Genomic DNA, 144,179 nt, shown 5'->3' on the forward strand with positions numbered 1-144,179 from the left:
GACAAAAAAGGAGCAGAAAAGGCAGAGAGGGCAGAGCGGAGAAGAAAGGAGCAGAAGGGAGCAAAGGGAGCCAGAGTTGAAGGAGCAGAAAGAGGAAGGAGCCAATGGAATAGAGAAGACAGTGTCAGATGAAAAATAAGACAATGTCAGAAGAAGGACAAGAAAAATAGATTGGAGCAGGAAGGACAACTTGGAAGACAAGTGAAGTGATGCCTTCACTTCATCCTGGACACCAAATCATAAGGTTTAGGTACCTGTGTCTGGCAGGCAGACTTTGCACCCTCTCATCTCCCCAGGTAAAAAAAAAATATCAATCTTAATGTGTTCACTTTTATTAACTGATTTTCAGGAAGAACCGAGTGCTATAGTGGCTAGAGTGGTCAGCTGGTATTCTAAGCCAATCAGTAACTCCCCATTTATGAAAAGGTAAAAAAAAATTATGAATAGGGAGCTGCTGATTGGCTTAGAGCATCAGCCAATCAATGACACATGTGCCTGGCATCAATCTGTGCTTCCTGAAACCAAAAATCAGAAACCAAATACTTCTGGACAACCCAGAAAGGAGGCAGCCATTGGGGTTAAACCATTTGAGAGCGGTTTAACCTATTAAAGGAAAGAGAGCACCCAAGGACCTCCTGGCATGATTACATCTTCATTAGTGGTCTTACGTGCTCCCAACGTGCGCCGTTACAGTCTATAATTAATGCGGGGGCGAGGCTCATCTTCCTGTCCGCCCGCACCGCCCACGCCTCACCTTTCTGTCAGTCCCTACATTGGCTTCCTATAAGATATAGAGCTCAATTCAAAATTCTGATACTTGCTTTCAAATCTCTACATAATGCTGCTCCCACCTATCTATCCTCCCTTATACACAAGTATGTCCCGTCTAGGCCCTTACGATCTGCTGAAGACTTACGTCTATCTTCTGTCCGTACTCCCACCTTTGATGCTCGCCTGCAAGATTTCTCGAGGGCTGCACCGTTCCTGCGGAACTCGCTTCCCTCCTCCGTTAGATGTTTACACAGTCTCCACTCCTTCAAAAAATCATTAAAAACCCACTTCTTCATAAAAGTGTATCACTTAAACTGTTAATAGCTCCCGACTGATACTATCCTTACCTTTTGTGTCATGTTACCCCACTCCCTCTAGCATGTAAGCATGTAAGGATGTAGGATGTTTTGGCCCCCTATATTGCAGACATTGTTAGTATGTCATTTGCCACCGGAGTTGTTCCTGGCATTCTGAAGCAGGCTGTGGTTATCCCACTGCTGAAGAAACCAACTGTGCCACGCTCCGAGTTGAGCAACAATCAACCTATTTCAACCTTGCCTTTTTTGGCCAAGATCATCGAGAGAGCGGCGGTTTGGCAAATTCAGCATCACCTAGAGTCTAATCACATTCTGGATGACTTCCAATCAGGATTTCGAACTGGCAGAGGGACAGAGACTGCCCTGGTTAAAGTCCACGACGATCTCCTGTGGGCCTTGGACAGTGGGGAGGAAATTGCCCTGGTACTCCTGGATTTATCGGCGGCCTTTGACACCATCGACCATGATAGATTGATAGAGAGGCTACTCACTGTGGCTGGTGTGGATGACAGGGCCCTGGCTTGGGTGACCTCATTTCTCCACGACAGGGTTCAAAGGGTAAAATTGGGAACATTTTACTCCTCTAACATCGCCCTGTCGTGTGGAGTCCCCCAGGGTTCGGCTTTATCTCCAATCCTGTTTAACATCTATATGAGGCCACTGACCCATATCATCCGCCGCCACATGCTTCCCTATCATATCTATGCCGACGATACCCAGTTGTACTTTCGCCTGGCCAAGAAAAAGGAGGATCAAATCAATCTTTCCTCCTGCCTACAGGATATCCAGTCGTGGATGGGAGCCAATTATCTAAAACTCAATGGCTCCAAAACTGAATGTATCATCTTCAGTAACCAGGAGGTGAATAGTATCTTTCCCTCATGGCCGGACTCATTTTCTCCATCTCTGAGTCCTGCCGCCAAGGTCAGAGATCTGGGAGTCATCCTCGACTCCAGGTTGACACTGAAGCCCCAGATTAATCAGGTGGTAAGTTCTTGCCACTACCACCTGAAACTTCTGAGGTCTACTTTTAGATTCATTGCCCCCTCCGATCAAATCTCGGTGGTCAACGCCATCATCGGTAGTCGATTGGACTACTGCAATGCTCTGTACCTTGGACTGCCCCAGAACATCATACACAAGCTCCAGTTGATACAGAACGCAGCTGCAAGGCTACTTACGGGTGTGGCCCGCAATGACCATATCACTCCATCATTAAGAGCCTTGCACTGGCTGCCCGTTCGTGAACGGGTTCTGTTTAAAACTGGTTGTTTGGTATACAAGGCTATCCATGGCATGGGACCAGACTATCTGAAGGATAAATTCACACGCTATGCTCCCAGTCGATCCTTGAGATCGGCTGATTTGGACTTATTGAAGATTCCAAATTTCAAAAAGAAAAAGTGCGGAGGGAGGACGAGTGATGTTCAGGGAGCGCAACTTTGGAACTCCCTGCCCCTGACATTAAGACTTGAGAATGATCTACTGAAGTTCCGCCGGAGCTTAAAAACAGTCTTATTTGCTCAGGCGTACGGGATTACATGAAAATTTTAACCCTGGTTTTAAATGCACCTGATTTTAATGCTGTTGTTTGCTGGATATTGTTTTATCTGTTTTTATTGCTGGTATGCGCATCGAGACCCTATGGGTAACAAGACTGCGTTTCTTAAGAATTTTTAATAAATAAATAAATAAATAATAAGTAAGCTCATTGAGCAGGGCCCTCAACCCCTCTGTTCCTGTGTGTCCAACTTGTCTGGTTACAACTACATGTCTGTTTGTCCACCTATTGTAAAGTGCTGTGGAATTTGATGGCGCTATATAAATAACATAATAATAATAATTACGATGAAGTTGTTATGGTGACCAAAATGTTCCTTTAATTTGCTTATAGGGACATTCTAGTGTCTGGAATACAAACATGTATTTCTGACACTATAGTTATAAAAATGATGTTTAGGTCTCCTGCCCCCGTGTTTTTTCTCACCTTCTTTTCAGCGCTGCACCGATCTCGCTGCAACTCATCCTGCTTCGCCTCCTTGACTAATGGGTTTCCCGTTTTTTTATTTCCAAAATCTGGTAGCCCTGTATTCCCCAAGTCATGCTATTAATCCTTCAACCCACAGCATACTATACCCACAGCAATATCCCAACACCATACTTTATAATTACCTCCAAATACGATACACTAAAGTGTCACTGTCACTCTGTTATATAACTGGAGGTGTCATTTCTTTCTCAGTATTACAGCGGACTCTGGGCTAACAATAAAATGGTGCCAACATTTTAAAGGCCCCACAGGGGGTCCAGCCCCTGTCACCACCCCCAATACTCCCACCAAGACTCTGCTAACTCCTATTATTTACAGCCATCAATTAAGTGACCATCTACATGGGTAGCCCCCAACTGTCTCAAGGCTTATTTACTGCATGGTAACGCTTCCATTCACCATTGCTGGCATTTTGCATGGGCCAAATCCCATTATTCTCAGCCATCAGTAAGGAAACTATCCAAAGTGAATTTCGAATTTAAGGACAGAGTAGCTGAAATTTTGAAATTTACACAATTTTACCTTGAATTCTAACTTTAGTAAATAATCCCCTTAAAGTCAGTTTTACTTTCCATTCAGCGACTCTAGCCTTAAATGTGAAATTCATGTTTAATTATCTGTTTAGTGATTAACTCTGTCAGTGTGTTATAGTTTGACCAGCATTTAGAATATACCTGCTAACTTGACTTGAACAACTTCTACCGCTCTCAGCCATCCACGGGCCCTATGCACTAGGCTAATTGCCCTAATTTCCATCACCAGAGAATGCTGGGTGTGACAACTCATATCGCACCCAGCCACCAAGTAACTGCCAGCTGGGTTTAAACTGTATAATACTATTAAATCACAGTTAGTTTCCTGTTTAGAATATGTTTAGTCTCTATCTTTACCAGCAATTTTATCCTGTCTGATAACTCCACTAGCTTTTTAGCATTTCAAATCTGTCTGATGCTTTGACTCCTGTGGGATCCAGGATGACAAATCTAAGCTTGCCAAGGCTTGTAGTGGAGGTGGGTCCCCTCCTAGACACAGAGTCTCCACCCACCCATTCTTCTTCTTAACCCTGCACTCCTACAACATGTGCACAGTCGTCATCACACACGGTACACACAACAGGCGTGCTCTTTGATAGAAGCAACCACCAGCTTGTACACACCAGGACTCCCCATCATCATCACCTGCTGTCCCCAGTGAGGTAAGATTAATGACATGCATGCTCTCGTCCACTGGCTATAGAACAAAGCATATTGAGAGCAGAAGGCAAGGCTGGTGTGCGATGATGCGTTGCTCAGTACTGCAGGCCCTTTCTGATGCTGATGGGATTTTATTTCTCACAGCCTCTACATGTGGCTTATAACAGAGGATGTCCACCTACATCCCCTATAATTTACATGTCAGCCTGCTGTCCTTGTACCGTACAGTCACTGTCATCCTGTCTACCATCCTTTGGGTGAAACATATACATTGTAGCATCCTTTAATCACTGAAAAGAGACATCATCGACCATCTGTGATGCCGTCTGCCTCTGTCTATAATGTAACACAGCACTCGGAATTTCCTATCATTCTAATTCTGAAAACGTGGATTGTCACCGGCTTTCTTTTATTCTTACATATTGTGGTGAGATATTAACCCCTTAAGGACACAGCTTCAGAAGTAAAAGGCCAGCATGGCGGAACATTTCCATCATGAGTCATTAAGGGGTTAAGTAGCTGATTGCTGAATATGGTGTGTGTGGTTGTGATGCTGAAGGGACAAACGTGTGAAGGTCGAAATGCAGAAATGTGGGTAAATCTCTGTGCCTCTAGTAATTCTTTCTCCGGTAAATCTCATTAGGAATGTAGCAGGGGCTAATCATTTAAGCTGACAGGGCGGATGAGGGGATAGAGGGAGCTGCTGCAGCTTCATCTTCAGGTTGCACTGTCTGCAACCTCTAACATGATTTGCCAGTATGAAGTGTTGGAGGGGGTGGGGTGTCTCGGAATATTGATATTCATTCCAGCATTCTTTAAAATGTTGCAGAGTTTCTCAATACCCAAGCCTTTCCCCGAGGAGATTATATGGTCCCCGCTGATAGCCCTTAGGATGGCTTTTCAAGGGCAGCCTTCCTCGCCCCCCCCTTCCTCCATGTAAACTACGGTAGAGTAAACCCAGCCAGGCTGCTTTGCTGCTGCTGAAGCAAGGAAGCCAAGGCGTGTTTGTGTTCTTTGCATTGTCATCAGCTGAAATGCCTCCCTCCCTCCTCCCCACCTTCCCATATCCAGCTTGTCTACAATGTAACAGCCTTTGACAAGGAAACCTACACATCTAATAATTGCTCACATCTTTAAACTATTTACTTTCTAGTGACAGCAGGTGATCGGTTTTCTGAGAAACAATACATCAGATGTTGTTTATATATAATTTCTTACATTGTTAATACAATATCCATCGTTTCAGTGACAATGATTTTTCTTACATTATAAATCAATATCCCTTATTAAATTCACCTCTACAGTAATAATTATAATTTTAATTTTCCCATTTTCCAATATTTCACATCTTTTCCTCTGCTTACAAATTCTTGTCTCTTAACTTTATTGATTTTATAGTCTTTTTGCAAAGTAACTATTGGCTAAAATATGAAGATGTTACTGTAGGTTGTTCTGCAATATTTTTTTATACCGTTACATTATAATCCTTTGCTTGCCTGTTGTATTTTGTTAAATCTTTAAAATTGCAACCTTATTTGTTATAATTTCTACTTACCAAACTTTAGTGTCTTACCTCTCAGAAACTTTTAATTCTTTTCAGTATGCTTTTCAGTTGGCTAAAGGTATTCCATATATTCTCTACATCTTTTAACCCATTCTCTACAGAATTCTTCCAATATTTCATTTTTAGAATATTTAAAACATACAGATTTAGAATACATTTGCAGATATTTCTGATAATTTTTTTAAATGTTTTTTTTTTGTATATCTTTCGCAAAAATATTGTATAGTGGTGGTGTATAAGAGACTATTTTCAGTATCATGAACAAATCTGTATGTTCAGAAAACAATTAGCCCATAAAAGGCAAATATATCAATTTTGTAGCATACAGTACATGCTATTTTAATATAAAGGCAACAATAAGCTGGTGTTGCATCATGCTCTCAATACACTCCCATATATAGAGAGGCTTATACTTTGGGTGTCAAAAGTAATCTTTATCAAAATTAATCTTTGAACACCAAATGTATCTTTCACAAAACAAATAAAAAAGAAATGGGTGAGTAATTTCAATTGTTTTGTGATTCAGAGATTTGTCCAAAAATGTATTTAAAGAAGGTTTGTATACCTTCATTATGCCCCCACCCACATATCATGGGAGGGGGTGTATAAACTAAACAGCTAGCAGCCAGTGGCTCCTAAATTGTGATGAAATCAAGCAACTGGGCAGGTATTGCAAACTACTGGAGGGTGTGGGGTCATGTTGCTATCCGTGGACATTGGGTGGAGCATAAACTAAATAATGGACTTTTTTCATGGCGCATTTTTTTTCTTTTTTGGTGCATTTTCTTGTTGCACGGGTATTTTTTGTTTCTATAGTAACATCGGGTTATTATGGTTTTTAATTTCTTTTTTTTTGCTGATGAAAAGGAGAGTTTTGAAGGCAAGTATGATTTGGGTTTACAGGATGTAGATTTACCATCCCTTTTACTATTATTATGGAGAGGGAGATATGAGGCTTATTTTTTATTTAGGTGGGGTGTCTAGTGGCTCTTGGACCCATAGCCAATTTAGGAATGGGGTCTAAAGTTTGTTTGGGGTGGACAATGGCATATCCACCCCATCTGCTATTAATATCTCACCCATGGGCCGTCCAAACCACTACTTTATATTTTTAAATAGCCACCATCCACTGACTATGGGTAGGGGCTGGTTGTGACAATGGGATGCTCTCCCCATCTCTGTAATAACTGTGATGCCTGGGGGATGGGGTGCACAATGGGATGGCCTCCATGCTATTTTATTAGCTCACACCCACTGCCCCATGGGCTGGGTGAGTCTAAACAAAGCCCCTCATATATATTTTTAATAGTGTTCCACCCTGTGGCCATAGTTGGAGGCATGGAGTGGACAGTGACCTGTTGAACCCCCAATTATTTAGTTTCCACCCCAGTGGTGTATTTTGGTTTGTGCTGCCCTAGTCATGATGAAACTCAGTCACCCCCAACACACACACTGACAGGAATGCATACACACTCACTGACAGACACACACACACACACACACACACACACACACACAATGAGTCAGTGTTAGACACACAACCAGTCAGACAAACACACTAAGAGACACACATACACGTACTAACAGACACACATACACACTCACTGACAGACACACATTCACTGACAGACACACACACTGACAGACACAGATACACATTCACTAACAGACACACACATACACATTCACTGAAGGACACACACATTTAGTGGCAGACATACACATTCAATGACAGACATGCACATTCACTGACAAACACACATACACTCTCACTGACAAACACACACACACTCAGTGACAGACAGACACACACATACACTCTCACTGACCAACATACACACACACTCAGTGACAGACACACACATACACTCTCACTGACAAACACACATACACTCTCACTGACAAACACACACACTCAGTGATAGACACACACATACACTCTCACTGACAAACACACACCCACACACACACACATACACTCAGTGACAGACACACGCATACACTGTCACTGACATACACACACACATTCAGTGACAGACACACACATACACTCTCACAGCCAAACACACACTTAGTGACATACAGACACATACACACAAACACACACACACACACACACACACTCAGTGACAGACAAACACATACACTCTCACTGACAAACACACACTCTCACTGACAAACACACACACACTAAGACACATATACATACACACTCACTCACAGACACATACATACTGATAGTGACACACTCACAATTTATTCTTTTTTTTTTCACTCCACCCAGACTCCCTACTGGGGGAAGTGCTGACATGGAGTCTCTATTTCCTTGGGGTCCAGTGGGGCTGCTGGGAGGGCAGGCAAGGAAGGTGGCGAGGGAGCTCTGATCTCCCTGCTTGGCTTCCTCGTGCACCGCTTAGTGATGCAAGGGTTGGAGTCATGTCAAATCCCAACTCTGACATCACTGTGGGGTGCATGAGGGAACTGAGCAGGAACAGCTCAGGAGAGAGTGCTCTCTCGCCGCCCACCTACAACCTGAGCAGTTGCCTTCCTTGAGGGAAGGTGGGGGAGGCCAGCTCTTGGGCCCCCTAGGACAAGAGGCTGACAAGGCATCTGCCAGGGCATTTTTTGCCATCCGCTGAAAGTGCAGCCCAAGACAAATGCCTTGTCAGCCTTACGCTAAATACATTGCAGTTCTGCCCCACCTGTTGCTCGTGGGTTAGGCAATGGGGGGACCAGTGACAGATCCCACAGGTATTGTGCTAGTGAGTCAGCAACAATAGTGCCCTGTCACTAGATTTCATTGTAGTAAACAGCTGGATCCTCTCCGTAACCCACATTTTGGCTTGTCCAAATTGTTTTCCTGAAACAATCTCATAGATGAAACTTGTCTAAACCAAAATGCTACATGGACAAAATTTGGTTAATCTAAATCAAAATGTTTTTTTGAGAAAATCTATTTGGATAAACCATTTTTTTTTTTGTTGCTGAGCACAAATCTAACTCACAGTCTCCTGTATAATGTAGAGATGGACAGTATAATAGTATATACATTATACAAGAGTCTCTCTGCCTCTCTGAAAACAGCACCCACATGGAATTTTTTTTCTTTCCGGGGATGCAAAGTGTATTGCTTTCATACAACCAGAATCTTGTATACACGGGGTTGGTGAGGAACAAGTAAACTTCTACTACCTTGTCCGCCATTTTGTACATGCTTAAATATCAGTTGTGTGTTCAGCATGTACGCCACATGCACTCGGCAGTGCGGGAAAGTCTCTAGAGCAGGGATGTCGAAAATGCGGCCCCCCAGATGTTGCTGAACTACAACTCCCATGATTCTTTCAATGAAACAGATAGCCAGGGAATCATGGGAGTTGTAGTTCAGCAACATCTGGGGGGCCGCATGTTCGACATCCCTGCTCTAGAGGGTAGACCGGGATCATCCCCACCGGTCCGGGGGGGGGGGAATGGGGCACCAATCGGCAGCGCCGGTCAGGAGCGGAGATATAACCACTTCTCCATTCCTCCGGACTCATCAGGCCACCAAGCCTGCTCTCAGTGCGTCGAAAACGTGGACCTCCGTGGGCATCAGACGCTTCAATGTCATCCAGATGGGTTCAGGAGCACCCCAAATTTAATAAGGGTCATTGAGGGGGGTAAAAAAGCTGTGTTTATGAGCGTATACTTCAGAGCTCATACAAGATGCGTGAGTCCAGCTTGGCACATATATTTTTAAGCAGAATATTACTGCTTTAAATGGGATGCAGGGTAGTTGGAGAAGTAGTAGGAGATAATTGTAGAGATTTTTCAAGACAGATAAGGCGCTATTATGGATGCAAAGTGCTAAATGTTGAGTGGTGATGTATAGTTTGCCTTAATGAATTACAATGTATTTAGTATTTTGCTTCAGAATGATGCCTCCCTTTGCCTGAGAAATCTATACCCAGCTGCACACAGATCTCTTTTCCTTACTAGCAGAAGTATAGAGCCTCGCAGCCGAAACATTGTAACATTGTTATGTCTCTTGGACCATAATTAAAATACCTTACTCTTCACCCTGCACTGTGGCTCTATACTTCTAGATTTATATTGGGGACTAGCAGACCTCCCCCACAGAGCTCCGATGCATCAAAATACTAGTGCTTCGCACTCTAGTACCTGGTTGAATACCTTTTCCTTACTTGCGTCTGTGTTTGAGAAAAACATACATGAGAGCAGGTAAAAGAGATTATGTATCAGTGTAAAAGATTCCCTGCTTTTCCCGCAGACCACCAAGAACTGGACCTATCTTTGCCTCCTCAACACTCCAAAGCTTATCAAAAGGAGAAGCTCCAATGGAATGAGTAGGGAATGCAACAATTACATTAAATTTAAGGAATGATCTGTCTAGCCTTGTTACAACACTTGTATCACAAGCATAATATGAGGGATCCAAAGTTCTAATTTTTGGAACTTGGGGCCTTTTTTACATAATTCGAAATTGAAATTAATTGTGAAGGGAAATTTGAATAGCACTATTAAGGAAGAATTTCCAGTTACACCGTAGTTGGCTATAACTTGGGTATTTTAGCCAAAATTTTGGAATTCGGCTTTGAGTTCACTGCAATTCAAAGTTTAATAAATAAGCCCTTAGTATCTCTTCAGTTTTAAGTAACCAGTGGCGTTAGCTTGTTATTGGCTGTTGAACCATGGGAAAACAGACTTCATCTGAGAGAAACCTGGTATATCGCTTTTTTATTGTAGCTTCTGAATGCTGCCTCTCCCACAAAAGTGGGCGAGGTCAGGTTCCTTTTAAAAGCAAAATAGTTATAAAATAATTGGTTTTAAACGTTGAGCTCATTTAGATGTAGTTTGTTAACATCTACCATGAAAGACAGGTAAGCAGGTTTATTTACATTCAGACTAAATATGTCATGGTATGCTGGTAGTTTGGGAATCTATATTCTAGAATATGCATACAAATGTCTGACACATAATTCCAATCTGTATGAACTGCAATAATAAAAAAGTATATATAGCAAAACTCTATTGTATTCAGCAAAGTTTAAAATATGGACAATTTTCCCTTGCACCAGATATCCCGGGTTCTAGTTTTGGATGGGTTAATAGCACCAAACTGTGTAGTTTTTAGATGTCAAACGGTTGATGTCTCAGTCATCCTATACACCTCGACTGTTAGGACAGAAGCACAATTTGCAGGCACAGACAACTGCTAACTCTTATTAATACATTTCGTTTCATTCCAAACTGTAATTATTCTGAATTTGGGCTGATGAGATAATCAGTCAAATTCTCAAACTGTAACCTGAATTATAACCGAATCACAAACCAAACAAAATGTGCGATAGCCAAGCATGTTTGCTTTGATTTGTAATTCAGAATTTTGCCCTTGGAGCCAATAAAAGAGGCGACTGATACGAAAGAAAGATGATTGATGACTAGAGGACAGTCAATAATTGTTTATTTTATTCACAGATCAAGTGGAAAGTGAGCAATAGGAAACAGGAGGAGTAATAAAAATAAATTATATTGATATAGTTAGATATTATATATTTAATAAATAGACAATACGTTAATTTATTTAGATTTACTGTTCCTCCAATTTCCTCTATATGGGTTAATTTTTCTCACTTGATCTGTGAACCAAATTGTGGAAAAACATTTCTATCAATGTAAAGGGAAAAAAAAACACATACTATACAATTAATATATTTTACAGTACACTGATTTGCTTATTTTTGTGCCTTTTTGTTTTATTTTTTAAATTATTTTACAAAGCCTTTTTTTTTTACGAAAATTCAGCCGAATTGCCATACGTACAAAATTTAGCTGCCCCCAAATTTATTTTTAGTTTTGGGGTGAAATGGTTTGGCCGAAATATATATTTTTTGCCATGCACAAGTCTACTAGCTTATACTAACCCCAACCCTTACCCTACATAAACCCTAACCGTACACTAACCCTAACAATAATTTAATCCCTAATGGCAACATGAATCTTACACCAACACTAACCATAATACAGAGGTTTCTGTCACCTGATGTCATTGATTACATTAGCAGAGGGATTTCCCCTGCTTACTCAGTACAGAGTGCTCTTTCTATGTACTCAGTATGGTGTGATTGCAGCATGAGAGGGTGAACTTCATGCTGTCCTTGACAACCATGCAGTGATTGGCTGATTATGTGGGAGGCATGGCATACTTGTTCAGATCACATGGATCTCCCTCTATTTGATGGATACTTCAGAACATGGGAAACACTGTTGTTCAGCCATGGTGATTTTAATGTCTCTGAGCAGCGCTCACTTTGTGTGCTGATCATAGCTCATCAGTCCATCCTTGCAAGCACGCTGTCTTGGTGTCATACTTGATTCTGGCCTCACCTTTGAGCCTCACATCCAGTATGTTGCCAAATCCTGTAGATTCCATCTTAAAAACATAGCCCTCATCCGTCCGTTTTTTACACAAGATGCTACCAAGGAGCTTGTCCATGCTCTAGTAATTTCCTGCATGGATTATTGTAACCCTCTCCTGATTGGTATCACACCTCACCCCTCTGTCAGTCCTTAGATTGGCTTCCTGTATCCTATAGGAGTCAATTCAAAGTGCTAACCCATACCTACAAAGCACTGAACTATTCTAGCCCGTCTTATATATCTTCACAGTTCCATAGGTATGCCCCTTCTCGGTCTCTCCGCTCTGCCCGTGACCTTCTCCTGTCCGCTGTTTGCACCCGTACGGCCAACTCACGCTTGCAGGACTACTTGCGGGCGACTCCCTTCCTATGGATTAGCCTGCCTACTGCCATCAGACTCTGCCCTAGTCTTCAATCATTTAAGAAGTGCCTAAAAACTCATCTCTTTAGGAAAGCTTTGGGCCTCCCAGGATAACCTTTATCTCACGTACCCGTCTCTTGGTCTCTCCTAAAGGGCAGCACTTTACTCTCTCCTCCAGCTGTTGCTATTTTTGCTATTGCTATTTCCTGTCCTAATGTGTTTTATACCCCACCTCCTAAAGACTGTAAACTTGTTTGAGCAGGGTCCCCTTCAACCTATTGTTCCTTGTACGTTTGCTTGTAATTGTCCTATTTATAGTTAAATCCCCCCTCTCATAATATTGCAAAGCGCTACGGAATCTGTTGGCGCTGTATAAATGGCAATAATAATAATAATAATAATCAGTCAGTATGGCCAAAGTTGAAAGAGGGGAGTTCCAGTTGTTGAATGTAACTTGGAATGTCTCGATACCAGAAGGGATCATGTTGGTACTTTGAAAGCATGGCATTCCATGCTGTCCTTGGCCGTTGAAGCCTTGAACTGGGTGACATATTGGAATATCATGCAATCCTTAAAGGGACACTGAATTTAAAATAAATAAATAACAATTTAATAGATATAACCCCAACCACCAATATAACCCCAAAGAAAGTATGCATGTGATTTATTATATTCTTGGGGTATAAGAAATCTGATCTAGTATCTACAGCTACTTCATGCCCATCCCTTCTTTCCCAGTAAAAAAAAATCTACTTTTATATATTTATGTATATTAATATAGATTTTTTTTTTACAACTCCTCCCTTTTTCCCCTCTAATCACTTCTCACTTGATCTGTGAACAAAATCAGCATTTAGTGACTGTCTTGTAACAATCGATGATCTTTTTTCCAATTAATCATTTACATTTTTTGGTACCATGGATGGAACTCCAAATCACAAATCTAATGATTTGTCTATGGCGTGAGTCGTTTAGTCAGGCCTGTACTATTTATACCTTCTTTTAATAAGATTATTGGAACAGATTGTCTGTCAAAAATGTTTTTTGTTTTTAAATGCAAAACCTATACAACTTTTTAGAATGTAAGTTCCCATGGCAATAGAGCCCTCACCTTGTCCTGTATATCTTCCTCAAATTTTGAATTGTCTCTTAAATGTATTAATTGTACACAAGGACGGTGCTACGGAATATGTTGTCGCTCTATGTATAATAATAAATACAATAAAATTCAACCAAAATAAATAAACTCTAAAGTGTACATGACAAGTCCCCACTACAGCTCACACCTCACATACCTGTCTCTTGCCCTCTCCGAAAGGGCAGCCCACCTTATTTGATTGTAAATTCCTGTCCTAATGTGTTTTACACCCCACCTCCTATAGAATGTAAGCTCGTTTGAGCAGGGTCCTCTTCAACCTATTGTTCCTGTAAGTTTATTTGTAACTGTCCTATTTATAGTTAAATCCCCCTCTCATAATATTGTAAAGCGCTACGGAATCTGTTGGCGCTATATAAATGGCAATAATAAATAAAATAAATAAATACAGCTTAAAATGAAATAACTTGTTTAATGAAAATAATGCATTATTTATTGTAACTTAGAATCCAGTACACATTTTGCAATGAAAGGATCCCAGAGGTAAAGCCACATCCACCAGTCATAGCTTTTATTGACATGTAATTAAAATTCAATTGACAGGAGCCTATTATAGTATGCCAATAGACACGGACCACAAAATGTGCTTGACGCATTTCATGCATCAAGGGTGCTTATTCAATAGTTTGTTCAGATTCTGATAAATAAGCGCACTTGAGGTGTTAAACACCTTGATCTGCATTTGTGGGTTCTGCTCGCTTGATTTATCTAATCAATTTTTTCCTCCTGTCAATGGAATTTTAATTACACATCAATAAAAGCTAGGTATTATTGATATTCATGTGGTATGTGGATATTACTTTGGGTTCCTTCCGGTGTGAACCATTACTATGTATTACGTTGTGATTGTTTGGTTGTACACAAACTCAAAGGAATATGCCACATGGAAACACTGTTTCACATTTGTTCCAAATTTGATTCCCTATTTGGATCATTTTCACACTTTATCTATTGTGCATTATATCGGGTACATAGTATGGAAGCCACCTTTATGTCTTTCACAAACTATCACACCATGTTGGATTGCGTCTCAAGTCATCAGTGGTACAAACGAATACAGAGCACTAGTTCACTAAATACTTTAAGGTAATCAAGATTTAAAGGCAGAAGAGAATATGTAAAATAAATATATATTATTCAGATTACAAAAAATATGTGCTTTCTCAAATATAACCAGTTTAAACAAGAAAACATGTCAATGTTTATAAAAAAAAGTAACATGTAAACCCCTTTTCAACTTGATAAAGCAGAACTGAATAATGATAAACTTGGTTTAAATTGGGTTTTTTTGCAACCAGAATTTTACCCTCTCCATAAACTCATCAATTACTTTCAAAGTCCCTTGCTCTTTCATTTTCTGTTGAAAACAGATGTAACCCACAAAACCTTAATTGTCACATCGTACTTCATTAATAATTTGTAAATATTGTTTGCTCTTTTCATCACATCATCCCAATATAAAGCTCTCTCCCATGTCTCTGCCATGTCTCTGTCTTATGGGGAATTCCTATCAACGCATCAGATCTCTAATTCCCATTTCCAGTGTCCATCTCTCCAGTTTCCATAACTATAAAATAAATGATCCACTCTCCATCTCAATACAATTCTCCTACTCCACATACTCAGACAGTACTCCCACTCATACAATAACAGAAGTGCTGCTGGTATACCCAAATGTGTTGATTTAAACTTGCTTCAATGCAACAATTGCCATTAACCCAATTGGCTGTGAAACAAATTACATGCCAATTTCTTCTACACAGGTTTTCTACTGTTTGAAAGATTGATCAGTCATTTGTAATAATAGTTTAAAATACATAAATAAGGATTCATAACATAAGTCCTAAATATACTATCAAATTGGTGCATGATCAAACACTAAACTTAAAAGTGCAACATAAAGTGAGCTAACAAAGGTTAGTTGGCCTCCTCTGGCCTCTTGACTTACGCTGGAACGCGTATTACCAGACAGAATGAGCAAATTGGCTTGAATAAAATAATGGATGAAAGTTTACCTTGGGCTTTTAAATCAGAACACCTGGTCACACCCTCATGGAGGACAACTTGTTCTCAGTTTCTCCTGTTTAGGTATTGTCTACTTCGTTAGGTTAAAAAAAAATCTTCATATAAACCTTATTACTAGAGCAAAAGTGTGTATTCTGCTCCTTTTAAAAAATCAATAGTTTTAAGTAAAGTTTAGATGGTAATTTTCTCTTGGTGCAAACCCTAAATTATATGAGGAAGTCCAGCGTCAAATAAGTGCAATTTACTCCGTGTAAATTGCGGAAGCAGCCTTTAGTGGCTGTCAGGGAGACAGCCACTAGAGGCTGGATTAAACCTGAAGTGTAAACATAGCAGTAAAACTAGGGGGACCTGGCACCCAGACCACTTCATTGAGCTGAAGTGGTCTGGGTGCCTATAGTGGTCCTTTAAGAAGATTAGTCTTGGTGCCTACATCTGAGGGCTTCCTCATGGCTTTGCATGTTGAGAACAGATGGTCCCTCAAATCCCACCCAAGTCGTTGAGCCCCTTGCTTCCCTGTGAATGGAGATGAGACTACATCATCTGCACTACCAGTAAATCCATCAGTGACTTCTGTGTCCATAGAAAATAATAGAACACGCTCATGCTTGGCTTTACATAACACCTTTGTGTGCTGTCTTTGCATGGCCCTTTCATAAAAAGTGTATCAGTCACATGCTCAACTTACTGACTTATACCATTTTAATCACACCTTCTCTACTCTAACTTCCCTCAAAGTTGTTGTCAAAGACTCTTGTCAAAACTGTAGTTTTATTAAAAGTATATTTAATGTCCACACCTATACACAAGTTGAAAAAATAGAAGGAAAAAAAAAACACTACCCACAAATTACAACCCAGGGTGTTCAAGCCAGACCTGAGACTGGTAAAATCTCAACATACAAGTAAAGCAATAAAGATGACCCACACACTCAAGGTTGAATAACTGGTAAATGTAAAGGATCACTATAGGGTCAGGAACACAAACATGTATTCCTGACCCTATAGTGTTAACACCACCATCTAGCCCCCCTGGGCCCCTCATGCCTCCATAAATATAGTAAAAATCTTACTGTATTCAAGTCTGAAGCTTTAAATCTGCATGTTGTTAGACTCATAAAAACAAGCAGTCTGCTGACATGTGGTAGCCTGATCCAATCACAGTGATTCCCCATAGGATTGGCTGAGACTGACAAAGAGGCAGATCAGGGGCAGAGCCAACATGATTCAAACACAGCCCTGGCCAATCAGCATCTACTCATAGAGATGAATTGAATCAATGAATCTCTATGAGGAAAGTTCAGTGTCTGCATGCAGAGGGAGGAGATACTGAATCATAGGATGCTGTGCACAGTGCTGCCCTGTGCTCTGCTGACAGCAGATCTGAGTGGATGGAGGCATATTATGCCTCCTTCAACTCCGAAGTCCCTCTGGTTCACTCTGAGTGACTGCAACTGGAGGTGTTCCTAGCTTTCAATGTAAACACTGTATTTTCTCAGAAAATATAGTGTTTACATGAGAAAGGCTGCAGGGAGCTATAGTTCTCACCTGAACAACCTCATTAAGCTGAAGTTGTTCAGGTGACTATAGTGTCCCTTTAAACTAAACTAGGAAAAAAAAATTCCTTCTTGACCCCAGAATGGCAGTCAGATCTCTCCTTGGATCAAGAAGCTATTACCTTACAAAATAAAAATTATATCCATAAATATTATGTTTTTGAAAGTAATAATCTTGTGCCTGTTTATACATCTGTACAGACTCGGATAAAACCACAGCTTCATGCAGAGAATTACACATCTTTCATGTTCTTACTGTAAAAACCCTTTCCTTTGCCTTAGACTAAATCTCTTTTCTTCCAGTCTAAATGTACAAACTCTGATAAAATTAAATCTTCATGCAGAGAATTACACATCTTTAGTGTTCTTACTGTAAAAACACCCTTTATTTTGCCTTAGACTAAATCTATTTTCTTCCAGTCTAAATGTGTTCTATGTATAGTTCTGCATATGAATAGATTTCCAGACAATGGTGTGTATTGACCCCAAATATTTTTCTATAAAGCTATTATATCTATTCCGAGGTGCATTTTTCTAAACTAAAGAGATATACATTTGTTAACCTTTCTTCATAACTAAAATGTTATTCCTTTTATTAATTTTTTAACTCAACTCTGCACTTTTCTAGTGCTATAATATCCTTCTTTATAACAAGTGCCCACAATTTCACAGCATACTCAAGTATGCTATTAACAGTGAATTATAAAGAGGCAACATATATTTCATTCCCCAGAATCCTCCTTTAATTAATAAGCAACTGCTGATGATTGAAATTGCACGTTGTTGCCTAGTTTGTTGTCTATAACAATATCCAAATCTTTCATGTGTGTTGTGATCCCTAATTCACTATCATTTGGAGTGTAAGTTGCTTGTGCATTCTTTGCCCCAAAGTGTGTAAGTTTGCATTTTTGTAGAATAAATGTCATCTGCCATTTGAGTGCCCAGTTACCCAATCTATCTAAAGCACTCTGCAGCAAAATATCCTGCTCACTTTACAGAGTGTTGTGTCATCTGCAAAGACTGAAACATGCCTTTCAATTACTATTTCAAGATAATTCATGACAACTCTCTACTCTATCTTTAAGCCCATGAACAAGAATTTTTATCTAGACCAATTTATTTTAGTTTGAACACTAATCTGTTGTGAGGAACCATGTCAAACACCTCGGCAAAATCCAAGTAGATCACATCCACTGCAACACCCTGACTATACTTACGCTTACTTCTTCGTAGAATGCAATTAAATTAGTTTGGCACAATGAATGTTTATACAGTGTTTATAGGCAACACCATTAACTTTAATTAATTATAACAATTAGAACACAAACTTATTTAATTTTCTAAATTTCCAAATGGTCAGCCATGGCATTTGAAGCACCAGGAGCCAGAATGTGCTCCAAAGCCCAATGATGTCAGATGTACATAGGAACAATGACATCAACCGCACAAAAAACAACTGCGCAGGCTCCATAAAATGTAATAACGCGAGACATCTCTATGTGCCATATGGCGTAAATAAGCTCTGTAAAAAAGAAGGGTTTTATCAAGCCACGCATGAAACGTGAAACTCATGTATCACCTTAAACTCTGGCACCTTGGCTGATCAAATGGAAACAGCATTAGAGCAAAATAGCTTAAAACAAAAAACAAATGAATGTTTAAAAACCAATAAGCAAATAAACTGAGTTCCATCTTTGAGATTTTCACCTTTTCATAATATGTACACAAATTAAAGGGAAGGACACAGTAAGGGCATATCTAAGTAAACAATACAAATCATCACATATTCTGACAAAATGTACAATCGGTTATAACATGATTTTATCCCAATACAAAGTCTCTTTAACAGGCTAAAAATGTTCTTGTTAAAATCTATTTATTGTCCAAAAACTCAGTAGCCTGTAGTAAAACGTATTCAATATCGTAAAATAAAGGCAAAACTCATGCAAACAAATCCAGGTGTAGAAGTGAATCAGCACCTTTTAGTGAATAAAAGTATCTGTAAAGAGAAAAAAAAAATAGAATTGTGGTGCATACTAAACGTATATTTAATATCCACACCTATATATTGTCATAGTTAGGAATTTCACAATGATGGGGCAGATTCTAGCACCAGGCTTTGATATTGAGAATTTGTCCAACAGGTTAATAAATAAAAGCAAAAATAATCACCTAAACTTCATAATGGGAGAGAAAACACATTGTTAAGACATTAAACGTCACTCTTCACCCCTTTCTCACCCCCACCCCCATCTCTGAATATTATTTGTAATGGAGGGCTCTACAAAGACCTGTAAAACATAAAAAGTATTCCAGTATTAATTAGGGTCTCCAATCTTTTTTTTTCCAAGGAATTAAAAATCCTGCTGAAACAGAAATCCTGGTGGTTAACTAGTATAACCCCCTGCTTATTAAATATTACGATTTCATTAACTATCTGATTGAAGGCAAAAAAAGTGGAAATAGCTTTTTAAGGTTAACATGAACCCATACACCAGGGGTCCTCAAACTCCGGCCGCCCAGATGTTGCTGAACTACAACTCCCATGATTCTTTGAATTACATAGATAGCCAGAGAATCATGGGAGTTGTAGTTCAGCAACATCTGGGGGTCGGAGTTTAAGGACCCCTGCCCTACACCATCCCAAGGCTCCCTTATTCTTAGAGATTATACAAACCCTATCCTATAGCATAAAAAGTGATAATATTTCAGATGTTTTATCTGTTTATCAGCCTCACAATGCAAGTTGCCAGAAGTCTAACTTCATGAGAATACATCCATCTGATGGTGCCATAATTTAAATAATCTGCACATAGATTCTCCAGAACTAAAACTATAATTCATAAACACTCTACCTATTTCACTTTGTATCTGACTCAATATTTGCAGTCAATTATTTTTTCCTTGGTTAGTCATACCAATAAGATAGGATACCACAATTACCTGACTCAGAAACTTATACTCATTCACACATGCATAATAAATGTGATGGAGCTTGTCATCACCTGTCAGCAACCATTTGTGAACATGTTTTTTAATGTAATTAAAAAAAAACAAAAAATATAAAAAGTGGATAAACATTTAATTCTAGGATATTCTGTTAAGGATTCCAACTTATCATCATATAGGAACTATAAAACTATTTCTATACATATTTCATGTATTGCATAACATTACAATTTATATGAAACCTTTCAAGATAGGGGTTCGGCAAAGTCTATCATACAATCTTGGTTTTTGCACATCATATGTCATTTAATACAAAATAAAATGCCATACTTTGTTGTCTTTTGTGATATTGCATTACTGCATTGTACAGATGTGTGTTTTCTTTACACAAAAGGTTCAATGTAAAAATCTTGGCATGTTTTGATTACTGCATTGTACAGATGTGTGTGTTTTCTTTACACAAAAGGTTACCGATTTTTATGCTGTGTGAAATATTGTCCCTTATTTTATATATACACATATATATAAAGGTATCAACAAAAATATCAAAATATTCAAACATTTCCAATATATTAATCAATTTTAAATGTTTATCCAAACATATTAAATAATTTGAAAAGCTTATCCAGAAATCTTAAATCGAGGCCATTATAACAATTAAACCATATAATCTGTAAAACATTTTATCTCCGATCTATTACTGTGAAGGCTGAAGAAACATTTTTAAAAAAATAGTTTTAATGAAAGTAACACAATCTGTATACAATTAATGCTGTGCCCCATATTTATGTGCTAACAAGGCATTATATTCTCAAATAAACATTATGCTTAAATATAGGGGGGAAAGAACTTGGCAGTGAAGAGGTTAAACATAACATTAAATATATTTTAGATTTTTTTTTTTGTTAAGCTGTGTGCATTTCAAGTTTCAAATAAGCCTCTATAAGAACCAGAGTGTATTATACTTTAATTATCTCAGAAAAAAAAAAAAAAAAAAAGTTTTCAAGAGAGTTAAACCTTAAAACATTTTCATAAATGAATGGCATTGAAGCTTTGGTAATAGTTACACTCTATTGCTATGGCTACTGTAGAAGTCATGTAAAACAATTAAGATTTTTTTTTTTAACTTTCCGTCCTAATCCGCCATGGATTGTGGTCACATGGTGGAAATGCCAGGGTTATTTGGCCTTTTGGCAGACTTCTCAGACATTTGTATCGGATACTTTGAACTTATTTTTGGGTCTATCATGTGAATAAGATATTTATAATTATGCAGAATACTATGTCTTCCCAAATTACATCTTCTTTTAAATCATTTCTGAAGCAGAAGATATGAGATTTGGTTTTACGTCAGCAGAAAGATTACATTAAACGTGTTAGAAAATTATTATCGAGATAGGCAATTAAAAAAAAACGTAGTTTCTAAATAGTGAAGGGGAAAGTCATGTGATCAGAACAATTTTATGTCATTTAAAAAGAAGATTTTTTCCTAAAAAGCTAAAATGCGCCAAGTGAAAGGATTAGTAGTAGAACCTTATATCACCCTCTAACTGTATGTGCCCATGCTTACCTTAACATTGTATGTGTTCCAGTTGGCTTCTTTTCAAGCATTTGTATCTTTTTCTGGGTGGCCAACTGTCAGGTGATACGGTGTGTCCACTCCAGATTAGAGAAATCTTCTAAGCCCTTTCTGAAAGTTATACTGGCACTCATTAGTAAGTAACTCTTCCTGCCCAACAGCTACAGCCAGCAATGGATATGCAGCCATTTAGCAGCCAATATGATCCGAGGATTTTTGATCTACCAACCATTAACAGGGGCTCTAGACAAGTTTATATTTGTATATACACTATATGGACAAAAGTATTGTGGAAAGTGACCATTACACCAACAGGGACTTGTATGACCGCACATTCTAAAAACATAGACATTAATATATAGTTGAAGAGTGAAAGCTCTAACAGCCTCCACTCTTCTGGGAAGGCTTTTCTCAAGATTTTGAAGTGTTTCTTTAGAAAAATTTTGACCCATTCATCCACTAGAGCATTTGTAACATCAGGCAATGATGTTGGACAAGAAGGCCTGCTCGGTTTGAATGCAGCTACATGGCCATGGAAACCAATTCCACAAAGCTCCCGACACACAGTTTTTGTGCTGATATTAATGCCAGTGAAAGTTTGGAACTCTTCTACTATGGAATCAGTAGATCGTTGGCAACTTTGACACACCATGTGCCTCAGCACTCAGTCACCCCACTCTGTGACTTTACGTGGGCTTCCACTTTGTGGCTGAGTTGCTGTTGTTCCTAAATGTTTCCACTTTCCAATAATACCACTTACAGTTGACAGTGGAATATCTAGCAAGATAAGGGGGCCCGTCGTATGGCCCTTGCTTTAAGGGCCACCTGATGGACATATGTCAGCCTATCACTTCCTCCCAAAGACACTGAAATCGTGCAGGAGGGTGGAGGAGATGGCAAAGAGGAGGGGAGCTGGACCGGGAAACCCAGCCCCTAACTACCAACAACCTCAGCCTGCTACTGGACCCCCAGGGAAGCCACCCTCCTGTAAAAGGTAGGAAACTGGAGGGTGGATATGAAAGTGTAAATCTGGATCAGCACGTGACTTTGTATGTGTATATATATATATTTATATATATATATATATCTGTCAGTGTGTGTTTGTGTATTTGCATGTGTTTCAATGTGTGTGTGTGTCTGTGCATCTGGATGTGGAAGTGTGTGTATCTGTGTGTGTTGCAGTATATGTGTATATGTGCATACATTTCAGCTTTCAGATGCCAACACTACACACAAACACATCCCTTCATTCAATCGTCAGCACTACATACAAACACACGTCCATATTAAAGACCAAAATTATATATAAACACACCACTTCATTCAAAAACCTACTAAACACAAATGCATGCTTGCATTCATACATCAACACAACATTTACACAAACACACTCCATGAAAAACATGATTACACACAAACACTGCTCAGTACAATACAGCCCTAAATACAACCCTGCAAGCATGGGAAAATGGTAGAACCCCAGCTGTGAAAGTATTGTGGGAGTTGTATGACAGATGTGAATAATACTTTGGGCCATCCTTGCGATAGGGAGGGGGGCGAAAACAATTATTGCACCCGGGTCCTCTCTATGTTAGTGCGCACCTTCAGATTGTGAGATCTCTGCCTTGTCTGGGAGCCTTGATCATGTTTCTTTTTTGTCTTTGGGTGTTTCGCTCATTACCACGTTGTTACTTGCATGCACATTCAAATGGAAGTGGCTCACTTCTTGCGTTTCACTTTTGGAGGACGCGCTAGTTCCATCTGTTTTCTCTGTCTTTTTTGGCTCCATCACCTTATTGCCTTCCTCCAATCTTTTCCCCTAATTGGAATAATGGGGTAAGTAACCATTATCAATAATTTATTTTAGATGCAATATATATATATATATATACACAGTATCTCACAAAAGTGTACAGAGCAATTTGATGCAGTCTGCGGCGTATGGTCTGAGCACTGACTGGCTGACCCCCCCCACCCCTTCAACCTCTGCAGCAATGCTGGCAGCACTCATACGTCTATTTCCCAAAGACAACCTCTGGATATAACGCTGAGCACGTGCACTCAACTTCTTTGATCGACCATGGCGAGGCCTGTTCTGAGTGGAACCTGTACTGTGAAATCGCTGTATGGTCTTGCACACCGTGCTGCACCTCAGTTTTAGGTTCTTGGCAATCTTCTTATAGCCTAGGCCATCTTTATGTAGGGCAACAATTCTTTGTGTTTCAGATCCTCAGAGTTCTTTGCTGTGAGGTGCCATGTTGAACTTCCAGTGACCAGTATGAGAGAGTGTGAGAGCGATAACACCAAATTTAACACCCCTGCTCCCCATTCACACCCGAGACCTTGTAACACTAACGAGTCACATGACACGGGGGAGGGAAAATGGCTAACTGGGCCCAATTTGAACATTTCTACTTAGGGGTGTACTCACTTTTGTTGGCAACGGTTTAGACATTAACGGCTGTGTGTTGAGTTATTTTGAAGGGACAGCACATTTACACTGTTATACAGGCTGTACACTTCCTACTTTACATTGCAGCAGAGTGTCATTTCTTCAGTGTTTTCACATGAGAATATATAATAAAATATTTACAAAAATGTGAGGGGTGTGTTCACTTTTGTGAGATACTGTATATATATATATATATATATAAAAGAAACCATATATATATATATATCTTCATGTGGTGTTAGCTTGACAAAGACCTTTGCCAAGGTCAAAACGTTGCTCATTGCATTATGATCCCATAAAACTGCTTTTCCTGTGAACCCAGTAAGTGACTGAAGCTTCTTTTTGGATATATCTGATATAAAGGGATTTCTGGTCCTGCTTCAGCTAAGCACCCTGTGGCTATTTGAAACTGAGTGTTGTCCTTTATTATTTTGTAGTAACACTATGCACATCACTGATCAACCAGAAAGGGAGGGTTTAATTCATATTGGATTGACAGGCAGCCCTGCAAGACATCCATCCAGTGCTACTCCTGTGAAAATTAGTGCTGAAACACTGTAGCTTGGGCAGTAACACTCTGAAGTGGCCTTTCACAGCTTGAGAATATGTAATCATACAACTGTACTCTGTATTTTAGGTGACTTTTCTCCGTGTCCTCTAAAATATTGTTAAACTATATAAAGTAATACAAAAAAATGTATTTTCCCATGCAAGAAATGTTTCTGTTTATTTGATCATTTTAAAATTAGTAACTTGATGATGACGATGTTAGTATTTAATTGGTTAGCCATGGCAAATTTTCTTTTATGACTTTGATTGTCTTGGAATCTTGTGGAAACCAGATTAATTGCTTGGGCAATTAAATGTGAAATTTGTTAATAAAAGAATCACTTGTTTTATATGTAGAGTATTTCTTTATTTCTGTAGGATGAACGTCATGCAAGTTCATGAGAAATGTACCAGCCATTCACAACTCCAATTTGTGGATAATCCATATCACGCTTAATATGCCATTTGTGGCTAATTCGTGACATCCTTGCTTCAGATCATCCTGGCAAACCTTTTTCTATTTTGACAAGTTTTAAAGAAATATTAAAATATATTATAGATTCCTAAATTGCAAGAGCAAGTAGCTGACCTGGGGAAATTCTCTAATTCAGCTATGCTTCCAGTTCAGCTTGGCTGCTTTGATTTTAAAGCAGCACTATCACCGCCTGGGGACTTTGCCGCATTCGCAAAGACCCCCGATAGTGACATCGCCGCTGCGAGTCCGGTGGCCGGGGGAGGGGGGGCAGGTTAGCTGACATATCTGGCACCATGAGCTGACATATCTGCTGTACTCTTGCATATGTATGAGAGTACAATTTTGAGGTCTATGGAAGATCCCACAAGACCATGGCATCCTCCATAGACAAATCCAATCTTAACACTTAGACTTCACCCTGAGTTAGGCAGAGGAGCAATAAAGAGACAAAGTAGTCCCTTGTTTGTCTTGGTATGTCCCTTGATTGGGTTGGGATTTCAGTGAAATTCCAACACAGTCATAATGAGTATTTCGTATAGATTCTATCTTTATAAAATACTCATTTTTTAGGGGAGTAACAGTGCTTATTTAATTTGCATATGAGATGAGCAAAATTATATTACATGAAACATTTTGGTTCATCTATTTGAATATTGTCATTTATCAGTCTTATTACTGCAGTCATATATGGGTAGATTCAGTGCTTAGATGCCCTATATATCAGTCTCCTTGCCATTCTCTTCCTCTTTGCCACTTTCATATAAATTATACTCTATATTCCCTTTATGAGCATGCTTTGTACTGCATTACAAAACACAGTACTCAAGAGCATTATTCCACACAGGCAATGGGATCTATATCACACTGGTGTGACCAACAACCTGACTCCCTTCCTCCCCCCTATTCTATTTCCCCAAAAAAGCAGTTGTTGGTAAAATAATTCACACCAAGTTATGGGAATTTGAGATATCCAGTGAGTAGTCACCATGCAGGACAGCAATATGACCTCGCAAATGGGCATATTTCCAAGGTGTTGACACTGTATAAGCAGCTTTGTTATGTCTCTCTAACAATATGGAATACATTTAGGAAATTATGTTAATGTGATAAATAAAATAAAAATCTGGCATCTTTTGTAATTGTTTTATTTGAAGTTAATGAATTATTCTGTTTATTTTTTGTAGATATACAAGCAGCATGGACCTTTAGAACCTGCAGCAAATTGTGTCCTCTAAACAAAACATTTAATCTTTACTCACCTTGATTGTTCTGCAACGAAAGTGACAGTGGCTCTCAAAACCAACACAGAAGACTGTATACCCATATTCAAACCTTTGTTAAAACTGTCTCATTGCTTCAGATGCCTAAAAATAGCAAGGTAGTTAAGAGAGAGCTGGATGATGATGTTGTGGAATCTGTTAAGGACCTCCTTTCCAATGAGGATTCCTGTGATGACAGCTTTAAAAAGAGTGAGTTGATGGTTAATGATGACATAGATAAGGATAGAGATCTTGAAGATGGATCTGACATTGAGGATGAAAGACCTGCGTGGAACAGCAAACTTCAGTATATTCTTGCCCAAGTTGGATTTTCTGTTGGTTTGGGAAATGTATGGAGATTCCCATACTTATGCCAGAAAAATGGTGGAGGTAAGAAATATGATTGTATTAATTAATTATTATTGTTACAATTCTCAAATTATGTAATTTCAATATAAATATAAAAAAAATTCAAAGTAATCAAACTATAGATGGCAGATTCTCAAGTGTAAACATTCAGACACTAGTTTTAAAATGGCTAGCTCAGAAATTTAGGTAGTGTGAGTCCATCACTTAGAGTAGCATATCCCTTAAAATGAATGAAACTTGGAAGGCAAAAGAAAATCAGCTTGTGGTTCGACTTTAGCACATGATTTGCTATTTCAGCATCTGTTTTACAAGTGAGGCCATTTCAATTAATCATATGAGAAAAAAAAAACAAGACTTGAGAGTTTTTAGAAAGATCCAATGCTGCAGGGAGGATATATAAAAAATCAGGGCCCAAAGTAAGAAAATGGTCCACTAGACTCTTCCACTAGACTTGTGTATGTAAACAGTTTGGTTTGTCTGAATCGATTCGTCCAGGATAAAAAAAATAATTTGTTTCGGGCGAATCTGGTTTCGTCTATGTGGCATTTTGGTTTAAACGAATTTAGTCTATGTGATTGTTTCAGGAAAAATAATTCAGAGAAACCAAAAGGGTGCGGAAATTTTCCTATTAGTATATTGCAAAATATATACATAACACAGAGCAGCCACAACATTAAAGCCACTTGCCTAATATCACGTAGGTCTTTTTTTGTGCTGCCCACAGTTTGATGCATGGACTCCACAAGACCTCTGGATGTGTCCTGTGGTATCTGGCTCCAAGACATTGGCAGCAGATAATTTAAGTCCTATAAGATGCAAGGAGGAGCCTTCATTGATCAGATTTGTTTATCATGCACATCCCACAGATTGGATTGAGATTTGGGAAATTTGCAGAACAAGACAACATCTTGGTTCCTTAAATCATTCCTAAACAATTTGTGCAGTGTTGCAGGGTACATTATCCTGCTGAAAGAGGCCATTGCCATCAGGGAATATCATTGCCATGAAGGGGTGTACATGTCCACAAAAATCTCTAAGTAGGTGGTACATGTCAACCTAACATCCACATGAATGCCAGAACCAAATCTTTCCCAGCAGAACATTGCCCAGAGCACAATACTGTCTCCGCTGGCCTGCCTTCTTCCAGTAGTGCATCCTGCTGCAATCTCTATCCCAGGTAAACAACACCCACTTGGCCATCCATCTGAACTAAAAGAAAATGTGATTCGTTAGACCAGGCAACCTTCTTCCATTGCTCTATGGCCTTGTTCTGACGCTCACATCCACATTGGAGGCACATTTGGCGGTGGACAGGAATCATCCTGTGATGGACACTGTGTGTTCTGACATTTTTTTTATCATGGATAGCATTAAGTTTTTAGAAATTTGAGCTACAGTAGCTCTTCTGTGTGAACAGATCAGATGGACTAGCCATCGATTTCCACATGCATCAATGAGCCTTGGGTTCCCATGACCCTGATGCTGGTTCACTGGTTGTGCTTCGCACCACCTTTGGTAGATACTAACCCCTGCATACGGGGAACACCCTACAAGACTTCCTGTTTTGTAGATTTTCTGACCCGGTTATCTGGCCATCACTATTTGGCCTTTGTCAAAGTCACTCAGATATTTTCGCTTGACCATTTATCCTGGTAACATATAAAAATCAAGACCTGGCTGTTCACTTGCTGCCTAATATATCCCACCCCTTCACAGGTGCCATTATAACGATATGATACATTTTATTCACTTTACCTGTCAGTGGTTTTAATGTTGTTGATGATCAGTGTAAATATAATGTATATGTATTGCCCTTCACTGGTGTTGAGGTGTATTTTCATTCAATTTGGTTCACAGATCAAGTGAAAAGAAATAATCAACAGATGGAAAAAAGGAGGAAAGTAAAAAAAAAAATCTATATTTATTTCGACTGCTCCTCCTGTTTGTTTCTGTATTGGTCACTTCTCACTTGATCTGTGTATAAAATTAACATTTAGTGGCTATCCCTAACCACTATCCTTTTTCCATCAATCACTTTTGTTTCTAACCACGAATGGAACTCCGAATCAGAAAACATATGAAACAACTTGTTTATTCCTCCTTTAGTTAGTTTTGTGGTGCAGTCCTATGGAGATCTGAAGTCACGTAATTCAGACAAATCACTGACCACCCAATTTAACCCCTTAAGGACACATGACATGTGTGACATGTCATGATTCCCTTTTATTCAAGAAGTTAGGTCCTTAAGGGGTTAAATGAATATCAATTTGTTTGAATGCACAAGTCTATCCTCAAGCATGTGTTTCAACCCAATCACCTGTGGTGGCTACAGGTACCAAAGACTTCAGCCAGCTACCTACCTAAACTACTGCACTCCAGGCTCAAAAAGTATATATCCTCTAACTAACACCTATTGGACACAGGAAGTAAACTGTAAAAACTGATATTTCATATTTATCTGCTAACATCTTACTTGAACATATTCTATTTACTTTCTTTTTTATTCAGCTAATACACCCCAAAAAACAACAAAAAACATGTTTTACCCTACTCAAGACCATTAAAAATAAAAACAATATTTGAGATAAACCCATTAGAGAAATGCACTGCAAAAATAATCTAGACTCTTCAGACTGTTGGCTGAATAACTCAATAATGAATGAAAATATATATTGCCAGGTTGACACCTTTTCAGTGCAGTATAATTGGCTGGTTTTCAAACATATCTTACTTCCAAGTCTTACTTTTACAATGTTTGCCTGGAAATGAGCATGATATGTGTGTATCATTGTCTCTCTCTTTTCACATGCATTGGGGTCTCACAGGAATTTTTTTTTGCTTGTGTTATTTTCGATTTTACAACCGCAGGAGAGCAACTAATTTGCTGCGGCAATAGAAGGCTTCATTTTTCCAATGATATGCATTCCCAATCAGGTTTATATTGGATGGTTTTGTAATGTCTATCAAGATTATTGACTAAACTCAGAGCAGTGGCAAATTAGTTTAAGAATAAGATAAAATAGATGATTCGGAAATTTTCTTCAGTTTAGCTATAGTCACATTTTGGCTATTTGAGGTTTTGCTTTTACCATTTGAATTTGGAGTTAAGTGAATAAACACTTATGTTTATAAATGTAGCACAAATGTTTCATGATTTTAACCAATCCAATATTTCCCCATGAGAATGCACAGCATTCACAGTTTTGCGCCAATCAGAATCTCTTCATTGACATGCATTAGCTCAACGCATTTCTATGGGGAGTGTTCCGTATCTTCATGCAGTGTGTGAAGACACTGGTAATCAGTCCTATCTGAGTGACAACTACTAGATGTGACCGTAAAATGCAACATACACATTACCTTTTTTAGAAAAGGTGTTTATATTGCTAAGACTGCAGGGATAGTCTCTTTGCCCTGGAATCACTACATTAAGTTTTTACTGTTTCTGGTGCTTAAAAATATTCATTCAAACAAAACAATTAAATGTATCCCAGCACGCCAATGATGTCCTTCAAGTTCTGTATTTTTTTTTTGGATGGATAGCATGTTTCTCTTAAAAATAAGTTTTTAAGGGGACAGGGACACTGCAACCACACCACTTCAATAGCATGAAGTTGTCTGGGTACCTATAGTGTCCCTTTAAATGGGCGAGACATTTAACCCCTTAAGTTAAAGGGATACTATAGGAACCCAGACAACTTCATGCTATTGAAGTGGTGTGGGTGCAGTGTCCCTGTCCCCTTAACCATGTAATGTTAAAACTACAATGTTCAAAGAAACTGCAATGCTTACATATCAAGTTTAAGACTGCCTCTAGTGGCTGTCTCCTTGATTCACATGCACTTTAACTCAGTGAAATTATGCTTTGCATGAGAACACCCAGCATTTTTAAAATCCCCCTAGGAAAGCATGGGGAAGAACTAATGTGCATGCGATACTCCCATTGCCATAATGTCGGAAGAGGTCGCAATCTCTCACTTAAGAGAAAAATAGTTTTTAACCCTTTATTTGCCAGGGAGAGGGGGTGGGAGGGGGGGAGGAGGGAACAGAGGAACACTATAGCTTATAAATATAGTTTTGTATTCCTAACACTATAGTGTTCCTTTAATTATCGATATAAGTATATTTCAGATGATAGATGGGGCATTTAAGCGGATTGATATATTATAACTGTACATCTACTTTATTACAAGATGCAAAATAATTGCATTCCAAGGTCACCTTCATTGCTAAAATCTGGAGATATGAATATCTCTGGTACCCATTAGTTTAGTGCATTCTGATGCTGCAGGGACTCTTATGATAAAAGAAAAGATTTGTGATTACTTCTCCTAAGCAATTACTATGCTGTAAGTCATACAGAAATAAGTATATCAAATAAAAAAAAAATGTAAAATAAAAAAATAAAAAAGATACAGAACAACATTTTTTAATTTGACTGAGAAATGAAATTGTGCCAGAGGCTTATTGAGCAGTTCAGTTTGTTCTCTAGTTGGTATGCACTGCTGTCTATGAGATGACTAGCCAGATGAGCAATTATAGCATTATTGTCATTATTAATTATCTATACAGTCATTTGCATTAGTCACGAGGCAACAAATAGATCTTAATATATTTAGCTTTTAGAACTGCGATTCAGCTCGGACTGTTTTCTGTAGCTTTGCATGTTGGCAACAACGCCGCAACAGACATGAATTTTGTGGCAAGTAGCAAATGATCACTTTAATAAACATAATCTAAAAGTAAGTAGAATATAATAAAAAACACCAGAGTTGGAGATTCATTTTGGTCTGAACTGCAATTTGTCCGAATTTGGGCCTATTGGGTTGGGTGATCGGTCGATTCCTGAATCTGTGAAAAAAAGATGATTGATGGCTAAGGGAAAGTCACTAATTGAAGTGAACAATAAAATATATTTGTTCCCGTAAAATAACGAACCATTAATATATTACAATTTTTAACTTAGTTGTAAGATTCAAATAGTCCGAGTATTTCACAACAGAGAGCAGAAGAATACTGAGAAATGAAAAGTCAATAAATTTGCACTTCTGTGGGTTCACTTTCAATCTAGGTTTAACTCAACTTAACCATGAGCAGGAACCCAGCTTTGTGAGTCCCCTCTATCAGTATTTATTGTACTCCTGTGCATCTGTGCCCTTCCCCTTTCTTATTGCAGTCTCATTGTAAGTTCTAACTTGCCAAACTGACCCCCACTTGATACACTGGATTGGATATGTTGTGCTTCTTAATGCAAAGTGATTGCTCTCAATATTGGGCTGCAGCAGGTAACCTAACCCACAGTAGCCCCTTGTCTGATATCAAGACAAATGGGAATTGCTTTGTGTGCCCAGCCTCTTGGTACTTATGGGTCCTCCAGAGGAGTGGATTCATGTCAACAGCGGCACTTGCCCTGTCGAATTATATAAAACCTTGGTTTTACTTTAATGGCCAGCAGTGCTAGAACAACGATATTTCAAGATTATTAGGGTTAGAATCTGCTAACCTTTGATCACCAGATGTCAGATTGTCAGATTGTAGCCTATACATATGGTTTGGTTATATTAACCTGCATGCACACTGTGCTATGATATATGTGAAGTCTCCTATACATACTTTGGCGGTTTGCCGATCAGCTGTTGCTCCAATCCGGCGGACCTTCAGTGTCTCTTGGCGGTCCGGACAGCCTCCTGGACGCGGCTGCTGTGTGCACGCGAGCCGGCGTCATGGCGTCAGTGGCGCTCTATACACTGGAGTCCAAAGCACACTCATATTTTGGGGGCGTGGTTACACAAAACACACCTCCAAATGTATAAAAACTCACTCAGCCCAAGGCACAGTGCCCTGTTGTGGTTCCTAGGTTTCTAGTGTCTCAATAGTATGTACCGTTGTTTGTGGAATTTTGGTATCGACCCGGCTTTGTTCTAAATACTCTGCTTCTCTGGTTGCCTTGACATTGCTCTGGCTCTTGTTCTTGTGATTTCTGACTCCCTTTTACCTTGGCTTGTTCTGACATTCCTGGTTTCCTTTTATTTATTTTTTCAATCCGACCACTATACGTAGAGACCAGTCTGGGGACATTTCTCTGTCTCTATTTCTCTGGAGGATTTACATTCTGCGTGTTGGATATAACGCTACAATCTAATACTGCCAAGTTAAAAAAAAAAAAAAAAAAAATCAGTGAACATGTATTTATTGGCTACTTTTAAGTGAAAAATATTTTGTGACCTATGTATACTTCTGACAGTAAAATAACTATTATTAATTAGGATGGAAAAAGTGCACATGCCACAAAGCGTGATAGAATTGTATGAATTATTTTCTATTTAAACATTATACTCAGGCTCAGGGCCAGATTAACATAGGGGCTGATGGAGCTGCAGCTCCAGGCCCAGGCCCAGGCCCATGGAATAGGCCCATTTAAAAAAAAAAAAAAAAAAAAAATTCCTTTTTTTTTTTTTTACACACTACTCTTAGGTTTGCCACCTGACTGGTATTTTACTGGCACAGTTGGTATTTGAGGCTGCCTGGCCAGTGCCAGTATTGCAGTTATACAGGCAATACAAATGCAGGTATTTTTCTAAGTATACACGTAAATTACTCTGCATTAGCAGCACCAGCCAGTAGGGGTCACTGTGTGTGGAGAGAGGCAGGCATAGGAAGTTACAGCATATCCCTCCCTTCCTTTCTCTACTACTCACTGATCTGTGGGGGGGGCAGCTACACAGCACAGAAAGTCCAGACTGGAGCTCTACAGCTCAGGTAAGTGAGGGATGGGGGGAAAGTCAGCAGGGAGACATGGGGACACTGAGAAACTAGGGAACACATGGAGACACAGACACTAGGGGATACTGGGAGACCTGGGGACACTGAGACACTTGGGGACACTGGAAAACATGGGGGCACTGAGAGAAATGGGGACACTGAGACACTTGGGGACACTGGAAAACACGGGGGCACTGAGAGAAATGGGGACACTGAGACACATGGGGACACTGTGAGACATAAGGACATTGGGAGACACTGAGACATTGGGACACAGAGACACTAGGGACACAGTGTTCCCATGTCTCCCAGTGTCCCCCAGTCTCCCAGTGTCTGTGTCCCCATGTCTCAGTGTCCCTAGTGTCTCAGTGTCCCCTAGTCTCCCAGTGTCTGTGCCCCCATGTCTCCCAGTGTCCCTAGTGACTCAGTGTCTCCATGTCCCCAAGTGTCTCAGTGCCCAGTGTCCCCAAGTGTCTCAGTGTCCCCGGGTCTCTCAGTGACATGGGGAAACAGTGAAACATGGGGACACTGGGTGAAATGGGAACACTGAGACACTGGGAGACTAGGGGACACTGAAACTGTGATACATAGGGACACTGAGAGACTGGGTGACTTGCGAGACTGAGACACTGGGAGACAGGGAGACACTGGGAGCAATCCATCTATACAGCAGAATCAAACTGTGAGTAGTTTGTTGGTGATTTTACAGAATTTTCTCTTATGTCACTCCTTGTGATTTACAACATGTGATGTCAAGCATAACTAATTAATTATTCTAATGTATAAGGCTGGTATTTTTTTCCAAGAAAGGTGGCAACCCTTACTACTCTTCACATACTCTTGCGTAAAGGAACACTAGAGGGTCAGGAACACAATCATGTATTTCTGACCTTATTATGTTAAAACCACAATTTAGCCCCCCTGGTCCTCTCTTGCCTAAATATAGTAAACTCTTACTTGTATTCAAGTATGCAGCTGCTGGTTCTGTCCCTGTCTGCCTCTGAACTGACTCTGTCTGCTGACATCATCAGAAGTGGTGGTCTGCGCAAATTACAATGCTTCCCCATAGGATTGGCTGAGACTGTCAACTAGGCAGATCAGGGGCAGAGCCAGCACAAGTCAAACATTGCCCTGGCCAATTAGCATCTCCTCATGAAGATAAACTGATTCAATGCATCTCTATGAGGAAAGTTCAGTGTCTGCATGCAGAGGGTGGAGACACTGAATGGCGGTGCTGCACACTAGGCAGTACTGCCCCAGGAGGCACCTCTAGCAGCCATCTAAGGAGTGCCCATCAGAGTTATTTTCTCTGAAAAGACAGTGTTTACTGCAAAAGGCCTGGAGGGAATGTTTCTCCTTACCAGAACAAATACAATAAGCTGTAGTTGTTCTGGTGACTATAGTGTCCCTTTAAGTTTGGAAGCTTAAGAGGGATGCATGAGAACAAAACCTGTGTGGACTGGCTGACAATAAAATAACTTTGGTCTCTCTAACACTGTGGAATGTCCCCTTTCTTCTACACTCACTACATTTTCTCTGTCTCAGACTATATACCAGGAACTTCTGCCTGCTAGTAAGATGATAAGGAGACAAGTGGACATGTGAGTGCTAGGGGACAGTCCTTAGAAAGCGTGGAGTAGGCGCATCATTTGATGCATTCATGTCAAGCTCAGGGTGCTGCCTGCATAGTATGCCCTCAGTTGGACAGCCTGCATGATTGTCAGGCAGTCTGGAATGCATTCATGCCAGGCTGACCTTCCAATTCTTTGGACAAACATGCCCCCTTTTTGGGCATGTTCACCCCTTTTGGCAGGTCTGGTCACGTGATTCGCACCAGTGGCACACTCTTTTACCCTGCACATTGACTTCCTGCTTCACTGGACACTGCTGTTAGGGGATATGGATTTACTTGAAAGATGAAAGCATAAATTAGAGAGAGATTAGCATAGAGTATGTGTTTTCGTATAGCTGCATCCTTTGAGTTTCCCTCCAACAACATCTCCATCAGATACATGAAGCTTGGGAGGTATGATTGTTTTAGCGTTTTTGGTCGATAAGATGCTGTAAATAGGCCCATCATAATTGTCAGCACCAGGCCCATAATCTGGCCCTGCTCAGGCTAAGTAACTTTCAAGATATAGTTATTGGTGAACTGGATTGACTGCATGGTATATTCCAAATAAACGTTCAAACAAAGAATTAGCAACTAGTGATGTCGTGAACACGAAATTTTCGGTTCGCGAACAGGAACTTCCGCAAACGTTCGCGAACCGGCGAACCGGGCGAACCGCCATAGACTTCAATGGGCAGGCGAATTTTAAAACCCACAGGGACTGTTTCTGGCCACAAAAGTGATGGAAAAGTTGTTTCAAGGGGACTAACACCTTGACTGTGGCATGCCGGAGGGGGATCCATGGCAAAACTCCCATGGAAAATTACACAGTTGATGCAGAGTCTGGTTTTAATCCATAAAGGGCAGAAATCACCTAACATTCCTAAATTGTTTGGAATAACGTGCTTTAAAACATCAGGTATGATGTTGTATCGATCAGGTAGTGTAAGGGTTACGCCCGCTTCACAGTGACAGACAAAACTCCCCGATTAACACACCGCAAACAACCGCAAACAGTCCATTTGCACAACCGCAAACTCCCCATTTGCACATGTTTTAGTGCAAACTAGTCTAACTACTAATATAGTTGAAACATGCTACTTTTATTCATGCCATACAACCATGCAGGCCAGACTAACAAACATGCCAGGGCCAATCATAGTTAACCACCTCAGATAGTAACATGGCTCCCTCTATATACAGAGTAAACATGGCTCCCTCTATATACAGTGTAAACATGGCTCCTCTCTATATACAAAGTAACATGGCTTTCCTCTATATACAGTGTAAACATGGCTCCCTCTATATACAGAATAACATGGTTCCCTCTATATACAGAGTAACATGCCTTCCCTCTATATACCGTGTAAACATGGCTCCCTCTACATACAGAATAACATGACTCCCTCTATATACAGTGTAAACATGGCTCCTCTCTATATACAGAGTAACATGGCTCCCCTCTATACAGGGGCGTACCTGGAGCATTTGGCACCCGGGGCGGATCCTTTATTTGGCACCCCCCTCTCCAACTTTGAAATGTAAAAAACAACTGCAATTTTTTTAAATGTATGTTTATGCAGTGTGTGTATAGTGTGTACAGTGTGTGTATATTGTGTGTATAGTGTGTGTGTATAGTGTGTGCAGTGTGTGTAGAGTGTGTGCAGTGTGTGCAGTGTGTGTATAGTGTGTGCATAGTGTGTGCATAGTGTGTACAGTGTGTGTATAGTGTGTACAGTGTGTGTGTATATTGTGTGTATAGTGTGTGTATAGTGTGTGTAGTGTGTGTATAGTGTGTGCAGTGTGTGTATAGTGTGTGCAGTGTGTATAGTGTGTATATAGTGTGTATGCAGTGTATGTATAGGGTGTATGCAGTGTGTGTCTAGTGTGTGCAGTGTGTGTATAGTGTATGCAGTGTGTGCAGTGTGTATGCAGTGTGTGTAGAGTGTGTATAGTGTATGCAGTGTGTGTGCAGTGTGTGCAGTGTGTGTATAGTGTGTGCAGTGTGTGTATATAGTGTGCAGTGTGTGTATAGTGTGTGCAGTGTGTATAGTGTGTGCAGTGTGTATGCAGTGTGTGTAGTGTGTGTATATTGTGTGCAGTGTGTATGCAGTGTGTGTGTATAGTCTGTGCATAGTGTATGCAGTGTGTACAGTATGTGTATAGTGGATACAGTGTGTGTTTATAGTGTGTGCAGAGTCTGTATAGTGTGTATGCAGTGTGTGTATAGTGTGTGCAGTGTGTATAGTGTGTATATAGTGTGTATGCAGTGTGTGTATAGTGTGTATGCAGTGTGTGTATAGGGTGTATGCAGTGTGTGTATAGTGTGTGCAGTGTGTGTATAGTTAGTGCAGTGTGTGTATAGTGTATGCAGTGTGTGCAGTGTGTATGCAGTGTGTGTAGAGTGTGTATAGTGTATGCAGTGTGTGTAGAGTGTGTGCAGTGTGTGCAGTGTGTGCAGTGTGTATAGTGTGTGCAGTGTGTGCATAGTGTATGTAGTGTGTGTATAGTGTGTGTAGTGTGTGTATAGTTAGTGCAGTGTGTGTATAGTGTATGCAGTGTGTGCAGTGTGTATGCAGTGTGTGTATAGTGTGTATAGTGTATGCAGTGTGTGTGCAGTGTGTGTATAGTGTGTGCAGTGTGTGTATAGAGTGTGCAGTGTGTGCATAGTGTATGCAGTGTGTGCATAGTGTGTGCAGTGTGTGTATAGTGTGTGCAGTGTGTATAGTGTGTGCAGTGTGTATAGTGTGTGCAGTGTGTATGCAGTGTGTGTAGTGTGTGTATATTGTGTTCAGTGTGTATGCAGTGTGTGTAGTGTGTGTGTATATTGTGTGCATAGTGTATGCAGTGTGTACAATATGTGTATAGTGTGTACAGTGTGTGTTTATAGTGTGTGCAGTGTGTGTATAGTGTGTATTCAGTGTGTGTATAGTGTGTGCGGTGTGTATAGTGTGTATATAGTGTGTATGCAGTGTGTGTATAGTGTGTATGCGGTGTGTGTATAGGGTGTATGCAGTGTGTGTATAGTGTGTGCAGTGTGTGTATAGTTAGTGCAGTGTGTGTATAGTGTATGCAGTGTGTATGCAGTGTGTGTAGAGTGTGCATAGTGTATCATAGGCGTGCGCACGGGGTGTGCCGGGTGTGCCTGGGCACACCCTAATCCCCGCGGCACGCCTATGGATTGAGTCCTGCAGGAACGGAGTTCCTGCACTTTTTTTGTGCAGGAATGCCGTTCCTGCAGGCACTCAGCGCCCCCCTTCCTCCCCCATGTCCCCCCTGTCATGGATGGGGGGGGGCAAGAGGTTATGGACCCCCCCCCGGTCGACTCTCTCAATATCAGCCGCGGCGAGGGAGCTGTGAGCTTTCTGCTCCCTCTCGCCGCGCGCTGCTTGCTGATGCTGGGAGCCGGAATATGACGTCATATTCCGGCTCCCAGCTACAGCAGACAGCCCACGCGGCGAGAGGGAGCAGAAAGCTCACAGCTCCCTCGCCGCGGCTGATATTGAGAGAGCCGCCCGACCCACTGGACCCCAGGGACAAGTCCACGCCAGCACTCCAGGTAGGGAGGCTGGGTGGACATTTTTTTAATTAAAAAAATAATCATTTGTGTGTGTGTGAATGTGTGTGTGTGTGTCTGTGACTGTGTGTGTGTGTGTGTCTGTGACTGTGTTTGTGTCTGTGTGTGTGTGTGTGTGTTTGTGTGTGTGTGTGTGTCTGTTTGTGTGTGTGTGTGTCTTGGACTGTGTATGTGTGTGTGTGTATGTGAATGTGTGTGTGTGTGTGTGTGTGTGTCTGTGTGTGTGTGTGTGAATGTGTGTGTGTCTGTGAATATGTGTGTGTCTGTGAATGTGTGTGTGTGTGTCTGTGAATGTGTGTATGTGTATCTGTGTATGTGTATCTGTGAATGTGTGTCTGTGAATGTGTATGTGTGTCAGTGTATGTGAATATGTATGTCTGTGAATGTATGAGTGTGTCTGTGAATGTGTGTGTCTATGAATGTATGAGTGTGTGTGTGTCTGTGAGTGTATGTGTGTGTGTTTTAGTATGCGTGTCAGTGTGTGTGTATATATATATATATATATATATATACACACACACACACACACATATACATACACACACTGGAGTGTATATTCTTTTTTTGGGGGGGTGGGAATCTTGGTTCCCACACTTTATTCCCCAGGACTTTATTCTCCCCTGTCGGCTCGCGCTGAGTGTCGGCTCTGCTCTAAGCCTCCATGGGCCGGCGGGGAGATCAAAGATCTACCTCACCGGCCCACAGCAGCATGAAGGGAGGCAGGAGAGGACCCGGGGAGCTCTAGACAGCAGCTCCGCCAGGTTCCTCTGGCGAGATCTGAGCGTTGCCGCGGCAACGCTCAGATCTCACGAGAGTTAACTCTCCACTGGACCACCAGGGATGGCACATGGCAGCAAGGATCCCCCCTCCCTACATAAGGTAAGAAGGGAGGGGGGATATTTACTAATCTGCCCCCACCTCCACAATCTGTCCAAACATACAGCACACACACACACACATACAGCACCCACACACAAAAAGCACCTACAGACATACAGCACTCTCACACAAACAGCACACACACAGCACCCTCACACACACAGCACCCAAACAGCACCCACACACATACAGTACACATACAGCACCCTCACACACACAGTACACTAACCGCACCCTCACAAACACACACAGCACCTTTACAAACACACAACACCCTCACACACAGCACACTAACAACACCCTCGCAAACACACACACACAAACAGCACCCTCAGAAATACACGACACCCACACACATCACACAAACAGCACCCTCACACACACAGCACCATCACACACATCACACAAACAGCACCCTCACACACACAGCACCCTCACACAGCACACTAACAGGACCCTAACACACACACACAAACACCCTCACACACAAACAGCACCCTCACACACACACAAACACCCTCACCCACATAGCACACTACCAGCACCCTCACACATACACACACACAGCAGCACCCTTACACACACCACCCTCACACAGCACACTAACAGCACACACACACACACAGCAGTGTATGTATATATATGTGTGTGTGTATATATATATATATATATATATATATATATATATATATATATACATATACATGCGGCGTGTGTTTGTGCTTTAGGGTGCACACCCTAATGCAATAGGCTGCGCACGCCTATGTAGTGTATGCAGTGTGTGTGCAGTGTGTGCAGTGTGTGTGTAGTGTGTGCAGTGTGTAGGGGCCCTAAATGAAAATCCCCCCCTCCCCCATCAAAGGTGACTAGGGGTCCCCAAGCCCCTAGTCACACAACCAAATAAAAAATCCCCTTCCTACCCCTTCCTACAATTACTACCCTATAAAGTAAAATTCAACTTACTATTCAACGTCTTCTTTTTTCTAAAATCTTCATTTTTCAGCCCCAAAAAAGGCCAAATAAAAAGCCATCATACCCGTCGAACTTAAAAATAAAATAAAAAACCCGAGCGCAAAATTTTTTTTATCCATCTTCACCCATGGAGGGCTCCATGTCAGTGTTTATCAGGGATCCTTAGGATAGGTGTCAATCCATATCTGCCAAGTGACCCTTTGTAGGGGGAACAGTCCCTATTCTGCTCTGTGTCAGTGTCTGGAAGGAGTATCTGCAGTAACACAGAGTGTCTGGGGGGAGTATCTGCAGTAACACAGGGTGTCTGGAGGGAGTATCTGCAGTAACACAGGGTGTCTGGAGGGAGTATCTGCAGTAATAAAGAGTGTCTGGGGGGGAGTATCTGCAGTAACACAGGGTGTCTGGAGGGAGTATCTGCAGTAATAAAGAGTGTCTGGGGGGGAGTATCTGCTTGTAACATTTATATGCACTAAAAAAAAAAATTAAAAAAAATAATAAATTGGAAAAAAAAATGGTTGCAGCTTCAGAATTAATCTAAAATGGATGCTGTCCAGTAGGTGGGAGGGTCTGCTAGGGAGGGTGTGCTGCTGATTGGCTGTAATGTGTCTGCTGACTGGGAGGTACAGGGTCAAAGTTTACTCAATGATGACGAATAGGGGGCGGACATATTGCTGCCTAATTTGTTGTCTATAACAATTCCCAAGTCCTTCTCGTGTGTAGTTATCCCTAGTTCACTAGGGATTTAGGGTGTAAATTGCTTGTGCATTCTTAACCCTGTGCATAACTTAGCATTTCTCTATGTTAAATTTCATCTGCCATTTTAGTGCCCAGTCCCCCAATCTATCCAAATCACTCTGCAGCAGAGCAATATTCTGCTCACATTTTATTACTTTACACAGTTTTGTGTCATCTGCAAACCCTGAAACATGGCTTTCAATGCCTATTTCAAGATCATTTATAAATATGTTAAATAGAAGTGGTCCCAAAACAGAACCCTGAGGGACACCACTTACCACTTTTGTCCAGTCTGAAAATGTACCATTAATGACAACTCGTTGTACTCTATCCTTAAGCCAATGTTCTACCCAAGAACACGAATAATCATCTAGACCAATTTCTTTTAGTTTGAAGACTAACCTATTGTGAGGAACCGTAGCAAATGCCTTGGCAAAATCCAAGTAGATCACATCCACTGCAACACTCTGATCTATACTTCTACTTCTTCGTAGAATGCAATTAGGTTAGTTTGACATGACCTGTGTTTCATAAAATCATGCTGATTATTGCTATCCCTTAATATCCCTTCAAATATTTTCCCAGTCACAGAAGTTAAGCTCACAGCTCTATAATTTCCGGGCAAGGATTTTGAACACTTTTTAAACATAGGAACGACATCTGCCTTCCTCTACCTGAAACAAAATAATCTTGAAAAATTAAATACAGAGGTTCACTTATTTCCCCACTTAGCTCCTTAAGTACTCATGGGTGAATGCCGTCAGGCCCAGGAGCTTTATTTACATTAATTTTCTTTAACAGCTGTAGCACCTTGTCTCGAGTCATCTAATCACAAGTTATCTGCAAGCTTTTTGCAGCAAACATTTGCATCTCTCTTGCCATAGGATCCTCATTAATATATACTGAAGAAAAATCGTTATTTAAAATTTCTGTCTTTTCCTGGTCTTCATTAGCTAACAAACCCATCTCTGTTTCCAGTGTACCTACACTTTCATTTTTTTGTTTTTTTTTAGAATTGATGTACTTGAAAAACATTTTTGGGGTTGGTTTTACATTCTTTGGCTATCAATTTCTCATTTTCTAGTTTAGCCACTTCAATTGCCTTTTTGCAAGCATTATTGGCTTCCTTATATCTTATATAGGATGCCTCTGATTTGTCCGATTTAAATGCTTAAAATGCTTATTTCTTATGTTTAAACTCTTGTTTTACTACTCTACTAAGCCACATTGGTTTCAATTTGTTTCTTTTATATTTATTACCCAATGGTACATACTGAGAAAATGTACCTTTCTAATATTTGTTTGAATAGTTTCCATTTATCCTCAGTGTTTTTTTCACTAAGGAGTTCATACCATTTCCTTATCTTAATCTGATAGTTTTCTATTGCAGGTCTTGACAGTATTTCTTCAACGTAACATACAATAGAGCACAGGCAGGAACAATGATAGTGTATGCAATAACCAATTACAATATAAAAAGTAAAAATTTAATTAATTGAATAAAGAATTGTTTATTTTTTAAATACTGTTTCTGAAAAGGTTCTGAACACATCTTCAGTCTCCAGTAATTTTCTTTTCTAGGTGCCTATTTAGTGCCATATCTAATACTACTCCTGGTGATTGGGATTCCACTCTTCTTTCTGGAACTTTCTGTTGGACAGAGAATACGGAGAGGTAGCATTGGAGTCTGGAACTACATTAGCCCCAAAATGGGAGGAATTGGATTTGCAAGTTGTATTGTAAGTAATTTTTATATTTTTCTCAGATTCTAAATGTGTTTGGTGTATATTCACTGACTGTGATTTGATGAAGTGTTCTTAAAAAGTTATATTCTTCTCTCTGTGTCCACATTTGATTGGTCACTGTTCAGCATTAACAAGGCTAAAGTTAAGCCACTGTAGTCGTTTAATCTCATTGATGTAGTTTTAGTGTCTGAAGTCCCGGCACTATCCTTTCATTTAGCGATAAACCATTAAAATATTTTTTTTTTTTGTAATTACTATTTTGTTTGCGATTTTTAAATGCAGTACAAGGTATGGGATTTACTGTGGGATTTTGAGAGATGCAGGATGTCCTCATGCATAGCTTTAGGGCGAACAGTGTCACTTTATGGAGTTAAACTATGTGAAACAGCAGGAAGCGCCTCTAGTGGCCATCTGGTAGAGAGCTTCTAGAGTCAGCCTTAACCCTACATTGAAAATATTGCAGTTTCTCTAAAACTGCAATGGTTTCATCTGCCGGATATAGGGGACAGGGAAAGTGCACCCAGACCACTTCAATGAGATGAAGTGGTCTGGGTGCCTATAGCGTCCTTTTATGCTTCTACAAGGTCCATTTTGTTTGATGTTGAGATAAAATTCATTCCCAGAAGTATTGTGTTGACATCATTTCTGCTGCACTATTGAGGACTCAGAGACTGGAAATCGTTGATTATTAATTTTCAGTTATATGCTACTTTTACCTTAAATAGAATACTTAAAGAGCTGTATGGATCTGTTTATATTTGTGTTTTGCCTATTTTTAGTATGTTTATGTTCTTAGAATTAGAAAAAGCAAAACATTTGTCACTTACATTTTCTTACATTAGTCTCTGCTTTTTAATACGGCAATCGTGAGGTCTGTTTTGTTGATGTTTCGAATCATGGTGAACTGATGGAGTAATAGAAGTAAAATTACAACATAGTTTCTTTTTGTATTGCAGGTATGCTTGTTTGTGGCACTTTACTACAATGTCATTATTGGATGGAGTTTATTTTACTTCTCTCAGTCGTTTCAGCATCCATTGCCGTGGGATCAGTGCCCTTTGGTGAAAAATGCTACTAATACTTGTGAGACACGACCACAAACCTTTTTTTATATTAAACATCACTATTACTACATTCTGCTCCTTGTCCCTGTGTCAGCATGGAATGTCCTGGTTATTATGAGCAGCCCTAAAGAGCCCTGTTGTCATTCATTGAGTGGTGGTTCATTCCCAATTGAAAATAATCCTTAAAGCTCTGTCAGTCCTCAACCCCTCCACCTCCGGCCAAAGAAAAATAGTATTTCATAAAGAGAAATCTTTATAAAATACTCACACTGACTGTATTGGAATTTCAGTGACATTCCAACTCAGTCAAAAGAGACTCAGTATTCGATAAGTTTGACAAAGCTTGAAATAAAGAAACGTCTGTTAAGCTCCAGTGAACGCTAGTGATGGTCACTCCTGTGGTCTCCATACACATCAGTGCTCTACTCTTGCAAGAGTACAGCACTGACGTTTTTTTTCTGGCAGATGAAGCTTTGGAACTGAAGTGGATCCTGCAGAAAAAGGGTGGCAGCCAAAAAGGACAGGTTCGAGTAAATAAAACTCTGCTTTCCCTGAATCTCGTGGCCACCACTCGGCAAGTGGCAAAGTCACTATCGGGGATCTTGGCAAAATATGCACAGACCCCAGAGGGTGACAAAGACGCTTTAAAGGTGAGCTGTCACTTCTGTGAAAGTAATAGTTGCTAATTTCCTCATCCCAAAAAAACATTGAAGTTTTCACTGGGGTAAGTAATGCAGGGAGGTAAGTAAAAAAAACACTTACTACCACAACACTTATATGTCTAGGGAAATGTTATCATTTCATGATGCTCTGTGTGCATTTACATACACTTTTATTGTGCAGAAAAATACTACTATATAGATTAGATTAATCTGCATCTTATGTTTTGGCTGTCCCAGGACAACCAGACGTACAAAGTAAATTAACAACATACAATTGGCATAGAACGTAAAAAAAATAAATGACACATTACAATGCTAATTTTTATGAGTTTACCCAAAAATCTCATATGTGACAATTTTGCTATCAAAATTTTTTTACAGTTTCAAATGTGCCTTTACATCAACCATCAAGGGGCTGCCAGGCAACATTTGGACTCTGGTTGAATCTTTTAAAAGCCCCAGACACTTCTAAGATTATAATAAGAACTTGATTCTTTTGATTTTGGCTGAGGGTGATTAGGGTCGTAATCCCTCAAAGACTTTGATAATGCCTCTCAGTGCCATTAGTGGAGGTATAGTTTTGCTTTAAGACCAGATTTTAAGAACAGCATAGGCTGCAACTACTCTGAGCATTATCTAAATCTAAATAATGTCAATATCAATTTTAATATAAGATATTGAAGTGACCAAAAGAAAATAAAGCAGAAATTTATTTCAATACTTACCATAATTTCCTTTTCCTGGCTAATATCCATGTCAGCATCACTTAAGGGTTAAGCTCCTCCCTCATAGCTGATAGGAAAGGACAATTCAAAATTTAATTAACAACATTATCTCCTTCCCCTAAAAAAGAAAATTATGGTAAGAATTGAAAACATCTTCTGTTTTCCTGACTAATCCATGTCAGCATCACCTATGGGATTTCCACAGCTTACATGGATGGAAATGAAAGAAAATACACAAGAACTGTCACAAATTATGAAAATGTATTAACGAGGAACTGTTGAATGTAAAACACTTCTTCTGAAGGAGGAGGCAGAAGAGGGGGCAACATTCAGATGGTTGTGCATAACGAAAGTGTTAGATGATGACCATGCTGCTGCCTTACAAATCTCCTCAGCATAGGTATGCGCCAATGATGCCTAAAATGCAGATACAGTCCTCGGATAGTGAGCCTTGATACCTTTCCTTTCCTACCTTTTAGACTTTCTTGCTGGCTACTGAACAAGTGGTGGCTGCGCTTCTCCTTTCCTCTCGCCCCACCACTTGCCCGCTCGATCCTGTCCCATCTCACCTTAACAGATCTCTTGCCCCTTGTCTTGTGCCTTCCTTAACACACATCTTCAACTGTTCTCTCTCTTCTGACATTATCCCTGCTGACCTTAAACATGCCACCGTAGTACCTATCCTGAAAAAAACATCTCTTGACCCGTCCTCCCCCTCGAACTATCATCCCATATCCCATATCCCTTTTTCCTCAAAGCTTCTGGAAAGACTTGTCTTTACCCGTATGTCTCACTTCCTAAGTTCCAACTCTCTCCTTGACCCTCTTCAATCTGGCTTCTACCCTCTCTACTCTACTAAGACTGCTTTTATCAAAGTCACTAACGACCTAATCACAGCTAAATGCAAAGGCCACTACTCCATACTAATTCTTCTTGACCTCTCTGCTGCCTTTGACACTGTTGATCATGATCTCCTTCTTCAAACTCTTCAATCACTTGGTCTCTGTGACTTTGTCCTCTCGTGGTTTTCCTCTTATCTCTCCCAACGCTCATTCAGTGTCTCCTTTTCGAATGATACCTACTCACCTCGTCCTGTCTCGGTTGGAGTCCCCCAAGGCTCTGTCCTTGGTCCGCTTCTATTTTCTCTATATACTGCCTCTCTTGGCAAACTTATTACTATATTTGGATTCCACTACCACCTGTACGGTGATGACACCCAGTTATATCTCTGCTCCTCGGACCTCTCCCCTGCCGTCCTGCAATGTGTCACTGTTTGCCTTTCTTCCATCTCTGACTGGATGTACTCCCGTTTTCTGAAACGCAATAGCACTAAAACTAAGCTCCTTGTCTTCCCTCCTCCTAATACTAATCCTCCTCTTTCACTCTCCCTTCATCCTTGCAAGCGCACTGTTTTGGCATCATACTTGATTCTGGTCTCACCTTCCAGTATGTTGCCAAATCCTGTAGATTGCATCTTAAAAACATTGCCCACATTTGCCCCTTTCTTACGCAAGATGCTACCAAGGAGCTTGTCCATGCTCTTGTAATTTCCTGCATGGATTAATGTAACCCTCTCCTAATTGGTCTTCCCAAAAGCCTTATTGCCCACTACAGTCTGTAATGAATGCTGCCACCAGACTGATTTTCCTCACTAGTCGGTCCTCTCACACCTCACCCCTCTGTCAGTCCTTATATTGGCTTCCTGTATACTATAGGAGTCCATTCAAAGTGCTAACCCATACCTATAAAGCACTGAACAATTCTAGCCCCTCTTATATCTCTTCACAGATGCATAGGTATGCCCCTTCTCTGTCTCTCCGCTCTGCCCGAGACCTTCTCCCGTACGGCCAACTCACACTTGCAGGACTTCTCGCGGGCGGCTCCCTTCCTATGGAATAGCCTGAGTACCACCATCAGACTCTACCCTAGTCTTTAATCATTTAAAGACTTGAAACTCATCTCTTTAGGAAGGTTTATGGCCTCCCAGAGTAACCTCTACCTCACATACCTGTCTCTTGCTCTCTCCTAAAGGGCAGCACTCTACTCTCTCCTCAGCTCTGCTTCCCTCTTACCTTATTTGATTGCTATTTTCTGTCCTAATTTGTTTTATAGCCCACCTCCAATAGACTGTAAACTCGTTTGAGCAGGGTCCTCTTCAACCTATCGTTCCTGCAGGTTTTCTTGTAATTGTCCTATTTATAGTTAAATCCCCCCTCTCATACTATTGAAAAGTGCTACGGAATCTGTTGGTGATATATAAATGGCAATAATAATAATACCTTCTGTAATAGGCTTTCAAGCTACCTTGTAAGCCTTCTGAATAGCAGCCATAAGCCAGCTACATACATACACAGTGGGTGGAGTATCTCGGTTCAGGGTAAAAGATGATGGTATAAAAACAGATGGAATAACTGTAAAGATAAAATAGTAGACGAGCACCTAGTGTGATATCATACAGTATGGAAATAATAAGACATAAAATCTATAATTCAGTACTCACAAGGAGAGAGCCAGAAAGTATGGCTCAATCTGGACACCTGTGGGATGATCAGAAGGGATCCCACTCCCTTTAGATGTGCAGATGATTTGTTGGTTCCAGAAGAAATGCCCACACCAAATAGTAATAGGGGACTAAACTTCTTTTAATAAACAAATAAAATAACAATAAAATGCAAATATTAAAAGCAAGATAAAGCTTGCAAATGCCCACTATATAGTGGTAAAGTAAATAAGTCCTCTATGGGATAAAAACAATAAGCCGCCTACAGATAGTGGAGAATGAGGCCACTTGACCCTTGTGATGTCCAAAAGGAATGCTGAACAGTATGCTGGTTTCCTAATCTCTTTAGTTCTAAACAGATAAATACAAATAGTTCTCATCACATCTAGGGTATGCCACAAAGCCTCTTCATCAGATGATGGATCTTGAAAAAAAGAACGCAAAAAAATTTCTGATTAATATCGAACGTGGAGGTGACTTTAGGAAGGAATTCTGGAACTGGATGAAGGACTACAGTGTCTCCCACAAATTGTGTGAATGGAGCATCCAAGGACAGAGCCTGCATTTCAAAAGCGCTGCGAGCAGGTTTAATGGCAATAAGAAAGATACATTTCAGGGTTAGATCCTACAAAGAGGTTCCTTAATACTGTAAGGAAATCCCAAGCTGGAACAAAGTTCTTCATAGAAGGTCTGATTCTAAGTACTCCCCTCATGACACATTTGATAATTGTGTCAAGAGCCCATTGGACATTAGTGATAGTCACAAAGGCTCACATTGCACCTTGAGAGAGACTCAATCGTTTTTCTAGACCATTTCGGAAAAATTCCAATAAGTCTGAAACATCTACATATTATATTTCCTTATCCAAAGAAGTAGTCCAATCACAATAAGCTTTCCATATCTTGTAAAAGACATCGGAGATAGATGGTTTCCTGAATTTGGGTATGGTATCCACCACTATATCTGAGAGACCTCTAGCTTTAGGGATTCTTTTTTCGATCTCCAGGTCCTCAGTTGAATTGAGATGGGTTTTCATGAAAGACCGGACAAAAGTGTCTTCTTTACATGAATCTCCCAAAGATCTTCCTGGGATAATCAAAGAAGAAACGGAACCAAGAACTCCTGCGCTAGTACGGAGGATGGCAATTCTTTCCACACCCTCCTTTCAGTCTTGCATATGTGGTACACTCCAAAAGAGAGAGGTCAGCCATATTGGAAATGATGATCATGGAAGTAGGAAGTAGCACTGAGTGCCCGATATCCGTAAGGGAACAGGAGCTCAGAAGGAGAACCAATTACTGCAACAGGATTTAGAAAGGAAATGAGAACTTGTACATGGGAGGAGCGCTCTACTGAATGCCAATGGCCATCTTAGGACACCCAAGTTGGGGAGACAGGAGCAAAAGACTAAGGGAGCAATGGGGAGCAACAATAATCTATGTTAACAATTTACATAAGTAACATAAGAAAAGAATGGCTTCCTTATCACCTCATGTATGCAATGCAGAAAATTTACCATATCTTCATTAACTATCTCTTCAGTTACCATAGACTACTATACTAACTGTGATAGTAGTCACTATCACTGGGAGCAGAAGGACACTTTACAAAGGTTCCTAAATTGTTCCTATGTCTAAGTCACCCTGTACCCATTATAGGTTGAGCGTGTTTATATTGTGTTTGTATATTGTTAATTGTTTCGTGTTCTCTCCTGTACTACTGATGCTTGTTACCAACTAGTGGATTTGGCTATGGAGCCTGTAAAGCACCCTCTGTTGGTAGCAACAGCAATATTCACTACCTGAATAGCAAGTCTAGTTAATTTGCATATTCTTGTGGATTTGCATATTGCTAATTCTTCAGGCTGGAGAGATATTTTATGTTCATTATTGTCTTTCCCATACCTTTATAAATATGTCATTATGCAATTATAATTCCCTGTATATTTTGTGACATGTTTTGGTTATTTGAATTTTATTATGTTTGTCACTGCAATGTATGTAATGAACTTATGGGCTAGTCCCAAGAAAAATAAAGTACTGGATGTTAGTTCCATTTGGAACGGTGTCCTGTGTGGATTTTTAGGGATCCCACCCACAGAGTTGTTGTACCTGTTGGCTGGCTGCATGATCTCTCTTGCCCTGGGATAAATCAAGAGAGCTGGGTCTGAGAGCTGCAAGTGCCTTTGTAAAGGCAATAAAAATCACATTGCAGACAGAGGTGGATACCTGCCTTGAGGAAGGACTGCAGTGGAATAGGCAGAGGGGACAATACCTTCCTGGAAGAAAGGCTGCAGTGGAATAGGCAGAGGGGACAATACCTGCCTGGAAGAAAGGCTGCAGTGGAATAGGCAGAGGGGACCTGGATGGAGAGCTGCAGCCTGGTTGGGCGGAAAAGCTTCAGAAGGACCCCTGTCAAGCTGCGGCGACTGAGGCAAGAGAGCGGCGATTTTCCCCGGTTCCAGCTAGGAAGCGATCCTGGGTGGAAGTACACAGCCACTACAGTAACCTAAACCCATGGAGTCCCAAACTGCTTGCACTGTATGTGGGATCTTCTCTAGGGAGAGAGGTTGAACTCTCTAGGGAAGCCATAGTGGAAAGCTAATGGCAGGTGAACTATAGATTAAAAATGGTATGCTGCCTATCAGCTGAAGGACATGAACAAAGGGGGGGGGGGACTCTTTAGGGGGAGGAGACGTTTTTTTAAAAATATATTAAATTTAAATTTAAATATTCTTGTCCTATCAGCTAAGAGGGAGCTTAACCAATAGGTGATGCTGACATGGATTATCCAGGAAACAAGAATTTGACCAATTACGGACAGTGGCCCTGCTATCAATAGTTTGTTACATATTACAAATGGTCAGTTCTAACCTGTAGTATCCCTTTAAAGCAGGCATTACCTGCTAATGGGAATATGTAGTGAAGTAGGTGTTGTGGTAGAATCTATATTTCTATAATGTATATATATACTCAGTGACTATTCACTGGAAACTTTAAAGACTGTAATAAATCAGGACTTTAACTATTTTAGAGATGCTGGAACCACAAGGTTTGGTGCCAACAGTTATAGCATAGTCAAAGTGTCATAGATATCATGTCTTCCCCATTGTAATTTATGGTCAAACAACAACTAAGCCTGTTGACTGTGTCTGAATAGTACATTTTACATAGCTCTTTTCCCCTTAACATGAAACTATAGTGACAGGAAAACAAACTTGTTTTCCTGGCAGTATTGCTTCCCCTTCCATCAAGCCCCCCCTGTGCTGCAGAAGAGGTTAAAAACCCTTCTGTCACGTACCTGGGTCCAGCGCCAATGTCCCTCTGTGCTGGCTCGGTTCCACCTTCTCTCCTTCCCCACCGAAGTCAGCCGGCATGGGAGACCTAATGTGAAGTGAAGTGGTCATGGTGACTGGAGTAACCCCTAACGAGAGGTTTAGGGTTAGGGTCTGTGTAAATACACAGACACAAATATGAATACTCAAACATATACACAAAATCATGCATAGCTGCTTGGCTGTTTGTTAAATGGGGAACTGCCATTTCTCAGAACTTTTACTTATGCCCAATATTTACCAAACATGTTTTTAAGAGGTTTGAAAAGTAAAATGAAATGTAATAATTCACACCTCTTTATCCTGTACCTGTGTTCATTTAATCTTGCCCTTTTTCATTCATTGTTGCTGCCCCCCCAATGTGTTCCCTATTAACAGTTAATAAGTGGGTTTAGAAAATTACCCCTCTCTGTATCGTTAGAGATTTTACCTTTTAGCTGAAAGCAGCAAGTGGAATTGTTAGCGTAGGATTCACCTAAGAGATTGTGCCTTGACGTGGCAGGTGAGCTCACAGTTTATTGGCCATTGGGGTGATGCTAAAAATCCTCCAGTTATGTAAATAATGCCAGTTCTAATTATATCATTATAAGTTCATTTATTTGAACATCAGCATATTATTAATGCACATATTAAACATTTGTTCCAAATGTTCTACACTAGGGGAGAAGCACTATTCACCAAATTAATGAGTGGCAAGCTGACAACTGTCAAGCTGTATAATGTTTGGTCTACACCTCAAGTATTAATTCTAAACTATTGACTATTTAGAGAAAATACTCCTAGAAAATGTATTTCATTCTCTAACATTCATTCTAACATTCTCTAACATTCATTCTTTAACATTCCTGTATTGTAGTTGTGGAACCTGAATGTGAAAAAAGCTCAGCAACTACATATTACTGGTATAGAGAAGCTTTGAATATCTCAAACTCAATTACAGAAGGTGGAGGACTTAATTGGAAGATGACTCTTTGTTTACTTGCTGCCTGGATTTTAGTCTGTCTTGCTATGATCAAAGGCATTCAGTCTTCTGGGAAAGTGAGTATATACTTTTTTCAATTAATATTGAACTGTAATAAATTCAAAATCAATTTACAAAGGTTAGGCTAACAGAGCTGATTTGGAAAAATTCTCCAACTTGGCTAGAGCCATAGATGAACTATTATAGACTGACTACGTTTTGTCGTTTGTTTTTCAGTTCACTGATATCGTTCTGATTGACAAACCTGTTTACAACGAACAAAAACGTGGCATGTATGGTATATTGTCTACAACATGGGGCTTTATTCACCAAACAGCAATTGTAGCAATTTAAAAATTGAATTGAAACATTTGGACAAAAATAGCTGATTTGGGAAAACCTTCCAACTTAACTATAATCACAGCTTGGGTGTATTAGACTTTTTTTAAACTAGATTTGCAATTCCAATTGAAATACACTACAATTATCTGCTTATTGAATAGACCGCATGTCATTGTAATTTTTTTTTTAAAGTACAACATAAAACAACAACAAGAAATCCACTGTTTTTATGATACATCTCTGTGTATGTGATAGCACTTTATGAATCAATGGCTGTGTTGAACGGCCTTGTAAGCAAGATAACGTGCATTCTCACTTATCATATTTCCAAAAGAAATGCTTGTGTTATTTAGAAATGTAAGCTGTTAAGTAAATATACAGATAGTAATGGCTCATATTATAGTTCATTGATGGCTTACTTTGAGACTGCAGATATTGCTTTAAAGGGACACTATAGGCACCTAGATCACTTCAGCTCATTGAAGTGGTCTGGGTGCAGTGTCCCAGGTCCCTTTTAAGAAATAGCAATAATTAGCTTGGTGGGGTAACTTCACCTCTAGTTGCTGTCTACCAGACAGCCACTAGAAAGACTTATGGCCTGTAAGGTGACTTTTGGTCACCTAACTGATGCTGGACATCCTAATGCTATGCATTGCGATGGGCATGGGAATGTCACACAAAACCACAGTATAATGCTTTCCAATGGGGAAATCATAATGCGAGCGTGGTGTCAGGATCGGGTCAGGGATACAACACGCAGAGTACAAAGAGTAGCAGATACGTATACCGGTCCTTAGAATGGCCGGACTTAACGTATAACTACAATAGAATGGTCAGAGACAAGCCGAGGTCGAGGGAACGAGAGGACAGGTAAGCGAGAGACAAGCCGGGTCAAGGATAACAGAAAGGCAGGAGAGTAAATACCAAAGCCGGGTCAGAACCAAAAGACAAGAGAATAACAAAGCACTGTGTGACTAGGCGGACTAGAACCACGACAGGGCAATGAGTAAATGAGAGAGCCACTGTTAAGTATCCTGGCTAGGGAGAGAAGACACGCCTCCGGCGAGTCCTGATTCGTCTCCCGAGATTTGAGTGACAGGACGTTCCGGGTTGGCGTCATGGCGTCGACCTCCGGTCCTCCTGTTATAAAAGGAAGTGACTCCCTCGCGGCCGGCGTTAGCAAGACCGAGTGAAGCGCGAGGGGCCGAGGAGACATGCCGTCCGGACGGATAAACTTCTAAGTCTCTACCTCTCTCAGAGGTAGAGGCTTCAGGTACCCTGACTCGTGGCCATTAAGGAGCAAAGGTGGACCTGGGCCAGCGCCAAGGGACATTGGCGCTGGACTGAGTTACGTAACAGAAGGGGATTTTAACCCCTTCTGCATCCCGGGAGGGGGAGGGCACAAGGAAGGAGGAGATTATAGTCCAGGGAAACAACTTTTTGTTGTTCTGGCACTATAAATTTGCTTTAAGCAGAAAGAAATGTAGTTCATCAATATCTGCAGAGCTGAAGTTAATCAACACTGGTGTAATTATCATATTATTTACTTTGTCACTTGTCATTATCAGGACAAATGTAATGCTTCAATATACTTTATCAATGATTTAATTTGACCTACTCTGTACAGTAACAATAAAACATTTGATTTCAAATGCTTGAAACCATGTTCTTCACTAATATCCTCATTTTTAGTTGTTTAAACATGACTATAAACACTGCATGATACTCGTGAAAAACATACTATTAATTATATCAATGATGTGTGAGGATACCTTATGAAAGCTGTTACCAAGATACAGAAAAAAATCGTAACTCTTTTAAGTAAGATACTGTTTTGGTGGCTGAAGAAGGATCGGACCTCTACATAGTTAATAAAAGAACAGGGTTTGGATGTAGAGTTATAGAGACCTTTGCGAACAGACAGAAATGGAAAATAGAGTCAAAATGATTTACTTGTGGTCAGGCACATTACCATATTAATATCTACATGATATTGTCTTTTCTTCATAGGTGATGTACTTCAGTTCTCTATTTCCATATGTCGTCCTTACATGTTTTCTTGTGAGAGCTTTATTACTAAATGGCTCTGTCGATGGGATCCGGCACATGTTCACACCAAAGGTAAACATATAATAACTGTATGACAATTGCAACAACTTAGGACCAAAATTCTTGTTGCCGTAGTACCTACAGAAAGGCTTACTTATACATATATTTAAATATGAATTACCGTATATACTCAAGTATAAGTCGAGTTTTTCAGCACATTTTTTGTGCTGAAAACCCCCCACTCGACTTATACTCGAGTCATTGTGTATCATTTGTACAGACATACAGGCATACAGAGACATACAGGCATACAGAAACATGCATACAGAGACCTACATACATACATACATACAGAGACATACATACATACAGAGACATACACAATTACATACTTACATCAGTTCAATCTTGTCCCCTGGATGCATGCTGTCTGGCTCCTTGGAGTCCTGTCCTGCAGCCCAGCCCCATCACAGGGCGCCAGCCGCGCTGTGTGGTACACAGGGAGCAGGGATATGATGTCATTCATATCCTCGCCCCCTCCACACAGCCTGCGGCAGACACCAGGGTAGGTGCAGTGGCGTACACATGACCCATGGGGCCCCAGTGCGCAAATTGATCTGTGCTCCCCCCCCCTCTCGCGCTTACTTTGCGCGGGCCGGGGCCGCAACACATGGCGGCGGGCACCTGGTCGCAGGGGTTGCAGGGCTGTGACCCCTGCGACCGCGGTATGTACGCCAGTGCATGCAGATGCACACACACTTAAAGGACCACTACAGACACCCAGATCACATCAACTCAATGAAGTGGTCTGGGTGTCAGGTCCCTCTAGTTTTAACCCTGCAGCTGAAAACATAGCAGTTTCAGAGAAACTGCTATGTTTCACCGAGGGTTAATCCAGCCTCTAGTGGATGTCTCACTGACAGCCGCTAGAGGAGCTTCCGCTATTCTAAAACACTGAACGTCCATAGGAAAGCATTGAGTAATGCTTTCCTATGGGCGGTTTGAATGCGTGCGCGGCAAGAGCATTCGGAGCTGAGAGGCGGAGGAATCCCCAGCGCCAAGGGAGAAAGGTAAGTGCTGAAGACACACACACACTCTCACGAACAGATGCATACACACCAGCTAACGGACACACATTTACTGACAAACACACTCAGCGACAGACATACATACACACTCACTTACAAAACATACACTCTCACTGACAAACACACACTCACTAACAGACATCAAACAGACTCACTAATACACACACAAACACACTCAGTAAGAGACACACAGTAACACAATCACTGACACTCACTAGCAGACACACTCACTGACACACTAGCAGACACACACTGACACTCACCAGCAGACACACTCACTGACACTAGCAGACACATTCACTGACACTAGCAGACACACTCACTGACACTCACTAGCAGACACACACACTGACACTCACTGACACTCACTAGCAGACACACACACTCACACTCACTAGCAGACACACTCACTGACACTCACTAGCAGACACACACACTGACACTCACTAGCAGACACACTCACTGACGCTCACTAGCAGACACACACACTGACGCTCACTAGCAGACACACTCACTGACGCTCACTAGCAGACACACTCACTGACGCTCACTAGCAGACACACTCACTGACGCTCATTAGCAGACACACTCACTGACGCTCACTAGCAGACACACTCACTGACGCTCACTAGCAGACACACACACTGACGCTCACTAGCAGACACACTCACTGACACTCACTAGCAGACACACACACTGACGCTCACTAGCAGAAACACTCACTGACGCTCACTAGCAGACACACTTACTGACGCTCACTAGCAGACACACACACTGACGCTCACTAGCAGACACACACACTGACGCTCACTAGCAGACACACTCACTGACGCTCACTAGCAGACACACTCACTGACGCTCACTAGCAGACACACTCACTGACGCTCACTAGCAGACACACACACTGACACTCACTAGCAGACACACACACACACACACACACACTAACACTCACACTAACACATGTTTTTTTTTTTTAATTTAATCTCCCATCCTCCTTACCTTTTTGGAGTGCTGAAGGGATTCCCTGGGGTCCAGTGGTGCTGCTGGGCTCCTGGGCCGGTAGGCAGGCTGGCTGGCGGGCGGGTAGGCAGGCTGGCTGGCGGGCCGGCGCGAGGGAGCACTCTCCAATGTGTGCTTCCTCTTCAGCTCCCTCGCGCACCGCGTAGGGATGCCGGCGCCGGAAGATGACGTTATCTTCCGGCTCCGGTATCAGTATACGGCGTGCAAGGGAGCTGCAGAGGAAGCACACATGGGAGAGTGGTCTCTCGCGCGCCCGCAGAACCGGGCGCTCAGCCACGCTACAATAGGTCGTCGGTTGGAGGGGAGCGCAGTGCGCTTCCCTCCTTCCGGTCAGCCTGATTTTGCGCCCCCAGGGCCGGTGCGCCCTAAGGCGGCCGCCTGGGCCGCCTTATGGTAGCGCCAGCCCTGCGCGGGGTCATAGCGGGCCCGCGAGACTTACACTGGGACTTGCAGAGGGAGCTGACCGGACCGGCGCGGAGGAGAAGGGAGCTGACAGGAGCTGCAGGAGAGGTAAGCGCTCTCTGCCAGCCCCCTCCACTGAACTGCCAATGCCACTGGACAACCAGGGAGTGAGAGCCCCCCTCCCTGCCATGTATCAAGCAGGGAGGGGGGGACGAAAAAAAAAATACATATAACAATAAAATAATAATAATAAAATAAAATAATAATAAAATAAAAAATAATTAACCCCTTAACACCGTTACGGCTTTAAAGGGCTTTAAAGCTGTTGCGGCGGCATAGAACGCCGTAACGGCTTGCAGCCCCAGGAGCTAGGAGGTACTCACCTCCGCCGCGATCCTCTTCTGGGGGGCTGCCTGAGAGCCCAGGCAGCCCCCCTCCGGCAAATGAGGCCCCCGGGGGCCATGTGATCGCTCTCAAAGAGCGATCACATGGTCCCCTATAGCTGGCTATGGATCTGCCAGCAGGGGGACTGTCTAAAATATTAGACAGTCCCCCTGCTGGTAGGTAGTGTAAAAAAAAAAAATATTAAAATGTTATAAAATAAATTAAATGCCTTTTTATATATATATAATATGTATATATATTATATATATAATATATATACATATTATATATATGTAACGTCATACGTAATGTATTTTAATATTACTATTAGTATATATATAGTATTAAAATACACTTAGAATGACGTTACATATATATAATATGTATATATATTATATATATATAATAGATCTACATATATATATTATATATATATACGTATAATTACAATAATAAAATAATTAAATAAATAAATAAAATATTGAAACAAAATATAAAATAAATTATATATTCATATGTAATTTCATTCTAACTGTATTTTGTTATTAATATATATATATTGGAAACAGAATACACTTAGAATGACATTCTATATATATCTATCTATATATAAAATACAAATAACCGCAAATATATATATAGAGATAAATACATATAATTACATAAAAGATTACATTAGTATACACGTAGAATTTATATACCTATAAATGCATATATATTAAAATTCTACGTGTATATTTAAGTAATTTTTTAACATAATTATGTCATTTGATTAATTAAAATTTGATTGACATGCCTGACAACACAGGGAGAAAGTGCAGAGAATTTAATTTGCAAGCACTATATTTGACCCTGTAACTCTCCAAGACACCATAAAACCTGTATATAGGGGGTACTGTTTTACTCGGGAGACTTCGCTGAACTCAAATATTAGTGTTTAAAACTGGTAAATTGTATTACAACGATGATATTTTAAGTAAAAGTGAAGTTTTTTGCATTTTTTACAAACAAACAGCACTTTTATGGACTATATTATTGTTGTAATATGTTTTACTGTTTTAAAACACTAATATTTGTGTTTAGTGAAATCTCCCGAGAATAACAGTACCCCCCATGTACAGGTTTTATGGTGTTTTGGAAAGTTAGAGAGTCACATATAAGGCTTGCATTTAATTTTTTTGACATTGAAATTTGCCAGATTAGTTATGTTGCCTTTGAGACCGTATGGTAGCCCAGGAATAAGAATTACCCCCATGATGGCATACCATTTGCAAAAGTAGACAACCCAAGGTATTGCAAATGGGGTATGTCCAGTCATTTTTAGTAGCCACTTAGTCACAAACACTGGCAAAATATTAGTTTTTTGCTTTTTTCACACAAAAACAAATATGAACGCTAACTTTGGCCAGTGTTTGTGACTAAGTGGCTACTAAAAAAAACTAAACATACCCCACGTTCAATACCTTGGGTTGTCTACTTTTTCAAATGGTATGCCATTATGGGGGTAATTCTCATTCCTGGGCTACCACACCGTCTCAAAGGTAACATTACTAATCTGGCAAATTTCAATTTGAAAATGGAACGTTCTATATTTGACCCTGTAACTTTCCAAAACACCATAAAACCTGTTAATGGGGGGTACTGTTGTACTCGTGAGACATCGCTGATTACAAATATGTGCATTTTGTTGCAGTAAAACCTAACAGTATTATGACATTTACAACTACAAATTTAAAAAAAATATTAAAATTTCTCACAGTTTTTTTTAATTTTATTCATAATAAATTGTTTCATATACAAATATTTTATATGAAATGAAAGCCCTGTTTCTCCTGAACAAAATGATATATAATAAGTGTGGGTGCATTTAATATGAAAGAGGGGAACTACGGGTGAACAGACATATAGCGCAAATTCCAGTTTTTGTTTACGTTTTGTTTTGATCAGAACGTGTACTATTGACTCCGTCCTGAAGGGGTTAAATAAAAAATAATATAACAAAACATTTTTATTAAAATAATAATTAAAAAAATAATAATAAAAATGCCAAACCCCCACCAATGCTCTACAACACACACACAAACACACACTGCATCACACACACACACACACTGCACTCATACACACACACTGCACTCATACACACACACTGCACTGATACACACACACTGCACTCATACACAAACTGCATTCATACACACACACTGCACTCATACACACACACACTGCACTCATACACACACTGCATTCATATATACACACACACACACTGCATTCATATACACACACACACTGCACTCATACACACACTGCATTCATACACACACACTGCATTCATACACACACACACTGCACTCATACACACACTGCACTCATAAACACACACTGCACTCATATACACACACTGCATTCATCCACACACACTGCATTCATACACACATACACTGTAAATAAATATTCAATTAATATAATTTTTTTAGGATCTAATTTTATTTAAAACATTTACCAGTAGCTGCTGCATTTCCCACCCTAGTCTTATACTCGAGTCAATACGTTTTCCCATTTTTTGGGGGTAAATATTCGGGTCGGCTTATACTCGAGTATATACGGTACTTATATCCCAGAAAATGCACCCATAATTTCTTATAAAAATAAGAATTTCCTCATTTTATATAGGATATGCAGTTTTGTGCAAAACTTTGATATGACTTATTCAGTGGACAGATATATATGTTAAAGGAACACTATAGGATCAGGAACACAAACATTTCTGACACTATAGTGTTAAACCACTATTTAGGTCCTAGGCACCCCCTGCTTTTTACTCACCTTTCCCATGCTATGCTGGAATCACTGTGGTTGGCCCTACCTTGCTCCACCTCCATGGCCGAGATCATCAAACTTGGAAAGCATTGGGAGGCTATTGCTCACAGACAGCAAAATTGCCTCATTGTGCCAATCAGCAACTCCTAATAGAGATGCATTGACACAGAAAGCACCTCTAGTGGCCGTTGAATGACTACTACTAGAGGTGTTACTAGGCAGTAATGTAAACAATGTATTTTCTTGAAAAAGGCAGCCTTTACATTAAAAAGCCTACAGGGACACCACAACCACTACACTAAGCTTTAGTTGTTCTGGTGACTATAGGGTCCCTTTAATTATATCATTAAACTTTTCAACTTTATGACGTACAATCTCAACTGTGTCTATTTTTTTTACCTTGTTCATGATAACATGCCTTCGGGGAAAAACCAATCGGCGTTAGTAAACATCAGACTAAGTGTCAATTGTCCTTCATTCAAACACATTGTGTCCTCTAGGGAAAAATAACAACGTGCTTAACAATCTATTTTTGCTATATTTAGTCATTTTCATTGCGCACTGTGTTTATATGCAGCCAATAGGAACACAACATCAATGTATATCAATGATTCTAATCAGACTGTATTTAATACTTTTGCGTCTGTGTGGAAACAATAAGAGGAGACTCCAGGCTGGGGATGTTGTTTTTTATTTATTTTTTTAAAACCCATTCATAAATACATATGCCCCCCCCCCCCCCCCCCCCAAAAAAAAATATATATAATATTAATAAAATATACAAAAAAAAAAGAGGTGCTTTATATGAATAGTAAACTTGTCTGGGAGTTGTAGAAAATCAGCTGATTAACTCCACTTTCCAGGCAGACATAAAAAAAAAAGAAAATATTATGGAAAAATGTAACCAGCAAAACTAGCTGTACTCTATCTTCCACATTGCACAAAAAAATGCCCATGTGCCTGGACTTCCAATATAATAATATAAACCTATTCAGTATAACTAACAGTAACCTTATTTACATATTGCACCTAATTCTTCTCTAATGACAGCGAATGCAATAGTAATAATGCTAATGGGGGTCTATCTTCTTACAAATAAATAAACAGGAATCTCAATTTTGGTCCTTGATAAATCTAACAGTTCATCTCTATGATATGTGCTAAGAATGATGTACCAGATTGTTTGCAGGCCTGACGTTAAGCAGGCGATTATGGTGAATTGGAATCCATATTGGAGATTTCAAGCTAAACTTATTTTGCTATCAAACCCATACACTGTATTAGTTTTTTTATTTTCTTATGACAATCTTTATTTTTAAATTGCCACTCTAAACCACTTTATTGCACCATTAAACTGAATACATGAAGAAAATGTAATAACAGACAAGCCTGATTAAGTGGCATGTTTTGTGCACCAAATTTCTTAGGTGGCTTATAGCATCTTTGTGGAAAATGGCATTTTACAAAGTTCTTATGAGGGTAATATGCTCAAAAAAATCAATTTAATGTTAAGCTCAAACATTGCTGCTTTTATGTGACTGAGCTATGGACTCAAGTGCCACCTAGTGTTCAGTATTGAAAGATGTGATTAGCATAAAATTCACAAATGGGCGCTTAGTCAATAAAGTAAAATTTAAATCGAACTGGCAAAATTGAGGCTAAAAAAAGCAAAAACATATTGCAACTATAGCAAAGTTGGAAAATGCTTCCAGAATAGCTGTTTTTTCCTACATTATGCAATTTGGATTTGAAGTTACCACAATTTGTACCTTAGTGAATATTCACCCATCACACTTAATTTATGAATCTTTCACATTGAAACAACCAATTGAGATTGTTGCTTGCATGTCGCTTGCATATCGCTTTTATGTTCTGTACAGTTCATTCGGTAACTCTGTTTATCAGTAATTAATTTATATTATGAATCTTGACATTACACGTTTTTCTAAATCATATACTAAAATTTAACATAATCATAATGGCACACCTGTGCAATAATCATGCTGTCTAATCAGCATCTTGATATGCCATGCCTGTGAGGTGGATGGATTATCTCGGCAAAGGAGAAGTGCTCACTAACACAGTTTTAGACAGATTTGTGAACAATATTTGAGAGAAATAGGCCTTTTGTGTACATAGAAAAAGTCTTAGATCTTTGAGTTCAGCTTATGAAAAATGGGGGCAAAAACAAAAGTATTGCGTTTATAATTTTTTTCAGTGTAAATGTACTTGTCTGCCCAATGAATAAATAAGAGACAAAATATTAGATCAGTAGCTGGTTATTTTGTTTTCAAATTAAAATTTTATAAATGGAAATGTTATTGTTGGCATTCATCTAAAATTCTAAAGGGTATTAGAAAATGTTCATAGTTTAGTTTCTCTAGCTCTAATTATGTGAAATGCTGTCAGGTAAGTTAGGGGGAATTTAGGTATTTATTGCTACCTACTAAATTACATGTACAACGCATTCTATGTGCGAAAGCTTCTACCTTTAGATACCTGGAAAGGGGAAAAAAATAAACCATTAAGCACAGTGAACCTTAAACATGTATATACTATTATGTACATTTTTCTGCTTTCCTCAGTTTTGGTGTTTTTTGTGTTAACTCCTTAGCCCTAAACACTCCCTAAACATGCACAACTTTTAAATTAATCAATCAGTGCTAGATGCGCTGAAACATAAACACATTGATATAGAGTGTATAAAATGACTCTGGATGGACCTCAGGAGCCACAGACTTGTAAATGGTCTTTATTATAAAAAGAAACTGGGCTGGTGGCAGAAGCCCCTAGTCACCAATCACGATACAGAGACCCTCACCCTTTAAAAATAAGAAATCTTGATTTTTAAAAGATTTTTAGTGACCCCTATTAAGCTGGAAATTAGATGAGAATAGTTTCCCCTGGTTAATAATCGCATGTGTGTGAGTGAAGGTTGAGTATTCTGGAGGAGCAAAAGTTTCTGTACCCTCTTCTCACCTTGGCACATTTGATAGGAGGGTGATGTTTGTATGAAGGCTTGCATATTAAAGGACGAGAGGGCATAGACTTGTGGTCAAAAGTAGACATGAGGTTGTGGGTCTCCAACCCCCTTGGCTTTGATGCTATGACCACTTCACCTAATAAAGGCCAAAGGAGTCCTAGTGCTTTCTGCAGATTAGCAGCTCCTCAGCTGCTAGTCTGTCATTTGGTTTTCATATCTTAATTAGTATCTGTTTTGGATCCATCCACAGTGAATCAATGATTCTCTACAACAATTATTACTTCAGCACCATCAAAGTCAGTATACTGCAAAAGTGGATCAATGAAACAAAGAGCCATGTACACAAGCAGCCTTTTTAAAACTTATTTCCTGCCAGAGATCAATGGTCACATTCCGTTACTTCATAACAGTAACCTATATATCATTAACAAACAAAGTAATATTGTGTTCTCCTACCAGAGATGTCTCACTACCTACATATTGCAAAGGGTTAATGCACAATAGTTGTCGCAAGGCCAAAATCCATATAAGATTTACACACAGAGCTTGGGTTAATTGGTGTGAAGTTTAGCCTCCAATAACATACATTTCCAATTGGGGAAAATATACATTAGGATCATATTACAACCACTGCACTCCAAATACAAAGCCCTAAATAGACACCTGCTGTGCAGTCTCTCCCCATAGCCTATCCTCAAACATGGCACTAACCTTGCGGCATTGAGAGACGGGCTAGTGTGTAATACACAGTGTGTAAGTTAGAGTGTGTAATACAAGGACCAGAGACTGTGTAGGGATTGAATTGCTCTTAGTTTAACTCTTTAAACAAAAACATGTAACAGAGGCAGAAAGCTCTGGGATTAAATGCACCAGGAAAAGGATATAGTCTGTAAATGATATACCCAGGGACTGGCAGGCACTTATAGCGTATAAAAAAACCTTCCAACGCCCTTTGATTTATTATATGTAGTAATAATGCTAAAGGGGTTTCTAGTCCGTCAGTCCTCATAGTGCCTATGCAGTTGTGCTCAAATATTTGCATACCCTGGCAGAAATTGTGAAATTTTGGCATTGATCTTGAGATTTTGAAAAATATGACTGATCATGCAAAAAATGTTTTTTATAGAATTGTGATCATACGAAGCCATGTATTATCACATAGTTGCTCCTTTTTAAATCATAATGATAACAGAAATCACCAAAATGTCCCTGATCAAAAGTCTCATAGTGAACTATTACAAAAGACTGCAAGCTGTCATTGATGCTAAAGAGGGTATTATGAACTAAGGGTATGCAGACTTTTGAACAGGGGTAATTTCATTTTTTTTTTCTTTTGCCATGTTTTGTTTTATGATTGTGCCATTCTGTTATAACCTACAGTTGAATATGGATCCCATAAGAAATAGAAGAAATGTGTTTTGCCAGCTCACTTGTGTTTTCTTAAAAAATGGTACATACAGGGAGTGCAGAATTATTAGGCAAGTTGTATTTTTGAGGATTAATTTTATTATTGAACAACAACCATGTTCTCAATGAACCCAAATAACTCATTAATATCAAAGCTGAATATTTTTGGAAGTAGTTTTTAGTTTGTTTTTAGTTATAGCTATTTTAGGGGGATATCTGTGTGTGCAGGTGACTATTACTGTGCATAATTATTAGGCAACTTAACAAAAAACAAATATATACCCATTTCAATTATTTATTTTTACCAGTGAAACCAATATAACATCTCAACATTCACAAATATACATTTCTGACATTCAAAAACATAACAAAAACAAATCAGTGACCAATATAGCCACCTTTCTTTGCAAGGACACTCAAAAGCCTGCCATCCATGGATTCTGTCAGTGTTTTGATCTGTTCACCATCAACATTGCGTGCAGCAGCAACCACAGCCTCCCAGACACTGTTCAGAGAGGTGTACTGTTTTCCCTCCTTGTAAATCTCACATTTGATGATGGACCACAGGTTCTCAATGGGGTTCAGATCAGGTGAACAAAGAGGCCATGTCATTAGATTTTCTTCTTTTATACCCTTTCTTGCCTGCCACACTGTGGAGTACTTGGACGCGTGTGATGGAGCATTGTCCTGCATGAAAATCATGTTTTTATTGAAGGATGCAGACTTCTTCCTGTACCACTGCTTGAAGAAGGTGTCTTCCAGAAACTGGGAGTTGAGCTTGACTCCATCCTCAACCCGAAAAGGCCCCACAAGCTCATCTTTGATGATACCAGCCCAAACCAGTACTCCACCTCCACCTTGCTGGCGTCTGAGTCGGACTGGAGCTCTCTGCCCTTTACCAATCCATCCATCTGGCCCATCAAGACTCACTCTCATTTCATCAGTCCATAAAACCTTAGAAAAATCAGTCTTGAGATATTTCTTGGCCCAGTCTTGACGTTTCAGCTTGTGTGTCTTGTTCAGTGGTGGTCGTCTTTCAGCCTTTCTTACCTTGGCCATGTCTCTGAGTATTGCACACCTTGTGCTTTCGGGCACTCCAGTGATGTTGCAGCTCTGAAATATGGCCAAACTGGTGGCAAGTGGCATCTTGGCAGCTGCACGCTTGACTTTTCTCAGTTCATGGGCAGTTATTTTGCGCCTTGGTTTCTCCACACGCTTCTTGCGACCCTGTTGACTATTTTGAATGAAACGCTTGATTGTTCGATGATCACGCTTCAGAAGCTTTGCAATTTTAAGAGTGCTGCATCCCTCTGCAAGATATCTCACTATTTTTGACTTTTCTGAGCCTGTCAAGTCCTTCTTTTGACCCATTTTGCCAAAGGAAAGGAAGTTGCCTAATAATTATGCACACCTGATATAGGGTGTTGATGTCATTAGACCACACCCCTTCTCATTACAGAGATGCACATCACCTAATATGCTTAATTGGTAGTAGGCTTTCGAGCCTATACAGCTTGGAGTAAGACAACATGCATAAAGAGGATGATGTGGTCAAAATACTCATTTGCCTAATAATTCTGCACACAGTGTATATTACCAATTCTCTAAGGGTATGCAAACTTTGAGCACAACTGTATATCTTTACTCATCCTCAGTCATAGTTGCATGGCATATTTTCAGAATACATTTCAAAATGTATATTGAAAGACATTAATTTACAATCTCACTATGTGATCTCATTAAGATATAGATTTTTCCTGTCTTGTAGAGAAGACTGATAGATGCCAACAATTATGACTCATCATGTCATGCTTCCTCCATATGTTTATTCATCACATCGACAAAAGAGATGTAGGTAGATTAAATTGACAGACAGACAGACAAGCAGATAAATGGATAACTGTGTACTGATTCAGAAAGATATTTTGACTGATCAAACAATAGAAAGATATTTGATTTTAAGGATTTGTGAGCAGATAGGTAACAAACATTGGGCACAGGTACATGCAGACTGACAGACAGAATTGTGGTATATCCGTAGAGATATTTGTATATAAATTCCTATAAACAAATATCTCTATGGATTTGGATATCTCTAGAAATTTACATTTGCATATAAATTCCTAGAGATGTATGTATTTTACATGACAATACATGTTCAATTACATGTAAGATATACATTTGTTATCACATTTAAAGGGCTTCAATTATCACTGTCACTTTATTGTTATTAAAGGTAGCTATTTTATTTCATTTCAAACAGCTTGAGATCATGCTGGAGCCCAAGGTATGGAGAGAAGCTGCCACCCAGGTGTTCTTTGCATTGGGATTGGGATTTGGAGGAGTCATCGCTTTTTCAAGCTACAACAAACGAGATAACAACTGTCATTTTGATGCTGTCTTGGTGTCATTAATCAACTTTTTCACCTCCGTCTTGGCTACGTTGGTAGTGTTTGCAGTATTGGGATTTAAAGCAAATATTATGAATGAGAGCTGCATAACTCAGTAAGATTGATCCTTCCTTTATTCTATCTGCGATATTCCTAATCACTAAAAGGAGATGACGGGTTGACATATGTTCTTTTTTACAGGAACACTGGGAAGATTGTTAAACTTTTGGAATTAGGTAATGTGAGCAGAGATATAATCCCCCATCATATCAATTTCACAAGAATCACAGCAATGGACTACCAGCTAGTGTACGATATCATCAAGAAGGTAAAAGAAGAAGAATTTGATCAACTTGGACTCTCCGCTTGCCAGATTGAAGATGAACTTAACAAAGTAAGTTTTATCTTTTGTTGTGATATTTATTAATGTTCATATTATGTTACTATGTTGCATAATGCTAAGTAGTGCCCATGCTGTGATGTAGTCTTTAATTGGCAGGGCTATTCAATAAAATGTGACTTATAGTGATTTTGAATGGATTCCAAGTGAATTGGGGGCACACCGAGAACATGATTTTCTTAAGCAGTGGTGGTGCCGTAAAGGCCAAAACATTTACAAAATACAGTTAAATGAACAACGCACACACAAACAAAAATACAGCTTAACATTTAACACGGCTTCTTAATATCACCTATGATAGCAAACAAATATGGGGATTCAGTTCCACCATATAGCCATATCGCGTTAAGCCCACCACTACATCACAGTACCCCAATATCGGTGGGTCCTACACTCATATTAACATGGGAGATTTACATGCTACCTTGCAATACTTTCTTGCAGTATAAACTGCTTCAAGAGACTCCTCAATTTAAGCTTTCCTGTGGTCACCTCAAAAGGAGCACCCCAAAAAAAGTGAATTAATAGGAAAAAAGATGATTCATAACTAGAGGAGAGCCAATAAATGTTGATTTTATTCATAGATCAAGTAGTGAGAAGTTCAAATGACCAATAGAGAGAGGGAAGTAGGATCAGTAAAAAATCTATATTAATATATTTTATATATTTAATAAACATATAATACATTAATATAGAATTGCTTGCACTGCTCTTCCTCCTTTTAACTCTATAAGCTACTTCTTTTCACTTTATCTGTGAACCACATAGAGTAAAAATGAGCCTATCAGTGTACTGCAAAATACGCATACAATATTTACATTTTGCGGTACATTGAGTGGACCATTTTTTCACATATTTGGATCATCTGATCGTTTTTCCTGAATCGTTTGCATAAATTCAATTTGTCCATACCAACATACCATGTGAAAAACTTCAGACCACCCAAAGTAAATTATTATTATTATAGTTCAGATAAATCACTTTATTTCACTGTGCACAAACCTAATATTTTAATTATTGCAACCTTTCAACTATATGTTATTATAAAGCTGTCTAATCCATTTGATTTATGTTGGAAAGTGGCACATCTTGCATCACTGTTTGCCAAAGAAATTTTGATCATATATGTATATATATATATATGTAGCAGACTTCCATGTATCTCAGCTGGGTACCTCCCCCAACGATCGCTTCTTAGATGGAACCGGGGAAAACCTCAGCGCTTCTGTCCCAGTTGCCTTGTTTTTACTGGGGTCCGCCTGGAGCCTCTCCGTGCTGGAACAGGATAGGGGACTAGCTCTATTACCTCCCAGGGACTGGACAACACATAGTCCTGGGAGCTATAGTCCTTACAAGGACTTTTTCCGCTAAATTCTCCACAGGCTGGAACAAGGTGCTGAGCAGTGAATAGCCCTTTCCCCTCCCAGTAACTAGACGACACATAGTTATGACTGTGTAAAACTGATTTTAATGAGCCAGACTCATTGCCTTTGATGCACATACCCCAGGGGATCTCCAAACAATACAATACAAGCCCCTCCGAGGAATCTCTGGAGGGGCTTGTATTGAGATAAGTGAGTCAAAGACAGGTAAGCTAATTATCTCCCAGGAACAGAGAGCCAAACCTAAAGACATAAAAGTACCCCAAAACATCATAAAAACATATACTAAGCCCACATGTCCTACATCCCTAAACAGCCCTGATCTGAGTGCCCAAGTTGTCCAAATATTGCTAAGATCCATGTAGTGTAGGGATATCGCCACTGTGGCAAAGTTCTGACCAGCCACACACGTGGTCCTATGCCCAAACAGTTCCAGAGCGTTTGGTGCCTTTGCCAGGCAACTTTCAGGAGCTCCTGCGGCCGAAATACAGGGTGCACCACCTGGCTCTCAGGGAGCGTTTGTTACCCTTAGTCTCAGGTACCTTCCCTCTAAAATTTGCTCTCCTGTGGTTCAAAACCCCTAGCCAAAAACAGTTCCAAATCGGTCACGGCTAAGTACCGCTGAGGACCGTTCGTGGATTTGTAAATGTGAATGGCTGCCAGGGAGCTAGCATTTGGTTCCATTTGAATGAAGGGAAAGTGCCAAACCAAGGGCACTGCTGGGAAGTTGCTAATGGCAGCTGGGTAGTGTAACTCCTGAACGAGGTCTCAGACCTGGACCATAGTCAGTCGGCAGGAGACCAGCTTCCACACTCCTCCAGGAGTTCATGGCAAACGTCTGTGGAAAAGATCGTTTGTCACAATATTTCAAAGATAAGATGATATTACATTATATAATTTTGTATTCAATATTTATTGTTGTCTATATACAAGCTTTTGATATGAAATAAATGTTGTTTTTTTCATTTAATGACACATTATGTTTTTAATCTATGCTTTAAAAGTGCATTGTACCCTTGTCCATACTTGTTTTACAGTCTGTCCAAGGGACTGGTCTGGCTTTCATTGCTTTCACAGAAGCTATGACACATTTCCCCGCTGCACCTTTTTGGTCAGTGATGTTCTTTCTCATGTTGGTAAATTTGGGCCTTGGAAGTATGTTTGGAACCATCGAAGGAATTACCACCCCTATTGTTGATACGTTTAAAGTGCGGAAAGAATATCTTACCGGTATGCCATTACTTTATCTATTCCTTAGTATTTATTATGAAGTTTGTTCAGTAAAAGATAATCCACAAGATGTTATCACATACACTGACAACCCTTTATGTATTTTAAAACACAATTTCTTGTTTTCCTTAGCCAGCTGCTTAGCTAGATATGATTCAGTGGTTAATAAAATTCACAAATATATTAGAATGTTATTTGTTGTGAGTTACAGTAGGTATATTTCATATAAACGTGCCTGTAGACTTGACTAAATGAAGTAGCAGTGCTAAATGCAATCATACTGGCATCTTATTTTAATCCCAGTTGCTACAAGTTCATTTCAATTTCAAATTGCCAGATATATACTGAGATACAATACTGTCTACAAAAATAAAAAAAATATATAAACGACTATGCAAACACATGTAGACAGATAACTAAATAGATCCAGCAACTGATACAGATACATAGATAGATAGATAGATAGATAGACTGAACAAAATTCTAAAGGCAACACTTTTGTTTTTGCTCCCATTTTTCATGAGCTGAACTCAAATATCTAAGACTTTTTCTGTGTACACAAAAGGTCTATTTCTCTCAAATATTGTTCTCCTTTGTTCTTGGCACTTCTCCTTTGCCGAGATAATTCATCCACCTCACAGGTGTGGCATATCAAGATTAGACAGCATGATTATTGCACAGGTGTGCCTTAGGCTAGTCACAATAAAAGGCTATTCTAAAATGTGCAGTTTTATCACACAGCTCAATGCCACAGATGTCGCAAGTTTTAAGGGAGCTTGCAATTGGCATGCTGACTGCAGTTATGTCCACCAGAGCTGTAGCCCGTGAATTGAATTTTCATTTCTCTACCATAAGCCGTCTCCAAAGGCGTTTCAGAGAATTTGGCAGTACATCCAACCAGTCTCACAACAGCAGACCACGTGTAACCATACCAGCCCAGGACCTCCACATCCAGCATCTTCACCTCCAAGATCGTCTGAGACCAGTGGCGGATCCAGAGCCTGATCTCGGGAGGGGCACTTGTAGATTATTTAAAAAAAATAATCCTAGCACAATAACCACTACAGCTCAGTGTAGTAGTTATGGTGCCAGTAGTGCCAGGATCCCACCCCGGAGTAAGTAGTCATACCGTTTAAGAACAGTTTGACAACTTACCTGGGGTCTGCTGGGATATAGGGCATAGGAGAAGTGGTGTGTGTTAGGGGTGAAGTGTGTGTGAAAGGTGCAGTGTGTGTGTGAGCGGTGAAGTGAGTGTGAGTGCGTAAGGGTGGCAGTGTGTGTGTTAGGGGGCAGTGTGTGTATGGGGGCACTGTATGTCTGTGTGGGGCAGTGTGTGTATGGGGGGCACTGTATGTATGTGTGGGGCAGTGTGTGTATGGGGGGCACTGTGTGTATGGGGGGGTCGTGTGTGTGTGTTTGGGGCAATGTGTGTATGGGGGGGCAGCAGGGTGTGTAGGGCACTGTGTGTGTATAGGTGTGCAGTGTGTGCGGGGCAGTATGTGTGTGGGGCAGTGTGTATGGGGACAGTGTTTGTGGGACAGTGTTGTATGGGGACAGTGTTTGTGGGACAGTGTTGTATGGGGACAGTGTTTGTGGGGCAGTGTGTGTATGGGGGCAGTGTGTGTATGGGGTAAGTGTGTGTAGTGTTTGTATGTGGGGCAGTGTTTGTGGGTCAGTGTGTGTAAGGGGGAAGTGTGTGTATGGGGCAGTGTTTGTGGGGCAGTGTGTGTGTGGGGCAGTGTGTGTATGGGGACAGTGTGTATATGGGGACAGTGTGTATATGGGGGCAGTGTTTGTGTGTATGGGGGCAGTGTTTGTGTGTATGGGGGCAGTGTTTGTGTGTATGGGGGCAGTGTTTGTGTGTATGGGGGCAGTGTGTGTGTGTGTGGGGTCAGTGTGTGTAGTGTGTGTATGGGGTCAGTGTGTGTATGGGGTCAGTGTGTGTAGTGTGTGTATGGGGTCAGTGTGTGTATGGGGTCAGTGTGTGTAGTGTGTGTATGGGGTCAGTGTGTGTATGGGGTCAGTGTGTGTAGTGTATGTAGTGTGTGTATGGGGTCAGTGTGTGTAGTGTGTGTATGGGGTCAGTGTGTGTAGTGTGTGTATGGGGTCAGTGTGTGTATGGGGTCAGTGTGTGTAGTGTGTGTATGGGGTCAGTGTGTGTATGGGGTCAGTGTGTGTAGTGTGTGTATGGGGTCAGTGTGTGCATGGGGTCAGTGTGTGCATGGGGTCAGTGTGTGTAGTGTGTGTATGGGGTCAGTGTGTGTATGGGGTCAGTGTGTGTAGTGTGTGTATGGGGTCAGTGTGTGCATGGGGTCAGTGTGTGTATGGGGTCAGTGTGTGTAGTGTGTGTATGGGGTCAGTGTGTGTAGTGGGTCAGTGTGTGTATGGGGGCAGTGTATGTTGGGCAGTGTGTATGGGGGCAGTGTGTATGTGGGGCAGTGTATGTGGGTCAGTGTATGTGGGGCAGTGTGTATGGGGCCAGTGTGTATGGGGGGAGGGGAGGAGGGGAGGGAGGCTTTTTAATTAAAAAAAAATTAAAAAAAAAATGTATTTAATAAAATATATTTATGTCCCCCCTCCCTTCTTACCTTTATTGAGGAGGAGGGGGGACATTTATGGATCCCTGGTGGTCCCAGTGGGGAATCCCTGGTGGTCCAGTGGTTCCAGTGAACTCTAGCCCGCGCTCCAGGGCTAGAGTTCACTCTCGCGAGATTTGGAGCGTTGCCGTGGTAACCGCGGCAACGCTCCAAATCTCGCGAGAGGAGGACCCGGAGGAGCTGCTGGTAACAGCTCCCGGGTCCTCTCTCCCTCCCCTTCCGGTCGGCTGTCAGTAATGTGCCTGCGGACCGGGGAGGGAGATCACTGATCACTGATCTCCCTCCCGGTCCGCAGGCACATTGCAGGGCTGGCGCTTGGGCAATGCCAGCCCTGCACTAGCCGGCAGGGAAGAATCTCGGGGGGGGCAATTGCCCCGTTGCCCCCCCCTGGATCCGCCAATGTCTGAGACCAGCCACCTGGATAGCTTCTGCAACAATCGGCTTGCATAACCAAAGAATTTCTGCACAAACTGTCAGGAACCATCTCAGAGAAGCTCATTTGCATGAGATAGAATAACAAGATTCTAAGGCCCATTGTTGTGCCATTCATCCACGACCATCACCTCATGTTGCAGCATGATAATGCACAACCCTATGTTGCAAGGACTGTACACAATTCCGGGAAGCTGAAAACATCCCAGTTCTTGCATGGCCAGCATACTCACTGGACATGTCACCCATTGAACTTGTTTGAGATGCTCTGGATCGGCGTATACAACAGCGTGTTCCAGGTCCTGCCAATATCCAGCAACTTCGCCCAGCCATTGAAGAGGAGTGGACCAACATTCCAAGGCCACAATCAACAACCTGATCAACTCTATGCGAAGGAAATGTGTTGCACTGCGTGAGGCAAATGGTGGTCACACCAGATACTGACTGGTTTTCGGACCCCTGGAACTCCATCAATACAGTAAAACTGCACATTTTAGAGCGACCTTTTATTGTGGCCAGTCTAAGGCACACCTTTGCAATAATCATGCTGTCTAATCAGCATCTTGATATGCCACACCTGTGAGGTGGATGGATTATCTCGGAGAAGTGCTCACTAACACAGATTTAAACAGATTTGTGAAAAGTCTTAGATCTTTGAGTTCAACGCATGAAAAATGGGGGCAAAAACAAAAGTGTTGCGTTTATAATTGTGTTCAGTGTATATAGATAAGTATAGATTTTTTTTTAAAATAAGCTATTTTAACCTAATTTTGCATTTCATATTCAATCCACTACAATTTACTTTTTGGGAAATGAATCCCTGTTTATTTATTTTTTTAGCTGTATGCAATTGCAAACACAGTTCCCTCTCATGAAAAAAGAAAAAAACCCTTTAATGAAAACCTCCAGTGGGTTTTATTATGTGGGTGAAAAATACACTGCACAGCACACATGTGTTGTAATGGCCATATTGTACTCTTGCTAGAGATAAGGATTCGGAATGACCGTAATGTCAGAGTGGAGAAAATTAAAGATGAAACTATATTGATGGAATCTGGAATGTCTATTTAAACATACTTACAATATGGCAGTGACATTTGCACCAAAACCAATTTGAGATTATATACATTTTTTTTTGATATTTAAGATTTTTTATTTTCCATCAACATAGTTAGAAATACAATCTTAGTTGTAAGGACATTGCAATTGTGCAAGGTTACAACATATAACATAACTTTGTTGTTTTAACAATAATGAATTAAGCAGACTAGGTGGAGTGCTTGATTTGCTGACAATAAAAACATGCAACATGTCGTCTTTAGATACAGGTTTTGTTTTTTGGTTTTTTTTTTGTATTTTTTTTTGTATGTAAATACACTTAGTAATGGGAATATACGGGTTGGTTTTAACACCAGTACATTAGGGTTATACTCAAATAAACGTCATAGTTGGTACCAGCCTAATGTGTGTATGTTCCATAAAGATAGGATATGGGATGGGTTCTGTGTGCGATGGGGGGGGGGGGGGGGTCTCGGGATGGTACAGTTAGGACCATAGGTATATCTGTGCCCCACCAGGACTTTGCCTAGTGACTTTGGCAAATAATGGTCTAGGTAGGTTGAAGCAGTTCCAACTGAGTCTCATGTCTCAGCTGCTCGGTGTAGGCTCCTTTTTAGAAAGTCGTTCCAGGGTTCCCAGATGTGAGTGAATTTATTAAATGTTTTTGCCCTGGCATACGTTATTTCCTCTAACTGTTTAGTGTCTTCTACTCTCAATATCCATTCCCTAATTGATGGTATCTGCGCTTTCCAGTATTTGGGTATGAGTTGTGCTGCTGCCATAACCAGGAGATTATATACATTTATGCATTTTACAAACCTTTGTAAGTTATTCAGAATACAAAATTAGCAAAATTAATTTGGTTATTTTGCTCAAAATGTCATGCCACTGCTAGAAACGGGTTATTCAGCATTATGTGTTCCAGTGTAACAATAATAAAAATAATGTTACTAATTTTATTTTTCTGTCTTTTTCTTTCCATGTCCTTTTAAGTTGGATGTTGTCTTATGGCATTCTGTATTGGCTTACTCTTTGTACAGCGCTCAGGAAACTACTTTGTTACCATGTTTGATGATTATTCAGCCACATTACCTCTTCTCGTCATTGTTATTTTAGAAAATGTTACTATTGCCTGGATATATGGGATAGACAAGTAAGTAAAAAAAATCAGTTTACAAAGTGTAAAATATGTAAGACATTTTATATCACTTTATTGTTTGTACATACATTTTTCAGCGTAAATAAAGACATTTATAACGTAAGACATAAGCCAGAGATGCATGTGAACGATATGCAACATTCTTTTTAATGTAAAAAAAAAAACTAGCAGATAAATAGGACATATAATAATTTGTTCACTTAAATTGAACTCAAAAGGAGCACAGCAGAAAACAAGTTTAGTCTTATGGTATTAAATATATAATACAGGAAATAGTATGGATTTAACAGCTAGATCACCATGCTCAAAGAGATAGGATAGATACTGGTAAAAAAACAAATAAAGAGGAGTAGATAAGCGCTAGATAACTGAACAAAGAGAAAGGATAGCAGCTCACCTGAAAGTAGGTGGCTCCTTCAAACCCCTAATTGACAGATATACAAAAATAGAAAACAGCTAGCGCTAAAAATAATAATAGAAAAATAATAATTAAATAAATAGTAGTTGCCACGGGTGGAGGTCCGGAGACTGGGGCCCCTGTATGCCTGATGATGAAGATACGAATCACAGCATGGAAATGGACTATCAGGGTCTGGTGCAGGGTAACCACATGCCCCCTGGTGTTGAACACCAGCGTTTGTGTGGCCACATACCTGATGCAGCTTCTGCGGATCGAGATGCTAGATGATAATATGCAGACCTCCCAGGACCTGGATAGGGAGGCTCTGCAGCAGAAATGTATCCAGTACTAGAAACAAGGCAAGACTAGAACAGGCACCAAACAAGATAACAAGACAAGACTAGAAGAACCCAGAACCAGAGCAGGACAGAAAGCAGAACCCAGAATATGTACACAAGACATGAGGGAAACATGAACAGAACATGAACAGTACAGGACTGTACATGAATTGGGAATACAAGACAAAACAAAACAAGACAAGAGATACAAGGCAAAACAAGAGGATAAATAACCAAGTACTATATATGTATTAAACATTGGAGATTTAGACATACATAAATGGCGAAGATGTATGCAGCCCACCACTGCACCAAAGTACTCCAATTACGGTGGGTCCTAACTGCCTAGATATGCATGACTAAAAGTACTAATAATAATAAAACACACACAGTACTTACCTGCAAGGAAAGAAGCAGAGGAAATTAAACCACTGCCTGCAGGAACAGACTGAAACAAAAAAGGATTAATGGCAAAGGAACAGGTGTGGCAACAAAAAACAAACATTTACAAAGGAATTTCAGGAACGGAATAAAGGAATTAACCCAGAAAGCCCAGCATAAAGAAAACCAGACATAGAATAGAAAACCAGAAAAAAAAAGAAAAACTAAACAACAATTGTAAAAAAGAGTACTGGATACCAGAAGCCATTGCCAGAAAAGATCTGCAGCCAGGAACAGGATGTGACAGTAGTAATAATAAATAACTTATAGTAATAAAGATAACAAAAAGTTGAGAGCAGTACTATGTACTATTGATAACATCAAGTCCCAAGTATAAAGTCTTTCTTGGCAGGAGACGTCGGCAAAGCTTCATGCTTTAATTCGTAGAGGTATATGCGAATAAAAGAAGCAATGACACAGAGATATTTCAACAGTGCAGTATGTCAAATTAGGCATAAACAACACACAAATGTTAGATACTGGCTAATGTTAGATACTGGTAAACGCCGAATGGGTATTGAATTAACACAAATCAGAACTAGGTTAATAACGGAGGTATCCTTGACAATGCTCAACCGAATAAAAGTTTCAATATTCTTTCTGTACGAACTATAGCTTATAATTGAGAACTACTTCTGCTTTCTGTTTTTAGGTTCATGGATGATTTAAAAGATATGCTTGGATTTACACCTTACAAATACTATTACTATATGTGGAAGTATGTCTCTCCACTTTTGTTAAGTATTTTGCTTATAGCAAGTGTGGTTCAAATGGGATTCACTCCGCCAGGTTACTATGCATGGATTGCGGAAAAAGTGAGTATTTTGACAATGTATTTTTACCTCAATGTTGTTTCAATAGACCAGGAATTCTGGAGAAGACACTAGGTACAGGCATGTTTTAGCCGCGAGGCTAACAAGGCATTTGCCTTGGGCGGCATTTTCCAGGGGGCGGCAAAAAAACGCCACCCCCAAATGCCCAGGGCAAATGCCTTGTTAGCCTTGCGGCTAACTGACATGCCAGGCGGGCTGCTGGGCGGGCCTAGGGCAGCACAAAACCAGGATACACCACTGACTAGGTAATGATAATGCTTCCAGAACTGGTGAAATGGGAATCAGAATACATATAAGTTACTGTTATTGATGTTGGAATAATTTGTTTGTTTTGCTGGAAATCTATTCTCCACTTTGCAGTATGAGCTGTGGGAGATGAAAGGTGACAATTTTTACTTATTTTGGAATAAATATGTAGAAAATGATATGAATTCCAATATACATCTTGCATGAAAAATATTAGCTGGTTTTCCGAGTAAGCAGAATTCTAAGTTTTGATAAAATTATTTGATCTTAATTGTTCCTGATTAATTTCTTAATTAGAGTCTTATTTTAATCCAGAGTATACAAACTTAATGTCCACATCTTAGTAGTGTAAAACAGTTTATTTTTCATTAATGTAATATACAGTATATATTTTACTTTCAAAGTTATTTAAAGAAAACATCTTCAAAAAAAGACTATTCTCATTTCATCCACAGAACCTTAAAAGGTACAATGAGATCAGATGGTGTTTTACATCCATGCCAATTTTATTAGTTGGTTGAATACAAATATATCTAACATATTATGAGCTTAATACAATATTCAGACATGAGTCTTCACAGTTTACTTATTTTAGAGATTTTATATGTCATATGTCTTTTTTTTTTTTTTAGGCCAGTGAAGAACGTCTTAGTTATCCACCATGGGGTCTTGCCGTCTGCATATCACTTATAATATTTGCATTATTGCCAGTACCCTTAGTTTTTATTGTCCGTTATTTCAACCTCATCGATCAGAGCAGTGGCAGTTTGGCTTCAGTGTCTTATAAGAGAGGTCGGATCATCAAGGAAATTTCCAATCCAGAAGAAGATGACGCCAGTTTAATCCATGATAAGATCCAGAGTGAGATGCCTTCTCCTAACATTGGGAATAGTATTTACAGAAAGCAAAGTGGATCTCCAACGTTAAAAGTGGACACAGCTCCCAATGGACGTTATGGCATTGGGTATTTAATGGCAGACATGCCAGACATGCCTGAATCAGACTTGTAGCTGAATCTACACAAACAAACCACAAAAATGACAGAAAGAATACAGTCTTATTTTTCTTCTATTTGGCACTGCACATTGGCTCTTCTTATATGAAGAGTCTGGCTTTAATGCTTGAGAAGCAATGACAGCTGTTCTGTGTTCTCAAGACTGAGAACTTGTTTGATAGAGAGAGGTATACCATGGTCTGTTACCAGAAGGCCTTAGATGTTTGTCTTCTGAATGTGGCTTTTGCCCCTAGCACTTTCTAGGACCTCATATACTGTATGTGTCTTACCTCTCTGTGCCTACATTTGTCCCAAGATAAAGAGGCAAATAAACTCATATAATTTCTCTTTACAAATATATTCCATCAAATACAATATTTGTTACTAAATGAACACTGTATGAATGCAATGTAACAGGGATGAATACACAGTATATATATATATATACTTGTATGTAGAAAAAGATAAAGAAGGTTAAAATCTCAAGTACTGCTATTATGAGTCCATAAGTATCTTTAAGCCATAGAACTATTGTTAGTTGGTTTCCGAGCTAAAGGCCTTCTGATATATCAAACAGATATTATTTTAAACAGACAATATCGTCTATGGTACTTCTACTGTGTCAGTTGAAGCTCAGGGCTTTATTTTCTCATCAGTTGAACACATACCCAAATGATTAAAGAAAAACTCAATTTAATGTAGTACATTTTAGTTAATTAAGTAATTGCTTTACATATTTTATTAGTATTTCTTGATATAACTAAATATTTTAGAACTCAAGGGTAAACATTTTAAATTCGGCTTTTCAGGATTTGATCATCCTAAGCTCAACAGCATTTCTAACAATTGAATGGTTCTCTCTTTTTTCAAACAGAGCAGCTCTAACATGTGTCAGTATTAGCAAAAGAGTTGACTGTTAAGAGTATACTCACAAACCCCTAAAAGCTTTTCTACTCCAAGATGACTGAATGGCAGTCATAAGCCAAAAGCCACTTATATGCAGTTCTATATTGGAATTTGTTTTCATGTAAAACCAAACAGGTTCTTCTGATATCTGGTCTCTAATGTCCTTGAAGCAAATGTTTAGCTGAAGGCCAGTTTTGAATTATTTGTATATTCCTAAAGCACTTAGTGTTATGAGACAATGTTCTACTAGGGTCGTAAATGTATGATTATGATGCAAGACAGGATATCTGTTGTCTCAATGCAAATTCCTTCATGATTGAAAGAATACCTCCAATTGTCTCCAAATCAGACCATTTATTAGAGCTGTATCTGTTATATGGCAGCCTTGCACTTAATGTCTATAAAAGTTGTGTGGCCCCTTCTGGAGCCTGATCCAGATATTTCTATTCCCCCCACCTGGCTCAGAATCCACTCATTTATATAAACAGTTGCGTACAATATATGTAATGTTTGCTATTTTCTACATTAACTCCAATTTAGTTTAAAAAATGTAAATAGTTGGAGAAAAATTACTGTCATGTGCTCTGTTAATTTCTCATAATACTTGATTTAGAGGAGGTATGTCTTACTATATAATAGTGCAAATATCTGGATACATATTTTTTCATTCTGCAGATTAGACCATTGCAAATAAGTGCACTTGCTAACAAGATCTGCACAAATATAAAGAATGTAAAAAAATATAATTGATATTAATAATTGCAAATCGGTGGATATTTAATTTGACTGTGTGTATATCTGCATTGTAAAAGCTATACAAGAAAGCTCCCTTCAATTATACAATTTCCAGATATATACAATACTCTCAACAAAAAATAAATAAAATATAAAAACCACTATGCAAACACAGAAAGATGAATAGATCCATCAATTTCAACTGAACAACTTCTATGTGATAGATATACAGAGATGGCTATTTTTGATCTAAATTTTGCATTTCATATTCAATCTACTACAATTCACTGTTTGTGGAATGAATCTCTGTATGTTTTTAATTCATCTTATTGATACATACAACAATCCAATCTAAGTACATTCTATAAACACTCTGCATGCCAATTGTGCAGTAAATTATGACACATTTTAATGTGGACATTTTTTGTTTTGCAACTCAAGTATTGCATTGCTCTAAAGGTACATTTTTGACAGTGCCATCAGGTTCATCCAAATCAGCTTGAACGGGATGTGAATATGGATTGTATATTTAATTAATGCAAGGTATCAAATAACAGATTCCAACTCGAATAGCGAACGTGCTCAAAATACCTCCAACACTTTCAAAATGCAAGATATTAGTACAAAAAGGTACATTGGGGGAGATACCTAAATATTATCATTTAAAAATCTGTGCAATTGTGCCATTTTACACTATACAACATCAAACACGATCTTCTTAATCTGTGCCAGGTCTAATATTATGAAATAATTAGTCGATTATCAACTCAACAGTCATGGATAGCTGCATCAAATAAATATAGCCTTTTTTTGGCAGCAAAAGTCTAAAAAAAAAAAGGTTGTAATAATTGATATACTGTACTTACTTTTGTTATGCTTCCTGGGTTACATAACAGGAACAGCATGCAGTTAAGTTCTCTTACAATGCACACGGCTCAGACCAAGAGTGCAATGTGCCAACATTGTAGTTATACTAGATCCCAACTTGTTTAAAGCAAAAGATGTGTTATTAACACTTTTAGGCAACACTACTAACTAATTTCTAATCAGTGCTACAATTTCAACCATATTTATTTTCCTTATATGTCATTAGACTGTTTTATGAAGTTTTTGCAACATCATATAAAATCTTTATAATTTTTAAGGTGCAGATGTAGGTTTTTTGTTGTGGTATATTCTACATACATTAACCTAATTTGGTCTTGCATCTCCCCCAATAGGAATGAAAAGTAACAACTGCTGATACAAACATAGTATTGTATGAAAGAGAATACACTGCTGCAATTAAATCTAAATGTCAGTCTTTAAAAGTATTGCTCTACATTGTGTAAATTAAAGAAATAAAAAAAAAATGTTTTTTTTTTTTTTTTGCAGATAAAATGTATATCTGGTCAGTGAGTTCAATGTATCCATAATTGTATTATGTAACTAACTTCCAAAAGTGGTTAGTTGAAAAAGTGTACCCACACTTGATTGTACTGTACGATATATAATGTTAAAAGGTTATACTTATTTTAATAATGATGAAAAGTATTTGAGCTATTAGCTTAGTAAAATAAATCAGCGTGCTTAATATTTTCTTATGTATTAACGGATAGATAATTAGTAGCTAGAAGAAAAAAAAAAAAAAAGACATAGCACTTAATAAAGGCAGTGGGGTATAAAGGTGTTGCCCCTCTATTTCTGGATGTATGACATAAAGCTGTATATTTTGAGTAATGAATGTGCTGTTTACTGCAAGATTATGTGGCCTGAAATCAGGTCCTCTAAAAATTGTTCATTTTGCAGATTTTACTAAGTTGTGTCCGTAATAAAGGTCTTCATTGATATTTATTGTGGTTACATCATTTAAAAGTTAGTATATTTATACACTTGACTGGTACTGTAAATATGTATATTATAAGCCCTGCTTCAAAGGCCCAATGCTAAGTGATATGTTTTCAACTAGATGTGCAAATGATTTTCTGTCTCTTTTATCCGAAGAGAGCCTATTTTTCAGTTATTGTTACGCTATATACAGTATAATATGCCTAAATAATAAAAAGTTGAAAAAGTATTTTGACTGTTTTATTCTTTGTTTTTCCTTTGTCTTTAAATTCAGTTGATCTTAATTTTGTAGTTTATCTTTATTTTGTCACTTATTATATTACACAAATTTATTTGTCAACTGGTTATCACAACATTAGCTTTATTTTTTTATATTGCATTTAAAACACAGAATGATAAAGGTCTAATCTATAGAGAAGCAGTGCAACTACAAGTGCACGTATTATGTCTTACAGTAATGGTAATGGTTTGTAACATGATCCATTGCAAGACAAAACTGTCCGGTGTGGCACTTTTAATCTCAATACAACCCGTCTAATGTTGGAGGAATATAACTGGTGCTGGTGACAAACTGGCTGCGCTAGTGAGATTCTTGTTATTTGCAGAGCATATGTGAGAAATACAAATAATTTGGGGATATTACCACTTTCTGAGTGAAAACACTCAGTGGGCATTTTCACTGTGGAAGGGACACTGTCACTGAAATGTTCTTATGATCCTTCCACTAATAAAGCTCCTCTTGTGTTCCAGGGAGACTTTAAACACTATAACCATTTAATCTCATTGAAGTGGTTATAGTGCCTGGAGTATCCTGGCCCCATCCCTGCATTCAATACTTTTATTAATTTTTTTTAAATGGTTTTATACAGAATTAGTGTCCCTGGCCATACACAACAGAGACCCAAATGATGTCATGACTAAGACAGAAAATACACTACATATTCCAATCAATATCAGCAATGAGTGATTGTGATATGCTGAGTGGACACTGCCACCAATTGCTTCTTAGGTTTCTTTAATAGCCTGACCGACTGGAGCCCTTGTGGCAAAATACGTATCCAGCTTGGACAAGGACCAGTACAGGAGTAAAGTGAAAGAAGACGTGGGTGTTTCTGGTTTTACATTTATTTTGCTTAGGATGCAGTTCTTCTTTTGCTATTCTGCTTAAAATGAATAGGTCTACGTTTTTTCGATTATTCCTTCCATGTATTAGTTAGTGATGGTACTCTGATATTCCCATCCCTCACTTTTGTCGATCAGATATACAAGGTGGGCCAAAATTCAGAGGGATTTGACAGGTAAATAACTTATTTGTTAGTAGTTCAATTTTTCTGTTGCTGGTACATATTATAAATGAGTCTTGAAATTCTTGATTAGTGTTGTCGCGAACCCGAAATTTTCGGTTCGCGAACGGCGAACGCGAACTTCCGCAAATGTTCGCGAACCGGCGAACCGCGCGAACCGCGCGAACCGCCATTGACTTCAATGGGCAGGCGAATTTTAAAAACAACAGGGACTCTTTCTGGCCACAATAGTGATGGAAAAGTTGTTTCAAGGGGACTAACACCTGGACTGTGGCATGCCAGAGGGGGATCCATGGCAAAACTCCCATGGAAAATTGCACAGTTGATGCAGAGTCTGCTTTTAATCCATAAAGGGCAGAAATCACCTAACATTGACACCTGTCCTCAAAGCCCACCCCTGATACACACTGACACAGAGCAGAATAGAGACTGTTCCCCCTACATAGGGTCACTTGGCAGATATGGATTGACACCTGTCCTCAAAACCCCTGATAGACACTGACACAGAGCAGAATAGAGACTGTTCCCCCTACATAGGGTCACTTGGCAGATATGGATTGACACCTGTCCTCAAAACCCCTGATACACACTGACACAGAGCAGAATAGGGACTGTTCCCCCTACATAGGGTCACTTGGCAGATATGGATTGACACCTGTTCTCAAAACCCCTGATACACACTGACACAGAGCAGAATAGAGACTGTTCCCCCTACATAGGGTCACTTGGCAAATATGGATTGACACCTGTCCTCAAAACCCCTGATACACACTGACACAGAGCAGAATAGGGACTGTTCCCCCTACATAGGGTCACTTGGCAGATATGGATTGACACCTGTCCTCAAAACCCCTGATACACACTGACACAGAGCAGAATAGGGACTGTTCCCCCTACATAGGGTCACTTGGCAGATATGGATTGACACCTATCCTAATGATCCCTGATACACACTGACACAGAGCAGAATAGAGACTGTTCCCCCTACATAGGGTCACTTGGCAGATATGGATTGACACCTGTCCTCAAAACCCCTGATACACACTGACACAGAGCAGAATAGAGACTGTTCCCCCTACATAGGGTCACTTGGCAGATATGGATTGACACCTGTCCTCAAAACCCCTGATACACACTGACACAGAGCAGAATAGGGACTGTTCCCCCTACATAGGGTCACTTGGCAGATATGGATTGACACCTGTCCTCAAAACCCCTGATACACACTGACACAGAGCAGAATAGGGACTGTTCCCCCTACATAGGGTCACTTGGCAGATATGGATTGACACCTATCCTAATGATCCCTGATACACACTGACACAGAGCAGAATAGAGACTGTTCCCCCTACATAGGGTCACTTGGCAGATATGGATTGACACCTGTCCTCAAAACCCCTGATACACACTGACACAGAGCAGAATAGAGACTGTTCCCCCTACATAGGGTCACTTGGCAGATATGGATTGACACCTGTCCTCAAAACCCGTGATACACACTGACACAGAGCAGAATAGGGACTGTTCCCCCTACATAGGGTCACTTGGCAGATATGGATTGACACCTGTCCTCAAAACCCCTGATACACACTGACACAGAGCAGAATAGAGACTGTTCCCCCTACATAGGGTCACTTGGCAAATATGGATTGACACCTGTCCTCAAAACCCCTGATACACACTGACACAGAGCAGAATAGGGACTGTTCCCCCTACATAGGGTCACTTGGCAGATATGGATTGACACCTGTCCTCAAAACCCCTGATACACACTGACACAGAGCAGAATAGGGACTGTTCCCCCTACATAGGGTCACTTGGCAGATATGGATTGACACCTATCCTAATGATCCCTGATACACACTGACACAGAGCAGAATAGAGACTGTTCCCCCTACATAGGGTCACTTGGCAGATATGGATTGACACCTGTCCTCAAAACCCCTGATACACACTGACACAGAGCAGAATAGAGACTGTTCCCCCTACATAGGGTCACTTGGCAGATATGGATTGACACCTGTCCTCAAAACCCCTGATACACACTGACACAGAGCAGAATAGGGACTGTTCCCCCTTCATAGGGTCACTTGGCAGATATGGATTGACACCTGTCCTCAAAACCCCTGATACACACTGACACAGAGCAGAATAGGGACTGTTCCCCCTACATAGGGTCACTTGGCAGATATGGATTGACACCTATCCTAATGATCCCTGATACACACTGACACAGAGCAGAATAGAGACTGTTCCCCCTACATAGGGTCACTTGGCAGATATGGATTGACACCTGTCCTCAAAACCCCTGATACACACTGACACAGAGCAGAATAGACACTGTTCCCCCTACATAGGGTCACTTGGCAGATATGGATTGACACCTGTCCTCAAAACCCCTTATACACACTGACACAGAGCAGAATAGAGACTGTTCACCGTCCACAGAGACCATGATACACACTGACACAGAGCAGAATAGAGACTGTTCACCGTCCACAGAGACCATGATACACACTGACACAGAGCAGAATAGAGACTGTTCCCAGTCCACAGACACCATGATACACACTGACACAGAGTGTCCGCGTGAAATAGGGCCGTGAGTAATGACGTCACGGGTAGCCTGCCCATAGTATCGCATAGGGTGGAAGAGCTGATAGGACATCTGAAATGTATTGGGATGGAGATGCTTAATTGTTCTCCAAAATGCTTGACACCACCCCATAGTGAATCTCTGCAAACTTTAATACCATCAGAGGAGGAAGAATGTGGCAGCCCACTGGGATTATTCAAAAAATTTCAAATTGATGATTTTCCAGACCCTGGGGTTGACATTAGTCCAGATTTACATCTTGTGACCCATGAGGATGTTCCAGGCACTACTTGTGAAATAAAGACAGATAATAAAGTGAATGATCCTTCTCCTTGGGACTTGCACCCTGTCGTTGAAGGTGGAGTAGGCAATGGCAAGAGCATGCTGTGGATAGTCAGTGCAAACACTCTCTTCCCGGTGAATAATGAGGAGACTAACTATGATGACGTTATTTGCGTTGAAAGTAATGATGCCAGAGATCTTTTGAAACCATATGGAAGGAACGAATTGGTTAAAAGAAAGGCAAGAGACCACCTGCATATAGACAAGAATACGCATAAGAGAAAGAAGAGAACAGGTTGAAAAGAGAAGCTGCAGACTGCCTATCTGCAAATAGTTGAGTTATGTCCTGAAGATGTCCGTGTTACCACAGTGCAGACTCTGTTTGATACACTACTGAGGAGAGTCAGAGAAACCCCAGATCTTCACGTATTGGATGAGTCGGTGCGTGGAGTTGCAGAGAACGTAGAACAAGAAATATTTAAACTTTTCCTGTGTACTGACAGCAGATATACATAGGGTCACTTGGCAGATATGGATTGACACCTGTCCTCAAAACCCCTGATACACACTGACACAGAGCAGAATAGAGACTGTTCCCTGTCCACAGAGACCATGATACACACTGACACAGAGCAGAATAGGGACTGTTACCCCTACATAGGGTCACTTGGCAGATATGGATTGACAAATCCCTGACAAACAGCTACCACATGCAAGGAAGGCAGCAGGGGCGCAAATGACCCACTCCCGACGCGGGAAGGTAGTGACGACAAATAACAATACAGGACTCTTTAGAGGCCCTGTAATTGTAATCAGTCCACTTGAAATCCTTTAACTTTGATCAATTGGGTGCAGAGCCACTGACCCATGCACAGGGCCAGCCTTAGGCCTTTGGGGGCCCTGTGCAAGAAATCTTCACCCTGTCACACCCATGTGCAAGAAATCTTCACCTTGTCACACACACACACACACACACACACACAGGCAGACAGCCATACACACGCACACACACAACTGCGACTGACTAGGTTTGTCACCTCCTCAAAAGGACGCATGAGCCTACAGGCATTGCGCATGAGCATCAGGTAACGTGGCAAAAAAATTCCCAGCTCCCCAGAGGCTGTCCTAGCACCCCGGTCATACAAATATTCATTAACAGCTTTTTCTTGTTGGAGCAGGCGGTCGAACATTAGGAGTGTTGAATTCCAACGTGTAGGGCTGTCGCAAATCAAGCGCCTCACTGGCATGTTGTTTCGCCGCTGGATATCGGCAAAGTGAGCCATGGCCGTGTAGGAACGCCTGAAATGGCCACACACCTTCCTGGCCTGCTTCAGGACATCCTGTAAGCCTGTGTACTTATGCACAAAGCGTTGTACGATCAGATTACACACATGTGCCATGCATGGCACATGTGTCAACTTGCCCAACTTCAATGCCGCTATCAAATTTTTTCCGTTGTCACACACCACTTTGCCGATATCCAGTTGCTGCGGAGTCAGCCACTTTTCCACCTGTGCGTTCAGGGCGGACAGGAGTGCTTGTCCGGTGTGACTCTCTGCTTTCAAGCAAGTCAAACCCAAGACGGCGTGACACTGCCGTATCCGGGATGTGGAATAGTACCTGGGGAGCTGGGGGGGTGCCGTTGATGTGGAGCAAGAAGCAGCGGCACAAGAGGACTCAGCCGAGGAGGTTATGGAAGAGGATGGAGTAGGAGGAGTAGAGGAGGTGGCAGCAGGACTGCCTGCAAGGCGGGAGACGGAGTGGCGGATGGTTGAGAGGGGGCAAGAAGGACAGCAGTGGTTGACGTGGCTGAAGATGCTGGACCAGGAGGAGGATGGCGGCTTAGAGTAGGCGTGCTGCTTGTACTCATGTGTTGATCCCATAGACGTTTGTGATGTGAGATCATGTGCCTACGCAAAGCAGTTGTACCTAGGTGGGTGTTGGACCTCCCACGACTCAGTTTCCTTTGGCACAGGTTGCAAATGGCATCGCTGTTGTCAGAGGCAGACACACAAAAAAAACGCCACACTGCTGAGCTCTGCAATGACGGCATTCTGGTGGTGGACACAGCATGCGTTGATTGGCGTGCTGTCGGGCTGACCCCGGGTGCCGATGCATGCTGTCTGACTGTGCCACTAGCTCCTTGCGACAACCCCCCCCCTGCTTCCAACTCGTCTCCTCCTCTCTGTCTCCCCATCTGAACTTTTGCCCTGTTCTTCTTCTTGCCGAGCGGGCACCCACGTGACATCCATGGACGCATCGTCATCATCAACCGCTTTGCTTGTATCTGACAACTCAGAAAAGGAAGCAGCAGCGGGTACAACATCATCATCATCACACCGTACCTCCATGTGTTTAATGCTGCCTGCCTGAGACATATCCCTGTTATCTACATCCTCTAGCAATAATGGTTGCGCATCACTCATTTCTTCAAACGGGTGTGTGAATAACTCCTCTGACAATTTTGGTTTTAAAAGCACGCTATAGAGACACCAGATATAATTGGCAATGTGCACTGGAACAGTTCTGCAGAGCACACACTGTAGGCCTGAGACACCCGCTTGAAGACAAGTAACTGCTATTCAATCTATAACAGTGAAAAACAAATTTTGGTTTTAAAAGCACTCTATAGAGACCCCAGATATGATTGGCAATGTGCACTGGAACAGTTCTGCAGAGCACACACTGTAGGCCTGAGACACCCGCTTGAAGACAAGTAACTGCTATTCAATCTATAACAGTGAAAAACAAATTTTGGTTTTAAAAGCACGCTATAGAGACACCAAATATGATTGGCAATGTGCACTGGAACAGTTCTGCAGAGCACACACTGTAGGCCTGAGACACCCACTTGAAGACAAGTAACTGCTATTCAATCTATAACAGTGAAAAACAAATTTTGGTTTTAAAAGCACGCTATAGAGACACCAAATATGATTGGCAACTGTCAAAGCACGCTGGAACAGGTCTACAGAGCACACGCTGAAGTAGGCCTGACACCCAGACGCTTGCAGACAACTAACTGATCTTCTATTACAGTGAAAAAAAATAATTTCTTTAAAATCTAAAGCTTAAGCTATTGTTAAAACAGATATGAGTGGTGGCACTGACTGTGCAAATGGGCAAGGCATCCAACCTGACACAGAAGCTGGCAGGCAGGCAACTGCTCTTCTATTACAGTGAAAACAAATTATTTATTTTAAATGTAAAGCTTAACCAATTGTTAAAACAGATATGAGTGGTGGCACTGGGCAAGTAGGCACAGTATCCAATGTGAACCTCACACAGAAGCTGGCAGGCAGGCAACTGCTCTTCTATTACAGTGGAAACAAAATTTTGGTTGTAAAAGCACGCTATAGAGACACCAGATATGAGTGGCAACTGTCAAAGCACGCTGGCAGGGTTGTGCAGGGCACACGCTGAAGGAAGGCCTGACAGAGCCGCTTGAAGGACACTGACTGTCTGCTATTAGCTTACACTGGAAACCTTTTTTCTTTGTAAAAGCACGCTAAAGAGACACCAGATATGATTGGCAACTGTCAAAGCACGCTGGCACAGGTCTGCAGAGCACACGCTGAAGTAGGCCTGACACCCAGATGCTTGCAGACAACTAACTGATCTTCTATTACAGTGAAAAAAAATGATTTCTTTAAAATCTAAAGCTTAACCAATTGTTAAAACAGATATGAGTGGTGGCACTGGGCTAGTGGGCACAGTATCCAATGTGAACCTCACACAGAAGCTGGCAGGCAGGCAACTGCTCTTCTATTACAGTGAAAAAAATGATTTATTTAAAATCTAAAGCTTAACCAATTGTTAAAACAGATATGAGTGGTGGCACTGACTGTGCAAATGGGCAAGGCATCCAACCTGACACAGAAGCTGGCAGGCAGGCAACTGCTCTTCTATTACAGTGGAAAAAAATTATTTATTTTAAATCTAAAGCTTAACCAATTGTTAAAACAGATATGAGTGGTGGCACTGGGCAAGTGGGCACAGTGTCCAATGTGAACCTCACACAGAAGCTGGCAGGCAGGCAACTGCTCTTCGATTACAGTGAAAAAAAATATTTATTTTAAATGTAAAGCTTAACCTATTGTTAAAACAGATATGAGTGGTGGCACTGGGCAAATAGGCACAGTATCCAATGTGAACCTCACACAGAAGCTGGCAGGCAGGCACCTGCAATTACATTACACAGGAAAAAAAAAAAAAAAAAAGCAGCCTGATGTTATAGCCCTAAAAATGGCTTTTTGGGGTGCTGTCCTTACAGCAGAGATCAGATGAGTCCTTCAGGATTGTAGTGGACACTGAATACCCTAGCCTAGCTATCAATTTCCCTATCTAATCAGCAGCATCTAAACTTTCCCTCCTCTCACTAAGCATGCATCTTCCGAATGAATCGAAAATGGATGCTGGGAGGGAGGTTGGAGGGTGTGGAAGGGAGGGAGTGCTGCTTATTGGCTGGAATGTGTCTGCTGACCGAGAGGCACAGGGTCAAAGTTTGCCCAATGATGACGAATAGGGGGCGGATCGAACTGCGCATGTGTCCGCCCGCCGCGGCGAACGCGAACACGCTAATTTCGCGGGAACTGTTCGCCGGCGGACAGTTCGGTACATCACTATTCTTGATTCAACATAGGTAATTTCATTTAGGAATAATGAATTAGCCAGAGAAATAAATTAATTTATTCATCAAGTCAACATGTCTGACAAAGTAATTTTTTATTTAAATGGCTTGGTCATTAAGCGAAACTATAATTTCTGGGGTACAGAAAATCCACGGATAACTCATAAGTGGCAAGTGCCCCTTACCAAACGCACCAACTAGTGCTGGGCGACAATGCAGGAGGTTATCAGGCAGAAATTCGACTACTAGAACCTCAAACATTAACTATTATATTCCCAACAATGCAATTGGAAGAGTCTGAATTTGTGAGGCGGCAAATGAAGCTCAGTTAAAAGATGTCATCTTCTGTATCTAGTCAAACAAATCTCCATACAGTAAGCAATCATTGTATACAGTGGCGTACTAAGGGGGGGGCGGGGGGTGCGGTCCGCCCCGGGTGCCACCAGTTAGGGGGGTGCCACCAGGTAAGGGGTGCCTCCAGGGCTTGTGACTCTGTGAGCTGTGTGGCTGCACAGGGCGCCGGGAGCCACACAGCTCACACACGCAGGGGCTGGGAATTCAGCAGTACAGTGTACTGCACGGAGAAATGGGGGCGGAGCCAAACCGGATGCGGGGGCGGAGCTACAGCCAGCCTCCATTTGCTGCCTTTCACTGCAGCACACTGAGGGGAAGCAGGAAGGAGGCCCTGCTTCCCCAACTCCAACACACCAGGGACTCACTGACTGGACTCCTCCACCAGTAAGTAAGAGAGAGAGAGAGAGAGAGAGAGAGTGAGAGTGAGAGAGTGAGTGAGTGTGTGTGTGTGTGTGAAACTGCTTGTGACTGTGTGTGTGAATCCCTGCCTTTGACTGTCTGTGACTGTGTGTGTGAAACTGCTTGTGACTGTCTGTGAGTGTGAATCCCTGCCTTTGACTGTCTGTGACTGTGTGTGAATGTCTGCCTGTGACTGTCTGTGACTGTGTGTGAATGTCTGCCTGTGACCAGTGGCAAATCTGATCCGTGCCTCCCCCCCACCCTGACCCTCTCCCCCCTGACTGTGGGTCCTTCCCCCCCACACATACATACAGACACAAACACATTCACACACCCCCGACAGACACATACATACACACATGCAGACACATACATACAGAGACACAGACACACACATACATACACAGCCATACATACAGATACACACATACAGAGACAGACACACACATACACACATACATACACACATACAGAGATACACACATACAATCATACACACATACAAAGACACAGACACAAACATACATAAACACATACACACACACATACAGAGACAAAGACACAGACAAACATACACACAGAGACACACACATACATACAAACACAGAGTCACAGACATACATACGGATACACACACACAAAGAGACAGACCCACACAGACATACATACATACGGATACACACATACAGAGACACAGACACACATACATACACACATACAGAGACACAAAATGTTTCCTACCATGTGTGATTTCCCTGGGGTCCAGTGGTGGCTCAGCCTGATGGGAGTCAGAGTTCTCACTCTGACTTCCTCCTCCTTTCTGTTTCCTTCCGCGCGGGCTCTCAGTATGCTGGGAGGAGTGACGTGCGGTCACTTCCTCCCAGCGTGTGATGATCTCATCACAGGGGGTCCGGTCGCGCTCTTAAAGCGCTCAGCGCAGACCGGGCCCCCTTACAATCCATGTCCATCAGGTGGCCCCTTAACATGCGGCCCCGGCGGTTTGCTGCCGGGGCCGCAAAGCATGGCAGCTGCTAACCGGTCGCGGGGGGCCGCAGGGCGGCCGGGCCCGGTTGCAGCTGCGACCCCTGCGACCGCGGTACGTACGCCACTGCCTGTGACTATCTGTGACTGTGTGTGTGAATGTCTGCCTGTGACTATCTGTGACTGTGTGTGAATCCCTGCCTTTGACTGTCTGTGACTGTGTGTGAATGTCTGCCTGTGACTGTCTGTGACTGTGTGTGAATGTCTGCCTGTGTCTGTGAATGTGTGTGAATGTCTGCCTGCGACTGTGTCTGTGAATGTCTGCCTGTGACTATCTGTGACTGTGTGTGTGAATGTCTGCCTGTGACTATCTGTGACTGTGTGTGTGAATGTCTGCCTGTGACTATCTGTGACTGTGTGTGTGCATGTCTGCCTGTGACTATCTGTGACTGTGTGTGTGAATGTCTGCCTGTGACTATCTGTGACTGTGTGTGTGAATGTCTGCCTGTGGCTATCTGTGACTGTGTGTGAATGTCTGCCTGTGGCTATCTGTGACTGTGTGTGAATGTCTGCCTGTGGCTATCTGTGACTGTGTGTGAATGTCTGCCTGTGGCTGTCTACCTGTGACTACGTCTGTGACTGTCTGCCTGTGCCTGTGTGTGTGAATGTCTGCCTGTGACTGTGCATGAGACTGACTTTTGGTGACTGTGTGTGTGACTGTCTGCCTGTGCCTGTATGTATGAATGTCTGCCTGTGATTGTCTACCTGGGACTGTCTGCATGTCACTGAGTGTGTGTGACTGTGTGCTGCCTGTAACTATGTTACAGTCTGCCTGTAATTGTGTGTGTGTGTGAGACTGTGTGTGTGTGTGACTGTCTGCCTGTAGCTGTGTGTGTGTGACTGTCTGCCTGTAGCTGTGTGTGTGTGTGACTGTCGGTCTGTAACTGTGTGTGTTACTGTCTGCCTGCAGCTGTGCGTTTGACAGTGTGCAAGTGACTATGTGTTTGGTACGGTGTGCATGTGGCTGTATTTGACAGTATATGCGTATAACTGTGTACATCTGACTGTATCTGACTGTCTTCGCCCTGCAGTGAGTCGGCACATAACATCATCCAAGCATCGGCGTCATATTACAGGATGTGCAAGGGACGTGTGCATGAAGAGCACAGAGATCCCAGCAGCAACCACTGACTACCAGGGACTGAGGATCCACTCTAGCCCTCCCAGAGCAAGGTAGGGAGGCTGGGTGGACCTCTTAATTATTAAATGTGTGCATGTATGTGTTGTTTGCGTGTGTATATCTAATTATGTGTGTTTGTAATTGTATGTGTGTGGGTCTGTGATTGTGTATGTATGTGTTTATGTGTGTGGTTGTGTGTGTATCTCTGTAGTTAAGTGTGCGTGTGTGTGTGTGTATATATATATATATATATATATATATATATATATATACACACATATATATACACACACACAACACACTTAACTACAGAGATACACACACAACCACACACATAAACACAGACATATACAATCACAGACCCACACACATACAATTACAAACACACATAATTAGATATACACACGCAAACGTCACATACATACACACGTGTATATATATACATACACACACACAATCACAGATATACACACAGACATACACCTATTGTGTTATTGTGTGTGTATATAAATGTGTATGTGTTTGGTACATAGCTCCCTTATTTGGTGTCCTTAAATATTGCAATCCCACATAAGGATAACAAATAAGGGCGTTATCTACTAAACAACTGAAATTAGGAATTTTTTTTTTTTTTTAATTCATCTTTTAGCTGTTTAGTTGATAATTCTCTAAATTGGTGTCCTTATGGTAGATTTCCATATTTAAAGATACCAAATTAGGGTTCTGTTTAGCAGATGGCTCCCTTATCCTTATTTGGTGTCCCTAAATATGGCAATCCCACATAAGGATAGCAAATAAGGGAGTTATCTGATAAACAAAGATCGACGTTAAGGAAGTCAGCTAGCCCACGAACAAGAAATCTGGGTGGCTAATGTGAATTATATGCAAATTTGTTGACTGATGCCAACGTGCACTGCATGCTGCCAATGGCAGCACATTACCCCATCCCTTAGTGAAAAGTTTTAGTGCCCCCCCCCCAGTTTGGATTGTGGTATCTTACCCCCTATATATTGTTCCTATGTGTCTATGTATCTGCATGTGTGTCAGTGTGTATTTAGGTGTGTGTATGTGTATATGTGCATACATCTCAGAATCTCGCCAACACTACACACAAATACAACCCTGCATTTCAACGTCACCATTATATATAACCACACCACTGCCTTCAAAAACCACACTACATAAAAATGCATGCCTGCATTCAAACGCCAACACCACATACAGACACACATCCTACATTCACTCAAACATACTCCATACAAAAACATGCTTACATTTAAAAGCATAAACACTGCTTAATACTAAATACATAAAAAAAATAAAAAATTGTGGTTGCTTTTTACATTTTAAAGTTGGGGGGTGGGGGGTGCCAAAAATAGGACCCGCCCCGGGTGCCAAATGCTCTAGGTACGCCCCTGATTGTATACAATATCATTGAAATTGGTTCATTAATAATAAAATGATTGACTTCTCAAACCCTACTCTGAATTTTGGCCCACTCTGTACTTACATTTTACAAAAGTGAGTCTCTAAGCATACCCATCATACCAGTTTTTAAATATATGTTGTCACTAGTCTATTAGCATTTAATACTGCAATTCATCTGAATTTAGATTGATCAGGTGATTGGTCGAATTCCCGAACTATGAGCCAAAATATACCCGAATCACAAACCAACACAAATCTTAGCAATGGCTGAGCATGTACGTTTAGGTATGTCATTTTTGGTTCTGCCCTCTCCAAGAGATGAAAAAAAGATGATTGATGGTGGGGGGATAGTCACTCAATGTTGATTTTATTCTCAGAAGTGAGAAGCAAGCAATAATGAAAAAAAAGGAGGAACAGTAAAACATATATATTTTAATATATAAATATAGATTTTTATCTTTACTGTTTCTGCTGCTTTTCCCCTCTATTGGCTACTTTTTCTCACTTAATCTGTGAACCAAATGGCCTAAAAATGTATTTATAATATATATTATATTATGCCTATATTTTGCAGTTGATTGCCCCATTATGGCATCCTTATTTGTTCTTCTGATTCATTTCCGAATCTGAATCTCAATTTCGACATTCTGCTATTACACAGCATAGGTTTAATTAAAGCTAGTGTTTATTTTAAATGTCAGGGTAAATCAGTGGTATGAGGGATTGTGGGAACGTTTTCTAATGTAAAGGGGTCCATTAGATCCCCATATATCATTATAAACATGTATCCACCTGACATGTTACAATTGGAAAAGTGTGTATGCGACCAAACATGGAATGGGGTAGGAATGGCTGGGCAGTAGTGACCTATGATGTGGGGAAACAGAAGGGACAATTTGGCAATTCTTTTCTGGTTAGTACAGGGTTCAGGAGGCACTGTCTTTTCTGCAGGTACTTTTAAAACTATTTTCCCACTGGCTTTTTGAAGACAATCATTATAGAGAGCTAAATATTTTAGGGTAGATGGGTTGATACAAAGCTATTCTATATTCACACCAATTTTTTTTTTTTTTTTATTATTATACTTTTTTTTTAATAGATAATTTACAATTATTGTATTAGGCACAACATTCTGCTGTACAAATTAAAGAGCTACAGTAAAATAGAACAACAATGTAATACTTTTTTTACATAATGTGGTAACTGAGAAAAAAACTTGTGAGATTACACTTTTGTACATTGAATATGGGATTTCTTCACTAGATGGTGCTATTGCGCTAATGTTAGTAGCTTAATTGTTTTTTTTACTACTTACTACTGGTTAATATTGTCATTATTTCGGCATATAGCGATAACCTAACAATAGAATAAAGTTTTGCTCAATCAGCTACTCATAGAATCATAACAAAAACAGACGTCTTTCAATATGCAAATGGGTTTAATATAAAGTAGGAATGTAATCCATATACAAGCTTTATTGGATTTAGGAGTTTAAAAAAATTACACGATACAAATAGCTGAGGAAACTGTTTAAAACCACGAAAACTGCTCACAAATGCACTTATATTAAGCCAAATTTGTTTACCAGGTTGTTTAAACTGAGCTGAGAAAAGTCAAGTGAAAAAAAATGGAATCTCTAGACAACTTAAATTTAGGAACATTCAAATTATTGCAATCCCAATGCTGCGTTGACTAAAATAGTTTTTTTTTAATCTTTGTTACAAAAATAGGAAATGAGAACTTCATTTTATAATGATTGACTGTAATTTTTTCATTGTGCAATCTTGTAACGAAAAAATTAGGGCAGTAGTCATTTTATGATGAATAAAGAGGGTTTTTCGAAAAGAAGAAGTGAGTGGGCACTGGGCAGTTGACAACCCACTCATCTTTTCCCCATGAGAAAAACAAGGCTTCCACAAACATCCAGCATATTGTGTGGGTGACCTATATTTTTCTTTTTAAACAGTGCCCTATCAGCTTATACCAACTCATCTGCTGAGATTGTGGGCATACTCACACTGCAAGACAGAGCCAGGTAGGGTGGAACCACTACAATGAAAATGTACATTTTATTATTAAGCCATTAAAGTAAAACATCTTATAAACATAATTAATAATTTATTGACCACGAGGAAATATGAGCAATTTAGCACTTTAAACACATAGCATTAGCTGAGAATTTCTGTAGAAAATGTGTTTTAACAAATGAAACATGCAGTCTTAAAAAAAGGACATGATGGCAGGAGTCCAGCAGAGCCAATTCCTTCCATAAGATGGGGTGAGTATGGCTTCTCACAGAAGAGAAAAAACTAATGGTAATACTATGGTGTACCACTTCTTTAATACAATCTTAACATATTGGGTACCTGTTTGGGCTCAGATCACTAATTTTGTCTTCTGAGTTGTATTTTACCTGAACATTCTTCCCCAAATGGTACCTCAATACAAAAAAACTAAATCATGATAGATTCTGCTGGTTGTACTCTCCATCAAAAACACCCATGGCTTAAACTGCTAATGATGCTATGGTACGCTGAAAAAAAAATAAAAATCAAAAAAGTGAGTTAGCAATTGAAAACCAATTCACTTATTCTCCCTGGGAAGAACAAAGCTTTTCCACCCATTAAGTCTGTAGTATCAGTACATCACAGTTTCCTCCAGTGTTATAATAAATGAGTGCCCTGCCATATTCTACTAAATGTGTCTGTGAAGGTAGCAGTCACTGCGTAATTAAGTCAGATAGGGCAAAATCACAATGAAAAGACTTTCGAATAAAAGAGGGAGCAGTAGTAGGAGTAGTTTCATTTTATTGGTTTTTAATGAGATGGGAAAACAAAGGAATGACTTCTCTCAAACTACTTTTACAGTGACTCATATGCCTGAAAGGAAAAAAAAAAAAAAACCTGACACTAGCTGCCTTATTCCTGTCCAAACCTCACACACCAGTGGGTTGTCAATGCAAGTGGTGTGGTGAGAAAATTGTCCTCTGCTGTGGGAAGCTCTGTTTACACTTGCTCCTGCCTCAAAAGCTGGCTAGCTTTTACACGGCAGTGGTAATTCCTAGTCATCCAGCATATATCAAGTATGGTTGCCAGTAAGATTAGACCACCTCCATTACCACCACCATAACAGGCACCGTGGGCTTCACCAGTGTGCCGTCAAGGAATAAAAGCATGCCAGTATGAGCACTCCATAATTGTTGGAAATCAAGCAGGTAATTTTGTTAGCCTGCAGTTTTGACATGGCCTGACATCAAACAAACTGTTTAGGAGTGGGCAGGTGGACATTTCACTGGGGTGATGAGTAGTCCAACTGTGTCCGTCCAAACTGCCTCTACCGAGTACTTTTACTATCCTCAACATCAGTAACAGTAGAGAAGGTACTGCTGCTACTGTTGTTGCTACTCCTTTTTTAAAATGTCTGTCATTGTAATGGTTTCAACCTATGTTATGTGTATGTTGACATATGGGTTGCTGTTTGGTGGATTTACTACTACAGTTACATTATTGTGTTTGACTACAATAAACACAGCACTGCTTTGTACAGTGCTTCAACATTTTCACAGCAAGAGATAAAGAAAAAAAAAAGGGTTATCTTCAATGACCTGCCTGCAATACTATAACTGCAGCACAGTGCAGGCAAGGTTCACTTTTGCAGCCACACACTGTATTGCAATTTGCAAAGCACATGAAGTGGCACTGAAGCACACTAAAAATCAAATAATCTGTCCCTGATAAGAAATAGAAAAATAAATAATGGTGTGGAAAAAAACATTGCTCTATCAACTTCTACACATTGCACCTGTGGAGGCAATATTAATACAATGAAAAGCATATGAAGACATTACAACCAACACCACAACCATTACATTTTATAATACTGTTTTCTAGAAAGAATACAAAAAAATCCTTTCACACTTGGGAGAGAAGAAGCTGGCAATTTCCAAAGCACATTCAGTGGCACAGAAGATCAATGCAAAACAAATAATCTGCCTTTGCAACAAATAAAATGAAAATAAACCACAAAACAGTAAAACATTTCTAAATCAGTGAATCAAAGTGGGTGTAAAGGGATTTTCTTTCTCTCACTTAACAAAAAAGTCCTGTCAAACTGTAAATTAGTGAGTAAATTAGTGGCATTGGGTGCTAGCAGTAGGTACAGCACTTTCATAAACTCCAGTCTCACTTTCATCACACTAGATGAAACAGTCTCCCACTCAATATTTGTTTTAAGTGCCACTGGCATTAGCTCGCAAGTTAAATACAGCAGTAACCTACGCCTAGTCTCACGCTAGGATCAATGACACTGGCTGTCTCCTATCTTCCCCACAGGTACAACAATGGTAAAACACACAATCACTGATGGTCTCCCTCTCTCAATAGCTGTAGTCAAAGTGTCTGTAGGATTCCTCCTTCAAAAGATTGATTGTTTTATTGACCCTCTTTTTCAACTCTCTATCGGTCAAGTTGCCACTTGAGCTATGAATAAAATCAACATTTAGTGGCTGTCTAAATTATCTTTTCTATTAATATTGATTTTTTTAAATGATTTAAAGGTTTTGGATAAACTTTTTTTTTTATTCTTTATTTTTCTTATGCATGGATAGACAGTTAACATTTTTCTTGCGATGCCACAACAGCATTGGCAAGCTAATTAGAGACAAATGGTTTGACATGGCATGTGATTTGACAGCACATTTTGGTTGTGCCAAAATATGAGGCATAATTTTAAACCAGAAGTACTAATATTTCAAACATTGTCACACGTAGGTTTAATTATAAGCGCTTGCATCAATATCTGTTCATGTCGCTGTAGATCTTGACGATAAAAGGTTTTAAACATGTTAAACTACGCTAAATACAACAGCACTGTTAGTCTTGATTGTGCGTAGGTGAGAGATCTGCGTTTTATGTACTAACAGCTGGTCTAGATTAAAGTAACACAGATTAGGTATATAGCTTATATATAAGGTATAAGGCTCATCACATACATGAATAGTTTCGTTGCTGGAATTGCAGTTATGAGTTATAGCGATGTATGGCATAGGAGACCTGATGCACAGGTGAGTTAGTGTGAGAGAAAGGTGAGAGTAGGTGGTGGGAAGAGAAAAAAAAGCCTGAGCTAGCAAAAGCATTTAAACATTTAAACTTTAACAGGTGACTAAGATAAATGGGTAACATGCATCACTAGCAATAATAAGTGATCTGGCATGCCTGCACAGTTAAGCTGTCCGTCAACCTATACCCCGGGTGGGCTGCAAGCCGCCATGTGAGGACAGTTCATGCAGGGCTTTCAGTGGCCCATCAGGCGACAGGTGCAGTATGTTCGGTGTTTGCTGGTGCCTGCTGGGTCGTCTTGAGGGCCTGGGCTTTGCACGGTTACCCTCCGCTGCTGAGGTGTTCTGGCTCCCGGGCGAGTTTTGGCTTTGTGGAGGTGTTATACTCCTGCTGACTGTCAGGGTGTCTTTCAGGTGTTGAGTCCCGCCCCGGCAATATCCCGGTAGGCGTGGGGGATAGGGGCCCTCGAGCCCCAGGCAATCCTGGAGACCTGTTTCTCAGCCACAAACACTCAGGTACTCGTAAGGGAGGCCAAGGCTCTCTTTGTTTGGCTCCAGGCGAGGCTCCCTTTAGTCTGTTGCCGCCTGTGGCGGTGGACCTGCCGCTTCCGTGGTCGGTGCCCCAGGGGCTGAGCCCTGCGGGCCTTCAGTCCAGGCCGGTGCAGTGTGAGTGGTTTAGATGCTTCAGGGTGAGTTATGCCAGGAGGGGTTGTACCCCACTCCCGCTGTGCTCCGCTGCTCCGCTCCTCCCGGTCTCGGGTCAGTGAGTCTGCCGATCGTGCCTTAAGTTGCACCCAGAAGCGTGCAAAGTGCTTGTCTATGCGCTTCATCATGCGGTCAATAGGGCATTGTTGGGCCACCGTTTGTTGCTGTTGATCCTGTGCAGGGTCAGGGTATGCCTCCGCCATCTTGGATCTATAGTGAGCGGTGTCTGTGCCGTTCCAGTCGCTTGTTTGTGTCGATTTTGTGGGTTCCGCCCGTGGGGCCCGGGATAACCCCCACCGGTCCAAAGGGGAAGGGGGTCCTTTGTGGTCTCTTGCCATGTCAAGCTGCGGTATCCAGCATGGGGGAACCGGGCGCGTCTCCCTTGCTCTGTGGTTGACAGGCCGCAAATTACTGCCGTGGTTCCCTACGGTTTTTTGCTTTCTCTAAAGGTGTCTAAATGTGTGGTATCGTGTCTCCTCTCTGCTGGGCACCTCAGATTCAGGTTTGGGACACTGTGGCTCGAGATATTGCCTTAAAACAGCGGGTATTTGCAGGAGCTCCAGCTAGACACGTCTTGTCTGCTTGCAGGTCAGGCTCCGCCCCTCAACTTTTTTTTATTTTTTTATTCTTTATTTGTTCACTGACAGATCTTGAGACATTTCATATCATTTCTGTGTGTGGCTTACGCAGAAGCCGAGTGTTTCATTTTACAGTGGCATTTCTGTGAATAGCTTGCGCAGAAGCCGTATGTGCATGAGTAGATGTTCTTTATCTGTCAGGTTTTTCTTTTTTTTTTTTAAACAAAAACATACATATATAACATTGTATTTATATGTGATAATACCTTTCAATACAAGAGGTAGACCGAGTTACCGGAAGACTCGGTCTAATAGAGAAAAGGTGAAGTTGTGAAGGTGTGGTAGAGTGGAGCGGGGTGGGGGTGGGGGTTGAGGGTTTTGGGTATTGTCTTGGTCTGGAATTCTGCAGTTTGAGCTTTGTCGCGTGTAAGTTTCGGTCGTTATGTATTGATGTAATTCTCCCATGGTTCCCATGTCTTGTAGAATGATTTTAAGGAGCCTCTTATTGGGGCCGTTAGCTTGTCCATTATATAGTATTCTTTCAGTTTATGGATTATCAGAGTCATGGGGGGGGGGGGGGGGGGGGCTGGAACTACATTTGGGCCAGGGACCGTCTTGCTGCTAGGGCTATTTTATTAAATAATTGTTGTTCCGGTCTGGGCCAGTTGTCTAGGGGCTTTGCCAGTAGGAATGCCCATTTGGATACACTTTTAAAATGATTTCATATTTTAATTGTATAATATTTTTTATATTTTATGATATATTCATATATTATTTGTATATGATATATTTTCCAACAAATTAAATCAAGGCCATAATTGGGCAGACCTCTTGACAAACTGAGTGGCCAACAGCAGACAAAAAACAAAGCAAAAAAACAAAAACAAAAACATTTTCATCTCGATTTCATTACCTTTTTTCAGGTATCAGGAATCTCAATCATAAATGACCACTGCACGAGTATGGTGATTTGGAGTTATAAAATTCTAACGATCACTCGATCAGCCAGGTGAATTGCAGCTTGGATTGAATCAAACCTTCAAGTCTGCATCTCATATTAAAGCTTTGGACACATGCATAATCTGGCATCAACATACTCTGAATACTGATGTCAGAAGTCAAGTAGACTTTGTCCAAGTGGCTATCCATCTGACAGGTGCAACATTTTTAAAATTTAAACAGTGTTATTTCAAGCACCGAACAAGTCTTTAAATTTATAGGTGCAGTGGCAGCATGTGTATCCAAAATAATTTCATTAAGATAAAGTGATTTTTGCACCTAGAGTGTCTAAATCCTAATGTACTTTTTCAGTTTATATACATAAATGTGATCAGAACAGGAATTTAACTAGTCTGTGTGTTTAAATCCTGGACCTTTAAAATACACCTAACACTTGAGGGAGTCTCTTTTATTTCAAAATCCACCCAAGTAACTTTCTCACTGGAGTGTGACACTTGGTATAAGAATGGAAGGGTGAGATCTATATATGAAACCTTTTCTTCTTGTCACCTGCCAGACCACTCCTGTACCTCCTCCAGGACCAATACTCCAACTTGCATTAATTCTGATGAGGAACACTGCATTTCCAAGTCTACTTTGCAGTCTAGTTCTTGCTAAGAGTGCACATATGCATGAGTATAATCAGCATCAATACATTGCATTTAAATGTTCTGGAGAGATTCAATATTTACCCACCCCCCCACAGGTGGTTTGTCTTTTTTTATATATATAAAACAAATAAACTTATGTATTCAACATATAACAAAGTAACAAAGTACTGCCACTGCTGAGGCTCATATACGAGGTCCACAAAATGACCAGCCATGCAATATGAAAATAAGAGACATTTATTGAAGAAGATACAATATACAATAAACATTGTACATCGGACAATGACACCTCAGTTCCCTTCAAAGTAGGCACCTAGGGACCTCACACAGTTCTACCAGTGTTTTGTCCACTGTTCAAAACACTCTGCAAAATCCTTTTTTTGGAATTGCCATCAGCTGCCTCACTGAATTTACCTGAATCTCATCAACAGTCTGAAATCTCTTCAAAAGGTGATTTTAATTTTGGGAAAAGCCTGAAGTCACAAGGCACCAAATTTTTCAACAGATTTTCAACCATCTTTGAGACGTATTTGCTAAACTTTTATTTGCGCTACACTCATTGCATCGCCCCTGAAAGACTTCTGAATCATCCAAAAAGTTTCTGCATTGGGGCGGGTCCGGGCCACCAAGCTGAATGGAAGCAGAGCACCATGACTCCGGGCCTGAGCCCCGGAAAACGGCATTAAACACACATGCAGACTACCCCAAAGCCGGATTACTTTACATAACATTATGGAGAATCACCCAAGATTCAAATTGGTACCAGGAAACGGGAGCACCGTAACCGATCAACCATTGTAAGTCTGTGTGAGCTGAGTGGGCAATCGGACGCCTGACCGGGGAGAAAACATACTGGATACCTTAACTTTCATGGAGGACCACACCTGGTAAGCTGAAGCTTTCGCCCCTCTGGAGCCTTGCTAAGAAACATGTACAAATGATTTCAAACACCAGCAGGAAGAGATGCTGAGATGCTCTGTATTTTAGAAAAAGCTGATTATGTACAGCAGTGGGAACTGGGATATCCCATGCTGGTCCAGAAGAGGGGTAAGTGGATAGAAAGAGTAGCAGCATGATCAAGTCACCAACTGACGATTAGCCACTTCCCCACATGTAACAGTAACTTGAGCCACCAGTAGCTGTATGTCACAGCTTCTGCTCACTCCCACCAGCATTGTAATGCTCAATGTAACACTGTACTCCGATCTCATGTCAAAATAGATGTGAGGCAAAAAGACTTGGTAAAAATCCTAACCTTACATCGGTCCTGTGTCAGTATTGACTTGAGGCAAAAGGACCAAAATCTTGACCACGTGTTGGTCCTGCATCGATAATCACACAAGTATGTCATCATGTTGGCGGCGCAGGTCAATGATGTTTTGGTGTCGCTTTGGTAATGTTAGATACTAGAGCTTTTAAAACGAAGTCCACCAGAGGTCCTGTGCCAGAGGTTCCTCTATACCAAAGAGTATGTTCCTTGTGTTTATTGATTATTTTGTTACTGACTCTGGCTTATTTGACTACTCTTTTCCACTTTACTTCTAAATTTGGTTTGTCCTTTGGCTTCTCATCGTATGTTCTCAGACATTCTGTTTGTCTATCCTTAGTGTTAGCCGAGCCACTCTGAGGACCAGTTAGGATTATTTTAGCCTTGACACTGGAACAGGGCATAGGCAGCTAGGAATTATGCTATAGAAGGTTTATACTATGCCCAGAAATGTCCACAAACTGTGTGTCACCATTTAGAGCAAAACAATGCAGACATTTCTAAATCTGTTTGAATAATATAGGATCTGCTTGTGCAGTTCAAGTGTTTGCCACTGTCTAACTTTTTTTTTACATTAGCTTGCCTTTTGATTATGATTCCTATTTTTCTTCCATGGAGGTTCAGTGAATTAAACCTAACCTTGCTAAGGATTGGTAATATGCTACTGTCGTTATCTACATTTTATTCTGATGCTGATCTATACTTTTCTGTAGGATCTTGTTATGAAAAATGTGTACAATGCACAATGGTCTCATTAACTGGTTATTACAATAGTAAAGGCTCTATCTATGTAGACATTTCTATTAAATTGATTTTATAAAAAGCTGTTGGGAAAGCGTATTCGATGCAGAACGCATCCTGTAATTGTTTCCTTGGACTGTCCACCTTCTTCCCTCTCCATTTCTTTACTGGTATGAGTTAAATTGTTATAACTGCATAATTGCATTTTTTTTACTGTTTTATACCATAAATTTTATTGTCCATTGAATTTAGCAAAAGCCAATTTTTAACAAGTACCCACATGGATTTTGGCCATGGCATGAATACTCGCACATGTTATGGTGTGTATTATCATGTATGTTATTCTAAAATGATATTCAATACATTTGTGGTCTACATAAATTTCTCCAAAACGGATAAAGTTCGTTATTGTAAAAATTGTGTAGAAGAGACATTTTCTATCTACGTAAGTTGCAGTAGGTAGATACAGTAGGAAAGGTCTGGATGTTTCCTTTTGGAAAAGCAGGATGCTCAGAGCTATAATTGTTAATATGAATGCTATTAATATAAATAATTAGTGTGAAGGGCACACGTTTCATGAATTGTCAACACTTCCAATAAATAAACTAAAGTAATAAAAAGATAAACCTGTATATATTGTACATCTTAACCTGACCCCCTGCAAGGACTGGATATTACTGGGACCCATCATAAATTCTTTGCAGCATAGCAATGCAATTGTCTAATATCTCCCTGTTAATAATTAAGACCGACTGATGCCTTTCACAATATGCTATTTATTCTCAGTGATTGCAGTTGGGCTGGTTGTTCACTATGAATCAAATGATTGGCCCAGGAAGCTCAGGCTAATAGAGGAGGCGTCTGGTTTTGGGGATTATCATCTTGCTCCTCCATCTTGCTTGATGTGATATGGGCAGCATCCTCAGAACTGACTTCGTATATATTTCAGGAATACAACAAACCATATTTGAGCACCTTTGCAAAAACCTCAATGTTTGTTCTGTACCTGCTGGGGTTTATCGTGTGGCGGCCATGGAGACAGCAGTGTACCAAGCGCATGCACAGGAGGCACGCACTGTTTAGCTTTATCACTGAACAGACTCCACAGAGTTAATACATCGGTCTATATAGAAGCAGGGTGGAGCACACTCTATAATAATTTTTATCTTTATTACAAACATGCTAAAAATAAAAATAAAAAGATTACATACATGATGAGTACAAAAATATACAAAGTAAAAACACAGTTCACATAAGATATATATATATATATTAGAAAACAACAATATAATCAGATCATACCACATAGAGGTCTAACACCCTATACAGTCAGATCTATCAAAACATATATGAAGAAAAACAAAAAAGAACATAATCACATATCAAAAAATACAAAGAAAAAAGGAAAGGTAGCGCCACTAAAAACCAAATAAGTTAAATAAAAGCATAAAACAGGCAAAATAAACAACAAAATATAAAGTAGGGACTAACTGTTCAATTAATACAGCTTGGGTGGTATAATCCCCACCTAGGATTCTTTGGAGTAATATCCTCACTGGAAAGTAAAAACACTTCTGGTACCGTAGCTCACAGTGAGAAAGTGGCCAAAATACCTTTATTAAAACAATATTGTAATGTTAAAAAACACAAAGCGTTTCGTCCTTAGGCTTTATCAAGTGGAGATCAGAGGCTATTACTTTATTATTTAACATTACAATATTGTTTGAATAAAGGTATTTTGGCGACTTTCTTACTGTGAGTTAGCCATTTAACTTTTTTATCCTTTTACCTTTTTACTACTACCATCCTTTTTATCCGGTACCAGAAATGTTTTTACTTTCCAGTGAGGATATTACTCCAAAGAATCCTAGGTGGGGATTATACCACTTAAGCTGTATTCATTGAACAGTTAGTCTGTTCAATCAAATGTGAGTAACCACTTGGTATTTTATCTTTTCACCTCTGGTATTTTGTACTTTGAGCACTATTGCTGCCCCCCTTTTTATTTTCACATATGGTTCCCTAATCAAGCAAGAATACAAATACCTTACATATCCCATAAGTGGGGATTATACCACTGTACGTTATCAACACTAGAGCTAAGTTCATAGCTCTAAGAAATTTGAGTAGGACCATATTTTCTTTTATTGTTTCTACCCCTTTTGGGACATACTACACCATCAGTTGTTATCTTTTCTATTTCATATGATGTACAAAGACGCATCTATACCATTCTGAAGAATCCCCCATTACTAAAGACTGTATCCCCTTCCACAAAGGAATACCTAGGTGTCGGATTAATCTACCATTTAGACTATTTACCCTGGACTTTTAAGTTCTTTATTCCCTACTTTATATTTTGTTGTTTATTTTGCCTGTTTTATGCTTTTATTTAAAGGACCACTCTAGGCACCCAGACCACTTCAGCTTAATGAGGTGGTCTGGGTGCCAGGTCCTTCTAGGGTTAACCAATTTTTTCATAAACATAGCAGTTTCAGAGAAACTGCTATGTTTATGAATGGGTTAAGCCTTCCCCCTATGTCCTCTAGTGGCTGTCTCACTGACAGCCGCTAGAGGCGCTTGCGTGATTCTCACTGTGAAAATCACAGTGAGAGCACGCAAGCGTCCATAGGAAAGCATTATGAATGCTTTCCTATGTGACCGGCTGAATGCGCGCGCAGCTCTTGCCGCGCGTGCGCATTCAGTCGACGGGGAGGAGAGCAGGAGGAGAGCAGGAGGAGATCTCTCCGCCCAGCGCTGGAAAAAGGTAAGATTTAACCCCTTTCCCCTTTCCAGAGCCGGGCGGGAGGGGGTCCCTGAGGGTGGGGGCACCCTCAGGGCACTCTAGTGCCAGGAAAACGAGTATGCTTTCCTCGCACTAGAGTGGTCCTTTAACTTATTTGGTTTTTAGTGGCGATACCTTTCCTTTTTTCTTTGTATCATTTCTGCTGTAGGACATGTGAGGGAGTCCTATTTTGAGGTGTGCTGCCACAATTTATCTTTTCTGTTACTTATTTGTGTAGCTAGAGAGCGCTGATCCCTTTCTTCGGTTACATACCAAAAAATAAACTGAAAAAACAATATAGGAGAAGAGAGGTCGGACACCAAAAAATAAAAATATAGGAAAAACCCACCAATATTTTGGCTGTAAGCCTTTCTCAATGGAGGGCTAATGCTGATATGAACGCTCTTAACAGCTTGTTGATCCAAGAAGTAAGCTAAATGCTACATCAGAGTTATAAATTATTATTTTTTGTAGAACAACTGAAATTTCTTGAAACTTGGGTTTTATTTTCAACTTCTATCAATGGCAGATATAGGAATGTGTGAAAATCTGAACTTAATGGACTTGAGTTTTTTAAACCTATATTATTTGTCATTATGTAAAAGTATGCACGTAGCTCAGTAGAATTCCCTTCATTGGAGTCATATTGAAAAACCTAAGGAACATGTGTTTATATTAAAATCAATATTTTGTCACCAATTATGGAATACTCAGTTGTTATGTCAATTAGCACAGATTTGTCTTGTACTTCATTAATCTAAATATGAAAGATAAAGTTTAAAATCTGTATAAGTCTAAATACATTGGTTAAAGTTAGTTAAAGTTTAAAGACCTGTATTAAGTTGAGGACATTGTGTATATTGATTAATCCTCAGCAACTGATTAAATGCTTTCTGAAAATCACTATTAACCCCTTAAGGACACATGACGTGTGTGACATTTTATTCCAGAAGTTTGGTCCTTAAGGGGTTAATATGCATGAATGCGAGGAGGAGTCCATGCACCACAATAAGTTTGTTTGAAAAATGTAATTCTGTGATAGACATTAACCCCTTAAGGACAGAGCTTCAGAAGCTTGTCTTTCACTTAATGACAACGGCATTTTTTGCATTTTTTGCTATTTGCGTTCAACTGCAATTTGCATTTTACTAATTTATTGCACCGACACATATTATATACCGTTTTTTAAAGGACAGAAAGGGCTTTAATTTGATGTAACACATGTATATATAAATGCTTATTTATTATAAAAAAAATACAGAAATATGCAAAAAAATGAATTTGTGTGTTTTTTTTTACAGTTTTTGCAATAATAATGTGTACATAATTAGTGCAGGTTAAGGAAAGTTATTAAAAATAAATTCATTTAGTTGTTCTGAATTACAGAATATATAATGTGTCTGGGATTTTCAGTTTTTTTTGGTAGTTACAGGTCACAAAGCACAAGGAGTAAAATAAACTTTTTATGTGGAGCGATTTTAGAATTTGGTATGTTTGTCTTGTAAGCCTAATAGCCATAAAAGAAAACAAAATTGCCACACAAAAGTATATATTTATATAAAGTAGACACCACAGGCTATTTACCTAAGGTTGTTTTGACACTTTCTACGTAGCCATTTTACCGCCAACCTCTGCTAAATATTGGAGTAAAATTGTGTTTTTTGGTGGTTTTCGCACACAAACTTATAACAAAGAACTTCTCATGTGTATTTTGTAAATTTGGTGTGTGCTATTCCTGTACAAAGTTTTATTATGTGTTCAGTTACTTCTGCTGAGTACAACGGTACCCCCATTGTATGTCTTTGGCACTATTTTGTGAAGCTACAGTGCCATATAGGAGACCTGTCCTTTTCAGTATTCACAGTAGAATTTTGAGAGACGGATTTAATGAGCCTATGCTTCCATTTGGGGTATTATAGTAGTTTGACTGTTCAAAAAAAACCCACAAAGGCCTACCATTTGTAAAAGTAGACACTCCAGGGTATCTCGTAAGGTGCATATTGTGCCTTAACATGCCCCCATTTTTTTACCATTACATGCCAAAGTATGTGGTAAAAAATAATTTTGTGCATATTTTACATACGGATTGCATTTTTGCAGGGCATTTTGTATATTTCATGTGTGCCACTAAGTTCAAACCCCCCAAATTATGCTCAGCTAAGTCTTCTGAGTAAAAGGACACCCCCATTGTATGTCTATGGCACTATTTCGTGAAGCTACAGTGCCATACAGGAGACCTGTCCTTTTCAGTATTCACAGTAGAATTTTGAGAGACGGATTTAATGAGCCTATGCTTCCATTTGGGGTATTATAACAGTTTGACTGTTCAAAACACCCCACAAAGGCCTACCATTTGTAAGAGAAGACACTCCAGGGTATCTCATAAGGTGCATATTGTGCCTTAACATGCCCCCATTTTTTTACCATTACATGCCAAAGTATGTGGTAAAAAATAATTTTGTGCATTTTTTACATACGGATTGCATTTTTGCTGGGCATTTTGTATATTTCATGTGTGCCACTAAGTTCAAACCCCCCAAATTATGCTCAGCTAAGTCTTCTGAGTAAAAGGACACCCCCATTGTATGTCTATGGCACTATTTTGTGAAGCTACAGTGCCATATAGGAGACCAAGCCATATCAGTTTTGACCGAACTTTGAATTTTGACGCCGGGCCTATGTGCAATTTCCAAGCATCTTTGCAGGTTTTAAATTCAAACTACCCCACAAAGGCCTACCATTTCTTAAAGTAGACACCCCAGGGTATTTCAAAAGGCATATTTTGAACCTTAGCGTGGGATCATTTTTCCGCTAGCTTGTACCAGGTGTAGTGGTAATAAGCGTTTTTTCTGCCTTTTTGACACACAAAGTGAGTTTGCACAGTATATTTTGCAAACCTTATGTGTACTACCACTGTATAATACTTCATATGTTGCTCAGCTATGTCTGCTGAGTACAAAAATACCCCCGTATGTACCTTTGCCAGGTATATGTGGACATCGGAGGGGCACATTTGGGACAGAGCCATTCCATTTTTTTTCAAATTTTGAATTTTTACGCTGTGCCCATGTCCCATTTTAGAGTATTTTACCAGGCTATATAATCCAAATACCCCATAAAGCCATACCATTTCTTAAAGAAGACATCCCAGGGTATTTCAAAAGGCATATTTTGAACCTTAGCGTGGGATCATTTTTCCGCTAGCTTGTACCAGGTGTAGTGGTAATAAGCGTTTTTTCTGCCTTTTTGACACACAAAGTGAGTTTGCACAGTATATTTTGCAAACCTTATGTGTACTACCACTGTATAATACTTCATATGTTGCTCAGCTATGTCTGCTGAGTACAAAAATACCCCCGTATGTACCTTTGCCAGGTATATGTGGACATCGGAGGGGCACATTTGGGACACAGCCATTCCATTTTTTTTCAAACTTTAAATTTTTACGCTGTGCCCATGTCCCATTTTAGAGTATTTTACCAGGCTATATAAACCAAATACCCCATAAAGCCATACCATTTCTTAAAGAAGACATCCCAGGGTATTTCAAAAGGCATATTTTGAACCTTAGCGTGGGATCATTTTTCCGCTAGCTTGTACCAGGTGTAGTGGTAATGAGCGTTATTAAATGTATTTTTTTACTTTTTAAAACTTTTTTTACTTTTTAAAACTATTTTTTAAACTTTTGTTTTGATTATTCATTTTTTTAAAGTTTCCTAAACTTTCGTAAAACTTTTTTTTACAGATTTAACATTTTTCTAAGCTTTTTTTTTACGTTAACCCCTAACTAGCAGTAAGCAGCACTAACAGTAAATTCCCCATTTTCCCATAACTCCCACCCACCCCAGCTAGCAAAATATTTAATTATACAATATTTAAATTAGTTAATTAAATAAATTTAATCCCTGAGGGTTAAAAAATAAATAAAAGTTAATCGTCAGGGGTTAAAAAAAAAATTAGAACAGTATAATACTGTGATCTGTATTTTGATCACTGTAGGCAGTGATCGACTGGCAGGGAAGGGGTTAATTTTTATTTGGACTGGGTAAAGGGTTTATTTTTTTACATTTTTTACTTAAATGTTATTAAAACTTTTTTTTTTACTTAATTTTTTAACTTTTTAAAGCGTAGTTTTAAACTTTTTTTAACGTTAACCCCTAGTTAGCGTAATACTAAATCCCCCAATTCCCCACTAACTTCCACCCTCCCCAGCTAGCTAAATTTATAATTTTAAAATATTTAAATTAATTAATTAAATAAATTGAACCCCTGAGGGTTAAAAAAAAAAAGAATTAACCCTCAGGGGTTAAAAAAAAAAATCAGATCTTAGTAAAATGTAATCCCTGCCAATTGATCACTGTAGTCAGTGATCAATTGGCAGGGAAGGGGTTAATTTTTTATTAAAATGGGTAAAGGGGGGGTAAAGGGGGGGGGGGATTTTAATTTGACTATATTTTCTTTCCACCAGGGGGCAGGATCACTGAAGATCCGGCTCCCTGCACTTCACACAGAACCAGGAAGTGCAGGGAGGCGGAGGTGAGTATAGAGAGCACATGTGCCCGCTCTGGCATGCTGTCAGAGCGGGCACATGTACTCTGACAGCCCGATCCGGTGCTCCCGGTCTGCCTCTAATGCAGAGGCAGACCGGAGCACCATTAACCCCGCGATCGCCGCGATTGCGGCGATCTGGGGTTAATTTTAACGGGTGACGGACGAGGTCCGTCACTCGTCATTAACGCATTCCCCTGAGTGACGGACCTCGTCCGTCACTCGTCGTTAAGGGGTTAAGAGCAAGAACACATACTTGCAGGAGGAGAAGGAAAGTGTCTTCTATAAATAAATTTAGAAAAGCTTAATCTGCAAAGAGATATCAGAGGATATTTAGGGAAGAGCGCCAAAGATCGGGAGTGATTGCTTGAAATTAGGACTGAATATTTCAAACTGGAACTCAGCTGATCATAGAGTTCTTTGGGTATCTCTCAACATTTTAATGTGCAAGGTCATTTACTTTATGTGTAAATCAGATTAAAATTATTGTGGTTTTTTAAAGAAATACAACACCAATGGTCTTTTTTTCCTCTTTCCATTATCCCTTCATATATCATCAGACTCAGTGGCAGAACTTTACTTTCGTTGGATCCAATATTATGGTTACAGCTGGATTAAATTCCGCAAAAGTTATAATAATTTAAGTATAATAGAGGCTGTAAGTTCCAATGGTGATTCCAATTATCCTGGTATTTTATGAACATTTCGGCCAGCAACTTTGCTGCGTTGCTCTAAGTATATATGATGATACAATTGAAATTCTGAGAGATTGACCTTATCACACTGTATGTACTATAAATATTCCATCTCATTGAGTTTAATGTAGTACCCAATGTTCTCTGATGCAGTCCCTCCACTCAGTGTCAAATAATTTTATAAATCTGGCCCTTGCTGGAGGTAGTGCAAAGGCAGAGATTACACAATTACTTCTAGCCATGCTAACTTTGATCAGCAATGGGACATGTGATAGGCTGAAAGCAGTTAACTGACACTCTCAGCCAAACAAAGCTGACCATTGCAACAGCAACAGCAGAGAGGGAACGAGTTGCTGGGGACTCTCACTTACCATTGAAACATTAAAAACAGTTTAACACTGGACTCCAGGCACTATAAAAGCTTCAGGGGTGAAGTAGTTACAGTGCCTACAGTGTCACTTTTAAGTGCACAGCATAAGTGCATAGCATACTTCAGTTCTTACACTCAATTAACAAGAACAATTAATTTTATTGCATTTTTTCAGCTATTTCTCTTTTGAATTGGTTTTAATTTTAGTTAAGGTAAAGTTTAGTTAAATTGTTCCCATAGTATAAGGAATCCAAATTTGTATTCCTTACACTATAGTTCCCTTTGGTCCCACCTTGTTTGTGGTCCCCTACAGCATGAAAAGGCTTAAAAACACTTTGTGTACTCACCCAATTCCATTGCTGATGTCCATCGGTGCTGAATCGGCGCTCTGCCTCCTCTGACGTCATTCATTAGACCCTCGGCATAGGAAAGCATTGAGGATGTCCAAGTCAGGTGACAAAGTCAGTTAGCTCCCAGGAAGTACCTATAGTGGCTGTCTTTTTGATCTGAAGTGGTCTGGGTGCCAATAGTGTCCCTGTAAGTTCTTAGGTTAAGTGCTTAAATGGACACTCCACTGGCCAAATAAAAAATAAAAAATATAATTATGCATTTTTTTGTCCCATTAGGAATATATTTAAAAACCTCTTGCAAAAGCTGCAGAACTCTTGTCTGAAGCAAGCCTCCTGTTATAAGCAAGCCCAGACTTTCTATAGATGTCCCATTTCAGACTTCTCAACGTAGCTCAATGAAACATCTTTGCAAGACAGGTGCTCTGAGCAAGTATCTGCTTCTTGAGTTTAGCTCCGCTGAAAGCAACCAGGAATTAACTGGACCAGCCAGAGGAGTGTACCAAGGCTAATTCGTAAAAAAAAAAAAAAAAAATCAATTTCTACAAAGGGTCCCTTTAAGTGTTAAATCACATTCTTCCAATCTCCAGGTGTTCTCTATCTGCTTGATCTTTTATGTATATACTAGCCTATCGCCTGGTCATTGAACTCTCTCTGTTTAATTTTGTAACAGTTTTTCCACATCTTAACAATGAGGAACTCTATTGAAGATTTGTTTTGTTAAATTGATTTCTCAGACAATAAGCAGACATGTTGATGTATATTTGTAGTACAGAAAAATTGTAGGGCACTAAAAATTGTTTAGTGAGGAATGTAGAATGTAGATTTACTGAAAATAGAAATGTAGAAATATAAGCAAATGACGATGCACTTACTCTTTCTGACATTCCATGGAAAATTACAGAACCTCAAAGCTTCTAGCAGGTAACCAAGGCAAAGATTGTTATTTACTCAGCAGTTTTACTTGTAGTATATTCAGGGGTGTATTTGCCGCGAGGCAAACAAGGCATTTGCCTTGGGCGGCATTTTCCAGGGGGCGGCAAAAAAAGCCGCCCCCAAACGCCCAGGGCAAATGCCTTGTTAGCCTTGCGGCTAACAGACATCCTGGGCTGGTGGCTGCTGGGCTGGTTGCTGGGCGGGCGGCTGGCGAGGGAGCACTTCCTCTGAGCTGTCTGCTCAGCTCCCTCGCGCGCCGCAGAGTGAGGCTGGGAGCCGGAATATGACGTCATATTCCGGCTCCGCCTCCCAGCCTCACTCTGCGGCGCGCGAGGGAGCTGAGCAGACAGCTCAGAGGAAGTGCTCCCTCGCCAGCCGCCCGCCCAGCAACCAGCCCAGCAGCCCGACCGGCAGCCCCACTAGACCCCAGGGAGAGGGAGAACCCCCCCAGCATTCCCAAAGGTAAGGAGGCTGGGGGGGTAAATTAAAAAAAAAAAAAAATGAGTTAATGTGAGTGAGTGTGTCTGTTAGTGTGTGTGAGTGTGTCTGACTGTGTGTGTCTGTTAGTGTGTGTGAGTGTGTCTGTTAGTGTGTGTGTGTGTGTCTGTTAGTGAGTGTGAGAGTGTGTGTGAGTGTGTCTGACTGTGTGTGTCTGTTAGTGTGTGTGAGTGTGTCTGTTAGTGTGTGTGAGTGTGTCTGTTAGTGTGTGTCTGTTAGTGAGTGTGAGTGTGTCTGTTTGTCTGTTAGAGTGTGTGTGTGTGAGAGTGTGTCTGTTAGAGTGTGTGTGTGTCTGACTGTGTGTGTCTGTTAGTGTGTGTATGTCAGTGTGTGTGAGTGTGTCTGTTAGTGAGTGTGTGAGTGTGTCTGTTAGCAGCTAACAGACACACTCACACACTCACTAACAGACACACTCACTAACAGACACACTCACACACAGACACACTCATACACTCACACACACACACACTGACAGATACGCATCCATTAGCTAACAGTTAGCTAATGGATGCGTATCTGTCAGTGTGTGTGTATTTAGAAGGCGGGGGAAGGGTTGGGTGGGGGTGGCGGGGGGGGGGGGGGGGGGTGAGGGGGGCGCCTGAGTTTTGTCCTGCCTAGGATCACTCTACTTATAATCCTTGAATAGGTTATGATCCGATACTGTTCTTTGTTCCTGTATCCCTTTATTTGACTCAATATAATTGTAGTTACTTTCACAATCATCACAACTGTAATCAAGGTTGGTAATATTAATAGGACCCTGGGCAAAGCATTTTCTTGGGCCCCCTGAACCTTGCCCCCCTCCCCGGCCCAAACCACCTTTCAACCTTTCAGCCTTTCAACCCAATGCAGTGGAGGAACTGAAGTAGAGAGATTCAAGACATACTTACTTGGACATATACACTGACAGACATACTGACACACACATACAGACACACTGACATACTAAAACACACATACACACACACACACTAACAGACATGCTGACACACAGACATACACTAGAAGAGGAACACAGGCAGCACACCAGGATAATGCAGGTAAGTTTATTCGTGGGTTCACCACAAGCAGAGCCTTAATCATGCATAAGGGACACAACACAACAGCAGTGTTTAAATAACCCCAAGCCCAATAAGTTAATTAAAAATTGTCATCACATGTTAAAACATATGTATAAGTAAAAACAAGACATGGACTCTACTTGAATATAGTATCAGGATCTTAAAGGTCCAGTAACCAATTGTATAGTAATATAACCATCTATAATTTAATGTTCCATAAAATAATAAAATCAGATTTCCTATCTAATACAGCAAGTTTAACTAGCATATAATAATCCATGAAGCAGGCAAACTTTCAATAATTAATTTGAAAGTACAATATTTATGAAAAATTATAGGGGGAATAAATTCCTCTTCAAATAATCCATAATGAAAGGGAATCTTAATGGATAAAGACATCATATTATTCCAACATCTGGAGATACAGGGTGTACTGTTTCTGTCACACAGACTTACTGACACACATATACTGACAGACATGCTGACACACTGGCACATACTGTGACAGACATACTGACACATACGTTGGCAGACATACTGACATATACACTGACAGAAATACTAACACACAGACATACACCGACAGAAAAACTGACACGCAGACAGAAAAACTGACACACACAGACAGAAAAACGGACACACACAGACATGTACACTGACATACACACACTGTCACTGACAGATATACACAGACAGGCAAAATGTACACTTTTAAAACGACCTCCCGTTTCCAACCTTGGAGGGTGACTTCCCTGGTGTCCAGAGTGGTGGCTGAGACTGTTGGGGGTTAAAGCCTGTGTGGCAGACCTCTATGCCTTTGGATTATTACTGTTTCGTCTGTTTGTTCGGTATTTGCCGGTTGTTCGTATGGTTCTGCTTTCATTCACCTAAAAACGAATGAACTACTGAACGGCAGGCCACCCAGCAAGGAAGTGTGCTGCTCATTAACCTTACTGCCCTCATTAACATTGTGGTTGACCGCAGACACTTCCAACTCCCGAACGGTCGACTGGGTGGTCGTCGTTCGTATGAACAAACACGTGGTGGCGGCCATCTTGGACAGTCGAAATGCCCAGCGGTGTTCGTCGACAAACTCGTGGAACTAATTTCTGATACTACTTCCCACGAACACCGCTGAAATCATCGACCCTTCATCGTTCTGTTCAAGGTTTATACGAACACCGTGCCATTCGGTAAATTGACAATGCACGAACAGAACTACCCAGATAGCCATCCCATGGAGCTCATTTGTTTAGTCAAAAGCACCTTGTACAAGACTTTAGCACCATGGCAATTGAACTACATGTATGGGATCTGAGCACTGTTCGGTTATATTGAGCGCTCAGATCTAAGCTATCTGGGAATATGTTGAATGTGGGGATTTTGTTTGGTATATTTAGAAATATATATTTTTATGTGTTTTTACTGTTAATATAAAATGGAGGATATTCTCTATACCTGGAGGTAATTGAGTTACTTCTAGCACTTAACCCAATTATCTCCAGGATAGAGAGGAGGAGTTGTAATGTTCATGTGGGAGTGTTTATTACTGTAAATGTATGTGATTGGTTGCTGTACACAACTGTCTCAGTCTTCCACAAGGTCACTATGGGAGTGTCCCTTTCTGGAAGACCTGCATTAAAGGCTGGCATGTAGCCCAAATTAAACAGATCCTGCTTGACCCTCAATACAGAGTCTCGTCTCGTACTTGGGGGGATTATTCACGTGTTTCCTGTTCGGCACTTAGGAGTGTTTGGTAGCTGACTTTGTATTCGGGAAAGGGAACAGCTTAGCGACGTTAACCCCTTCTATACCCGGGGTGCCGTTACAGCCTGGCTCTCCTGGCCCAGCCTCCCTCCTCATTGCCACCCTGGTCTTTCCCCCGCGGCTCTCTGTTTTCTCTGGGAGGAAATGACTCACGGCAGTCACTTCATTCCAGCTGGCTGCCAAAAAGCATGGGGCCAAGTTGCGCTGTTAAAGGGCCACAATGCTTGACTGGGCCCCTGCTCACAAATGCCCACCTTACTGCATGGGCCACCCGGTGGACCTCCTTAGTATGCGGGCCCCCAGCTGCACTGAGGGCCCATAGGGGGAAAAAAATTGTTGAGGCCAGCAAGCCGATGGGTCAGCTGCTTTGGATCCCTCAGGCGTAACTGGGTCCAGGGCAGCTGCCCCGTTTGCCTTATATTAAAGGCAGCCCTGACTATCATGTTACAATGGGGAGCAATGCTTTTCCCTGAACTGATTTTGTTTGTTATAATTTTATCTCTCTCTCAGAATATAATTATGGCCCCTTTCAAATTAAAACAGTATTCCCCAGGAGCTGTTGTTCCAGACTTTCAGTTTTGCTGAGCAGCATATACTCTGTGCAAGCTCCTGTCCCATAAATTAACAAATTCCCAAGAGGGGGAAATATATGAATGTGCTTCCAGGGGTTCCCACTGCAATTGGACCCAAGATATACACAATAAGAATCAATTGACTGATAAGCTGCTGCCTTAAGCCCAGGTCTGGCCAGCCTAATGCATATATTTTATAGATGTTATGTATAACCTAAAGGAATTTCCCATTTCAATCCAATATATTAAATCTGGAGAGAAAACAAATCTATTTTTTCAGCTATAGTGCCAACTTGGCAATTTTGGCTTAAATTTTCCACCCCTTGTGTCATTCCTCTGCAATTCCAAGTTTAATGAATTAAAAACTTAGCTGTAACTCTATAGATATAGTGCGTCAGCAATATTTTACATAAAATATAATGCACCCCCCAAGGGCATTAAATATCTTCTCGATTATTTCCCTTTAATACATCAAAAACAACATGGGTTCTGGCTTCCTTCAATATTTAAAACATTTTAACAATTATCTCATACAATTTTTTATTAATTTCCTGTATTATATTCCACTGACTCTACTGGGAATATATTCCAGGAATACACTACTATTTTCAGTTAAACCTGTTTTGTCAGTGTTTTGAGTCCATTTGTTAATTCATTAGTTTAGTTCAGTATTAAGAAACTATACGAGTTGAAGTAGCTATTGTATATGAGTAACATTGAGCAAAGATAACATTTCTCTTTCATTTCTCTCATCTTTATATTTTTTTATTTTTTTTTAATTCTTTATTTTGGCTGTGCATAGATTTTTAAACAGTCTCGCCATGCCACAACAGCTAGGGCAAGCTTTTCAAGACATATACATTCGTATGTCATTTGATAATTCTGCACATTTCTATGAAATAAAAGATGATATTACAAGAGTAACAGGCTTAACTTGTTGTAGGTAAAAACAGGGTGATGCTTTCACTGCCTAAGGATGCTTATATGAGATTATCAGTATAAGGTCCTGCAAGTTATCTGGCCCGGTAGATATGGAACATATAACACGAAAACATTAACTTTGTTTGTATGCCATGGGTGTTATTCCCCAGGATGCTGAGTAAAATAATATGCAAGACATTAATGAGTTATACTGCTAGACAGAATGCAGGTAGGAATAAAACAAAATAATATAATATAGCCACTGGGGAGCTAGGCTAGTAAAATTATTGCTTATAGTGGAGCAGCAAGTCTGTTATCTCCAAGCCCTGAGTGTGAAGCTTGACCCCATGGGACCTGTGAGAGGCAGTTTAGCCGATGCCCATCTGCGGCAGGTTATTGTGCTTGGGGGGTATGAGTTCGTTCTGGTAACAGGTATTGACCCGCTTGTGATCGCGGTAGCCATCATGAGGCTGCAGATTCCCACGCTGGGTGTGTGGCTGCCACTTGTGACGATCTTGTCTGGGGTGCAGCTCCCTTTTGGGTCGATGCCCAGGTGAGTGCTGTATGCTCTCTTCAGTCCCCCTCTCTGGCTTTAGGTCAGGCAATGCTGCATGTGGTTGGCTGATCGCCACGTGGCAGGTCCCTATCTCTACGGTTCCGGGTTGTAAGGGGAGCCAGTGCCTTTAGTCTGTGGATCCCCCTTCTCCCAGCGGCGGGATCGTGAACCCTTGGGGCTTCTGGGTAACGGTTTACCCCTTGGGTCAGTGGACTGTGGCATGGAGGAGTCTCCGGTTGGGCCCCCGGCCCGGAAGAGGGACAGGTAGCGGTGGCTGCTTTACTTACAGTTGCCATTTCGGGAGGAGTGTGAGTGGGTCTCCGCTTGGTGAGGCGGTCCCAGAAGGCCTGGAAGATCACCTCGAACCTTGCATCGAAGGCCTCTATCTAGCTCTGTCCCATCAGGCTTGTTTGGTCGCTTTGGGGTTTCAAAGTGGCGGCCATCTTAGTTGAGCCGCGTGGCTTTCTTTCAGGCTTTATGGAGCAGGCTTAGCTGGCCCTGTGGGGACCAGGATAACCCCCACCGGTCCAAAGGGTGGCGATTACGGAGCTTTGAGCGGTGTGTTGTGCGCCTCCCGGTAGGAGATCGGCCGCATCTCACCACTGGTGGTCCGCCAGCTGCAGAAAGCCTCAGACATGCTGTCCCGCGGTGCTGTCCTCATGGTTTGCTTGGCTGTGGGATGTTAGCTTTAGAGTTGAAAAACTTGTTTTGCTTTTTGTTTTTGCAAGATTTGTGCTGTTTTTGTGTGTTTGTTGCTCATATCGTGATGAGCTACAGGCAAACACGCCCAGCCATGTTGGAGATCAGGCCCCGCCCCCCTCTCTCATCTTTATATTATGTCTCAGAAAGAGACATTTCATCATATAGCTCCTACATTTAAAGTCACACTGAACATACATAAGCAATTTAAATTACAAGAAAAACAATCTAGTAAATACATTTGTGTGAATATTTTAATGTTATAATATTTTAATGCTTTATAATAAAATCAAATGCTAGCTTAGTTGTAGATAAAATGCTAATTTCCTCAACTACAGAGAAGGAACTGTACAATTTAGGTAAACAAAAAGTCAAAATTAAGTAATTTTTCAAACAAGGTATTGTCTAGATCAGTGGTTCCCAAATCAGTCCTCATGGACCACCAACAGTCCAGGATTTATGTATTTCCCTGTTTTATTCCAATGGAGATCCTAACAAATCCTGGACTGTTGGTGGGTCTTGAGGACTGGTTTAAGAAACGCTGGTCTAGATGGTTTGTTTTGACTTATAACTTGTAGTATGTGTGATATGTTGATTACAATCCCACAACAAGCACAGGAGTATGTTCAGGTGCCAGTGTGATGCACTATGTGTATTGTACACCAGGAAGCAGACCAGTTTAACATATTTTTAAGACTGTGAATGTTGGCACAGATATAAATGCAATGGTCATTTGGTAACAAGATAGCTTACTTCTGAGCAGGAACAACTTTTGGAAAATAAATTCTATCTATACACTATGTGCAGAGCTGATCCACTGCTGTGCGGTTATGAGCTAGTATAACTCTGTGTATCCCAAGGGCTCCACCATCGTATACAGCACATGGTCTTTGCCTGCAATTTAATATCTTGGGTGGGTCTGCCAGGTGCCTCCCATCGATGACGAATGTGGAATCTCATTTGAAACATCAAGGTTGGAAAAAATAAAATGAAAGAAAAACCTGCAGACAGAGCCACTTAAAGGACCATTAAAGTCACCTTGACCACTTCATCTCAATGAAGCAGTCTGGTTGCAATGGTCCTGTCCTTTTACCTTGCATTGAAAACATTGCAGTTTTGTAGAAATGTTACCATTGCAGGGTTAAATACACCTCTAGTGGCTGTATTCCTGAAAGCCACAGGAGGCGCTTCCTCCTCCAGAACTGAGTGAAACTTGGTCCTGGTATCAAATGCTGCTGATTGCTGGATTTGATTGGAGGAGCACTGACTTTTGCTGCACATGCATATATTCACTCCATAGCTTCTCTGTGAGAATTATTGGAATGGAGAAGATCGCAAATGACATTAGCAGCTATGCAGCACAGAGGGAGGCTGCAGTGAAAGAGTCCCAGCACTGGAAACTTGGTAAATAAATGCTACTTAACTTAACTTTCTTCATAGCAAAAGGGGTATGGATAGAGGAGAATGTATAATTAAAAAATAAATATATTTTTGGAACTGCCGGTTCCCTTTAACCCCTTAAGGACACATGACATGTGTGACATGTCATGATTCCCTTTTATTCCAGAAGTTTGGTCCTTAAGGGGTTAAAAAGAAAAGGGAAAATAGATATATGGTAAAGTAGCAGGAATTGATTTAGGTTTCATATTTCTTTGGCTATGTTCAAAAGTGAAGCATAAGTGATGATTATACAGTATAAAATGTCATAGTATATATATATAAATTAATAGACATCAAAACAACTTTAGCTTAATGAAGTAGTTTTAGTATATAGATCAAACTGCTCAATTCTCTGTCATTATCGAGTTAAATCACTTTTGCTACTCTTTATGAAGTCCTCGTCACACCTTCCCTGACTGTGACTCACACAGCCAGTATGAACAACATGAATCCATGTTCAATCACATGTTAACTTGCTTTAGAAGTTGTGATCTCTTTCTCTGTAAGTTAAACTTTAACCCCTTAAGGACCAAACTCTGGAATAAAAGGGAATCATGACATGTCACACATGTCACACATGTCATGTGTCCTTAAGGGGTTAATCACACACAGGAGGCTACTGCAAGGTGTAGAAGGCTACTAATGCTATATATAAAAAAGGGATTTAACTCCTAAATGGCATGATCTATACACTAAAACTAATTCCTTAAGCTAAAGTTGTTTTAGTGCCTGTAGTGTCCCCTTAATATAATATATAACTTGGATAATACAAAAGAACAAATCACTTACTAATATTTCAAATGATAATCATTTGTAAAAAGTTAAAATATAATAAAAATGTTTTAATACAATTCATTTATAAAATACTTCACATTTTTTTTGGGGGGGGGGGGGGGGGGAATTCAAAACTTATTAATACGTTTTTGTTATTGTGTAAGAGAGGGAATAACCAGGAAATCCAATTTCTTTTCCAGACAGGCTTTGTGCAGTGCAGTGGCGTACATACCGGGGTCGCAGGGGTCGCGGCTGTCACCCGGCTGGCCGGTCCTGCAGGCGCGCGAGGGAGCACTGTCTCCTAGGTGCTTCCTCTTCAGCTCCCTCGCGCACCGCACTGATACCGGAGCCGGAAGATGACGTCATCTTCCGGCTCCGGTATCAGTGCGGCGCGCGAGGGAGCTGAAGAGGAAGCACTCAGGAGACAGTGCTCCCTCGCGCGCCTGCAGGACCGGCCAGCCTGACTGCCCGCCGGGTGACCGGCCCCCAGGAGCCCAGCAGCACCACTGGACCCCAGGGAATCCCCTCAGCTCTCCCACAGGTAAGGAGGCTGGGGGGATTTAAAAAAAAGGTGTTTGTGAGTGTTAGTGTATGTTAGTGTTAGTGAGTGTATGTTAGTGTGTGTGAGTGTATGTTAGTGTGTGTGAGTGTATGTTAGTGTGTGTGAGTGTATGTTAGTGTGTGTTAGTGAGTGTGTTAGTGTGTGTGAGTGTATGTTAGTGAGTGTATGTTAGTGTGTGTTTGTGAGTGTGAGTGTGTGTTTGTGAGTGTGAGTGTATGTTTGTGAGTGTATGTTAGTGTGTGTTAGTGAGTGTGTTAGTGTGTGTGAGTGTATGTTAGTGAGCGTATGTTAGTGTGTGTTTGTGAGTGTGAGTGTGTGTTTGTGAGTGTGAGTGTATGTTTGTGAGTGTGAGTGTATGTTTGTGAGTGTGAGTGTATGTTAGTGTGTGTGAGTGTATGTTAGTGTGTGTGAGTGTGTGTTAGTGTGTGTGAGTGTGTGTGAGTGAGTGTGTTAGTGTGTGTGAGTGTATGTTAGTGTGTGTTTGTGAGTGTGAGTGTGTGTTTGTGAGTGTATGTTTGTGAGTGTGAGTGTGTGTGAGTGTATGTTAGTGTGTGTGAGTGTGTTAGAGTGTGTTATAGTGTGAGTGTATGTTAGTGTGTGAGTGTATGTTAGTGTGTGAGTGTATGTTAGTGTGTGAGTGTATGTTAGTGTGTGAGTGTATGTTAGTGTGTTTGTGAGTGTTAGTGTGTGTTAGTGTTAGATTGTGTGTGTTAGTGTGTGTGTTAGTGTGTTAGTCTTAGAGTGTGTGTGTGTGTTAGAGTGTGTTAGTGTGTGTGTCTGTTACTGAGTATGTTTGTGTGCATCTGTTAGTGAGTGTGTATGTATGTCTGTCACTGAGTGTGTGTCTGTCAGTAAATGTGTGCGTCTGTTCATGAGAGTGTGTGTGTCTTAAGCACTTACCTTTCTCCAGCGCCGGACTCCCTTGGCGCTGGGAATCTCTCCGCCCCGATCCGCCTCTCAGCTCCGAATGCGCATGCGTGGCAAGAGCCACGCTCGCATTCAAACCGCCCATAGGAAAGCATTATTCAATGCTTTCCTATGGACGTTCAGCGTCTTCTCACTGTGATTCTCACAGTGAGAATCGCAGAAAATCCTCTAGCGGCTGTCAATGAGACAGCCGCTAGAGGCTGGATTAACCCTCAGTGAAACATAGCCATTTCTCTGAAACGGCTATGTTTTCAGCTGCAGTTTTAAAACTAGAGACCTGGCACCCAGACCACTTCATTGAGCTGATGTGATCTGGGTGTCTGTAGTGGTCCTTTAAGTGTATGTGTTTATGCATGCACTTGCGTACATACCGCGGTCACACAGGTCGCAGCCCTGCGACCCGGTGCCCGCCGCCATGTGTTGCGGACCCAGCCCGCACAGAGTAAGCGCGCGGGGGGGCCCACGGATCAGTTTTCGCACCGGGGCCCCATGGGTTGTGTGTACGCCACTGGTGCAGTGTGTCTTCCATTTTAATGACTGCCAACGCAATACCTATTCCTTTGGTATCCGTGGAAAAAAAAAATCTTTTGTATTTGCTTTGTGATTGTTTGGATTGAAGTTACAGCTGGATCAGTACATACATGAATATCAATGAGCTGTATAAAAGGTTTCCAGCTGCTATTGCAATCGTTAAGTAAAATCCCATTAATTTTTGTCTGTTTAGTCACTTTTTTTATCCCAGTAGAATTCCTTCTGCAAATCAAATTATGTTTTTTAGTGCGTGAAGAAGCACATTGAGGTCAAAATAAGGCAATTGATCTATTTTCTATCTAACATTACTAGTCTCTTGTTTGTAGCACCCTGTTTATACCCACAAATGCTGCTACCATTTAACTCCTTCATTTTAAAATAATGTGTGAAAAAAAAAAAAATCATAACACATAAAATAATTTTTAGATTCACAACTGACAGAACAAGTAGGGCAAAACAGCTATGCAGAATACAAAGATATGCACATTTACAAAATGTACTTATATCTAGTTCATCATTTGCAAAAATATTGTATATATTAAAATTGTGCTGCTGATTCAACAAAACATTTGTCGGGTTTTGATCATCACAATGAACATTCTCGACTCTCTTTCTAACATAGGGCTCATGCATTTGGCCATCTCTTAAAAAGCAATTGATCCCCAAACTACTTAGTAACCTGGGAAGATCTGATGTTCCTCTCTCTTTCTTCACTGATACTCTATAAAGGCTACAGGATAATAATTAATAATCTGCAAAGGTTAATGGACATCAAGAACCAGCTAGAACCACCAGTATATTGTATTTTAACGATGCATTACTGTGAGTGTTATTTGTGGGAAGCTCTGTTTTGCACATAGACACACCAAAAATAAGGAGGCCCAAGGGCATGGCTAAGACATTGATGGAGATGGATGTGCACTGTAGAGTCTACATGGGTGGTCAACAGTATTTCCAGGACTAACTAACTTAATGCCAGAGAAAGACAAACAAGAAAATACTTACCTCTCAACCACAAAGAGCAGTGAGACCTTTAAAACAGCATGGCAGAAAACACCAGCACTAGTTGTGGCAGTCCTTTCACCTCTGTGTGGGATTGTACAAGATGGCGGCAGCAAGGCTCCAGCTCCTGCTTCCACCACAGACCTTAGCGAAAGGACATCCATTTTGCTATATTCCCAGGCTCCAGTAGAGATATGATTTAACAGATGGTGGATGAACTGAGGGCCTCCTTAAGAGCGGATTTCCAAAAATTGACTGTGGACGTCCAGACTACAGGTCATAAGAGAAAGCACTGCACATTTAGAGATGGAGGAAATGTGTAGACTAGCTCTGCAGGAGGCCAGTTGGGCCAAAGCATAGGTGGCCTTTTTTTAGGAAATGCATTTCAAATTAGGACAGGGACCCAAATTTAACTCCTCGTATTATCTGGTCGATTTCTATTCATGCTAAGAATTAAAAAAGCGAGGGGTGTCTATCCTAATTAGCAAAGACGTTTCCTTCTCATTAATCTTAAAGAAAAGCGATAAAAATGGGAAATTTCTCATTCTTCAGTCCTATATTAACAATTCACCTTAGATGTTGGGTTGTTATTATTATAGGTGGAGGAGTCTTAACCAATGAAGAGAAGTTTATGGAAAATGCTTACTGGGCCACCAATGGACTCGGGTGGGTTTGCCCTGTATAAGGACAGGGAAGAGTAAGGTTTGGTATGCTGCTTTTTTCTTTGGCACTATTGCACTTTGATTTTACTTATTTCATTGTGACCCTGAAGAAGTCCACTTAGGTGGAAGAAACGCATTGGACTTATATTATTCCTTTTTATTATTCATGTTTTTTTTTTTATTTATTTATATTTTGTGTGCAATCAAATACACATACTACTGCAAGAAATGGCTTCTTACCTTATTGCTGACCCCTGGATGTACCACTGGTGTGGAGGAGGCAAGGAAGGTTTTAGCTCCCCAACCTGAATCAGGGGAGGCACCCCAAGGCACATCTTCTTGTGAGTGTACATGTACAATGCAAGGTTCATTTATATTTTGACATACTTCACTATGTGATATTTGTTTATCCCTATTTTAGTTGCATGGCTGAATCCCAAATCCTTGTCTATACATTTTGCTGTGGTTAAAACAACCTAGGAAGCCGCAGTGTGTATCTGTATATGGAGCTGTGGGTCAAGAGAGTGAGGGACAGCAGTTCTCTATAAAGGCATAAAGTATAGTCAGGTGCTGTGTAACATTGCTAGAATTAAATGTATTTTGTAGGTTGATTACGTTTAATTCTGTACTGTAAGTGATAACCTGATGTTGGAGCCGGCAAGTCTACAATTGTAATTGTAGGTCCCGATATCTAGCTGGCTGATCAAGATAGCCTTTTGTTGTCAGGGTGGACTTGCAAGGGGGAAAGGATCTGCAGAGGGAATGGTGTAGTTTTGTATATCCTGATGTGACATGTCAAATAAAGTCAGTTGCTCCTGCTTCCATTAAGAAGAAGCTGTCTTGTCTCTTTCTTTGCTGTAACTATCCAAGGACTGCTATAATGCGATCACTCATAGGAGAATCGCTAGCAGTTTTTAGTTAGATATAATATCCTTGAGAAATATCCAGAGCAACTCTGCCGTATATCCTGCATTGCCAGTGGATACTTTATTAAAGCTGAGTCCTAGCATTTAGTGGAGCAGTTTGTGGTGCAAGTTAGGTAAATGCAACCCACTGACCATAGCCTGAACTGGTACACCTTTAATGCCAAAGATGCCAGGGTCGTATCATTGCACAGGACAATAAAGCAGATGAAGTACTAACCCGTCAGCTAAAGTAAAGGACAGTAGCCTCTAAAATAGTATATGTTTTCATCTCGCAAATAAAAAAGTTTCAAAGCCAGTAGAAATAGTGTGAGAGTACATTAGATACTATGGCTGCTTATATACTCTGAAAGATGGCATGACCACACAAGTACCTACAAGAGCTAACATGAATTATTCATTATTCATGTTATGATATTCCATCCATTTGAGAGATATGAATTGGAAAATGTGATAAAGATCTTACCTAGCCATAAATCGCCAGGCCCAGATGGGCTCACAGCACTAGGCACTTACTTAATGTTATCAGTCGTCTTCAAACTTCAAATAGTGAAGGCCTTATTTCAGCATTAGATGCAGAGAAGGCCTCTGATAGGCTAAATTGACAATATATGAGAGAGTATTTGAAAAAATTGACTTCACACAGGAGCCAATCAAAGGAATTATGGTGTTATATAGTGCTCCCATGACAATAATTTTCAAAGCTGGCTTTATGACCGTGATGAGACAAGACTGCCCATTGTCTCCATTACTATTCATTCTTGCCTTGGAACCCTTAGCACAGACAATCAGAGTGCACCCAGACATTTCAGTAGTGACTATTATAGGAGGTGGGGAACAACGGTTAACATTGTTTGTGGACAATATTATTTTGATGCTCACAAAGCCTAGAGTGGCCTTACCAAACCATGCAAATGTCTTGTAGGAAGGTTTCCTCTTATAAACTCAACATTGAAAAGACTCAAGCTTTGCCAATTGATATGTTGCAAGCAAAATTAGACACACTGAGTGGACATTTTGCTTTTACAGTCCATCAGGGGACATTTTGCTTTAGAAGATCTAGTCTTTCAGGGAGTGAGGGTAACAAAAACGATATATACTTTACCTAAACACAACCATATCCTGATTTTGAGAACCCTTGCACAAAAACTCTGTAAATGTAAAGATGTGCAATTCTCATGGACAGGACGTATTAACATGGTTAAGATAATGGTACTTCCAAAGATTATATACATATTTTGCATGCTAACTATTAAAATAACTAAAGGTACTGCACCAAGGTTCAGTCATTGCCTATGCCTTTTATATGGAACAAACGGAAAGCGAGATTATCCTGCTTACACGTCCTCCTTGGTTGGTAGGTATGGGGTCCGTGACATTCTGGGGTACCATGGATCAACCTTACTTACCCATGCAATTAATTTGCAAGCACATGAAGGGTTTTTAGGTTTGGTTGATATGGATCACACCCAATTAATGTATCCTGGTTGTCTTACTGGTGGACTCCCTCTACTTTCTGCAGACCAGATCCTATGTCATTTCCCGTTATGCAGGCATCTGTGGAGGTGTGAGACTACTTCATTAACAGAATGGGAAACTGACTAAATGTTTACCTTTAGCACCATCTGAGGCATTATGGAATGTTTCTCCTTGGTTATCTGCAAATATCTGGAATGCCCAGGGAATCCATACAATTTTGCAATTGCTCACACATGGGAGGATTGCCCAATTCCTGGAGCTTATATGACTTACCTCCAAAATATGTTTTTCATTATTTACAAATAAAAAGCTTGATGTTAAAACTGGGAGATGAGCTCTTTCAACACTGGGGAACTTAAAATGCCATGTATACGCTATAAGAACAGTGCATTAAAACTGGAGATACTCTCCATATGTCATAGAGTCCTATTACACTGTATACCAGACCAGCAATTCCCATACATGCAACAGTGCGTGACTTTTTTCCAAACATGTAACATGGTTCCAACTTGAGTACCACACCACCAGCAAGTATCTGAAGTGGATATGAGGGCCCTAGAATTTGTGCATATTGCACTAAATTATCTTTTGCGAAGAGAATTTTGGACCTTAATGGATAACTCTGTTTGTCTCTTCCTTCCCTAAGCTAATGCATGTTCTTGGCAGTTTCCAAAAATTATGAAAAATAAAGGCATCAGACACAGCCATATATCAAAAGAATTCATGGATCCTCTCGACAGCAGAATATGGGCCTTGTATTCTACAGTTGGGATATTTGTATTAGTCCTTTAGTTTTTTATTAGCTTTTATGGTGATGCTTATGATTCCTCATTGTAAATGATTTCCTTTAAGGAGATGCAAATGAAAGGTTATTATCTGTAGAGAACAACTTAGGTTATTATCTGTAGATAGCCTTTCTAGTTTCCAGCAATACTGAGATGGATTTATATTTACAAATGAAGGATAGGGAAGAAGGGATGTCAGCAGCTCTGTCAGCTCATACAGTGGACACCTGTTGTTAGCTATCCATGTCAGCCGGATAAGCTTAGAAATGCCCCATATTTCTTAAATTAGAGCTTGAAAGCAAAAAGCAATGAATTCAGAAGATGTGTACTTACAGAACATTTCACATCAGACTCAGCAATTTTCTAATGCAGTCCATACACAAACTCAATGATTTAAAAATTATGCATTTTTAAAATGATCAAATGTCCCTGTTAACAAAAATATGCTGACAAAGGGATTCAACTAAATACATGAGCTGTTATGGAATTTACTGTTAGCAAAATATTTTTTAACTTGTTATCCAATATAAACTCATTTGTATGCATCACTCAGGTGTTCCCCTCAGCTGGCCTTACTACTTTAACCTTTTCACAATTTGATATTTAGATTTTATTGTTGTTCTGCCTCTTCTTGAAAGGTTAATAAGACTGCAAGAGGCTAGTGTTGAATGGCATGGAATGGAATTAGTGATTAATGGAAAGGTCAGGGACAATTGCCGTTAAAAATGAGAAACATAAAGATCTTGTCTATAAGAGCTTGATCTTATATTGCCCCCTTCAATTTGTGCTAAAATTGGAACAACATTCACCTTTTGCTTTAGATTCTTAATATTAAATTCCACATGAACTAAAAATTTGTCTTACTTTTGTACAAATAAATCTATTTTAAACACTAGTTAAACTAATGGTTAAAGCAATGCGCACTTTCTAGGATCTAAACATTATTTTATGCTTTGTGAAGCCTAGCTAGTACTAGTAGGTGAACTTGTTCACCAGGACCAACAGAAATATAAGGATCCTCTCCCATGAACATCCCCTGTGATGTAAATTAACAGTTTTCCCCAAAGCCCCTGACTAGCTAGGAATTGTTATAAATATTCATGCTCTTTCCTCTCTCATTTCCGCATTATCCTAAAGGATATGTGGTGAGCTGGAGGTTATTTAAGCCTCCAAACTAACCCGAACAACATGACCTCACAGTTCTATTTTTTGAGTCCTGTTCCACTGTCCTTCCCCACATTAGCTTCCTGCTGCTCCACTTTTGGTGACAACAAGCATTGCTTGAGCATATCATAGGAAGCCCTGTTTGCTATGTTTAGGGAATGAGGGCCCTGCAGGGAGCACTGAAACAGTGGGTTGACCTTACATGACCTTACATGATAGGCAGGCAACCTGGTGTGTATTCAAGCCAGGGTGACCTGCATGTAAAGGGGCAGATGCATCCTTTACATCTTTTTTGGACATCTCTGGCCCATTCCCTCTACATTCCTCCTACCGTTGTCCCGATTCTATGGACAATGGAGTTATAAGTTATGGATTCTCTAATGTTTCTATCACACATCTCAAACCCATTGAGCCATAAACTATTAACCCTACTTCTTTTTTTCCTTCCCTCACAAAATACACCAACCTTTCACTCTCCTACCTTTATTGAGCAATAGTTAGAAGGTTGCAATAGTTGGAAGGTTTTCAGTGCCCTCATCTAACCTAGTCTGAAGTGTGTAGAACATAAATGGGTAAATGATGAGCTATATTATAGTAGGACAACAAAAAATGTGTGAAAGTGAACATATGGCACTTTTATGATGCCATGCAACAAAACAAGCAATATTTCCTGGTCAAATTAAACTGTGCCCTGTACTCACAAAACACCAGCAAGACACAGGCAGACACATTTGTCACATGGCTTTTACTTTTGGAACCTACCCTCCATGTATCCCTTTTCTTTTCTTTAAATAAATATGTACCCATTCATAGTACCAATTCACATCTAATGAACTACACAAATGTACAAAAGGATCACTACACAAATATAATTGTGCTTCATAAAGATAATTATGGGTTTTTACTACATTGGTAATTTAAACTGTCATAATGGAATTTATGATGCATTAAAGTATCATTCTAGACTCATTCCCTTTCTACTTATTATACACGTAATGCATTACAGATATAAACAAAACATAAAATCCTGTGATTTGGCCAGTCATGATGCTCACTTATTATGCACTATCATAGCTTATCTTGTATAAGAAACAGTAATGTCCACAGCTATTGTTTTAGGGAATTGTAGGCTAAATTAGAATATAGAAAGCTAGCAGTATGGAGCAAGAACTAATTTTTTTTAACTATAGAATATTAAAAACATACATATACGCTAGTAAGGAGTACCGTTATCCTGTTAATTTTCTCTTCCTATTACTTACCACTCTATGTATACTCTCATGCACAAGTCATGCTTTTCGCATATGTTTCTTCTGTACCTGTTTCTCCATGACATGTGCAATAAGCTACCATATTTAAAATCAAACGTGATCCTGATCTACTGTTTTCAAATATTATAAAAATGTGCCTGTATCTCAAATGCCATAACATGTCATACCAGTGTTTACCTATTCTACCGGTTGTCGCTGTTGTGGCACACGCCGCCTGTTTGTTCATTCCGTGCACAACCAAAATAAAGAATAAAAAAAAAAACAAAAAAAAAAAAAAAAACATATGTCCAGCCAGCATAACTAACTGTAGTCTAACCTGCACATTAAACTTAAAATGTGGGCTCACAGAATGCCTTTTTAATGTGATCTGTGCAAAATCCTGGAATATTGCATTAAATTAAAGGGACACTATAGACACTAAAACAGCTTTAGCTTAATGAGGCAGTTTTGGTGTACAGATAATGTCCCTGCAGTCTCACTGCTCAATTCTCTGCCAGTTATTATTAATATTATTATTTTATTATTCATATAGCCACAGCAAAGTTCTGTAGCGTCGTACAATGGGTGGACTAACAGACACGTAATTGTAACCAGACAAATGGACGCACAGGAACAGAGGTGTTGAGGGCCCTGCTCAATGAGCTTACATGCTAGAGGGAGTGGGGTATAGTGACACAAAGGGTATGAGTAGGGGTAATAAAATAGGTTGCTAGAAAAGTATTCACTGGAAACTTAGTAGGTTATTTTTGACAGTTGCAGGAGAGGAGTCTTGGGAGGAGGGGGGAATGAAAATCCTCTAACAGTTTAAATGATATGCTTTCCTGAAGAAGTGTGTTTTCAAAGATTTTTTGAAGGAGTGGAGACTGGGTGAAAGTCTAATGGAGAAGGGAAGGGAGTTTCATAGAAAAGGTGCAGCTTTGGAGAAGTCTTGGAGGCAAGCATCAGATGTGGGAGTACGGACAGAGGATAGACGTAGGTCTTCAGCAGAGTGCAGGGGCCTCGACACGACATACTTGTGTATTAGGGAGGATAGGTAGGTTGGAGCAGCATTATGCATGGACTTGTAAGCAAGCACTAGAATCTTAAATTTAACCCTATATCTAACTGGAAGCCAATGTAGGGACTGGCAGAGGGAGGAGGCGTCGGAGGTGCGGGCGGACAGGTGAATGAGCCTTGCCACCATGTTCGTAATAGATTGCAGCGGTGCAATCTGGGAACACGTACGACCACTGAGAAGGGATTGCAGTAATCAAGGCAAGAATGAACAATGACATGGACCGGCAACTTAGCTGCTTCTGGGGTTAAATAGGGGCAGATGCGAGCAATGTTTTTGACATGGAAGTGGCAGGATTTGGCGATTGACTGGACATGAGAGGTGAAGGAGAGGTCGGAGTTAAAGAGAACGCCTAGGCAGCAAGCCTGCGAGGTAGAGGTGATGGTGGTGCTATTGACTTGGAGGGAGGGAGATATGGAAGTAGCTTAAGGAAGGAAATACCAGAAGTTCTGTTTTGGACAGGTTGAGTTTAAGGAAGTGAGCAGCCATCCAATTGTAAATCGCGGAGAGGCAGTCAGAGACACGAGTCAAGATGGGTGGAGAGAGATCAGGAGAGGACAGGTAGATTTGCATATCATCTGCATATAAATAAATATTAATGATACAGGAGCTGATGCATTTACCAAGGGAGGCAGTATAGATGGAGAACAGTAGGAGACCGAGGACAGAACCTTGGGGGACACCAACAGAGAGGGGTTGGGGAGAAGAGGCAGAGCCAGAGAAAGAAACACTGAAAAAGCACTGGGAGAGGTAAGAGGAGCACCAGGAGAGAGGCGTATCTCATAGACGGAGATTATAGAGAATGAGAAGATGCTGTTGATGATCAACAGTGTCAAAGGCTGCAGAAAGATCAAGGAGAATTAGGATAGAGTAATGGGAGTGAGATTTAACAGTGATTAAATCATTGGATACTTTGGTCACAGCTGTTTTTTTTTTTTTTTCAATAAGTATTTTATTGATCAGTTTTTCGGGAAAGGGGGTACAGAAGGAAAAAAGGGAGGGGAGGTCGGGGGGGGGGGGGAACAAATACACTTATATATGCATTTCTCACATAATATGGTACCACAAGTGTGGTAAAGGTACGTACAATAATAGTTCGTTACATTATGGACATAAGTTTCAGGTAACAGTACAAGATAACGGTATGTAATGTCACAGTATAGTATATTACACATCACAACATAGGATACCACAATACATACGTCCCCATCATCCTACCCAATTGGAATCTGAGGGCATTTGGGGGTATTTGGGGGTAGGTACAAGGTGTGCGTTGGTTTCACTGAGGGATGAAGTGGGGGTGGGAGGTGTTAGGATGTGTGTACGGCTCCTTCTAGCTCTGTCCACCTCTGCCAGTTGCATCTCGTGATATTGGAGTGTTTCAATGTGGCCACAGAGAGCAATTCGTATTTGAGGAACTGATTAATCATGCGTTTCACCATTACCAAAGGTGGACACCCTGTTTTTTTCCAATAGCATGCAATGACATACCTAGTTGCCAAAATGGACAGTATCACTAATTGCCTGTCTGCGTGGGGTACAGTACCTGGGAGAATGAGAAAGATACCTATGGAGGGTGTAATTGGTGTGAGTGTGATTCCCAGTTGCTCCCATATTTTTTGCGTTCCCAACCACAGTGGCCTAATCTTGGGGCAGCTCCACCATATATGAGACATTGTTCCCTCTTCTGTCTCGCATCTCCAACAGTTAGGAGAGGTATTTGGATATATCTTGTGGAGTCTGGACGGTGTGTAGTACCACCTGAAAACAAGTTTCTTGTGGGCTTCAATATGTGAGTAGCAGGAAGTGATGCCTTTCAAGGCGAGAAGTGAGGTTAGCCATGTTTGACCTGTGGGTGAATAGTTGCATTCATGTTCCCACTGTGTGCGGTATGTAAAGGTTGGGGGGGTCTGTTGACTCTGTAGTATAGTCTAGCAGATTGAGAGAGCTTTGGGTTTAGTCGGTGATTTGTGACAGCGCTCATATAGACGTGACAAATCTTGGTGTGGTCTGTGTGTGGTTTGTGTAGGGGTCGTAACCACACTCGAAACCAAACTCTTCAGCTGAAGGTACGGGAAGATGAATGACGGGGGTAGCTGGGATTTTTTTTGTAGTTCAGGGAATGGCATAATAGTTCCTGTCTGGCAAATGTCTGTAATGCGGTTCACTCCCATGTCTGTCCACCTATGCAAGGAAAGCCACGGGGAAACCGAGTTAAGGGCTGTGAGTGGGGCCCAGGTGGAGAATGTCGATTCTACTGTACGGGGGCCGTGGAGATGATCCCATGTTTGAATTGCATAAGTAGTAAGTGGCAGGAGCGTCCTGCGTGTACCTCTAAGGGGTTTGGGTGTCCACATTAAATCAGTTGCCGAGTGCTTGGGGTCGTAAGTATTCTCTATGTCTGCCCATTGTAGTGCATGTGGTGGTGCGTGCAACTTTATTGCACCTTCTAGGAGAGCAGCCTTGTGGTATTTTGCGATGTTGGGGAGTCCCAATCCTCCCTCCTTTGTAGGGAGTTGTAGGAGAGACATGGGCAATCTCGGCTTCTTTTTAGCCCATACATAGGTGGAGATTATGCTTTGCATTTGCTTGCATAAAGTGGGCGATAGGGGTATCGGTAGCATCCGAAACACATAAAGCAGCTTTGGGAGAAGAATCGTTTTTACAGCATTGATCCTGCCCAACCAAGACAGTAACACATTTTTCCATTTGTGGAGAGTTTGTTTGCATATCAACGGTAGGGTAGAAAAATTGTGTGTGCTAATACCTCTATATGTTGCTGCAATTTTCACCCCCAGGTATGTTAGGTGAGTCTGTCTCCAATCAAAGGAGTGTGTAGATTTAAGCTTTAGGACATCTGTCACGGGGAGGCGGATTGGCAGTGCTTGGGTCTTAGTTTGGTTTAATTTGTAGTAGGAGATTGTGCTATATTCATTAAGTGTGTCGATGAGGTGTGGTAATGAGCGGTCTGGTGTACTGAGGGAAAGAAGAATATCATCTGCGAACATAGATAATTTATATTCTACTTTGTTGATGGTGACACCCTTTATGCCATTGTGTGTTCTAATTTTGTGCGCCAAGGGTTCTAGCGATAAAATGAATAGCAGGGGGGAGAGCGGGCAGCCTTGGCGGGTGCCGTTCGTGATCGGGAAAGGGCTCGAGAGGAATCCCGCGTTGGATACTCTCGCGGTTGGATTAGAGTATAATGCCATTATGCCGGTTATGTAGGATTTGGGAAAACCAAATTTGAGTAGTACTTGTTCCATGTATGCCCAGTTGAGCCTGTCGAAGGCCTTCTCCGCGTCCAGCGCTAGAAGAAGGCCTTCCATTCGGTTTGTTTCCATATGTGCTAGGATGTTCAGGACTTTCCTCGTATTATCCGAACCTTGTCTGCCCTTAACAAAACCAGACTGGTCATTGTGTATGATGCGGGATAATATGCGTGTGAGGCGGTCCGCTATGATCTTAGCGTATATTTTAGTATCGCAATTGAGTAGTGAGATCGGCCTGAAATTTTGGCAGACTGTCGGTGGTTTACCTGGCTTAGGAAGCGTGGAGATATGCGCTTGAAGCATGTCGGGGGCAGTGTGCCTGTGGTAAAGCAATGGTTAAGGAGTTGTGTGAGGTATGGGGTTAATGTGCCCGAGAAAGTCTGGTAATAGAGATTGGTAAATCCGTCAGGGCCTGGTGATTTGTGCAGGGGAAGTTTCTTAATCGTATCGTTTACTTCTTCTACTGTAAAGGGTTTAGTAATTGTGTCAATTTCTGATTGGGTTAGCGTTGGCAGTTGTATGGTGTCTAAGAAAAGTCGAATTTGTTCCGGTGATGGTGGAGGTGAAGTGGTGTCATCTTTGAGGTTGTAGAGAGAGCTATAGAATTGTGCAAATGTTTCTACTATTTCTTGCGGGTTCATAGCCTTTGTCTTGTCCTGCTTAAAGACGTATGCCACTCTAGAGTTGGCCATACGTTGTTTAAGTTGGGATGCCAGGGTCGCTCCCGCTTTATTCCCTTGGGCAAAGAATTTATGTTTAAATTTTTGTAGGATATAGTTGGTTCTATCTAGTTCAAGTTCTGTGAGTTTGGATTTTAGGGTTCTCAATTTTGTGTAGTGGTCTGGCGAGGGGGTAGTTTTGTTACGATGAGTAAGGATCGCTATTTGTTGGATTATGTCGTCAAACTCGCGTTTTCGCTGCTTGTTAGCGTAACTAGCGTGTTTGATGAATAAGCCCCTAATGACAGCTTTATGTGCTTGCCATAGTGTGGTTATTGAAATACCATCCGATGTGTTGTGCTGGAAATACATTTCTAGTTCCTGCTTGATTTGATGCGTTATAAGTGGTTTTCTGAGTAGCGACTCATTTAATCGCCAGGAGCCTCGCCCCGTATTGGGGAAGCGGGTCGATAGTGACATAGTTATAGGTGCGTGGTCAGACCATTGTATGAGGCCTATTTGTGTGGATTGCACTTTAGAGATTAGGGAAGAGTGTAAGAGGAATCTATCGATTCTTGAGTAAGAGTTGTGTGCCTGTGAGTGGAAGGTGAAATCCTTGTCAGAAGGGTGTAGGGTCCTCCAGACATCTATATATTGAGCTTTGTGCAAGTGTGACCCAATGGCATTGGTAGAGTGATTGCGTCTAGTAGCAGTTTTGCGAGAGATTCCCGTGGTGGAAGACGTGTCTAATACATCGTCTAGGATAAAATTCGTGTCACCTCCTATTATTACAGTTCCGAATTTATGGGTATCCGCTAACAATATTTTCTCTAGATAGGGTAACTGGTTATCATGCGGACCATATACTTTAATGAGGGTATATTGCTCATTATTAATATTGCATTGTAGAAGAATAAATCTACCTTCCTTGTCTCCTATTTTTTTTTGTAGGGAGAAGGCCACATCCTTGCTAATCAGGATTGAGACTCCTCTCTTTTTTTTGGCGTAACCCGTGTGAAATCCTATGGGGTAGTATTTGGATGAAAATTTAGGTTTTTTAGCATTCAGAAAGTGAGTTTCCTGAAAGAAGGCTATCATAGCCTTTGCCTTTTTGGCTTCTTCGAGAGCTAGCCTCCGTTTGTGGGGGGAGTTTTGTCCTTTAGCATTCAGTGAAAAGATATTTAAAGCCATGGAATTACAACCAGTGTGCTGAGTGTGGCATAGATGTATATGGTTTTTTTATGTGACAGTCCATGAGTTAACGCCCTACGTATCAACAAGTGTCGGTTAATCGTAAAGCAAGTTACCATTTTCGTTAGAGGTTTAAGACCGGACTGTGCATAAAGTACATTTGTGGGGGGATAAAGGGTCACAGTAGGGGTGGGGTAGACAATATGGTACCAAACAAGAACTATATACAAAGGAGGAGTCAGACAGAGGGTATCTGACCCAGAAAACGAGTTTAGCGGCCCCATGGAGCCTAGGTGGAGGGGAGGGCAAACTGTGGGTAGAACTGCCCGGAAAATTATGGGGGCAGTACTGAGGGTTTGTATAGAACCATCAATATGTAGCAAGGGTATACGGCATGTAATGCATCAGATACACATATGTAGTTCGGCACTCTATATTGCTAGGTATCCAAAAAACCTTATAATGCACAAACATACACGTTAGCATTGGAGAATAGAGCATAGGAGCGCAGCAACATAGTGAAATCATATGCTTACATATCTTCAAGGTACGGTGCCACAATCAGGTCTATACAGTTCTTAATGTAGTGTCAGTCTTTGTTACTTGTGTTTTGTCCCAGTAGACCATTCGTTAGGTATTTTCAGAGGAGATGATCGGAGACCTTGAGACGGAGCCTTAGCGTCTTGTAGAGTCACCGGTATGTTCCAATTCTGGAGTATTCTCGCTCCTTCTGCTGCTGTGGATATGTGATAGTCCGTGCCATTTCGCTTGATGATGAGGCGGGTAGGGTATCCCCATTTATACAGGATTTCTGCATCTCTGAGTGCCTTCGTGACTGGGTTCAATTCCTTGCGCTTAGCTAGCGTGGCGGCGGATAAGTCCACGAACAATTTAACATGTTGGAATTCAGGTGGTATGTTATCTGGATTCCTTGCCGCTCGCATAACCAGTTCTTTGGAGGTGAAATAATGCATCCTCATGATCACATCTCTTGCTGCTGTGGATTGCAGAAATTTCGGTCGTGGTAAGCGGTGAATGCGGTCTAATCGGAGGTCTCCTTCAGTGAGGCCTGGGCACAAGGCCTTAAAGAGACCGATAGCATAATCCCTCAATTCTGAAGGTTTAATTTCCTCCGGTACGCCTCGCAGGCGAATATTGTTGCGTCGGTCACGATCCTCGTGGTCAGCAATCTTGGCTTCCAGGTACGCCATTCGAGCATCTATCGTATCGTGCGATGCCGCCAGATCATTGTGAGCACTGATCACTTCCTCCATTTTGTCTTCAATTGCACTCGTGCGTTCACTGATCTCTTTGATATCAGCTCTGACATCGCGAGCCAATTTAGCAAACTCCATTTGCAGAGTTTGTTGTAAATCTTGCAGCATCTTGTGCAGGGTGAGTTCTGAAGCAGGGGCATTAGTCCCCATAGAGATGGAGGTGCTGTCGCTGTTTTCAGACGCTGCTGTTGGCGATTCTGGGCCTCTGGCGCCATCTTGGATTTTGGTGCGCGGCGGTGTAAAGGAGGATACCCGGGTCACTACCGGTCGAACTTTCGTTTTCCTGGGCGCTTTCTGGGACATGGTGGTACAGGCTGTCGTAGGCTCTTTGACAAACCTAAATCAGGGCAGATATTGCTCTTGTAATCGCTGTTTAGTAGGAGCCCTCACGGGAGCTAACAGATCACGCGTCCATCACCGCGCGCTGCCAGGCCACGCCCCGGTCACAGCAATGGCAGTAGCAATATAGAGCAGAAGTTGGATAGGGAGTTGGGGTCAAGGTTGGGCTTTTTCAGAATTGGCATTATGGTTGCATGCTTAAAAGGTAAAGGAAATGTGCAGGAGGAAAGGGAGAGATTGAAAACTTTAGTGAGAGGAAAAGCGGAGAGAAGGAGACAGAGTGCGGATGAGATATAAGGGAATAGGAGTTAAATCACTTTATTTATAAAGCCCTAGCCACACTTCCCTGCATGCGACTTGCACAGTAGACATGTGCAATTCGTTTCGGTGTTAGTATGAATTCGGACGAATTTCAGGCAATTTGGACATTCGGGTACTTCCGAATGTCCAAATTGCTGAAGTTCCGAAGTGCCGAAGTTCCGAAGTGCCGAAGTTCCGAAGTGCTGAAGTGCCGAAGTTCCGAAGTGTCAAAGTTCCGAAGTGTCAAAGTTCCGAAGTGTCAAAGTGTCAAAGTGTCAAAGTGTCAAAGTGTCAAAGTGTCAAAGTGTCAAAGTGTCAAAGTGTCAAAGTGTCAAAGTGTCAAAGTGTCAAAGTGTCAAAGTGTCAAAGTGTCAAAGTGTCTAAGTGTCTAAGTGTCTAAGTGTCTAAGTGTCTAAGTGTCAAAGTGTCAAAGAGTGAAGTAAAGAGGGAGGAGAAGAGAGCATTGAAAGTGAGAGAAAGGAAAGAGAGACGAAAAAAAGAATACGAGAAATTCACATGTATAGAAATAACTTCACTTTAACTCTAAGAATCGATTCACGATGTAATGACACTTCTGAGTACAAGATAGGCGGATTAATTTTGAATTAGGGATAAGGCAGTAATATCCTCTCAAAGAAGAGAGAAATTGTCAACTATGCACTATATATATATATATATATTCCTGTTGATGGTAATGCATTGTGTAGTGTGTACTGTCTTTTTGTATGTTTTTGTATGTCTGACAACTAAAATCAAATAAATTATATAAAATATAAAGTGTCAAAGTGTCAAAGTGTCAAAGTGTCGAAGTGTCGAAGTGTCGAAGTGTCGAAGTGTCGAAGTGTCGAAGTGTCGAAGTGTCGAAGTGCCGAAGTGCCGAAGTGCCGAAGTGCCGAAGTGCCGAAGTGCCGAAGTGCCGAAGTGCCGAAGATGCCGAAGTTCCGAAGTTGCCAAAGTGCCGAAGTATCAAAGTGCCGAAGTGCCGAAGTTCCGAAGCACAGTATTGCCTAAGTACTAATATACTTACCCAATGAAAGAAGAAAAATGTTACATTGTGTACAATTTTAAATAAAACGTATACAAACATAGCCAGATTCAGCTGTAAGCATTTGCAACACTTACAACAATCAAGTAACATACATTCATATAAAATGTAAGTTACTTGGCCAGTCAATGTAATGACAGGAATGAATAAGTAGATAACTCCCTAATTCCCACGGCATTAGGGAGCTATCTACTAAAAGGCTGAAAGACCTAAATTGGTCTTTCAGCCAAATTTACTAATACTAAGTAAAGATTACTTAGTATTAGTAAATTATGCTCCTACTCTCGAGTAGGGGCATGTCTATTAAACAGTGAGCAGTCTGTGGCTGCTCACTGTTAAAAAAAAAAAAAGGTCCCCCAACCCGAGCCCCCACCCCTGAGCGGCGGGTGGGGGCCTTAAATTATAATAAGGGGGGGACCTAATATCCTCCCCCTGACCCCCACCCCTGAGCGGTGGGTGGGGGCCCTAAATACTAAAAAGGAGGGGGACCTAAGGTCCTCCCCCCTGGCCCCCACCCCTGAGCGGCGGGTGGGGGCCCTAAATACTAATAAGGGGGGGACCTAATGTCCTCCCCCCTGGCCCCCACCCCTGAGCGGTGGGTGGGGGCCCTAAATAGTAATAGGGGGGACCTTATGTCCTCCCCCCTGGCCCCCTCCCCTGAGCAGTGGGTGGGGGACCTACAGTAAAATAAGGGGGGGACCTAATGTCCTCCCCCTGGCCCCCACCCCTGAGCGGTGGGTGGGGGCCCTAAATACTAATAAAGGGGGGGGACCTAATGTCCTCCCCCCTGGCCCCCATCCCTGAGCGGTGGGTGGGGGCCTTATATACTAATAAAGGGGGGACCTATTGTCCTCCCCCCGACCCCCACCCCTGAGCGGCTGGTGGGGGCCCTAAAGAAATGATCCCCCTACCTACCCCCCTCACCCTAAAAATAATGAGGGGGGGACCTTTAACTAAGAACCTGTAAAAAAAAAAAAAAACTTACCATTCGTTGTTTTCTTTCTTCTAATATCTTCTTTTTTCAGCCCAAAAAAGGCCAAATAAAAAAACGTTAATAACCGACATAATAAAAAAAAAAAAACGAGCGCAAAAAATAAGTAATCCTTCTTCACCCATGGAGGGCTCCGCGCAGACTGAGGGGGTTTATAAAGCCTTGCCCCGCCCTGCAATTAGGCTCAGAGCACTCTGATTGGTGGGTTTAAGCCATCCAATCAGAGTGCTCTGACAGGTAAATGAAGAGACTGACAGGTAAGTCTCTACATTTACCTGTCACGGCATTCTGATTGGTTGGTTTGAAATCCACCAATCAGAGTGCTCTGTGTCATTTTAAACAGCGTGGAAAAGTTCTTTGGAATTTTCCAACGCTATGTAATTTGACTCATAACTCTCTGATTGGTGGATTAAGTTACCAATCAGAGAGTTATGAGTCAAATTACATAGCGTTTATAAGCCTTCCCCTGCCCTGCAGAGCTCAGTCTGCGCGGAGCCCTCCATGGGTGAAGAAGGATAATTTTTTTTTGCGCTCGTTTTTTTTTTTTTTTTAATTGCGTCGGTTATTATGTTTTTTTATTTGGCCTTTTTTGGGTGTGAAAAAAGAAGATTTTAGAAGAAAGAAAACATTGAATGGCAAGTTTTTTTTTTTTTTACAGGTTCTTAGTTAAATGTCCCCACCTAATTACTTTTAGGGTGAGGGGGGTAGGTAGGGGCATAATTTTTTTTTGGGGGGAGGGGGTGACTAGGGATTTGGGGACCCCTAGTCACCTGGGGGGCATTTTTTTAGGGCCCCCACCTGCCTCTCAGGGGTGGGGCTGGGGGGGAGGACAATAGGTCCCCCCCTATTAGTATTTAGGGCCCCCACCCGCCGCTCAGGGGTGGGGGCCAGGGAGGAGGACATTAGTTCCCCCCTTTTATTAGTATTTAGGGCCCACACCCACCGCTCAGGGGTGGGGGCCAGGGGGGAGGACCTTAGGTCCCCCCCTTTTTAGGATTTAGGGCCCCCACCCGCCGCTCAGGGGTGGGGGCCAGAGGGGAGGACATTAGGTCCCCCCTTTTTAGGATTTAGGGCCCCCACCCGTCGCTCAGGGGTGGGGGCCAGGGGGTGGACATTAGGTCCCCCTTATTTTACTGTAGGGCCCCCACCCACTGCTCAGGGGTGGGGGCCAGGGGGGAGGACATTAGGTCCCCCCCCCATCATTTTACTTTAGGCTATTTTTCTATTTT

At 40.7% G+C, this 144,179-nt stretch overlaps 1 protein-coding gene across 1 annotated transcript; it reads left to right on the forward strand.

Moving 5' to 3' along the window:
• Positions 1-4,219: 4,219 nt before the first annotated feature.
• Positions 4,220-80,744, forward strand: SLC6A15 (solute carrier family 6 member 15). Its single transcript, XM_063447132.1, has 12 exons — positions 4,220-4,333; positions 26,594-27,058; positions 43,156-43,313; positions 44,276-44,402; positions 52,462-52,643; positions 54,919-55,029; positions 67,331-67,572; positions 67,659-67,851; positions 70,277-70,469; positions 75,551-75,710; positions 77,548-77,710; positions 78,607-80,744. Exons 2-12 carry the CDS (start codon positions 26,770-26,772, stop codon positions 78,982-78,984), a joined length of 2,196 nt encoding a protein of 731 aa, XP_063303202.1. The 5' UTR covers positions 4,220-4,333; positions 26,594-26,769; the 3' UTR covers positions 78,985-80,744.
• Positions 80,745-144,179: the final 63,435 nt, after the last annotated feature.

Source organism: Pelobates fuscus, chromosome 3 (assembly GCF_036172605.1).
Source record: "Pelobates fuscus isolate aPelFus1 chromosome 3, aPelFus1.pri, whole genome shotgun sequence".
Classification (NCBI taxonomy): Eukaryota; Metazoa; Chordata; class Amphibia; order Anura; family Pelobatidae; genus Pelobates; species Pelobates fuscus.

Bases quoted from the DNA above. Each gene is read 5' to 3' on its own strand.
- SLC6A15 (XM_063447132.1), top strand. From the start codon at position 26,770: ATGCCTAAAAATAGCAAGGTAGTTAAGAGAGAGCTGGATGATGATGTT. The intron at 55,030-67,330 runs GTAAACATATAA...CATTTCAAACAG, and splicing joins GGCACATGTTCACACCAAAG to CTTGAGATCATGCTGGAGCC. The intron at 77,711-78,606 runs GTGAGTATTTTG...TTTTTTTTTTAG, and splicing joins ATGCATGGATTGCGGAAAAA to GCCAGTGAAGAACGTCTTAG.